The sequence below is a fragment of the Meles meles genome, chromosome 5 (genome assembly GCF_922984935.1).
Source record: "Meles meles chromosome 5, mMelMel3.1 paternal haplotype, whole genome shotgun sequence".
NCBI lineage: Eukaryota > Metazoa > Chordata > Mammalia > Carnivora > Mustelidae > Meles > Meles meles.
In genome coordinates, this window is record NC_060070.1 from 15,552,230 (window position 1) to 15,674,125 (window position 121,896).

At 42.2% G+C, this 121,896-nt stretch overlaps 1 protein-coding gene across 1 annotated transcript; it reads right to left on the reverse strand.

The window, feature by feature from the left end:
* Nucleotides 1-20,047: 20,047 nt before the first annotated feature.
* On the reverse strand, nt 20,048-118,883 carry CCDC170 (coiled-coil domain containing 170). Its single transcript, XM_046005738.1, has 12 exons — nt 117,898-118,883; nt 93,341-93,455; nt 73,815-73,943; nt 72,012-72,268; nt 67,722-67,866; nt 61,258-61,443; nt 49,715-50,032; nt 45,173-45,373; nt 39,334-39,507; nt 36,463-36,705; nt 22,745-22,981; nt 20,048-20,591 (listed from the first exon to the last, which is right to left on the reverse strand). Exons 2-12 carry the CDS (start codon nt 93,371-93,373, stop codon nt 20,391-20,393), a joined length of 2,124 nt encoding a protein of 707 aa, XP_045861694.1. The 5' UTR covers nt 93,374-93,455; nt 117,898-118,883; the 3' UTR covers nt 20,048-20,390.
* Nucleotides 118,884-121,896: the final 3,013 nt, after the last annotated feature.

Sequence of the window (121,896 nt, forward strand, 5' to 3'; positions counted from 1 at the left end):
TTGTATTAAAAAGTGCTTTGTAACCTATAAATCTCCATACAAATGTTGGTTATTAGTAATAGGACTCTACGTGATGGAAATTTCTTTTTTTTTTTTAAGATTTTATTTATTTATTTATTTATTTATTTATTTATTTATTTATTTACATGAGAGAGAGAGAGCACAAGAGGAGAGTCAGAGGGAGAGGCAGACTCCCACTGTCAGGGAGCCTGAAGTGGGTCTCAATCCCAGGACCCCAGGATCATGACCTAAGCCAAAGGAAGACATTAACTGACTGAGCCACCCAGGTGCCCCAGTGATGGAAATTTCTCACTGTTTTCTCAACCTGTTGGAGTCCACTGAGAGTTCCTAAAGAGCCAAGATGTCTTATTCATCACTGTGTCCTGAAAACCTATCGTGCCTGGCATGTAGAAGGCAGTCAACAACTATCTGTTAAATTAGTATGTTATCTTTGGAAATAATGTAGTCAGATTGAGATAGAACAAATATTGTTTCCATAATTCACAATACTAGATAATTCTTTGATGATTTTTCTCCTTGATCTCAAGGAAAATCTGTGTCCATCAGAACGGGGTTTTTAATTAGGTAGGAAGGAAACAAGTTGGTGGACTGGACTGCGTCCTCCCAAATACACATCCCTAAAAATGATGGGGTGGGAGGCAAAGTTCAGTTTCTACTTCTTTTCTTTAATGTCCTGTGAGCTGCATTCTGAGCTGCATTTGACATGACTTTCTAGCTCACTAGCTTACTCCTCGTCTGGTCTTGGATTCTGTTATTCTTCTCGTCTGTTGAAGTCTTTTTTTCCCCAGTATCACATTTGTATTTTCTAAACTCTTTATTTTTTCTCTCTAATGGACCTGAAATGTTTCAAGATATGTGACGGTACCTGTTCTACAGTCTGGTTCTGTTTGTTCTTTTAGCTCTGTTTCCTCTATTTGTTGAGATTGAAGCTTTCTTTCTTTGAGGGTGATCCCCCCTCCCAGATGTTAAGTTGGTTTTTAATTGGAGTTTTGTCATTAGTTTGTGAATGCTTTATCTTTTTACCAAAACTTCCTCCTGGAGATGTGAGAGAGTGGAGTATGTGGCCACAGGTAAAGTAAGGGCATGGTCATCAGAGAAGAATCCAGAGAACTTTATAATAGGTAAGAGAGGATTCATTCAAGGTAAGTAGGTAGGTGAATGGACAGATAGATATATGATAGATGATAGATGGCTAGATAAACACATAGATGATAGACAAGAAGAAATACATAGTCGATAACTATCTAGATACATAAAAATATACATTGCACTATTGTTCGTAATTTATAGTCCTTGTGGTCAAGACTAGGCGTCAGGTAGAAAAACCCGACAGGTCAGGGGCTCTAAGAACCATTGGCTGTCATTCTTTGAAAGCGGTAAATGCTTCTGTCTTTGAGACTCCTAAGTACCTAAAGCATCTGGTGAAGAAGAAGCCTGGGACCACAGAACCTTACCCAGACTGGATGCCAGTTCTTTCTATATTTAAGTGCCTCACTTTCATGGGACTCTTGAGTGAAGAGGAGATAATTTATTTATCTGACCGCAGTTATCCATCTGCCCCTGTTATCTCTCCACTGAAACCTTTTAATACTACATGAGCTGCACATCAATTCCTAATAGCAGCAAAAGCATGTATTTTGGCTTCCTCTGTAAAAACATCAATAACTCTAATAGTTAACTTCTTGTCACCCTTAGCACTCTCTTCCTTATTAGGCCACAGAGTAAACTGTGGGGCAGGACTGAAAATCATGGAAACAACAAGGTTTTCTTGGTATTTGGGGTTTTATGACTGCTGATAGCAAACTAAGGGATCACTGGTGGTTACAAACCCACCTGAATCCCAGAGGTTGGGGACTTGGGGTCCTGCAGGAGACTTGCTAGGTCTCTAAGGACTAGTGGGCCACTGCAGGCTGGCAGTGACTTCTAGGAGAGAAGGTGGCTCATAACCTTGTCCCTTTACCCACTCTTGCCCCATCTACACTTAGACTATGCCTGTGCCACAGGAATCCATAAGTGCAGTGTCCTTGGCCAAAAATCGACTATGATATAAAGAACAGGAGCAGAAAGATATGCTCACCCAGTGCACCCTGTACCAAGGCAGGGTGCACTCCTGCCTCATAGCATTTTGTCTTACTCTACCTGGACCTTTGGATTCCTGTCCTTACTAGGGTTTGACTGCCCCTACCAGCAAGAGCTGGCATTCCCCCTTCAGCTTGCGCAAACACAATTTTATTTTTGTTTATGCATCAGGCTAGTCTATTTTATTTATAATATAATAATGACCAACATCTATTGAGCCCCTGCCGGAGGCCAGGCACTTGCCACCATTCCTTCATTGATGGTGGGGGTGCAAAATGGTACATCTCCTTTGGAAGACAGATTGGCAGTTTCTTACAAAACTAAGTACACTCCTACCATATGCACCAGCAACCATGATTCTTTGTATTTACCCAAAGGAGTTGAAAACATGTGCATATGAAAACCTGCACACAGGTGTGCCTGGGTAGCTCAGTGGGTTAAGGCCTCTGCCTTCAGCTCAGGTCATGATCTCAGGGTCCGGGGATCGAGCCCCTCGTCGAGCAATCTACTCAGCAGGGAGCCTGTTTCCTCCTCTCTCTCTCTGCCTGCCTCTCTGTCTACTTGTGATCTCTGTCTGTCAAATAAATAAATAAAAATCTTAAAAAGAAAAAAAGAACGAAAGAAAACCTGCACACAGATGTTTATAGCACCATTATTCATAACTGCCAAGACGTGAAGCAACCAAGATGTTCTATGAGTAGTTGAACGGATATATAAGCTATGGTGATCCAGACACGGAACTATTATTCAATGTTAGAAATAACATTGAATAAATGAGCCTACAAAGCCATCCAAAGATACAGAAAAATCTTAAATGCGTATTTCTAAATACAAGAAGCCAATCTGGAAAGGCTGTATACTATATGATTCCAACTACATGACATTCTGTGGGGAAAAACAAAATTATGGAGACAGGAAAAAAAAAAGATCAATGATTTTCAGGGTTTGAGGGAGGAAGGGATTACGAGATGGAGCACAGAGGACGCGTAGGGCAGTGAAACTACTCTGTCTGCTACTATAATGATGGGTACGTGTCACTGTGCCTTTGTCAAAACTTCATAGAATGTACAAAAGCAAGAGAGAACCCTAATGTAAGCTATGAATTTAGGTGATAATGGTGTGCTGATGTTGGTTTCTTGATTGTAAAAAATGTACCACTCTGGAGGGAGATAGTCGGAGAGGCTGGGTGCGGGGGAGGAGGGGAGAGAGTATGTGAGAAATCTCTCTACCTCTCACTCAGTTTTGCTGTGAACCTAAAACTCCTCCAAAAAATAAAATCTATTTTAAAAAAAAATGTTCCTTCCAAAAAATTTTTTTTTAATTTATTTTATCCTACTCATGGATTAAATGTATTTTCCCCCTAAGGATTTATAATCTGTTCCCATGTCCACACCACTCAGTACATTTCAGCTAAAGGCAATGAGAAAGAGCAGTTCCAGAAAGAGTCTGTGTCATTGAGACCAGTAGGGTTCAGTGCATGTACCTGAGTTGGCCCATGGAGCAAGATTAAGTCACATGTCACGTCTCTTCAGCAGCCACAGTACCAATGGGCTCTCATCCCTTCAAATCCAAGAATGTCCAATGTTACTTAGTCAACTTCTTAGAGCTCTCTGGAAATGACCAAGTCCTTACTCTACTCTTCTTACTAACCACATGTTTTGGAAAAACACCATTAGGGTGCAATTGGCACTGATATTTTCCAAATAAAACATTTATCTCTGAAAGTATAAATTGTCTTATTTTTCTGTTGTAAGCACTGGTTTTGTCGGCAAATGGAAATATGAGATGCAATTATTGTGGCAAGGCAGTGGGAGAGTCTGTGGGTTGTTTTTTCTGTAGTTGTTGTTGTTTTTCTCATATTTCCGTAGGCTGGTGGCCACAATGCTGGCTTTCCCATCAGGCAGGAGTCCTGGCAACTCTCCAGGTGCCTTCTGATAGACTACTTGGCAACAGGACATGGGGCCAGGATACATATGTGTCACTTTAAGTTCTTTGAAAACTCTTCTCTTTCTCCATAGCTGTCCTTTTGCCATTGGAATTATAGTACTCTTGCTGTATTTTTATCACTACAGGCTTGTGTAAGCAGTCACATTTCACAGGATTATGCATGCATCACAGAGGACATTTCAATCACTTATTGCTGCATAACGAACTGCTCCCCAAAAATCAGTGGCTTGAGACGATACAGATTTGTTATTTCTCATGATCCTGTGGGTTCTCTGGAATTCCTTCTGTTCATTACTGGGGTCGCCCATGCAGTTGCATTCAGCTGAAAGATTGTTTCAGGGCTGGACTGAACCAGAACACTGGGATGGCTTTGCCTCACTCTCCATGTGATCTTAGGTCTCTCTCCACAAGACCAGCCAGATCTGGTCTTTCTGGCATGGTCTCTGGGCTCCAAGAGGGCAAACCCCAGTGTGTAAGTGCTCATCCAATTCTGCTTACACGATCCTTGCTGATACCTCATTATCCAAAGCAAGTCACATGGCCAAGCCCAAGGTCTGTACAAGGACATCAATACCGGGAGGTGCGATTCATTGGTGACCATCCATATAACAGCCTACCCAGAGGGAGGAAAAATAATTATCTGATTGAACAGATTTAGTTTAGGAACAAAACCATTAAATATGAACATAATGATTGGACATATAAGGGCCTTATATCACTAATAACTAATATATAAATGGGCAGTTATGACACGCCAGGCATTGAACTGAATGTTTCATATTTGTTATTCCACTTTACCCTCATGCCAACTGTACAAGATTGGTACTATTACAAATCCTCCTTTTATGGATGACAGAACCAATGCCCAGACATGGAAACAAGTAGTAAAAGGTAAGGTTCAGGGTGAGAGTCCAGTGAGTACAACTCCAAAGTTTATGCTCTTAACCCCCATACAAACCATCATATCTCTAAACAGATGGTATAGTTATCCCCACTGTAGTGACAGAGGCATGTCTTTAAAAATTCCCTTTCAACATGAAATTGAAGTCACTCATCCTAAGTCCCAAACTAGTGCATCAAGATGGCTTCCTGTCAACAAAGCTCTCTGCTGAGCAGACTTCTTTTCTCCTCATCCAATTCACCTAGACTTCTGGGTAATACATGGGCACAGATACAGTTCCCTCTCATTTAGAGTAGAACACAACCTGGCCAGCCACCATCCCCCCCACATACACACCTTCAGAGCCTGGCAACAGGCTCCTCTGTGGGCAGAATAGCCCAGAAGGAAAAGCACCGTTTAGACCACCCAGCAGCACGATCTGACACCAGTCACTTAACCTCCCTTAGACTATGTCTTCAGCTTTAAAAAGAGGCTAATAACAATGTCAGCCTCAGAGGGTTTAGGGGAAGAGTAAATTGGATTAAATCTTACAGGGAGCTCAACTGCAGCCTCTAGTACATAAATAAATGGTAACTATTGTTATGAAGAGTAAGTGCTTTTCAGAACTTCTTTGGAAGCCGACTTTTCCTCGCCAGTCATATAGCATCCCAGGGACTTTACCATCTCTGTGGAGGACCTTCTAAGGACAATCGACAGAACCACATAGACTATATGTTAGCTTATTTCCAAGAAATAATCAAAGAAAAGATTTAAAGAAGCTACCTGACTTGGCCAGGGTGGGGGGGGGGGGATGGGGAGGGCGGATAAAAAAGGCAACATGATTCTCCGAAGTATGTGAACCAAGTTTCCCAAAGTCATTTATTACATTTCCTGTCTGTTTGTATGTCAGCTCAACCTCTGTACTGAGGGTAATAAAATCAAATCACATGGGTGAGGAATCACATTGAAATGCATCCTTTTAAATCTAATGTTTTACTTAATTTTATGTATTCTTGCTAAAAGAAGAAAAATTCAAAAAACAAATATTGAGTTAAGAGTCTCGTGTTTAAAGATGCATAAACACTTTGTAGATTTCTTTTTCATGCATTTTACAAGGTTAGCATTCCTCACACTGCTACAACTCTGCACAACTAGAGCGCCCCATGTTGGACGGGGAGGTTCACAAAATGGAGGTGCCTAGGGAAGCATTTTACATCATGTACAAACTCTTCCAGTCCCTTTCAACACTATCACCAGCAAAAGGAAGCCACGAAAGATATGGGCCAGAATAATGTCCACAAATAATCTTCACAACTTTCTGTTGCTTACGGAGATTGAGGTCCACTGAGGAGCAAAGAGTGGTTTAGGAAACTCTTAAACAAAATGGGGAACTAAAGTATCCACTCAAATGTCTCTTTGTCTAAAACAGGAAAATTTCAGTCTTCTTTGTAAAGTCTTTTTAGAGTGTTTGTTTGTTTTTTTTCTTTTTCACTTTCACACACCTGGAACAAATAATGAAAGCAATAGAGACATCCTGGTATGGGAAGGAAAAGCAAGAGCTCAGTCAGCCAGAACCGAGTGCAAGCTCCACATTCTTGCACTTGCTAGTTTAATGACCAAGAGTGAGCCCCATTATCTGTAAAAATGAGAATCATAATTCCTCCTTTAAGAATTAATGAGAGGATTACGTGGGTCATTGTAGATGAAAATGTTTGGTACACCATTTGGCACGGAATAGACATTTATTAAGTGTTTATTTTGTTCTGCCTTTTCAATAGTCTTTTCTTTCTTAACACCAATTACCTTCAAACCTACAGCATATTAGAAAAAAAAAGTCCTTATAAAAGCCTTAGTCATTGGCAAATATAAGCTTTTGCCTAAAAGCTCTACATTAAGGGATTAAATTCTTTGTAAACCATAACAGCGAAATTAACGGTCGCCTTACAAACACGGGGCAGGTGAACTAATCATGTGCTTCACATTCAATACATACCATCATGCTTTCAGAATGAATCATGAGATTTTACGCCTATGTGCATAATCAGGAACTTAATTAAAGCCAACTAATATTTTTTAGGAGTACAAGTTGATGTCCAAGTGCATTTGCTGCCCAGACGGCCTTATGAGCTTCATCCATCCTCTACCAAAAAAATCACCAGATACCAATCACCCTTTCTCTCAGTTTTGCCAGGTATGGGTCCAGTGGGTCATTAGCACATAGAGCTACTGCAATGTTCTCATTTACAGAAGGAGAGACAGCTGCTGGAAGGACTCGAACCCATTCTCCTGTTTCTCAGTCCACTGCACACTATGGCATATCACTAAGTCCCTCGATGAGTAGCCTTCAATCCTATTTGTTAACTTAGAGGCAGGAGAGGGAACAGTATAGCATAGTGGATATTGTTGACTGGCATTTAACATCCACTCCTCCTTTCCTGTGGTATTTTTTTTTCCAGACTGCTAGTTGCTATCCCTTAGTCTGTCATGAAATCAACTTAGGGGATCAAGAATGGCATTTCTTAATGGAGTGGCACAACCTGGAGTAGCCCTGAATTGCATAGCAAAGACTAGAATAGAATCTATCAGGGTGGGGCACCTGGGTAGCTCAGTGGGTTCAGGCCTCTACCTTTGGCTAAGGTCGTGATCCCAGGGTTTAGGGATCGAGCCCCGCATTGGGCTCTCTGCTTGGCGGGGAGCCTGCTTCCCTTCCTCTCTCTCTGCCTGCCTCTCTGCCTATTTGTATTCTCTGTCTGTCAAACAAATAAATAAAATCTTAAAAAAAAAGAAAAGAAAAGAATCTATCAGGGCATCCAACTCTCTTGTTGGATCTTTTATCTCAGGTGGACATGAATGCGACTGTATGTATGGGTGAGTTGAATCTTAGAGTTTATCAAATAGTTTGAAAAACATTGTTCTGCATGCCTTTCAGGACTTCTGACATTGAGAAGCTGAATACTATGTTTCTCAGAATCCCTGCAGAAAAGATGCCAGGTGCAATTTGGATTTGCCAGTTAGATGCCCGAGTGTGAGAACTGGAAGATGACAGTGGTCACACCTCTACTCCACAGCTATTCTGTCATGGACACTTATGGCATTATTGATAGAGGACCCATCATAGAGTCATAGATGCTTGAATTCAGGCTAGTAGGAGCAAGATGGTGGAGGAAGAGTAGACCTAAATATCATTGGGTCCCGGGAGTCCAGCTAGATAGTTATCAAACCATTCTGAACACCTACAAACTCAATAGGAGATCAAAGAGAAGAGCAGCAATTCTAGGAACAGAAAAGCAGCCACTTTCTGGAAGGCAGGACGTGCAGAGAAGTGAATCCGAGGCAATATGCAGGAAGATAGAGCATGGGTGGCAGGGGGCCAGCTCCCGACAAGGAGAAAAACAGCAGCTGAGCACAAACTTGGAACATTTAGAAGTCTGCTCCATGGAGGGATGCTGCTCCAGAGGCTAAGTGGGGGGTGGAGCCCTTGCAGGGACAGTGTGATTTTCAGAACCCATGGGGACATGAAAAGACCAGGGGTGTCTGAGGGTGATAGAGCTCCCAGGTATTGGAGCAGGGAAGCTGGCCGCAGAGATGGAGTTGAGGAGGGACTCTCAGCTTGGGGTTACCTTAAACTGTGATCCAAGGCACAGTTGGACCACTGTTCTTTGAGCAGGGACCCCACAAGTGACAGATCCAGGGAGACCCTCCTCCTTCCCCCCCTGGGAGGAGCGGTGCAGGAGTGCACTGCAGGAATCTGCTGGGTTTGGAGACTCCAAATAGGGCTGCACGCCAGATATAGAAACACTCGGTCACAGGCTGGGTGAGTGTGGAGTGTGGCCAGAAACCAGGGGGACAGGAAGGATTGACTGCTTTTCTCTGATGGTGCACTGAAGAGTGGGGCCCCGAGTTCTCAGCTCCTCCAGGCCGGAGACTGGGAGGCCACCATTTTTATTCCCATCCTCCAAAGCTCTACGGAAAGCGTTCAGGGAACAAATGCTCCCAAGCGCGAACCTGAGCAGATTATTTAGCCTGACCCCTGGCAAGGGCGGTGCAATTCCACCTCGGGTAAAGACATTTGAGAATCACTACAACAGCCCCCCCACACCAGAAGATCAATAAGAACATCCAGCCAAGACCAAGTTCACCAATCAGTGAGAACTGCAAAACTTCAGAGTTAGTGGACTACAATACATAGAATTCATGGTTTTTTTCCTATGATTTTTCAGTCTTTCAAAGTTAAATTTTTTTAATTTTATTTTTTTCTTATTCTATTTTTTAATTTTTCCTTTCCTATTTTAACATTTTTAAACTATTTTATCTTATCAATACTTTTTTAAAAAATCTTATTTAATTTCAATGTTATAGTCATATTCTATTCTTTTATTGTATTTAACCTTATTTTTTGCATACATATAGGTTTTTCTTTCTTTAAAATTTTGGGATACAGTTTCTTTTGATAGATCAAAATATACCCTAAATCTAGCACATGGCTTTGTTCTAGTCTCCAACCTGATCACATTCTTTTTTTTTTTCTTTTTTCAACCAACTTCTTATATTATCAATTCCACTTTTAGAATCTTTTTTTTAAAGATTTTTTTATTATTTATTTGACAGACAAATCACAAGTAGGGAGAGAGGCAACCGGGGTGGGCGGGTGGCGGGTAGCAGGCACCCTGCCTAGTAGAGAGCTGGATGTGGGGCTCGATCCCAGGATCCTGGGACCATGACCTGAGCCAAAGGCAGAGGTTTTAACCTACTGAGCTACCCAAGTGCCCCTAGAATCTTTTTTAAATTTTCATCTTTACAGTCATATTTCATCCCTTCATCGTGTTTACCCTTATTTTTTTTGTATATTTTCTTTCTTTAAAATTTTGGGATATACTTTCTTCTAACAGATCAAAATACACCCAAAATCAAGTGCAAGACTCTGTTCTATTCACCAGTCATATATATATATATATATATATATATATATATATATATATATATATTTTTATATATATATATATATATATATATTTCCCCCCCCTCCTTTCTTCTCCCCCTGGTTTCGGGTCTCTTCTGATTTGGTTAATGTATATTTTTCTGGGGCTGTTGCTACCCTTTTAGTATTTTGTTCTCTCCTTCATCTATTCTTATCTGGATAAAATGACAAGGCAGAAAAACTCACCACAAAAAAAAAAAAAAAAAAAAAAAAGAACAAGAGGCAGTACCAATAGCTAGGGACATAGTAATATGTCAGAACTAGAGTTCAGAATGACAATTATCAAGGTACTAGCAGGGCTCAAAAAAAGCATGGAAGATACAAGAGAATCCCTTTCTGGAGAAATAAAAGAAAGAAAATCTAACCAAGTTGAAATTTAAAAAGCTATTAATGAGGTGCAATCAAATATGGAGACTCTAACTCCTAGGATAAATGAGGTAGAAAAAGAGAATTAGTGATATAGAAGACCAAATGATGGAGAATAAAGAAGCTGAGCAAAAGAGAGACAAACAAGTATTGAATCATGAAGGGAAAATTTCAGAGATAAATGATACCATAAGATGAAACAATATTAGAATAATTGGAATCCCAGAAGAAAAAGAGAAAGAGAACAGAAGATATACTGGAGCAAATTATAGCAGAGAATTTCCCTCATTTGGCAAAGGGAACAAGCACCAAAATCCAGGAGGACAGAGGACCCCACTCAAAAATCAATAAAAATGTGTCCATACCCCATCATCTAATAGTCAAACTTACAAGTCTCAGTGACAAAGAGAAAATTCTGAAAGCAGCTCAGGACAAGAGGTCTGTAATATACAATGGTAAAAATACTAGATTGGCAGTAGAACTATCCACAGAGACCTGGCAGACCAGAAAGGACTGGCAAGATATATTCAGAGAACTAGACGAGTAAGATATGCAGCCAAGAATACTAAAGCCAGCTAGGCTATCATTGAAAATAGAAGGAGAGATAAAAAGCTTCCAGGACAAACAAAACTAAAAGAATTTGCAAACACCAAACCAGCCCTACAGGAAATATTGAAAGGGGTTCTCTAAGCAAAGATAGAACCTCAAAGTAACAGACCAGAAAGGAAGAGAGACAATATACAGTAATAGTCACCTTACAGGCAATACAATGGCACTAAATTCATATCTTTCAATAATTATCCTGAATGTAAATGGGCTAAGTGCCCCCAGTCAAAAGACACAGGGTATCAGAATGGATAAAAAAGCAAGACCCATCAATATGCTGTCTGCAAGAAACTCATTTTAGACGCGAAGACACCTCCAGATTTAAAGTGAGGGGGTGGAAAAGAATTTACCATGCTAATGGACATCAAAAAAAAAGCTGCAGTGGCAATCCTTATATCAGATAAATTAGATTTTAAGCCAAAGACTATAATAACAGATGAGGAAGGACACTACATCACACTGAAAGGGTCTGTCCAATAAGAAGAATAACAATTTAAAATATCTATGCCCCTAACACAGAAGCAACCAATTATATAAACGCATGAATAACAAAATCAAAGAAACATGTTGACAATAATACAATAATAGTAGGGGACTTTAACCCCCTCACCAAAATGGACAGATCATCTAAGCAAAAGATCAACAATGATATAAAGGCTTTAAATGACAACACTGGACCAGATGGACATCACAAATATATTCAGAACATTCCATCCCAAAACAACAGAATGCACATTCTTCTCTAGTGCACATGGAACATTCTCCAGGATAGATCACATCCTGGGTCACGAGTCAGGTCTCAACCAGTAGGAAAAGATTGGGATCATTCCCTGCATATTTTCAGACTACTATGATTTGAAACTAGAACTCAACCACAACAGGAAAGTTGGAAAGAACCCAAATACATGGAGGCTAAAGAGCATCCATCCTACTAAAGAATGAATGGGTCAACCAGGAAATTAAAGAAGAATTGAAAAAATTCACAGAAACTAATGAAAAATTAAAACACAATGGTTCAAAATCTGTGGGACACAGCAAAGGCGGTCCTGAGAGGAAAGTATATAGCAATACAAGCCTTTCTCAAGAAACAAGAAAGGACTCAGGTACACAACCTAACCCTACACCTAAAGGAGCTGGAGAAAGAACAGCAAAGAAAGCCTAAACCCAGCAGGAGAAGAGAAATCATAAAGATCACAGCAGAAATCAATGAAATAGAAACCAAAAGAACAGTAGAACAAGTCAACAAAACTAGGAGCTGGTCCTTCGAAAGAATTAATAAGATTGACAAACCCCTGGCCAGACTTATCAAAAAGAAAAGAGAAAGGACCCAAATCAATAAAATCATGAATGAAAGAGGACAGATCACCACCAACACCAAAGAAATACAAACAATGATAAGAACATATTCAAATTTGACAATCTGGAAGAAATGGATACATTCCTAGAGACATATAAACTACCAAAGCTGAACCAAGAAGAAATAGAAAACCTGAACAGACCCAAAAACAGGAAAGAGATTGAAGTAGTCATCAAAAACTCTCCCAACAAACAAGAGCGCAGGGCCAAATGGCTTCCCACAGGAATTCTACCAAACATTTAAAGAAGAATTAATACCTATTCTCCTAAAACTGTTCCAAAAATAGAAATGAAAGGAAAATGAGGCCTGCATTACCTTGATCCCAAAACCAAAGACCCCATCAAATAGAATTATAGACCAAAATCATTGAGGAACATGGATGCAAAAATTCTCACCAAAATACTAGCCAATAGGATCTAACATTACATTAAAAGGATTTATTCACCACGACCAAGTGGGATTTATTCCTGCTGCAAGGTCGGCTCAACATCTGCACATCAATCAATGTAATACAACACATTAATAAAAGAAAGAACAAGAACCATATGACACTCTCAATAAATGCTAAAAGAGCACTTGACAAATTACAGCATCCTTTCTTGATCAAAACTCTTCACAGTGTAGGGATAGAGGGTACATACCTCAGTTTCATAAAAGCCATCTATGAAAAACTCACAGCTAATATCATTCTCAATGGAGAAAAACTGAGAGCTTTTTCACTAAGGTCAGGAACACGGCAGGAATGTCCACTATCACCACTGCTATTCAACATAGTACTAGAAGTCCTAGCCTCAGCAATCAGACAACAAAAAGAAATTAAAGGCATCCAAATCAGCAAAGAAGAAGTCAAACTCTCACTCTTTGCAGATGATATGATACTGTATGTGGAAAACCCAAAAGACTCCACTCCAAAACCGCTAGAACTCATGCAGAAATTCAGTAAAGTGTCAGGATATAAAATCAATGCACAGAAATCAGTTGCATTTCTATACACCAACAGCAACACAGAAGAAAGAGAAATTAAGGAGTCGATCCCATTTACAATTGTACCCAAAACAATAAGATACTTAGGAATAAACCTAACCAAAGAGACAAAGACTCTGTACTCAGAAAACTATAAAGTACTCATGAAAAAAACTTGAGAAAGACAAAGAAATGGAAAAACGTCCCATGCTCATGGATTGGAAGAACAAATACTGTGAAAATGTCTATGCTACCTAAAGCATAGGGGGTTGTTGTTCCGGTTTTTGTGGGTCCTGTATCACCAACCAATCAATAAACACTTGTTCATTGATAAAACTACATGATGGGAAAACACCAAATGTTTTCATACATTCACAACTAGTTTCAAGGAGAATGAAAGAATCTGAGGTCGGACAGACCTAAGACCCTAAAAAAAGGGTCCCAGAAAGACCCTGAGATGGGAATTTGGAGGCAGGGATTTATTGAATCACACACTTAGAACAAAACCTGTAAGAAAGTAAGAAAACAGGACTGGGCAGAGGAAGCGTTGAAGTGTGTTGCCACAGGGCCTTGGCTGATTTGGGAAGGGGGTGGTTTAAATGGGTGGGGGGCATAGTTCTGAATCTGACATGACCCTTCAGAATGGTCCTGAATTGAAGAAAGAAGGCCAGATTTTTGTATACCCATATTGACCAGTCACTAGATACAAACTGCCTTTGGGGAAATTCTGTGACCCAGGATGAGGCTCCCTTCACCTAAGGGCAAGTCCTTGCAAGGAACTCAGCTGCAGGTTGTCAAGAACCAACAGTTCTGGGCAGCTGAAGAAGGAGCACTTCAGTCCTAAAGGGGGGGACCTGGGTGGTGAATGTTCAGAACCCAGAGAAGTCTGAGTGAGAGAGGGATAACGAGGTCTAAACTATCATGGTGTTCATGTGGAAGGAAGGAAGAGATAGATAAAGGAGAAGACAGGGGTAGAGCAGACAGGGCTTTATGATTTATCTGCTGTGGGAGGAGGGAGAGAGACAAGTCAGAGTTCCCTCCCTAAACCCTGCCTTGGACACTTGGACAGATACCAGGCCATTGGCTGAGGCAGGGAGCCCAGGAGAGAAGTAGGTTATTGGTGAGAAGGAGATGGAAGCAGATACTATAAATTCAGTGTTGCCTATATTGAGTTTGAGATGCCTGCAAGGTTTAACAACAATCACTGAGCTCTTGTGACATCCGTGTTCTAAGCTACACACCTTATATACATCAACTCTGAATCCTTGCATAAGGATCCCTCTAAGATTAAACTGGTCTTGTTATTCCTATTCTCGCCCTGAAACAGATGGGTTTTCAAAGTGTTTGACTGCCTGGCCCAAGACACTCAGCAGAGCTTCTATGTGAACCTAAGTCTATTTGGCTCAAATTCCTACAGGTGTCCTTTCCACACCATCCTACAGGTGAGAGGATCAGGACAGGAATGTGATCTAGAGGGATAACGGTTGGCATCATCACTGCATCAGTGATAATTAAAACCACAAGAATGGGTGGAACTAGTTAACGGTATTTACAGTAACAACGTTATTGGCTAATGTGTGTCAAGGATTCCCCATGTGCCAGGATATCTTCTAGATGCTCTATATTATTTAATCCTTACAGCAATCTTGTAAGATGGGGCCTAGGCTCCTCAGGCTGTGTTAACAGACTGAGCAGTTTACACAACAATAAATGTATTGTCACGCAGTCTGAAGGCCAGGCGTCTGAGACACCAGCTGAAGCTGCAGAAGCAGAAACAGAGAGAAGCTGAGTTTTCATGGCATTGAAGGAAATCAGGACACATGGGACAAGCAAGTGCACCCAGCCGTGAGAGCCACACTGGACCGTACATTTGGCAGTCCAGTTGTTGGACCATCGGCAACATTCTGGTTTCAGAGATGCAGAACTCTTCCTCACTGAGTTCTGACTGTGATGTCGAGATTCCCACCCACACTCATAGCCACACTTATCCTTACATTAAACACTCATTTCACTTCTCTTTCTCATGGCCTTAAAATAATCTGACTCAAGCACACAGAGAGGCAGGAGGAAAGAAATGAGTTGAATGCCGCATCATGGAAGCTAATGCAAGAGAATGATTCGAGAAGGAAATGATCAATGGTATCACCTGTTACAGGAAGATCCAGTAAGATAAGCGCCTGAAAACTAACAGAGGTTTGCTAATAAAAAAAAATGGGAGAGCCGGGTGAGTGGAGACTGAAGCCAGGCAGCCACAGGCAACGGCAGGAGTGGGAGGTCAGACCAGAAAGACAGCCATAGAAACCACAGTTCGAGTGGCTCACCTCTGAAGAAAGAGGGGGAAATTAGGTCCTACACAGAAGTTGTTGCAGAATATTGGGACTGGTTTAAGATGAACACATTTACATGCAGAGGGAGAGGAGCCATTCATGAGCGTGAGGTTGAAATCACTTTGGAGAGAGGACAACTGATGGGATGAAGTTGCTGAGGACATGAGCGGTGGCGGGGAGGAAAGAGTCTGAGACAGGAAGAGGGAAGGAGGCAACGAGGGGTCTGGACACATTGCAGGCTATTTTAGGATCTGATATTGAAGATATTTCCTATAATGGCTTCTATTTTGTGGGTGAAATAGGAGACAAGATTATCTGCTGACAGGGAAGAAAGAGACAGGCTAAGAGCCTTGAAGAAGAGAGGAGGATTTGCAAGAGTCATTTCGGAAAATGGCAGTGAGCTCTATGTGGAACACTGTGGAGGATTACCAATTAGTGGAGGGCTCGGGTGAGAACACAGACCTGAGTGTGGCATGCCCACCTGTGATTTCCCCCGGTGTCCTCTGGTGGGGCAGGAAAAGCAGCAGAAACCTTGTTAGTTGGGATTACTTGAAATCTGAGGGGAGAGAAGCAAGGGCATGAGTTAAATGTTGGAAAAATAATGATTGAAGAAAGAAACCAGAGGATCCAGACTAAGCCCAAATGGCAAGGCTAGTAGGGAGAAAACAGGAGAACCAAGGAGATTCAAAGAACAGCTGTGTGGGAATAAGAGATGGAGGTCTGCAGTAGTAAGAGTTTATGGAGATTTGAAGATTCCCACGGTGGAGAAGTTGTAGGTGATGAGAAGACCCTAAAGTGGACCATGGGTCATAGATGAGTGTTGTGTGCCTATCCAGCTTCTCTTCCTTTGAGGAGCTTTCCTTCTGTCATTACTTGTGATTCTGGTTGAAAGATCACCCTAGAGCCTCCCCCCACCCCACCTCTGCGACAGGAGTTGGCATGGGACACAGGCCAATGAGTTCATCCCCTGACTAAGGTGCTTGGTTCAGGAATGAGTAGGTGACCAAGAGAAGAGGACCAAACTCTTCTTTCCTGACATTCTTTCCCTGAATGCTGGAACAGAGATTCTCTCATTTTCTCAGCTCATGAGTTGTAAAGACCATGTAGCTTCTTGAGACCATCTCTCCTGGCAGCATGGAGGAACCAGTTGCAGAAGAAGAAAGTGAGGCCAACAAGCAAAGACAAGCAAATCAAGGAAGCATGAAAGATGGGTAGAAGCAAGAAGACTTCAAATAACAGGGGCGCCTGGGTGGCTCAGTGGGTTAAGCCACTGCCTTCGGCTCAGGTCATGATCCTGGGGTCCTGGGATCAAGTCCCACATCGGGCTCTCTGCTCAGCGGGGAGCCTGCTTCCCTCTCTCTCTCTCTCTGCCTGCTTCTCTGTCTACTTGTGATCTGTCTGTCAAATAAATAAATAAAATCTTTAAAAAAAAAAAAGACTTCAAATAACAATTTTAAATTGCTGAATCTAGCCATGCTGAAGCTAGTCTAGCCCTGAATTGCTCAAATGAGCTCTCTCCCCACCAAATTCTCTTTGGCTGAAGGGACTCTAAATATAATTTTTTTTAAGATTTTATTTGTGTTTGAGAGAGAGCGTGCGTGCACGCGCGCACACAAGTAGGGGTTGGGGGAGGAGCAGAAGGAGAAGCAGGCTCCCAATGCAGGACTTGCTCCTGATGCAGGACTTGATCCCAAGACCCTGGAATCATGACCTTAGCCAAAGGGAGACACTTAATCAATGGAGCCATGCAGGTGTCCCAATGGAAGGTAGTCTGAACTGGGTTACTATAAACAGCAATCCAAGGTTTAAGTAGCTGAAACAAAAGGAGATAAAGGTATGGGGGCCAAGAAGGCCAAGGAATGAAAGACAGAGCATTGTGTGAGTTTTCCTTATAGGCAACAAAGTCATCCAAGATGAAGGTAGTACTTAACAGGGGTGAAGAAACACCCATGAACCATCTGCAATAGGTCTTAAGTAGGAAGAACAGACAGGATGTTAGTAGGTAGCTGCAATGAAGAGCAGAAGAAAATTCCATATCCATTAGCGGGAGTCTCAAATGAGTGATGGGTTTATACAAAGGTGCAGGCATAACAGTGTGGAGACCGCATCGGGCAAAGAGAAGCATCCAGACCCCACTTACAGATGAGAAGCAAAGTGGAGTTGAGCAATAATGTGGATCAGATGGCTACTGCATAGAGCGGGCAGAGCCTTCCTGGTCCAAGGTTGTATGACCATGAAATGCTTCCCAGTGAAAAATAAACTCCACTTCTAAGTCCCAAGAATTATTACAATATAAATAATAGAGATGCGCTTTAACCATTTTCCGCCTACCACTCGTTGACCTTGAATCATTCACTGTTCATCTGTAAGACAGACTAGGAGCTAGAACTGAAAATTTAGATGGCTCAGGCTCCCCCCCACCCCAGTTGAGATGTTTTATGCATACATTTAAATGTCTCAATGACCAGAGTAGTAATCTCAAAGGCAATTATCACTCAAGTGTATTTGGTAGAATTAGTGTTAAATATTTTAAAGCCCTATTTAGAAAATCTCATCAACATAACACATTTTATTGGCCAACATAAAATATACATGGGTATTAGGGAAGAACAAAATCTAACACAAAAATGTGAGGCTGGGCTGCCAACTCTAAAATGAATACCACACAGGGAAAGCCAGCGATCAACTAGCATTTCGACAAGGAGGGAAATGGCTTTATTTTTTTTTAAGATTTTATTAATTTATCTGACAGACAGAGATCACAAGTAGGCAGAGAGGCAGGCACAGGGAGAGGAGGAAGCAGTCTCCCTGCTGAGCAGAGAGCCCGATGCAGGGCTTGATCCCATGACTCTGGGATCATGGGATTTCAATTTGTCCAAATGACAAATAGTTAATGTACCTATGGGCGATATACATAGACAGACTTCTTTTTCTTATGCTGTGTAGTCTTTCCACCAGAAATGGAAACATATTATTAGACCAGTTTATGTTTTTAAAGTGATGTTGTTAAAAGTATCTCTGAATAGTGTCGAAAGTAAAATTTACAGAGAAAACAAGTGCCATTCATAAAAGACTGTACTTGGAGAAGGAAAACAGAGGGAAGGTATAAAAACAATCCCTCCGTCTCTAAACACCTGCATCTTCCCATGGATGAAAGAGAGCTGCTAAGCAAGTTCTTTAGAGACCAAAACAAAAAAGTCACCTCCTTCTTTCTGGGTGAGTGTGGGTCAGGAGCCATAGCCACTGAATCTCTGGATCGTGTGGGATGGGGTGGGCGGTTCAGGGGGTGTCTCCAGAGATCACAGGTCTTCCACTGGGAAAATACAAGCCCCCCTCTCCTGCCTGTTGAACCCCAGTTCATGTCCTTACTCATGGCTCTGCAGGTGTTCTTATTAGGTCACAAATGCTACTTCATACTGTCCTTGAACATAAAGGAGAAAGCCAGGCAACACTGACCCCATCCCCAAGGGGACATCCTGGGTCACTCCCTCTGTGTGATCTGTCAACGAGCCTCTAAATGTCAAACTCATTTCCTTTCCTCTAGAATTTACTTTTTCTCTTAATGTTTGGCGGTAGTCTGTCCCCTTCCTTTAATTAGACACCAATGCTTTTCTGAGAGACTATTTAAAAATTCAAAAATAAGATTCAAAATAAAAATAAGATTCAAGGGGTGCCTGGGTGGCTCAGTGGGTTAAAGCCTCTGCCTACGGCTTAGGTCATGGTCCCAGGGTCCTCGGATCCAGCCCCGCATTGGGCTCTCTGCTCAGTGGGGAGCCTGCTTCCTCCTCTCTGCCCGCCTCTCTGCCCACATGTGATCTCTGTCTGTCAAATAAATAAATAAAATCTTTCCAAAAAAATAAGATTCAAAAATAAGATTTAAATATTCAAAAATAAGATGTTCACCCAAAAAAGTAAGTTTCTCTCAATAAAGTTAAGAATATGGTTTCCTGGAAAACACTTGTGAAGTAGAAATTTAAAAAGAAGGCAGAAAGTGACGGAAATTCATAATAAAACCCCCATTCTAAAAAAGTCCTCTTGCTGTCAGTACATGTGATATATTGGTGAATAAACCTGGGCAGGATTTCTTCATTTTATAGGTTTCACATTAAGGCTTTCATTTTTAAAGGACTGAGATCAACCGTGTTCAAACATGAAAAATTACCACCAAATATGATCTGGCAGCAACATTTAAAACCGGTAGGTTTCTTACAGGACCTCAGACCTATGAGTTTCATCCAAATAATTAGGTGTCATGCTCTTTAAAGAAATCATATGCGTGACATTCATGATCTCAGTCACTTTGTGGACTTGATTTAATGTATGAATGTTTGTCTTCCTTTGTGGGGGCAACTTTCACCACGATAACAGGAGGAACTGGAGGAGTGCGGAGTAGCAGAAGGCACAGCCTTTGATCCGGGGCCAACAGGGTCAGAATGCTGGTTCAATAACTAACCAATTGTAATCTTGGGTAGGTAACACCCTCTTTGAGCCCCAGACAGGTCATAAAGTAAAACATTAAAGCTTCACATGGCTACGATGAAAATTAAATTGGATAGTAAAGCCCCCAACTCATAAAAGGAATCCCACAAAGGTTAATCCCCTACCGCCATTGTCCATTCTAGATATGCAATCTACTAGAATTCTTCTGGGTCCCCAAGTGCTAGCAAATAACTAGCAAATAAAATAATATATGCTCTTAACCTACAGCTGGCACCTCTAAGATCATTTTTTGCAAATGGGATTCTGGCTTGATCATCAAGGTATATGGTATTCACACACTGACCAAATTTCAAAGGTTTGGGGAATTTGTGAAATTGACAGTTGTGTTCCATCTCTTAGCTCCACCTCCCCCAAAAGAGATGGTGTTCAAGGAAGGAGTTTTAAGCAGCTCTGTGGGTGCCTATCGGCCCCTGGAATCATATCTTGGAGACAGGCACAGGTGACAAAGTGATGCTGATGTGAATGGATCAGTCTTTCAAGGCATTTGATGATTTCGTAGTCGGGAAGTGCCAGACTGGTCACGTTCAAGCCCAGCATCTGGGAAACCACTTCCCTGAAGTCCACCAGCTGTAATATCAAACACACAGGAGAAGGGTGAGAATACAATGTATCAACTACTGCGAGTCCAAATGCAACCAAACAAACAAACCCATTGAAAGCCCAGGTGTGCAAGAGGTAGGCAAATTACTTAACTATCTTTAACCTCAGTTCTCTCATTTATAAAATAAGAAGCTGCCATCTATTAAATTACCTCTTTCATCCCCAACTTTTGGTGATTTCATAACCTCTTTTCTGATAAGCTAATTAGTGTGGCATTGGCGTCAAGAATCTCGGTTAGGCAACCATGAATGGGACCCTGACCTAAGACTCCGTGTTCTCACTTCCTGGTGGGAATAACCATACACCTCCTTCCCAGGGCTATTCTGAAATTTGGATCCAGTGAAACAATGACTGTGTGTGTGTTCTATACAATAAGAAGTGCTTTACAAAGGTGTAGTTGTGTCCATGAGTAGTAAATCTTTATCCACTGGAATTTTAACTGGGCACGGAATCTTTTTTTTTTAAGATTTTATTTATTTATTTGAGAGAGTGTGTGTGAGAGCTGGGTGGGGGGCAGAGAGAGAGAGGGAAAGAGAATCTCAAGCAGACCCCATGCTGATCACGGAGGCCAATGTGGGGCTTGATCTCATGACCCTGAGATCATGACTTGAGCCAAAACCAAGGATTGGGCGCTTACCTGACTTAGCTACCCAGGCACCCTTGGGCATGAAACCTCTTAAACTAAAGGAAGAACAAAGGGCGAGAAAGTATGAGCTGGGGGCACCTGGGTGGCTCAGTGGGTTAAAGCCTCTGCTTTTGGTTCAGGTCATGATCCCGGGGTCCTGGAATGGAGCCCTGCATCAGGCTCTCTGCTCAGCAGGGAGCCTGCTTCCTCCTGTCTCTCTCTCTGCCTGCCTCTCTGCCTACTTGTGATCTCTGTCTGTCAGATAAATAAATAAAATCTTTAAAAGAAAAAAAATGAGCTGATTAAAAAAAGGACTACTAAATAATGACCAGATCACATCACATAACAGCCTCCTGCACAACCTGTAACATTAGACTCTCTGGGACTACCCTTCACCCATCACAAAAGGAAAAATGGAGAGGTGGGGAAGTTGGAGACAATGGATGAAAATGTGCCTCATACTCCATAAATTCTCATACACTGGTTGCTGTGATTCTGTGCTAGAGCAGAAGCACATTAAGTCAGGGCTATCTGGTCAACCCCTTGATGCGGTACCTTCCATTTGGAAAGATGTGATCCAATAGACATTGCCTCCAGGAAAAGTGCCTTCCAAACATTCTCACCATGTCTTCATTCACTTCCCAACCTCCTTCCCATTCTGAGTCCAATCTGGAGGAACATAACACTCTCTCCAGCCTAGAATCCCTGATGAAGAAGTTCCCCCTCAAAATTTTCTCCCCTTTCACATATGGCCAAAGCTCTTAATTTCTGAGAGGTTTCTCTCTGAGAACACACACTTTATAGTTTGGCCTTCCTCAACGTTGCCTGACACATGAGCCAAAGCAGAGACAGCCAAAGAGAGAAAAAACACATATCCTAGGATCAGAGTCCACTCTCTGCCCTTTTGAGCTTCAGAAAGAGAGGGAGATAAAAGCCAAAAGCAATGGGGGTCAGGCTGCCCGGGACAGTTTCTTTATGCCTGACCTCCTGATGTGCTCACCAGATAAAACTCTCCTCCTCACAACCAGTCAGCAAGTGAGTTCTGTTTATGGGCTTACATCTGGGCAAGACTGGCCATCGAGTCTGGGTGCCACTGTTTGAGAGTTGGGACTGTTTCCTGCCACTGATCTCTGATGGAGATAAGCTTTCCCTCCTGAGGTCGAAGCCTGGGCTGATGCAAACTTCAGAGGCAATCAGAGAACATAATCAAAACCTCTCCACAACCAGAAACTGGCTTTCCACAGTCTTTCCACTGCTTTGATGAGAATGTCTTTTTCTTTCCTACAATTCGTGCCATGAAACTGTGGATTATTTTTCTTAGCAGAGTAAATCATAATGGTTATTTTAATGCCAGGAAGATGTTAGAGGACAAGCAGATACATTGAAATGATAAAGAAAACTTTGTAAATTGTTTTTGAAGAAATGTAAAAATAACTATCAAGCTTTTGAATTGTCCTTTTTCCTAAACAAGATTTCACCCCAGATTTCTACCCACCTGCTTTTCTCTCATTTCTGCTTCTTCCAGAGATTTCTTTAGCATCTTTGTTTCACTGGTTACCACTTCCATCATATTCCTGGCCCTCTCCTTATCCTCCTGAGCCTCGTGCTCTGCGGTATCCAGTTCCAACTTGACAGACATTAGCTTTTTCTCAGCTTTCTCCTTCATCTTCTCAAGTTTGTCTCTGGACTTACTTAGGTCTTCAATAATTTTGGTCTGTTCCAAAGCTTTAATCTACAAAGTCAAGGGAACGCTAATAATTTCTATTGTATTTGTTTTTGGACAATTGTATCAACAAGATAAAACTAGATGTCAATAAAATTCACTTAATAACTTTTTTATAAATAAAGAATGGAATTCATCTCAGTTATACAGACTTTGCTAAGTATACATGCTGGACAAACATGTCTTAAGGCAGTTACAGCTTATAAACATGTCAGAAGACCATTATTTGGAAAATCAATGAGACAAAATATAGATAGCATGATCTGGAGTTAAATAGTCAAATAAAGTCTGCTGGTACTTACTCACAGACTCTAATATACTCCATAGGCAAAAGCAACTTGCACTTTGGGCCTTATGAAAGGGTCCTCCCCAGCATAGAAACACTAGGATAAGTGAAATATCTCCTCTGCTAGTGGTCTATGACAAGGAAGCCCACCTAAAATTCCCTTAGTGAGTCTTCATTACTACTGTAAGGAAAATCTAGAACAGCAATATTTCAGAACTAATGCCTTCGGACTTGACCAATGAATATGGGAGGCATGAGGCGGCCACAGCATCCCACTGCAAACAAGAGGGAAGGTGTGGGGGGTGCCTTTCTCTTGGAAGCTGTCCCAGGAGCTTAAAGCCAACACAAAGAGCATTCTGGAGCATGAGGCACATTTTCTTTATTAGCTTAGTATTTACAATTTTGCCAGATCCGCTTACAAAAAAGAATTTGAACAAAATGTGGAAATTCTGATCAAAACCATAACATGATGAACTTTGGACATTACAACAGAAAAAATAAGCCAGACACAAAGGGACAGATATGGTATAATTCTATTTATATGAGGTACCTGGATAGGCTAATTCCTAGAGAGAAAATGTGGAACAGAATTCCATCGCCAAGGAAGGAACGGGGAGTTATTTAGTGGGCACTGAGTTTCGGTTTGGGAGGATAAAAAGTTCTGGAAATGGATGGAGGTGATGGTCACGCAACACTGTGAATGTATTTAATGCCACTGAACTGTGCACTTAAAAATGGTTCAAATGGTAACTTTTATGTTATGGATATTTTACCACATATTTTAAAAAAGAACTGGAGATAGTTTTACATATCCGACACAAAATTTTTAACAGCGACCATTACAAATAAGTACGAACGAGCTACCATTCTGCATCCACGGGGATGGCCGCAGTCCACAAGAGAGACAGCAGCAAGTGTTGGCGAGGGTGCGGAGAAATCAGAACCCTCACACACTGCCGGTGGGAAGGCAAAGTGGTGCAGCTGTGGGAAAGTTTTTCCGGTTTTCAAAATATTAAACACAGAGTTAACTCATGAGCTAGTAATTCCACTTCTAGGTTTAAATATTCAAGAGAATTGAAAACTTCTGTCACATAAAACCTGTCCACAAATGTTCACAGCAGCACTATTGATGATCGCCAAAAAGTAACAACAACCCAAATATCCATCAACCGGTGAGTAGATAAGTAAAATGTTGTACATCCATGCAAAGGAATGTTATTCACCAATAAGAAGGAATGAAGTACGGATACATCCTATGAATGAACCTCGAAAACCTTTTGCTAAGGGGGAGAAGCCAGTTGCGAGAGAACTCTTAGTGTATTATTCCATTCATATGAAAGATCCAGAAAAGGCCAGGGACGGGTGGGAGGGGAGACTGCGGGATAACTGCCAATGGGTTGTTTTCAGAGTTGATGAAAACGTTCTGAAATTAGATAACAGAAATTTGCTTTCATCTACTATAACACACACGACTTCTTAAGAAATTTAGTTTCTGTTCCCGCAGAGAGCAGGCTGATGGCAGCCATGCCTGGACAAGTTCAAAGCTTTGAACTGCCTCCATGCAGGAGAAAGGAAATCCTCGGGAAACCGACAGCTGTTGTGGGACCTGCATGGGGAAGGCATAAAAACCACCACTGCAGCTTGAGAAATCCACGGGCGATACCATGCCAACCACGGTGGAGGGAAGGAATTCGGAGTCCATTTTTGAGCCAACGACATGGCACTAGAAAACCAAGTTTCCACCACCCACTAAGTGCAGGTCTGCAGAGGCTGACCTTGGAGATCATGCACGGATTTCAAGTTATGAAAACCCACATGATCAATAAAACATGCATCCTATCCATAAATGTTTTTGAACATATATGTATATTTATTTAGAAATTAGATCAGCAGGGATGCCTGGGAGGCTCAGTGTGTTAAGCCTCTGCCTCTGGCTCAGGTCATGATCTCAGGGTCCTAGGATCGAGCCCCTTTGGGCTCTCTGGTCAGCGGCGTTCTTGCTTCCCCCTCTCGCTCTGCCTGCCTACTTGTGATCTATCTATCTCTCTCTCTGTCAAATAAATAAATACATCCTTTTAAAAAATAAATAAATAAATTAGATCAGCTACTGCTCTAAATAATGTAGTCAGTCGAGTATCAAATACGTTACAAAATGGGGGACATGGCATGACTGAAATCTTTATCAATTTTCAAACAAAGTTATCTCCTTTCAAAACAAAGAGAGGCCCCTCATGTGCAAGCCATCACACGCTACAAAGAGACTGTGCTGCCAAGTGGAAATTTGCTGGTATTGGGATACTGAATTCAAAAGCTTGTATTAAAGGATATGTTCAGCCTTTCTGCTCAGATTAGAAAAACATTTACAGTGGGCTATCTACCAAAAGTGATGGAACACAGCTTGGAGAGCTAGAAGTCCATAAATCAGGTCCTAATGAGGAGAATTCATAGCCAAAAATTTCTGAAAAATACGAGACTTCATCACAATCCTAAAGGCTGCCTCAAATCTTGTCATCGGGGAGCAAAGGCGAGTCATGGAGCTCTGAGCCAAGCCACCAGAACAAAAAGCCAGGGGATGACAGAGACCTCGGGCTCCTAAATCAAACCCAACAACCGAGATTCCTGGAAGTGGGGTGTGGCTAAACTGGTTTCTTAATCCTCCGGAAGGAGCTTCCCAGATCCAGCCCAGAGTTCAACAAGAGCCTGCGTCCCTAATGGTCTTCCAGTGGGGCAGAACCAGTCATCCACAAGACCTATGTGCCACCCAGACCCCAGCAGGGATGGAGAAGGCTCCAAGTGGGCTTTATGTCTAGGGAACACTCTGTCTAGTTTCAGCCTCCTTGAGCAAAAAAAGTCAAAATTCAGTGAACAGTTCTCTCTCATGTTAAACAGACCCAAGCCTCTGAAAGAGATGGTGTTGGAATTTAAAATCTGATGGGTTAATTCCGCCAGGGCATCTAAATTCTCTGGCTGGAGGGCTTTCAAGATGCCTCATTGAAAATGCAACCCTGTGGGAACTCAGCTCTACACACAGGCGCCCTGAAAACCGGGAACCACAAAGAGGGAGAGCATCCTTGTGGCCCAACGACATGCTACGCCCTTACTAAAGAGAACCACAAGGATTTCAGCAAAGGGAAACTGAAGCAGAAAACAGGAAGATGTTCAACTCGGCAGTCTGAGCATACCTCCACTCCCACCGCTCTACAGCCCAAGAAGTCCTTCCTTATAGGTTCTGCTCGCTGCACACATTCAAAGTAGGGAGAGTTCAAACTCAATTCCAATCTACTCTTGAAGATCCATTGAGCCCAAGATGGTAGGTTACAAGAAATATATATAAAGAAAGGCTGCACTGACTGGATTGGAGAAAGTTCTAGAGTAGAGAAGGAGCATGGGAAGCAGCTGTCTTGCATGGGAGATGATCAAGAGAGGTAACAAGAGGGAGAGACCTTTGCTGCTGGCTAAAGTGTATTATTCCTTTTTGGTGTTTCCGTGAGAGGCTAAGTGAAGGTAACAATGGTTTTTCAGGTTTTGGTTGTCTGACTACTGATTTTGGGGCACGGCTCCCTACTAAAATTGGGCCACGTGATACAGATGAAAAGCTGATACCTCTCCACCCAGTATCTATTCTTTCTTTCATCCTTACTGCCCAAAATAGACCCATTTCTCAAGCTGACTTCATCTAAGGGAGGCCCAGGGACTACGTTCTGGCCAACAGAGATACAAAGCATTGCATTGTTCCTGGAAAGTGGCCTATAGGGTGTCCTCCTGGCTTTCCTCCTCGCCGGTGGCTGGAATGAGGCCAGAGCCCTGGCAGCTAGCTTGTGTTAGGAAGCAGCCTTGAGGATAAAATCTCTTGCCAGAACAGTGCGGCAGAAAGAACAAGCCAGGGCCGCCGATGACCACAGAGCCATTCTGCTAAGCATGGCAGGCCTTCTTTTCCGTGAGAAAGGGCTCTTCTGTCTAAGCATTGTTATTACAGGGGTGTTTCAATATAGTTCACTGAAGCTAATCATCACTGACACAGGTTAAGAAGCAACTGGTGTTACAGGAGTTACACAAAGCATTTTCTGGGTCCCCTGGAGTTCTGCCACATGATTTCAGTGCCTGCACTTGCATTTGCACAAAAAACCTATGTTTGTGCCAATTAGGAGGACTACTTTAATTATTCTCAGTTAATGAGAAAAGAGCAAAGGTGGAGTTACTACATAAATAATGTGTTCCTGCCGAGGGAAGGCCAAACTACGTCCCTGTGCGTGTACAAACAGCACATCTGGGGCTTTCAGTTAAAACACGGGCTGGACTAACTGCTCTGTCCTTAGACAGACCACAGGCATGCGAGACTTCAGAAGAACCCAGGCCACAAGCAGTGGATACTACACATTCTAATTAATGGTGATTGTAGTGAAATAATATAATCCAGCAAGTTGAATTAATATCATTAATGTCTTCAATTCAACTTTTACACTCCACTTTGCTTTCTAATTGGTCTAATTTTACAGTGGTAAAAATGTAGCAAGATTGGGGTGCCTGTGTGGCTCAATCAGTTGGGCTGACTCTGGATTTTGGTTTGGGTCATCATCTCAGGATCGTGGGATCGTGCCCGCACCACCCCCCTCCCTCCATCAGGCTCCACGCTCAGCAAGGAATCTGCTTGAGATTCTCTCCCTGTCCCTTTCCCTCCCCCTCTGCACCTCCCCCCCAACTCATGTGCTCTCTCTCTCTCTCTCCCAAATAAATAAAATCTTAAAAATGGTGAAAAAAATCTGTTAACCACTTTTTTAAAAACATAGCAAGATCCAGAAATTTTTTTACAGTGTTAAGTTTATATATATTGTATACATGGACGCAATATTATAATAAAATTATTTTGACTCAACACAGGGAGGGGAATCTATAAAAGAATATTTTTCTTTCCAAAAGAGATTTTCTACAGTAATCATGTTTGCCTGCCAACTTAAAATTTAATAGTTTTCTGGAAAGGTCTACATATTCCTGGTTGAGAATTCACAGGGAAATGTACTGCGTAAGTCATAAAAAGGAAACTGGGATAAACTAGGAGTCAAGGTCTTCAAGTATGGTTTTGCAACAGACAGAGAACTGCGCTCAAAAACTCCACACAAATCCTTCTAACAGCCTTACTCATAATAGCCAAAAAGTGAAAACAATCATAGTGTCCATCAAATTTTAAATGTCCATCAAATTTTGAATAAACAGTGTGTGGTGGATCTAAATGGTGGAATATTATTCGGCATACGAAGGCATTGTAATGGTTAATATTATGCGTCACCTGGGCAGGCCCACAGAACCCAGATATTTGGTGCAACACTGGGAGGACACTGGGAGGGTGTCCTGGGCAGAGATTAATATTTAAATGAGTGGGCTTTCAGTAAAGTAGATTTCCCTTCCATAGCGTGGGTGGGCTTCATGCAGTCTGTTGAAGCCCCGCACAGAGCAAAAGTGACTCTCCCTGAGCAATTCCACCAGAATCCAACCTTACACTTGAACTGCAACACCAGCGCTTCCTGCCAGCCTATCCTGCAGAGTTTGAACTTGCCAAAGTCCGTAATCACATGAGCCAATTCTTTTTTTTTAAAGATATTATTTATTTATTTGACAGACAGAAGAGAGAGAGAGAGGGCGGGGTGGGGGGGAGCAGGCTCCCCGCTGAGCAGAGAGCTCGATGCGGGGCTCGATCCCAGGACCCTGAGATCATGACCTGAGCCGAAGGCAGAGGCTTAACCCACTGAGCCACCCAGGCGCCCCCATGAGCCAATTCTTTAAAATCAGTCAGTCTCCCTGTAGCTCCCCCTCCATCCATCCCTCTATGATATTATACACACACACACACACACACACACACACAGATCTTGCTTCTCTGGAATACTTGGATAAAATAAATATATTTCATATATATATCATATGTATTTCATGTATGTATTTCATATATATGTATTTCATACATACATATGAGAGATAGAGGATATAAATGAAGAGAAAGACAGAGAAATACTATTAGTTCATACATATTCTATTCATTCTGTGTGTATAGAACAGAGAGAGGGAGGGAGGGAGACAGACATACCCTATTAGCTCTGCTTCGCCGCAGAGCTCTAATTTAGGAATGACGTGTTAACACGTGCACAAGACGGACAAACGCTGGAAACAGACTAAGGGAAAGAAGCCAGAGGCAAAAGGCCACATGTTGTATGATTCCATTTATATGAAGTGCTCCAAAGAGGCAAATCCATAGAGATTGGATATAATTTAGTAGTTTCCAGAGGCTGGGTCGGGGGAAATAAGGAGTGAATACGGGAGGTATGGGATTTGGGTGGGAGGACGGCTGGGGGGTATGACAAATGATCTAGAATTAGGAAGCAGAGATGCCTGAACAACCCCATCAATGTATTAAAACCTGTGAACCGCGGGGGCGCCTGGGGGGCTCAGTCAGTTAAGCAGCTGCCTTCAGTTCAGGTCATGACCTCAGAGTCTTGGGATCAAGCCCCGCATCAGGCTCCCAGCTCAGCGGGGAGTCTGCTTCTCCCTCTCCCACTTCCCCTGCTCCTGTTCTCTCTCTAATAAATGAATATACTCTTCCAAAAAAAAAAAAAAAAAGAAGAAGAAGCCAATGAATTGTACACTTTAAAAAGGTGAATTTTAGGACACCTGGGTGGCTTAGTCAGTTAAGCATTTGCCGTCAGCTCAGGTCCTGGGATCGAGCCCTACGTCAGATTTCCTGCTTGGCGGGGAGCCTGCCTCTCCCTCTGCCTGCCGTTCCCCCTGCTTGTGCTCTTTCTCTCTCTCTCCCCTTCTCTAGTGCTCACTCTCTCTCTCTCAAACAAATAAAATCTTTAAAATAAATAAATAAAAGGGTGAATTTAACAGCATGTGAATTACATCTCAATTTTTTAAGGCATAGAAATGTTGTTCAAATTATTATTTTCTATATCAACTTTCCATAAATGGTGAAATTAATTCTTAATTCAATAAGTGTAGTGGGTTGAACTGTGTCCCTCCCCACCAAAAAATAAATATATGTCCACCCTGAACCTCAGAATGGGACCTTATTTGGAATAAGGGCCTCTGCCGGTATCATTAAGGTAAGGACCTCATCATGAGATCATCTTGCAATAGGGTTGCCCCTAAATCCAGTGGTGGGTGTGGCTTATGAGCCTTACAGAGAAGGAGACAGAGCAGGAGGGACACAACAAGAGGACAGTCACCTAAGGGCAGTGGCAGAGAGGAATTCCGCAGTTATAAGCAGCAAGCAGGAGCCCAGAGGATAGAGTGATGGGCCCTCAGTTTTCCCAGAGGGAATCAACCTTCCCAACACCTTGCTGTCAGGCTCCTGGCCTCCAGAATTATGAGAGAAAAAATTTCTGTTGTATCAAGCCACCCAATTTGTGATCATTGGCTATGGCAGCCATAGAATATGACATGAAGGCCATCTTTCCTAACATTCAGAAATGCTACCTTGTGAGTGATAAAGTCAGTACAGAGACGAGCACAGGCACCATACAAAGATGAATAGTTGATATCATTGATCTCTCTTGGATACGAACATGTCTCAAACAAAAAAATAGAAAGTCACTTGTAGCTAAAATCTCTGACAAACTCATGAAGTTAGCATTCACAGTGTTAAAGAGATCTCTGCTCTCTATTGGAAGGCATCCTGTGTCCGTGGTGAAGGGCCTGAGTCATTCTTGAATCAGTCAAATCCCCCCTCTCCTACACCTTTCCTATAATCTTAGCTGGTAAAAAAGAAGTGAATCTTGGTCCCCTGGATGGCTCAGCGGGTTAAGCCTCTGCCTTCAGCTCAGGTCATGACCTCAGGGTCCTGGGATCGAGCCCCACATCGGGCTCTCTGCTCCGCAGGGAGCCTGCTTCCCTCTCTCTCTCTCTGCCTGCCTCTCTGCCTACATGTGATCTCTGTCAAATAAATAAATAAATAAAATCTTTTTTTTAAGAAGTGGATCTCTTTATGCAAAATAAAGCAAATAACACACAAGCCAACTTTATTTACTTTCCTGACCCTTCCACTTTTCATCTAAATATTCCAGAAGAGCCAACCACTGACTTTTTGTTTCCACTTCTCCTTCATCCCTCAGCCTGTTGGATGCCATCACCCATGACCGCTACAATCTACACCACACATGCTTGAGTCTGAGGTGTCCCAATGCCAAGGGCAGGGGACAGCCATTCCCCCTCTACCTTACCACTGTACTTGATGCCATTGGCTACAGCCTCGCTCTAGAGACCCCCTGTTCTCCCTCCCTTATCTTTCTCTGTCCCTGATGGTTTCCCTCTCCTGTCTGAAAGTCTTCAATGGCTCCCCAGGGCCCAGAGGACAAGTCCAAGCATCTCAGGAGACACACAACACCCTGGGTGATCTGGTCCCTGTCCGCTGCCCAGCTTCTTCTTCCCCCACCCCGACTCTGGACATCAGCACGGTGTCACCAGCAAACGACCGAGCTTCTGCTCACCTGCTGAATGCATCTGGTTATCGCTGGTCTCATTCCCTTCTCCAGTCTACTTGTCTATACTGTGGTTACTCCCATCGTATGTCCACAATTTTCCCCATATCCACATATCACCTATGATATGGTCAGCATTTCTTTCCTTAAGTCAACCATCTTTTGAACTGACCCAACTTATTTCTATGAAAAGGAATTTTGTAGGATTCCAGTAGAATTTGCCACAAATGGAATCTAACAATAAAACAGAAACTGTACAATGACCATGAGGAGCATTGAGTCATGTATGGAATAGTTGGTCACTATCTTATACACCAGAAACTAATATAACTATATCTTAATTATACTTGAATTTAAAACATTTTTTTAAGATTTTATTTATTTATTTGACAGAGAGAGAGATCACAAGTAGCCAGAGAGGCAGGCAGAGAGAGAGGAGGAAGCAGGCTCCCTGCGGAGCAGAGAGCCCGATGTGGGGCTCGATCCCAGGACCCTGAGGTCATGACCTGAGCCGAAGGCAGAGGCTTAATCCACTGAGCCACCCACCCACTGTACAATAAAAACAAAACAGTATTTCTAGATATTATTCCTTGTAGCCAGCGCTAAGCTTAAGGCTTCTTCCTTATTTAAAATGTAGACTAGCAGGGTATCTGGGTGGCTCAGTGGTTGTGTGTCTGCCTTCAGCCCAGGTCATGGTCCCAGAGTCCCAGGATCGAGCCCCACATTGGGCTTCTGCTCGCCGGGGAGTCTGCTTCTCCTTCTCCCTCTCCCCTACTCATGCTCTCTCTCTCTCTCTCAAATAGATAAAATCTTTAAAATAAATAAATAAAATGGAGACTAGTAAATGTTCTAGGGGCATAAAGACATAATAACCTCTAATTAAGATTTTCTTCTTGATAAGGAGTTGGAACTGGAAGAAAATGGAATTGGAAGGAAGGAAGGAATTGGAAGAAAAACGAAAGGGCACCCATTTTTTACCTCACGACGGAACATTGTATAGTGACCTATCCTGAAACACCAAGAAGCATTTCATATGTCCCCAGAGCTGTGTGCCCCACACTCGAAAGTGTCGTTTTACCCCACTGACCCCAGAAGAAGAAAGCGTTAAGCCTGACACTATCACCAGAACCACACATTGCACAATCCCGTCACCCAAAGAGCAAAGCTTAATTGCAAGCATCAGGCTTGCTTGTGAAAGGTTACGCGGAGAGGCCACCGGCAGATAAATTATCATAATCCAGGCGGAACGGGATGCAGATGTGAGGCAGCTGTCCTTGTGGCCAAACGTGAACACACTTCTCAGATGCCAGGCCCGGTCCCCAGCAGCTGTTGACCCCCTTCTGCTGCAGAAAGTGTGGGCTCCTCCCTCCGCAGCACCATTTCCAGGTTATAAGGCCGCCTTGGCTCAGGGTCCCAGTGCCACTCTCCATACACCCAGCCTGGAAAACGCCCTCCTCAGAAGCCACACCCCCAAGGGGCCCCCGGACCACCATTCACCAGGAGGGGCCCCACTTCCAAAGCCACTCTTTCTCCACTCTCCCCCAGCAGGTGCCGCGCCATGCCCGGGCATCGCCCATGGGGGATCCCTTCTTCCGTTGGCACCTCACTGGCTGCGGCACCGTGAGCTGCCATGCCCCGTGCAGGCCAACCTTCCTCAGGCTCCTGACATGTGTGGTAATGCTAAAGCCTCGTCCAGCCCCTCAGGACAAACTGCCCCCACCCCAGGAGTGACAGAATTAGCTACAACGATGGGGCGTCTGGGTGGCTCGATGGATTAAGCCGCTGCCTTCGACTCAGGTCATGGTCTTGGGGTCCTGGGATTGAGCCCCGCATGGGGCTCTTTGCTTGGCAGGGAGCCTGCTTCCCCCTCTCTCTCTGCCTAACTCTGTGCCTACTTGTGATCTCTCTATCAAATAAATAAATATCTAAAAAAAAAAAAAATTAGCTACAATAGCAACTAACATTTGTACCGGGCTTTATTCTATTTTAGCTTTATGGTAACTGGCCACATGCAGAGAGCTAGCTGGAACCTTCTAGTAAATGTCACAGAGTCCAGACAGCCCTTTGTCCCGGCCTGGCCCAGGTCTTTCAGAGATGGACTCTCAGTTCTTAGAAACTGGCAAAAGCAACGCAGGCCTCTAGCATGGGGGTAGCAAGGGTCTCTGGGATGATAAGGGGATGCGCAGGGTGGAAAGAGCCCAGCGGGATCCAGTTAGGGAGAAGGGATGCTCCGAGGCCCAGTCCATGCAGATTTCACAACGAGGTTAGCAGTAAAATAAACAGCAAGATGAAGTCAACCCTGACTTTTTAAATTAAACTTCTTAATTTTTCCCGAGGACAGAAGAGCGCACTATATGAGAAGGGCAGGCTGGAGGGAACTGGGGGAAAGAAGCCAGGCAGCCCACAGGGTACCTTCCAGCACCAGTCACACCTTGTTTCTGAAACACAGCGTGGTCTCATCAGGAAATCCTCGCTCAGGTCCTTCCTCGGAGAAACCAGGAGGCATCAGGCCTCCCTGATGCCCCCCACACTTAGTCATCCGTGGTAACCACCCAGACTGCTCCATGGCATTCTCCTCCCTCCTGGCTTCGTGGAGTTCTGGAAGCTCAGTGTATGAAAATTCCCAGTGCCGTTTCCCCTTCCTTCCTATCACAGATTTCTCTGAGGAATTTGAACTAATCCCTTGACACACACTTACAATGAAACATGTCCTTTCTTTAGGATTGAATTTACTTCCCGGTTTTGAAATCCAAGTTCACTTTATTTATCATGCCTCGTCTGTGTTTTTCTACCTTCCTACTGAGCACCCATTATGGGAACTTTTGTCATCTCTCCTTCCACAGGAGGAAGCCAATGAATAGAACAGATTCTTCCAAGGCCCAAGGCTAGGGGTATAGCAAGAATAGTAGTAAAGACATTCATACGTTCTAATTAAGATTTCCTCCTTGACAATGGGAAGAACTGGACGAAAAAAACCAAAGGGAACCCATTTTTCACTTCAGGACTCAACGTTATATAACGCCCTGTCATACACCAACTAGAAACACGTACGCTACGTCCACCACAGGACATTTGAACACTTGGCTTTACAACACAGATGCTGCCTCAGCTCCCCCTGTAGCCCCTTCCGGCCAGGGTGGGAGCAATGGCTTGCTGACCCCCTACCCCAACACCCCCCCAAGATCAGTCTCGAGGTGTGAAGGGGTGTGGAAGAATCTTCATATTTTCTCCCCACATTTCGCACCCCATCAGATCCTTTCCCTTGCTTCCTGTTTTCCTTCCCCCGGCATGTGTCTGCTCTTTTTTTTCCTCTAGGGAAATAAGCCTCAACTCAAAAAGGTTTCAGGGGAAAAGAGCTAATGACTCAAAATTTAAAAATAGAATAGGAAATACTTCCTAAAATACTGTCCCCGCCACATATATTTAAGTGCTAGCTTAATGCCAGGTTCTTTTTCCCTCCTGGTCTGTTTCCAGATTCAGAAACATTCCAGAAGCCCATTCTAGAGCACTGTCTGCAAAGAGCCAGGACGTTCTTCCCATCTGTATTTCCAACACACGTATCCGCCAGAAGTGGTTCGTGCCTGTGGAGTTACATGTACTTTCCGGGGGCACACACACACAGGACGTTTAAAGATTTTGATTAAATTTGTTTACGTTTTAATTCCTTTCTTCTCTGTAGTGATTCAAAAGCAGGAAGCACGCTGCCCTGATCCAGGCACCTTCCTCACTTCCGGGGATAAGGCTTCTCCCGCAGCTCCCGAAACACCAGTTGCCCGCCTGACTCTTCCCAGTGAAGAGCTGGGGTCATTTACTCATTTCTTCCAAAGAAAATTCCTACACAATCACTCCCTACAGGATCCCAAGTACCAATCACCCACCCCTGGCAGAAATGCTTCTATTTTCTTTTTTTAAGATTTTATTTATTTATTTGACAGACAGAGATCACAAGTAGGCAGAGAGGCAGGCAGAGAGAGAGGAGGAAGCAGTCTCCCTGCAGAGCAGAGAGCCCGATGCGGGGCTCGATCCCAGGACCCTGAGATCATGACCCGAGCCGAAGGCAGCAGCTTAATCCACTGAACCACCCAGGCGCCCCATGCTTCTATTTTCTATTTTCTGTACTTAGTTCTTTTCTTTCAGTTCGAGGAGAGTTAACAGACGGTGTTCTATTCCTTTCAGAGGTACGACACAGTGACTCCACACTTCCACGTCTTACTCGGTGCTCACCCCAGGATGTGGCCTCTTCATCCCCTCCGCTGACATCACACTTTTCTAACCAACATTTCACGCAGCCACCATGGTCTCGTTCCAACTATCGAAGAGACACTGCGCTGATCTAATATGCTGGGATGTGTAGCTTTTGCCTTTCCCCCACGACTCTAGAAAATCAGAGGAAGCTTTTGTCTCTGTTTCTGTTCTGCTGCGTCTGTTGTAAGACTTCCACTCTTCGGGGCGCCTGGGTGGCTCAGTGGGTTAAAGCCTCTGCCTTCAGCTCAGGTCATGATCCCAGGGTCCTGGGATCAAACCCCGCATTGGGCTCTCTGTTCAGTGGGGAGCCTGCTTCCTTCCCTCTCTCTGCCTGCCTCTCTACCTACTTGTGATCTCTGTCAAATAAATAAATAAAATCTTAAAAAAAAAAAAGAAGAAGAAGAAGAAGAAGAAGAAGACTTCCACTCTTCCACATAAATTAAAAATGGTAACTTGCAAAAAGCAACAAGGGAACCAAGCCGAGCACTTGCCTTGAGCTCACTGGTGTCAGCCAGCTTGGCTCTGAGCTCCGTGTTCGCTTCTCGACACACACTCAGCTCCTTCTGCAGCCTCTCCACCTTCTTCTGCAACTTTCTTAGAGTGAGATTGGCCTCGTCCCTCTCCACCGCCAAGACCGAGCGCACCTGCTTCTCCTCCTGCAGCTGGGCCACCTTCTGCCGCAGAAGGCTCAGATGTAGCTCTTTGCTCTCCAGCCTTTCTCTCTGAGTCCTGAGCTGATTTGATACAAACAGGGGTTTAAAAATCATCATCATCATCATCATCATTGGACAATCAGTAAATAAAAATGAATCACTTGGACCATGTTGTTCTTTATCTACACTTCAATAAGACTCATCTGTCAACCGTCGGAAAAGGTTATTGGATTCCTTTCCCTGGTTGCAATTTTTATTCCTATTTTTCCAAGAATTAATTTTGTAGCTACAAAGGATGAGACAAAGGAACCACAGAAGACACAGAGGGAAGTAGGTTTTCAACATCAGATTCCCTCCTACATACGTACAGCATGATAGGCACCTAAAATTACTTTTAAAATGACTAAAATTGGCTTATCAAGACCAGAATACGGTAGAGAGACAAAATCCTCTCCACCACCCCATGCCAACTATACTTACACTGGCCTTTTCTAAAAGAAGCCAGTGTGCAGGTTAGTGCCCCAAACCTAGACTGAGTAATTTTGACCCTTTAGAACCAGACTGAATGACACCAAACATGAGAGTGGATATATTTTTAAAGTAAGCTATACAAGGGAGAGTTTAAAGAAAGCTTGGTTTACATGTTTAAAATCTTTGAAATAGAAGGGACTTAAAAAGGTTTTAGTTCAGGCACCTGGGTGGTTCAGTGGGTTAAGCCTCTGCCTTCGGCTCAGGTCATGATCTCAGGGTCCTGGGATCGAATCCCACATCGGGCTCTCTGCTCAGCAGGGAGCCTGCTTCCCCCCATCTGTCTCTGCCTGCCTCTCTGCCTACGTGTGGTCTCTCTGTCAAAAAAATAAATAAAATCTTTTTTTTTTTTTAAAAAAAAGGTTTTGGTTCATTGGCGTCTTTATTATATAGCTTGCCTATACCATCCACAAACCAAGCAGAGAACATGTTCTTCAAACAGCACTTATCACTCACAGTCAAACTTGATAAAGGAAATTACAGTGGTTTTTAGAAAAAGATTATGGACCCTAAGGGGGAAAAACGTCCTCCTAGGCGTCATATGTCACATTTAGTGAGTAGAATATTAAGTACAGAAACCTCTTTCATCTCCCGCGTGCATTGGGCATTAGAATCGTTTAGAATTCTAGAATGTTAGAGCTGAAGAGTGTCGCATTTTCCCTAATTACATACTCCACACTTGTGAAGTGTTCGGAGACGTGAAGGGCAGACTGAAACGCAGGCTTGTACGTCTTGTCTAACTGTGACCGCATGGTCCATACCAGATCCATCCTTAACAAGGCCCTTTTCATGTTCTCTAACCAAATTTCCTTCTTTGAGCTTCTTCATGTCAAATCCACTCTACTGCAAAATTACACTGGTAAGTTCTGTAGACTGTAGACTGTAAGTTCTGTAGACTGTATAATTTTAATGATTATACAATACTTAATAATGTTAATTTTAATGATTATACAATACTTAAGAAGGAATGGTGTTGAAGAAATCAATTTTCCAGGAGAACTCAAAGAACAGTAGCTCAATTCAATGTCTCCAATGATAATAGGGTTATTGCTTTTTTAAAATAAAACACTCCTAAAAATCTAGTAAATGGAGAAAAGGTCAAATGTGAATAGGTCCAGTCTATAAGCCATGAGTTTAAACATGTATTTTATTAAAAATGAGCAGTCTCATGAGGAAGATATTATGCCTATCTTAAATATGTGGAAACAGGGAGAGCTATATAATTTGTCTAAGGTCACATAGCTTGGTGGAACCAAACTGGGATTCAAGATGTGACTCATTACACAGCCTGTACGCTATAATTCCATCACAGAATTTTCTCCTAAGAACTATTACAAGAACACATCTGTGTTTTGCTCTCTTTCACCAAGGCCAATAATTATATAGTAATTATACTTTTATCCTTTCATCCACTCATTCATTTATTTCATCTAAACTGTTTCTAACTCTTCTTTTGAATGAGTGAAAAATTAGCTTTTCTCCTCACTTCACTATCCAGTGCAAAAGGATTTATCCAGTTGGAGACTGCCACATGTTCCCCAGCTCTCCTCATCTCTCTTAAGAATAGAAACAGTTTCTTAGCGAGGCAAGTGGCTACCCAGAGTAAAAGTTACAGTTTCCATCTTCCCTTGCAGCTAGTTTCTGCCTTCAGAACCATGTGATATAAATACAAGTCCACATAGAAAATTCTAGAAGCCTCCATCAAAAGACTCTTCACACACGCTCTATTGCATCCCTCTTCTTCATCCCTTTCTGCTCTAAATGTCTGTCTGAAACACAGACATGATGATTCTAGGTATCATTATGAACCTTCAGGATGTGGACCACCCCAGGAATGGGAGATTAATGGACTGAAATCAGCTGGGCTCCTTGAAAACTTTACAGAGCAGACCTGCCACACTTACCCTGAGCCACCTACCTTCAGAAATTTATGTGAGGTGGGGGGACCACTTCGTGTCATTTAAGTCACTTATATTCGGGATCTCTATTACTCATGGTCACACATCACCTTAGCTGATATACTTACTATCCCTCAGACTTGAAACGGAGACTCAAATTCTAAATATGTATTTGTATGTTTCCTAAGTACAGTTGCAAATAGGAAGGAGTACATTATTTTTCAATATTTAAGTCTCTCTGCAATTCCTTCTCTTAGCAGCAGCAAGTTTCAATATCCCCTACCTTTCTCTGTAAATTGTGGGCAATAGTCTTGTTTTCAATGACTGCGTTGCTCTCGAGACGGACCAGCTGCTCCGTGCGAGCTAAAACTACATCCAGACGCATGTCAAAGCCAAGTTCAGCAGCCATCTGGTCCAGTTTCATTTTTTCTGAGAGTTGATCCAGAAATTTAAGATACTAAGTCCAAGAACAAAAATTAAATTGAGACACAAAAACAAAGTTAATGAGTGATCTCACAGTACCCCAAGCTTATAGACAGGTCCCATTAAACCCAGTCTGTAGCCCAGCCCGGGACCCCAGGGCCTGGATATGAATTTCTGCACCATCCTGCCACTTCCATGTCCTGCTTCATGTCCAAATTCCCTTGACTCTCCTGGTCAGTGATCTTGATGTCCAACCCAACATGAGACACTCTTCTTCACCCCACCACATGACAAATCTGGCACCGTCCTGACTACATCCACATGTCTCTGTTTTGGCTACTTGTTGCTACCACGATGCCCCTTCCAGGTTAATCCAGCTCCTGAGATCTACTCACTTTCCATGGCAATTTTTCCCACCTAAGCGGGCCCTGCCCTCAAATGTGGGAAAAAAAAAAAAAAACGACAACTGTTACCACTCTGATCACTCCATAATTAAAGTTCTCCATACAAATACACTTGCACAATGCTTTTGCTTCTATAAGTTAAAATCCTACACGCACACACACACGTCATTAAGAGTTTTTAATGTGTTATACTTTAAGGAATAACATGGTAAAATAGAGCTGTATCAAGGAAGTCAAGGTTCGAATTTGAACAGGTTAGCATCACAAAACTGTTCTAGGATCTTCTGCCCCTTGATTTCCTTTTTCCTTCTTCCCAGTTTTTATTTAAATTCTAGTTAGTTAACATATAGTGTAATATTGGTTTCAGGAGTAGGATTTACATTCTATGTGTAGAGTTGATACATACAACACCCAGTGCTCATCACAACAAGTGCCATCCCTAATACCCATCACCCATCTAGCCCATCCCCCTGCCACCTCTCCTCCAGGAAACCTCAGTTTGTTCTCTATAATTAAGAGTCTGTTCTATGGTTTGTCTCTCTTTTCTCCCCCTTATGTTCATCTATTTTATTTCTTAAATTCCACATATGAGTGAAATCACATGATATTTGTCTTTCTCCGACTGATTTATTTCATTTAGCATAGTACACTCTAGCTCCATCCATGTCATTGCAAATGGCAAGATTTCACTCTTTTTATGGCTGAGTAATATTGTTACACCCACACTCACGCACGCCACATTCTCTTTATCCATTCATCAGTCAATGGACATTTGGGCTCTTCCCATAATTTTTGTTCCATATTGTTGATAATTTTGCTATAAACATAAGGATGCAAGTATCCATTCGAATCAGTATTTTTTAAAATTTTATTTTTTCAGTGTTCCAAGAGTCATTGTTTATGCACCACACCCAGTGCTCCACGTGATACATGTGCTCCTTAATACCCACCACCAGGCTCACCCATCCCCCCACCCCTCTCCCCTCCAAAACAAACATGGAGGACATTAGGAGAAGGAAAGGAAAAGTGAATTGGGGTAAATCGGAGAGGGAGACAAACCATGAATCAGTATTTTTTGTATCCTCCATTTGATTTCTGTGGTTTCCAGCCATCCCAGCCAGAGTAATGCTTCCTAAGTGCTTGCTGAATGAGTGAACCAATCAATGAGTTTTCTGTATCATCACTTCACGATTTGGATTCTCTCTTTGAAACTTGCTTCTCATTGCAATAAGTCCTCATCTATCTGGCATCTTTGAAGCAATTATATGTTTAAGTGTAATTTCCTGATGACTGAAGCATGCCAACGTGAAACCCAGAACTATCTACACTTTGAGTCATCAAGATGAAATTGTGAGTATTTTCAAATTTTGCTGAATGCCATATCTAAAATTTTAGCTCTTCTTTGGGAGGCACAGTCATGGCAAAATATTGCTTATTGGCTGTGTTAGGAACCATGTGTTACTTTGTTGTGCTATAAGATCACATCATCAGTTTGTCACTTTTTAATGTTGTGTCAGCTCTCCCCATGGAATTACTTTTTTTTGAGAGAGAGGGAGTGAGTGGGGGGGGGGGGCACAAGTTGGGGAGTAGGGGCAGAGGGAGAGAAAAACCTTAGCAGACTCCAGGCCCAGTGTGCAGCCCAACATGGGTCTCCAACTCACGACCCTGAGTCCATGACCTAAGCTGAAATCAAGAGTTGGACGCTTAACAGACTGAGCCACCGGGTGCCCCTGGAATTACTCATTTCTAATGTGTGCGAATGAAAAGAAAGTAACTGCTATTGTTTGTTTTGTAACTAAAATAGAATCAGTACCTTTCATGCGGAGGCATAAAGCCTCTCTTGCTATGTCTACACGTGACCCATCCACTTAGTGTGCAAGGATCTCTACCAGGAAAAAAGGTTGAAGACCGGACCAAGCCAACACCACACAGAACAAGTGCCCATTTCAAGGATCTTGGCTACACCTCAGAAAGCGAGTTGCCAGAAGGATTTACTGTACAGCTTGTTTCTTTGAGTCACAGATTAGCCTAGATACCTTCTATGCGGCATGAGCATCAGTTACCTATATCTAAATCTCAGCTCTGCACAACTTAGCTTTTCTGATTTACACACCCAACCCCCTCACTAGGATGTGCGTGTTGTGGGTGGTTATCTTCGGAATAGTCAGCAGGATGGAATCTGTTTACATAATTCGCTTTCATAACTGAGAGTTCTTTTGGCTCTTCAGTCTCAATGAAAATTAAAGTCACTACAATGATTTTTGCCTTTTATTACGTTTCTTCATAATTTAAATACTATTTATTTAACTCCTCCCTAGTGCTAGAGAAACCCAGAAAAAAGAAAAAAAGAATATTCCCCTGGCCTCAAGAAGCTTGGAGTTGACTGGAGAAGATGACTAAAAACTGAAGACGGGGTGGGAAGGTGCCCAAGTGGCTCAGTCAGTTAAGCGTCCAACTCTTGGCTTCAGCTCAGGTGGTGGTGATCTCAGGGTCGTGAGCTCAAGTCCCACGATGGGCTCCACGCTAACTTTCTCTCCCTCTCCCTCGACATGCTCGCTTTCAAATAAATAAATAAACAAATCTGGAAAGAAAAAAAAAAAAAACACCTGAAGGCAATCGAGTCACTAAGTGCTGGGACGGACACGGGCATCTGTTACATGACGGAAGACTAAGTCTCTAAGGGACTCCCAGAGGACTTGATACTGGAGCCAGTTCTTCAAGGGACAGCTACTACCAGATGAAGGAGATACAGAGAACATTCTCTTAAAGAGAACGGCAGTGTGCAGTATGGGATGCCAAGGGGACCCTCTTTTTTTTTTTTTCCTTAACAAATTTGAATGTGGGTATCTTGGGACTCCATCCCCACACACCCCTGAAGGGTCCTGTTGGCCCCTGGAGGCCTTGAGTTTGCCACCGTCGGCTGGAAAGATGGCAGGTGATGGGAAGCCTGGAGTAGGGGGACCTGTTCAGGTCATAGAATGCTCAGCCAAGGCGAGAAGGAATCTGTGGCTGAGCCTGAGGGCCCTACAGAGCCCCTGGCCAGTTTGAAGGTGGAGAGAGGCAAGATTAGGCATACATTTATTAAGACATCGTGCCGAGACGTCATAACCGTGAGAAGCTTGTTTCTGGAATCCACGCAGATGATCAGAACGCTCCGAGTTAAAGTACTGCCACCAAATACAGAGTTGGGGGCGGTGGGTATTTGGGATACATTAAGGAGATGGAATCTGTAGTGTTTAGGACTTGCTTAAAAAGAGGGAAGCATTAAGGATGACTCTAGGGTTTTGGCTCAGGCACCTGGAGGCAGAGGACCTCAACATCCCTGAGGCAGGAGGGGGCAAATCTGTGGAGAGGTGATCATTTCCATTCGGAATAGGTTTAATGCCAGGTGTCCGTGGGACATCTATGTGGACAGTCCGACAGTCAGACTTCTTCCAATGGAACATATTCTATTCAGGGGCAACACGTCCTTTCAAATTCAAAATTTCAACCAACACACCTTTTTCAGACACCCTTCACTACCCCTTCATGCATAAAACCACTATTTGGTCCAAATATTTATTATCTTCTCTTCTACACTATTCTAAGAATCCTTCAGCTGGGCACTCTGCCTTTGGTCTCCAGACCCTCAGAGTCAGTCTGTTTTCAGAGACTCAAAACCCTTTCTTTCTTTTACTTTTATTCAAAAACCTATGGTGTCCCATTACGTATAGGATAAAGCCTTGGGAAATCAACCTTGTCTATCCCAATTATTCCTACATGCTTCTAGAGCCTCCTCATGCCTCTGGCCTCACCATGCACCATGTTCAGTCTCCCCATGCCTCCCTGCTCTCCTGAGCAGTCTGGCTCACCTCTGTTCCTTCTCCCTCCTGCTGTTCCCTGTACCCTGAGTCCCTTCCCCACCTCTTCTGCCTGACAAATTCTTACTCATTCTTCAAAGCCTCTCATGAATGCCACTTCCTGTGTGAAGAGGGCTCCTTTCCTCACGCACAGAAATAGGGACTTTGCCCAAGTTCCTGTTGAATTTTACACCTATCCCCATTAATTAATGATTGTGTCCTCGTTGACTTAGACTAGGATTTCCCACAGACCCTTTACGCGTCTTTGCCAAGCCAACCTCAGTGCGGGCACGCTGCTTCCTCAGCTTGTTTAAGTACAGAAACATGAGAATGAATGAGTTTCCAAGGTACAGATTTTGTAACTGAAGAGTCTTTGTGCCAAATTCCAATCCCATTTGTCTTTTTCTTCTTCTGCGGACTCCTGGGACCCACAAACGTGAACCTTCCCATCCCATCCAATAAAACCTTTCTTTGGTCCCCCTGCTGCCTGTCTCTTTTTCCCTGGTCACCAGACTTCGTAAGAATCTTTTTCTACATCTCTAGCCTTCCCTCCCCACTCACCCCTCAGGCCAGCGCAAACTGGCCTCTGTTCTCCTGCACTCTACTGGAAGTGGGGGCCCCTCCGCTCCCCACTCCACCCTCCTTCTCGCCCACCGGTTAGTGCCATTAGCATTTCCAAGGCTGTCCTTACTGTAACTTCAGCTTCACAGCGACATCATATCCTCTTTCTAAGACATAGCAACGCTCAAAGTCACTTACTACACTCCGTATTCTACAGAGCAGAGATAAAGAATCTCCGTATCCAAACCACTCTAGTTTTCTCTCCTGTCACAACCCCAGCCAGGGTGCCATGTTGCAGCCAAGCGGGCACAATCACTCTGCGCTCTGACCTCACGATGCACCTACAAGCTCTCACGCCTCCGCCCAACCTCTTAGCCCTACGGGATCTGCTCCTTCTCTCCACTAAAATCTGTCTTCTCCTCCAAGGGTGAACTGCGTTATTTTCTCTCCTGTAAAAATCCTCCTCTTACCCAGAAGTTATCATTCCCTTCACTGAGTTCCTATAGCCTGTCATCAATCAGTCCATCTCTTACAACACGTACAGCCTCAGCGTCACAGCAGATTATCAGAATGTCAGCCTCCTTTACTGAGTGATGAGCCTTTTATGATCAAGAACTGTGGGTCATTCGTACCTTAGCCCTCAAACCTTCAGGATCTCATACAGAACAGGCATTCAACAGATAGCTGATGAGATTACTTGGATTAATTTGACTGACGAAAGCCTCCCAAAAGTAGGAAGACCTCCCCCCAAAATGCTATCTGTTGTTTTCTGACATTTCCTCATTACTCCCACACAACCATTCTACTAAACTGCTATAAAATCTGGAATATTTTCAGGTAAAATTTTACACTGCAACAGATGTTTCTACCCATGGATATACCGTCGGGTTATTACTTTTTGTTTCTCGAAATTCAAGTGATCTCGCAAAACATCTCCAGAAACCAGCTCTCCTTCCAGGTGCGTCAGCTGACCCTGAAGAGTTTCCAACTGGTTTTCTGCTTTCCGGGCTCTCTGTAGAGCTTTCTGGTGAAACCCAGTTTCATTTCCCAACTGTTCCACAAGCTCAGATATTCGGGCTTCAAGCTGGGAGACCATCTGGAAACAAAGAAACAGACAAGGCTAAGCCTTGTTTTCGATGCAACAAAGTGTTAAAATCCAGTGCTCAGTCAGAGCAACATAATTATTTATAACACCAACTTCCAGATTCTTTGTACAAATTAAATTAAAAAACATAAAACTTGATAGCAGTCTTTGCCTCTCCTGAAAATAAATCTGCATTCATTATCTAATAAAATATTTCCATTGGTATTTTTAATTTTTATATAATTCCTTAAATGGGTTCCTTGAGAAATATTTATGGATCACACTGACTACACTTAAAACTGCCACTAATTTAGGGATTGCAAAGTTCAGCTAGAACAAAACGAAAGTTCAGACAAAGTACTATCAGACCTCTTTAAGTGTCATTGTCTGGAGAAACTCTTCCACCAAATATAGTGGATTAATAAAGATTATACAGTGAGTTAGGGTTTTTTTTTTAAGATTTTATTTATTTATTTCACAGACAGAGATCACACATAGGCAAAGGCAGCCAGAGAGAGAGAGAGAGGGAGGGAGGCAGGCTCCCCACTGAGCAGAGAGCCCGACTCGGGGCTCAATCCCAGGACTCTGGGATCACAACCCAAGCCAAAGGCAGAGGCCTCAACCCACTGAGCCACCCAGATGCCCCTGTGAGTTAGTTTTGATAGGAAACTTATCAGGAATTCAAGGGCGTGAAGATTTTTTTTTCAAGCTTTCTTTCAATTTTCCATGGAATATTGATTATTTATGCACCAAACTCTGGTGATGTTGCCTCTGTGCTGCATACTTAAGCAGTGATGTTATCGTTTTACCCTTCGAGAGGTCAAATTTCATACAGCAACTCTATGTACAAGAAGGCAGGAGAATCTGATTGCTACTTCCTCTCCTACAAAAAGAGACCACAGTTTCTCCATAAAGGCCCCCATTCCCTTCACACATCCCTAACCTGCGCATCCCTTCCTGAAGTTTCCCTTTGTCCTGATATTCCCTGAGTCGAGAACATCAGTTTACCAAACACCCCAGGTACACTCTGAGAATACTCAAATTGATTCTACCAAATCTAGTTTTCATGAAATGTTGAATTCAATAAAAAATACCAAGTTTGGAGTGATAGATTTGTTTTGATGGTTTGTTTCAGAAGAGAGAAAGAAAAAAATAGATTATTTACATAATACTTGGTACCACTCTTGCAAAATTGTAATAATTTGGGGCACCTGGGTAGTTCAGTCAGCTAAGCATCTGCCTTCAGCTCAGGTCCTGATCCCCATGACTCCCACAGAGTCACTGGACCAAGAAACACTCCACTGGAGGAAATAAAGCCTTATGTGTGTCTAAGAAGAATGAAAGAGCTGTCTAGATAAAAGTCTGTGAGCTTGCAGGAACTGCCTTTAACTTGGAAAATGACACAGGAATTAATCACAATCATGTCCTCTCTGTACATAATCATTTCTCATCCACATGGTGAGCCAGTTAGGAAACATCTAAAAGTAAGAGAAAAATGTTTGCCTCGAAATTCCACACCAAAATCTGATAATGTCGCAACTTTTGGTCATTGTGTAAGACATCCTTATTTCAAAAACACCTGCTCCAAGGGTACTGAAATTTCAAAGCTCAATAACATCTACGCTCATTTAGAATTCCTCGGAAGCCAATGGTAGGGCATTCCTCTAAGAGCACGGTTTCCAACTGGGGGTACTCTTACCCTTGAGGGACATCTGTCTGGAGACATCTTTGGCTGTCACAGATTGAGGGGGGAAATGGTGCGACTGATACCTAATGGGTAGAAGCCAGAGAAGCTGCTCAACACCACAGTGTACAGAACAAAGTGTACAGAACGGGCCCACGACAAAGGGTTATCCAGCCCAAAAACGTCAATGGTGCCAAGACCGAGAAACCCTACTCCAAGATCTGATAAGACTTTGAAAAAGACAATTCAGTTTTACTATAAGCAGAAAAGCAAGGAACAAGCAGAAGTAACTTACTGAAAAAGTGTGGGTGGTGTTGTGAATTCTACCGAGAATTGCAAACTCGGGAGCGTCAAAATGAGCAACAACAAAGTAAACAAGAAAAGCGAGGTTCAGAAAGTAGGAGTCAACCTGAAACAGTGAATTTGCCAGGCCCAGCCTGAACCAGCCCTGGGCCTTCCTGTGGGTTATTATTCAACCGCTGGGTGTGTGTCTAACCAAGGAAGCTGGCAGGAAGCACAGGCTCCTCAACAAACAGATTCATCAATTTGTAAATCTCCCATTCTTCAGAAACATTTCCAAGACAATATATGAAATCCATTTTTTCCTAATTTTACTCGAAGATGAGTCACATAAGACCCCAGCTATATGCTTGATTTGGGGCTTTTAAATAGCAGGAACAGCTATTGAAAAAAATTACAGGGTAGAAGAGGCAGACAAAGGCACTAAAAAGACTCTGAATCATTCTGATTTGCGGGGCGTGGGGGTTGGGAGAGAGGCATAGCAAGCTTAACCAATTTACATCATTTTGCTTTAGAAAATAAACATATACAGCATGCTGACAATTTCATGCCATGTTTCACATGCTGGATTAAAATAGTTTGAGGAAAAAAAAAATAGTTTGAGGAAAATGTTTGGGAACACAGAAGAGGGAAGCCATAAAACAAAATGGTAAAGAACCATTAGCTATTGAATGAGATCGACCGCAAGTCAAGGTAAATAACTGACTGAAGTATTTCTCGATCCTGGAGATAATTGTCTTCTCTAGTCCGGTACCAATCACAAGAACAACTGAGTTACTCTCAGAGACCTGCACATGTCACAGGATGGACATTTCATATCCACAAAGACAATCCTACACTTGGACAAAGGGGTCACTTGGGTTGCTCCTAAGAACACACATGAATTCTGGAGATTTTTTTTAAAGATTGATTTATTTTTTGAAAGAGAGAGAAAGAGAGAGAGAGGTTGGGGGGGGGGGTGCAGAGGAAGAGGGAGAGAGACCCTAAAGCAGACTCCATGCTTACTGGGGAGTCCCATCCCGAATCTTGATCTCAAGACCCTGAGATCACGACCCTGAGATCGCGACCTGAGCTGAAATCAAGAGGCGGGCGCTTAACCAACTGCGCCACCCAGACGCCCTGAATTTTGGAGAATTTTTAAAAGGAACTGAAAATGTTTAATCATTAAAGGAAATTATCAAATGCAACCCTGAACTCTAAGTTAGTGATGGCTTGGGGTATATGAGAAACATCAAAAGAGGGAAAAATACAACTTCTTCCTTGGACCGGCCTGAACTCATGGAAGAAAAAGATCACAATGGAATTCTACCTAGAATTTGGATATTATTTACTTTAAAACCTCATTAATTGGGACTTCGATAATTTGGATTTGATGGTAATTTAAACAGAGTCAGGCTGAACTTGACTCTGCTAAGCAAAGCTATGTAGTAAAGGAGAATTGTTAATAGTATAAACAAGACAAGAAAATTAAATAATCTTCAATCATATATGTGAATTTAAACATCTTTCTCCATGTTTTAAATAAGTCCCTTAAAAGACAGTTCAAGCACCATTATGAAGAGGAGGACAGAGAGGAAGAGAAGCGGGGGCACCAAGAGTTAATATTTGTCGTCATTATTGACCAGGAAGCGTGTTAAGGAATTCATAACAATTCTGTTTCATTCATTGCTTCCAACAAACAATAACCTTATGAAGCAGATACTCTTCCAGGTCTAGGAAACCTTGTCTGCAATTCCAAAACCCAAAAGCATCTGAAAACTGATGGCTTTTTTCCTAATTCACTTGCTTATGATAAAGCTTGCTGGGACCGGACTGGGCAGCAAACCCTACCCAGAAGCACCACGGAGCTCCTCTCAGTCCTGGTGCGCTCCGTGGGATGGAGCTGCCGTGGGTTTTGCAGCAGAACCATGAACATGGTTGACTACGGAGTGCTGCCCAGACCCCAGTGAGGAGGAATGTGTAAGTGTCGCTCTCTCCAATACCTTTCTGTGTTACTACTTTACCTTTTGAAACTCCAAAAAATTCTGAATTCAAAAACACATCGGACCCCGGGGCAGGGGGGCGGCTCAGATGAGGGAGGGGTGCGGCCCCGGAGCCTTCCCTGTCCCGCGGATGAGAAAAGAGCATCTCAGGGGCTGCCGTCGTAGAAACCTGCCAGTGTCCCACCTGGACTGAGCGCGTCCACAGCAGGGATGGGATTGAGCCCAGGCAGCTCTGACTCCAGAACCCACATCGTGGTCAGCGGTCACGGAAGTGACTCTCCAGGCTCCCAAAGTATGATATATAGTTGAAAGTAATAAAAACCACATTGGAAGGACCCAGCAAATGACTGTCCTCAAGAATCGTACAAGTGGCCACCTCCCACTCACCCTTTCCCTGCTCTCTTCCTGGCGGGTCATTTCTTGGATCCTTTCCAAAACGGCATCCTCCGTGGGCCCCGTCACGCCCCAGGTGCCTCTAAGCAGGGCTGCGACTTTCTCCCTGAATGAGGAGCACTGGCTTCGCGAAGCTGCAGCCGCGTCCAGACTGGTCTCCAGTCTCTTCTCCAACTCTCGGGAGTTTTTCTTCAAGAGGCTCAGCTCCTGCTTCGAATCATCCCAGACCCGCTGGCCAGCCAACAGCCTCTCCTGGAGGATCCTGACTTCCCTTTCAAGGACTTCTTTGGTCTGTAGAGCTCGGAGCAAGTCCTGAAACGATTACAGACAGTGAAGACGAGAACCTGAGTGGCCACTGAGGGACACCTGCATTTGCTTTTTTTTTTTTTTAAGATTTTATTTATTTGACAGAGGGAGACACAGCAAGGGAGGGAGCATAAGCAGGGGAAGTGGGAGAGGGACAAGCAGGTTTCCCCCCAGGCAAGGGGCCGGATGCGGGGCTCGATCCCAGGAGCCTGGGATCATGACCTGAGCCAAAGGCAGCCACTTAACAAATGAGCCACACGGGTGCCCCCTGCATTTGCTTTTTATTTCCCTTACTTACAGACTTCATGGAGTGAGGATGAATTCATCACATTCCCTGTTTAACCGTAAGCTCCCCACCACCTCTCCCTAAAGTTACTGAATTGTAAAGGCCATGTCAGGTAAACGGACGTGCCTAAGAAAGAGAAGGGATACAAAGCCAGAGCTAGGAGAAAACAAGAGACTGACCTATAAGCCTTTTCTGTGTGGACCTTGAGAAAGAGTTAATAAAAACAAACTGCTGGCTAAAATGCTGGTGGAGGCAAAACAGAGAGAGAAAAATTTACAGAATTAATTATCTGTTCTAAAGCTTGACATACCTGGAAATTGACTCTGAATAACATTAAACTTTCAGAGTCTTTCCTACACGTCCTATGCAATAAAAACTGTCTGAATAAAGATGCCTCCTTAATACTATTTTAAATAACAGAGTGGTGTTTTCACCAAAACATCACTGCATAAGAGATCATCAGAACTTTCTTTCAACATCCATTTACTGCGTGTCTCCTTGTCTCATAAAGTGGATAGAACCTGAAGAAGAGAGACCGAACTCTCCAGCCATTCAGTGGGAAGGAGGATTAAAAGTAGAGGGAAATAAGGCACCACACTGAGAACAGTAATTTGAAAGAATATAATATGTATGGTTAGGTTCACAAAAATAAATGAAGGGCGTAAAGGAGGCTACGGGGGCACTTAGTTCTATTTACTATAATCTAGAAGGGTCCAAAGTGGCATAAAAGGGACATCTTTTAAAGTGACTTAAAAAAAAACTTGTTGAGGATGAATGGATAAGGAAGATGTGGTCCATATACACGATGGAGTATTATGCCTCCATCAGAAAGGATGAATACCCAACTTTTGTAGCAACATGGACGGGACTGGAAGAGATGATGCTGAGCAAAATAAGTCAAGCAGAGAGAGTCAAGTATCATATGGTCTCACTTATTTGTGGAGCATAACAAATAACATGGAGGTCATGGGGAGATGGAGAGGAGAAGGGAGTTGAGGGAAACTGGAAGGGGAGATGAACCATGAGAGACTATGGACTCTGGAAAACAACCAGAGGGTTTTGAAGGGGCGGGGCGGGGGGGGAGGTTGAGGAACCAGGTGGTGGGTAATAGGGAGGGCACGTATTGCATGGAGCACTGGGTGTGATGCCAAAACAATAAACACTGTTATGCTGTAAATAAACAAATAAAAAAAAAAATCGGGGGAAAAAAAAAAAACTTGTTGACATGGCTTTCTAAAACACATGAGTCCACATCAGATAAAAATAAGCAACTGGTTAACCAATATTAACCAGTGTTAACTAGTAACCTGCTACGGTATTACAGCCTAGTTAACTGGGGGAAAAAAATTGTTATTTATTACAAATGGTATGTTAGGGTCAAAAGCAACAAAAAAGAAACATGATCTTCAATTAACAGATTCTATGCCTAAACAGGCCAGTAACATTTTAGGCTGCCAGTTAAAATGCACTCAACCCTGCAGTACGTGCCCTCCCTATTACCAACCCTTTCACACTGGAACTAGACTTTAAAAGGAATTTATCTCCACCAACAGCTTGGAGACAAGAAAGATGTTCCTTGAATTGCTATGACTTTACTTTTTATAAAAAAGAGAATATCTTACTTTTTTTTTCTTCTGGTGATTTTTTTTTTTAAATCAAGGAAGTCCCTGGCATCAACTTGAAATAAAAAGTTACTGAGCATGGCTAAGTAGTTAAGGAAGTCTGACCTTTTCAGAAAAGGAATGGCTAAACTAATTGTGGGACCTATTTTGTGAAATGCTTTGGTCTCAAGGTCCTGGCAACAGCTTCACTTCCCTGGTCCCTTTCGGATACTGGTCCTCTTTGTGGAGAAGCCCCACTGGTGCTAATTAAATTATGGCCCTTAAGGTAGAGTCAAGGACACTTTATCACAAATACAATATTTTAATACTTTACAGATTTCTTTTCAGAGAGTAATACAATAGGGGCTCCTGGGTGGCTCAGTTGTTAAGTGTCTGCCTTTGGCTCAGGGCATGTTCCCAGGGTCCTGGGATTGAGCCCCACATCTGGCTGCCTGCTCGGCAGGAAGACTGCTTCTCCTTCTTCCACTCCCCTTGCTTGTGTTCCTTCTCTCGTTGCATCTCTGTCAAATAAACAAATAAAATCTTTAAAAGAAAAAAGATAGTAATACAAAAGCTACTCAATTTGGATAACCAGTATCGCAACTGATGATAATAAATTAGGCCCCTACTTTACTTAGAAATGACCATCTAACATGTGGTTAGAAAACTGAAGGTCCCAAACTCAGTGCTGCAGAGATGATAATGAATTCTAATCCCCTTCAAGCTCTAAAACCTTCTAGAATATTCTGTGTTAACTTTTATATGGAAAGAAAACCCTAATGTAAAAAAGGGGAATTTCCATGACCCAGAAAGTGATATTTTTAACCACGTAAGAAAGGTCCTCAAAATACACACTAAAAAATATATCAGATGCTTGAGTACTACAGACTTACTGTCAGTTTGGAGTGTGCTAACCAACCAATGGCTTACACCAGGAGACCAATAAACACAGTGAAAATATTCCAGCAATGAGGAATTTTTTCCATCCCCAATATCAGACTCTTGTCTCCCTGCTTTCAAGACAAGAGCCCAAACCATTCCCCACAAATTCAGAGCACAAACCTTTATGACTGGTAAAAATCAGAAAACTCAATTTGTGGTCATAAAATACAGTGGCACGTGGCAGCTGGCCAGATTTCGTTTCTGGACACGTTTCAGCCCCATGAAGTCCGTGTTGTTTCTCACATGAAGTGCAGCCCTGGGGAGCCAGGCACAAGGCCTTAGGGACGGCCCCTCCCTCAGTGCTCTGATTAAGTGCTTCAGGGTTTCGAACACTGCGCCGATCTGCCGGAAACAGATGTCCTCAGACTACAAATGCAATTACCGCAGAGCTCGCAGAAACAGCCCTGAAGTGGAGTCTGGTTGCATGGCTACCTCAAGGATACGCTCAAGTAATGTGACATCGGTATCACTGGCCAGGTCCTGGGGACCGCTGTCAGACCACACTGACACACAGAACAAGAGACGAGTAGCTCCCTCTGAGCAAAATCAGGGCTGACCTCCACAGAGGAAATCATATTTGCAAAAGAGGACAGCCACTAGAGAGACGCTGATAGGGATGAGTTATTTAACAAAACCATTCACTTTTCGTTTGTCCTACCAATGCAAGAAATGAATAATGACCCCTTCACAACCACTTTTAACCAGAACAGTTGTAAATAATATGATTAAGGTATTCAATCTACCTTCCCAATTAAATGCATGTCTATATTAATTCTCATTAATTAATGAGAATCAATGCATTAATCATCATTAATGCATTACGTGATAAAGCCATTCAAAGGTTTGTTTTTAAAATGCAGTTGTTTCCTATTTTAATGCTGCTAACTATTAGATTTGGATATGCATGAGATCAAACTGCCTCTCGAAAATCCATGGCTAATTATTCTTTGGGTGGAGAACCTCTGACTTGAGTTAAATTCATCCAACCCTAGACAAATTACGTAAAATGAAAAACCAGTTGATTACTTTAACCTAGTGCAGTTAAAATTAACAAATAAACTCGGAAATTCTTCCTGAATGGGTACTCATATACATTGTTGGTGGGCGTGTGGATACGTATAATTCTGGTATAAACATTTAGCAAAATAGAATGTGCACACAGCCTGTGGTCCTGCGAGTCCAGTCCCCAGGACAGATCTGTAGGGGAGATTACTAAATACGGAAAAGGACATATGCACAAAGTTATTCCATTACAACTAGAGGGTATTATGCTAAGTAAAATAAGTCAGTCACAGAAAAGCAATTATAATGTGACCTCACTCATATGAGGAATTTAAGAAACAAAACAGAGGATCACAGGGGAAGAGAGGGAAAAATAAAACAGGATGAAACCAGAGAGGGAGACAAACCATAAGAGACTCTTAATCATAGGAAACAAACTGAGGATTGCTGAAGGGGAAGGGGACCGGAGGGATGGGAGAACTGGGTGATGGACGTTAAGGAGGGCATGTGATGTAATGAGCACTGGGCATTATAGAAAAACTAATGAATCACAGACCCGTACCTCTGAAACCAATAATACTTTATATGTTAATTAATTGAATTAAAATTAAAAAAAAATTTGGGGGCGCCTGGGTGCCTCAGTCGGTTAAGCATCTGCCTTCAGCTCAGGTCATAATCCTAGGGTCCTGGGATCGAGTCCCGCATTGGGCTCCCTGCTCAGCAGAGAGCCTGCTCCTTGCTCTCCCTCTGCTTGCTGCTTCTCCTGCTTGTGCTCTCTCTCTTTCTCTGGCAAATAAATAAATAAAACCTTTTAAAATTTTTTTTTTAATTTTTAAGTTATTCCATTACAGTATAGCAAAAGATTAGGTACTACACAAATATTCAGTGATATGTGACCAGCTAAACAAATACAAGACATCTATACCGTAGAACGTATGTCACTCATAAAAAGAACTAAGGAGGGACGCCTGGGTGGCTCAGTGAGTTAAGCCTCTGCCTTCAGCTTAGGTCATGATCTCAGGGTCCTGGGATCGAGTCCCACATTGGGCTCTCTGCTGGGCAGGGAGCCTGCTTCCTCCTCTCTCTCTCTCTCTGCCTGCCTCTCTGCCTGCTTGTGATCTCTCTGTGTCGAATAAATAAAATCTTTAAAAAAAAAAAAAGAACTAAGGATATTTTTTATGTACTGATATGGAAGACTCTCCAAGATACAGTCAGTGAGAAAAGTAAGGTGCCTAACCATATGTCTCGTGCCATTTGTACCTACATAAAAAGAGCATCTCTCTAGAAATAAGCAAAAGTAACTGCCAGTTCTGATCATCTCTAGAGAAGGGACCTATAGCTGGGGGCCTAGAAATGGAAGGAAGATATGACAGAACAGAGACAACTATGAAAACATCCAGGAAAGTCTGGTCCAATGCTGAGTCAATAGTGGTAAGAACACACACACACACACACACACACAGAAACACACACACCAGTTAGGTTGTCCCACTGACATCATTGGCCTTGAAAAACAATAAGAATTCAGCATAAGTCTGAAATTCTCATTACTGACAAACACAAGTTGACAATGAATTTAGCTGCCTGGGGGGCCAGCGTGTTCCTGAGCTTCGCCATACAACTGCTAACACTCCGCCCTGAGCTGGTCAGATTGTGCCTGGAGGACCATGGACAGTTCCCAGCTGGCAATGTTAAGAGGGACATTGTCAAAATGGAATGGGTTCAGCATCACATGCTAGCATTAAGCCTGTAATACAAATATTTATGTAACTGTTTTATTTAAAATGTTGTTTTAATTTATTTTGAATGTATAGAACGAATTTAAAAGCAAACCACAGAAGGCTTAATTATGGTTATAGAACAGAGTGTAAAACCTTGACAATGTAAATACAATAATAAAACTGAGAAGTAGAGAGAGGGAAGTAAAAATTAAAAAGCATTAAATTCTTCTACATGTGACAAAAAGTCTAAAAATATGATCTCACATTGGTGAATCAGGAATAGAAATGTATTCCTTTAAAGTCTCAATGATAAGTACCAGAAGCTAAAACAGGAATGCCCCGTGAAGCTAGAAGTAGGAGAGAAGGCTTTAAATTTTACTTCGGAGTCTTATAAACAAATATTATTTTAGTGCTTATTTTCATTTTATTTATTTTTTTTAAAGATTTCATCTATTTATTTGACAGACAGAGATCACAGGTACACAGGCAGGCAGAGAAAGAGAGAGAGAGGTGGAAACAGGCTCCCCTCTGAGCAGAGGGCCTGATGCGGGCCTCGATCCCAGGACCCTGAGATCACGACCCGAGCTGAAGGCAGAGGCTTTAACCCACTGAGCCACCCAGGCGCCCTTATTTTCATTTTAAATCTTCACCCAGAGGCCAGGACTCTCCCAGCCTCACAGATGATACGAAAGAAGGCTCAACGTTTGAGAGATACAGGCTGCTTAGCCAAAAGAAAAAACATAGAAATCCATGATAAGCATCTTCAAATGCTTTAAGGTTAGCCATAAGAAAGAGATTTCCGTTTATTCTATGAAGTTTCATTAAGATAGAACCAGGATGAGAATGTAAATTTTGGGGATTCTGATCCTGACATGCTATAATGAAGAACTGTCAAAAAAAATTAGAACTATACAGAGAGGGCCAGGGTGGTGCAGTCGGTTGAGTGGCTGAATCTTGATTTTGACTCAGGTCATGACGTCATGGTTGTGGGATCAAGGCCTGCATCTGGGCTCCTCACTCAAGACAGAGTCTCCTTGGGATTCTCTCTCCCTCTCCCTCTGCCCTACCACCTGTATTCTTTCTCTCTGTCTCTCTAATAAATCTTTTTTTTTTTTCAAGAACTTTACAGAGAATATGGATTTCCTTGTTCGGTACTGAGATCCCCGTCTCTGGAAGAGTTCAAGTGAAGGCTGGAAAACTAGCTAGACAGTGACATTTTAAAGATGATTCTGGGGGCGCCTGGGTGGCTCAGTGGGTTAAAGCCTCTGCCTTTGGCTCAGGTCATAATCTCAGGGTCCTGGGATCCAGCCCCGCATTAGGCTCTCTGCTCAGCAGGGAGCCTGCTTCCCCTCTCTCTCTGTCTGCCTCTCTGCCTACTCGTGATCTCTGTCAAATAAATCAATAAATAAAATCTTAAAAAAAAAAAAGAAAGGAAATAAAGGTGATTCTGATTCCACATAGAGGGTTACATGATCTAGATTCTAAAAGGCCGTAAGGTCACTTCCAACATCATGATTCTAAGATTGTAAAGAGATCTTCAATTTCTTTAGTAGTTGGTCCTAGTAAGTCCTCACTTCCAGGAACTTATTTCCAGATGCCTATACCCTGAAAATGATTTTGCTTCTTTGGATCCCTGGGTAAATATAAATAACTAGGGAGAGGAAATAAAAACACAGAGCATCAAGTGTGATGGGCATGTCCCGAGTACTTCGTGTATATCATGTCATCCAGTTCTAAGAATAATTTTAAGAGATGGATCCTTAAATTATTTTTCTATTTTACAGACAAGAAACTGAGGTTCCGAGAGGTAAGGCCGTATACCTCAGATCACATAGCTAAATGACTCTGGAGTCCAGATTAAAACCTGAGAGCCCAGTCTTTTAACCACTCTACTCCCTGAGAACTGTCCCATGCTAGTCTCTCTTCCATTCGCTACTTCATGCTAACAAACCAAAAAAGCAGAAGGGACATCATTCCAAACCAGACCTGCCTGACTCCAAAACCAATAGTCTTTCTCAGCTTTGACTCTAGCTACCAGAATTAAAGGAAATGTCAACAGCATGAAGGAAAAGAAGCTGTTTAAAATCCCGTAAGTTTAGTTTCTGATCTGATCTGAACTTGTATGGCCTATAGGAAATGCATGTGTGGCTTGTGGAGAGTAAGTGCCTACTCTTCTGAACCCTGGACTACTTAAAAATAACAGAAAGAAAAACTGCCAATCTTTGAGAGTTGTTAAAACATACTTCAATATTAAGTACTCAAGATTTTCAAATAATATACTTTCCTTGCATATAATAAATCATCTGGTTTTTTATTGGGGAAATTTTCATAAAGTAAATAGAGTTTAAGAAAGAGAAAAGCTGAGTTTCGTAAAACAGCACCCAGCCTGCAAATATTACTACTCCCACAGTCATTCTGGGCTTCCCTAATAAAGTAAGTTTCCTACCTCAAAAACAGAGCTTTAGAAAGCATTATGAAGACACTTCCTGAGGCCATTAATGTGTCAGTAAAAACCATTTGACAGTATTTTTCAGTAGTAAATCTTTGCAGTCATAATCCTATGAATGAGCACTTTATTAAAGACCTCTAGTTTTTTATTACACTTTTTTTTTTACAATTTTTATTATTTTGGCAGGAACTACATCCTAAAATGAATGTGTGTCCAAGCCTGAACAACACTGCATCATTTACAAGTAAAAATACATATGAGAAACAAGTTGTTGTTTTTTTTAATGGGCTCTTATAGCACATTTTCTTTTTTTTTTTTTAATATTTTATTCATTTGACAGAGAGAAATCACAACTAGGCAGAGAGGCAGGCAGAGAGAGAAGAGGAAGCAGGCTCCCCGCGGAGCAGAGAGCCCGACGTGGGGCTTGATCCCAGGACCCTAGGATCATGACCTGAGCTGAAGGCAGAGGCATTAACCCACTGAGCCACCCAGGTGCCCCTATAGCACATTTTCGTATTGTCATTTCCTACTGCTCATCTTCAGAAATGCATTCTTTTTTTTTTTTTTTTTAATCTGATAGAGAGAGACACAGCAAGAGAAGGAACACAAGCAGGGGGAGTGGAAGAGGGTGAAGCAGGCTTCCCACCAAGCAGGGAGCCCGACGTGGGGCTTGATCCCAGGACCCTGGGATCATGACCCAAGCCGAAGGCAGACGCTTAACGACTGAGCCACCCAGGTGCCCCCAGAAATGCATTCTTATTCTCTGCCTAATTTTCAAGGCTTGATATTTTAATCATTACTATTTGTAATCGAATTCAAGTTATTCATTCACTAAGGAAATTTGCATAGCTACTTATTGCTGCTGTCTCACTGACAAATAACTTGCATCAGACAGGTATATAGGACATAGCTGTGAACACACATGGAAAGGGATTACAGATGATGGCAAAATAATGTCATGAGCAGGGTTCAAATCCAAGCTTTGCCACTTAAGAGCTATGTGAACTTGAGCAGAGTACACTTAGCACAATGACTGTGCTAATAGTAAGTGATCAATAAATGGTGACTATTATAGAAATGGTTACTGATAGGATTCGTGTAAAAAATCTGAAAGCCTGAAACTGCTCCATTCAGAAGTTTCACTGGTAGGTAAAGCATTAAAAGCATAATTCTGAAATACTTTTATGTATATAGTAAGACAAAGCAAAAGAGTAGATATTACGATTAAGATTCACAAGATACTAATATAAAGCACAAAGATAATAAGAAAACTCTATCACTTTTGATTAAACATACCACTAAGAGTTGATTACTAAAAATGTATTTCTAGCTCAGTCCACCAAAAGAAACAGCCTAATAGCAGTAAGCGCATCGAGAGCCTAAATCTTAGTTGTAAGCACCATTCTCCAGGGAAAGGCACCAACGATCCCTACAGAACAGGTCGATTTTAGTTCTGTGTCTGAAAATTCTAAGTGATCCTCAGACCACAGAAAGGTTATAAGGTCACAGAGACCATCCCAGAGGGGCTGCTGCTAGGCCAATAGAGTGAATTTGGAGCACCAGAAAAAAAGTAATCGACTGTAACACAGTGAGTAAATATAAATCCATGTGTCCACAGAACTGAAAAGAAAAAAATAAAATCTTTTCTTTACAGAAGAATGCCAGCTAATAGGCAGAAGAATGGTAAAATTTGAATATTACCTTTTTGCCCCCCCCATGATGTAAATTAATCCAGACAAGAATCAGTGATGATGATAATACCACTCAGTAAAGTCAACGGGGAACAGAAATAAACCTGCCAATTATCAGGAATAATCTGCCCAGGGATACCTTACTTAACTGAAGAAGAAAAAAAAAAGTCCCTTTACGCTAAAGAGATGGGCAAACTTAGTGTCAGCAACAAGGAACAATCCAGTATAACGTGCCTATAATATGACATCTACAACTTAAACTTTGAAATGTCCTCGCCAAAAAACATTGAACCTGAATCCAGTCCAGTCATTATCTGATTTTGAACTACATCTCCTTTACCACTTAATTGTCTTCTATGTATTTTGTTAACGGATTGCACTGGCTCGCTTTCACTTTTGAAAATTCACCATTATTATTAATCCCATAATTCGTTTCTTTGACACAGAATATAAAAATATAGTTGAAACATCATATAGCATGAAAAACATATAGGATTGATTGGCATACTCAAACACAGCTTTGGGTAATTTGAAAAGATCAAGCAATTCATTATACTATTAAAGGTCTAGTATTAAGGTACTTCCCTTTGACAGTCTTCTTTATTTTTTTAAGATTTTATTTACTTATTTGACAGAGGGAAAGAGCACAAGCAGGGGGAGTGGGAGAGGAAGAAGGGACTCCCCACTGATCAGGGAGCCCAACGTGGGGCTCGATCCCAGAACCCGGGGATCTGACCTGAGCCAAAGGCAGATGCTTAACCGACTGAGCGACCCAGGTGCCCCATGACAGTCTCTTCTCAGTAACACCCACCTCCTTCGATCTTGCAAGTATATATATTCTAGGGTTTTGTCTTACTGACACATTCTCCAGCATGACAAATAATATCAGATTATTCATAGCAGCCTTGCTTATAACAGTGTGTGGTATATTCCCATTTTATCTTTAAATGAAAGGAAAAATATAATGCAGAGCATGTTGCCGTTTGTATTAATATTAAATTTTAAAAAGAGTAAGTATACACATCATAGAACATTTCTAGAATGGTATAAAAAGATAACTGTTAACAGAGTTTGCCTCTGAGGAGAACAACTGCGTGGCTAGCCGGAGGGGTGGGGGTGGGGAAGATTTTCACCATATAACTTTTTTTTTTTCACCATATACCTTTATGTCTATTTGGAATTTTGTATCTGGTGGATGCATTACCTATCTGTTCGAAAAAGGTTAACGTTTGAGTTTTCAAAATCCTTAGAGGCTAACTAAAGGAGAACATAGTTCTCTACAGACTCTACCTTTAAATATGGTGTGTGTGTGTGTGTGTGTGTGTGTGTGTGTGTGTGTGTGTTTCCTAATTAGGAAAAAGCTATGTATCCAACAGCCTGCTCGGGTCACCGAGTCCCACGCTGCCCCCCAGCCCTCCTGCTGACAGCAGCCTCTGGAAGCTGTGGTCGGTCATGCCAGTGTGCTCACCCACATCTGGCTGTCAATTTCCGCTTCATAAACATGATCGCGGATGCACATACACACTTCACATACTGTACCTGGTTCAGCTTGTCTCTTTCCTCGGTGCAGGAGGCAGCTTTTTTCTGCTCTCTGTTGACTTCAGAAACCAGCCTCATGATGGTTTCTCTGCTAGCTTTTGCTTCCATCTCATGGACATTTATAGTCTCTTCAAGAGTAACAATCTGTCCTTTCACCAAGGCGTTTTCCTCGCACAGCTCTCTAAGCTGTAGAGAAAGCAGTTACAGCTAGCTGATAAAAATTAACAACTTCCTTCGGCTTCCTGTAAGCAACTCCGATCTACGTACCCCGCTGACTGCATGATCACAGGATACCCGGGGAAGCACTATCCCTCCATCCACTCAAAAGAACACATTTTCAAAAGCAGCCTCTAAACTCTGTTGTTATGCGCAGACCCAGTGATCAAATTAAAATTAATCAAAAGATAGCTTCAGGGCAGCGCTACTGAGAGCCTTGCCAAATGCTTCCCGACAGAGCAGGCACCAGCAAGCCCCTGGCTTAAATAATCGAGGAAAGGTGATGTTCCACAGAGATTACAGCAGGGGAGGGAGCAAAGGACTTCTATTCTGCCCACGTCTGCTGGCGCCAATGGCATGCGAGGCGCTACCTGGGGTGGGGGGGTGGGCACAGAAAAGAAAGCAGGACTTTGTTTTTAAAAAGAAAATCCTCCTAATTAATATAAGCATAGAAAAATCCCGAATAACATGCTCAAACAGTGTCTATCATTAGGATTAGCAGAGCTTTTCACTCTCTATGTTGTGCGTTTAGGCTGTCAGCAGAAAGCATGAATAAAATTTATAAGATTTACAAGGAGGGAAAATGAAATCAGACAAGCTCCTTGGCCTGCGGAACCAGCCCTGCAGACAGTTCAGGCTGGAGGGCCACGAGGACGCCTGCAGGAAGAGCTGAGACCCCACGTTAGAGAGTCAGCATCTGCGTTATGATGCTCTGGGGAAGCGGCATATCTGGCAGCCTCAGCACCTGGCCAACAAGGCATCTGGCTCCCAACTCAGGGCCGTGCCCACCCTCCCCAACACTTTTCTGCATATGTGTATGCTCAGTCCCCAATATCTTTCAAAACTCTGGAAAAGAGTTGAAAATTGAGCTGTCCTATGACCCAGCCATTACACTACTGGGATCTACCCCAAAGATACAAATGTAGCTGTCCGAAGGGTCACCTGCACCCCAATGTTTATACAGCAATGTCCACAGTAGGCAAACTATGGAAAGAACCCAGATGTCCATCAATAGATGAATGGATGAAGAAGGGGTGGGTGTGGGTGTGTGTGTGTGTGTGTGTGTGTGTGTACACAATGGAATACTATGCACCCTTCAAAAAATGGAATCTTGCCATTTGCAACAACAAGGATGGAACTGGAGGGTATTATGCTAAGGGAAATAAGCCAATCAGAGAAAAGTAGGTATCATACAATCTCACTCATATGTGGAATGTAAGAAACAAACCAGAGGATTGTAGGGGAGGGAAGGGAAAAATAAAACAAAATCAGAGAGGGAGACAAACCACAGGAGACTCTTAATCAGAGGAAACAAGTAGGGTTGCTGGAGGGAGGGGGATGGGGGTTGGGGTAACTGGGTGATGGACATTAAGGAGAGCACATGATATAATAAGCACTGAGTGTTATAAAACTGATGAATCACTGAACTCTACCTCTGAAACTAATATATTATATGTTAATTAATTGAACTTAAATTTTGAAAAATAATTTTAAAATAATTTAAATTTAAATTTAAAATAATTTTTATTTATTTTTTTAAATATTTTATTTATTTGACAGAGAGAGATCACAAGTAGATAGAGAGGCAGGCAGAGAGAGAGAGAGGGAAGCAGGCTCCCTGCTGAGCAGAGAGCCCGATGTGGGACTTGATCCCAGGACCCTGAGATCATGACCTGAGCCGAAGGCAGCGGCTTAACCCACTGAGCCACCCAGGCGCCCCGAATTTAAAATAATTTTTAAAAAGGAAAAATTTTCTACCTCAGAGGGGCACTCCTCAGCCAGTCCATGTAAACTAGCCTGTCACACCTCTAACCTGCCTCACTATCCCCACATCCTCGTTGGTGTTTCTTCCCCTTTACTACATGGGATAATATTGGATATTTGTTTATTTCCTCATTATCTTTATCTCACAATAACAAAATTTCTAGAAGAGCAGATTCAGTCTTATCTCATTCACTGCGGCACCACCAGCTCCCAGAACTGTGTCTAGCACATAGTAGTCACTCACTAAATATCTGTGAAATGGATGAATGTCCGGTAAGTCCTGAGGAACACCTCCTTGGTTTCTTGGGGGAGCAGGGGGTGCACATGTGGTTGGGAAAGCTGTGAAAGGGAGGAAGTGGTTTTGAAATTGAAGGAGTGGTTTTGTGCCACTTCCCAGGGGACCACCTAGTGAGTGTTGATCAAGACAGCAGCCTTTCTCCTCTGGACCAGTGATTTTTTTTTTTTTTAATTTGAGATGCTAAAGCCCTAGAACCCTAGTATCTGTTTTAAAACATAGTTTCTTTTGTTATTCAGGTATGGGGAAGTGAACAGATCTGGAGAGAGCTGCCGCTGCAAAACAATTTGTTACTCACAGTTGTCAAGAAGAAGGGGCACGCTGTGCCACATGAGGCCACGGAGGGAAGCACCAGGTCAGTCAGGAGATGAGGACAGCAAGGAAAACAGAGGTAAGAATCTTTGTCATGTTTTCCACAGGATGAGGTGAGCAAGGCGAGGTAGCAGGCTTGGGACTGACTAGTTAGAGTAATCTGAGGTGTGTAAGTGCTGTGTGGTACCTAGCCCTGTGGTGATCCGGGAAGGTGGACATTGGCCCAGAGCCTGACAGAAAAAATGGCTGGGGTGTGGTAGTGACTGGTTTGCATGTGAAAGCCATGCTCCCCAGAGCGTCATTTAGGAGAAATTGGCTAACCCTCTGAATCAGTCTCTCCTGGGTCAGCAAGACCCCAGATGTCAAAGCATTCAAAATACAGAAGACAATAAGGCATAATTAATACAATATCAACTTCCAGATTAGCACCTGGAGCTCATCTCTGATGAGGGGAAGGGTGTCATGAAAGAAGAAAGTTCTCCATTCTCTTTTCTTTTCCCCATCATTTGGCTCTGAAAAACAATCTCCCAAACTACACTGGCCTGTGGACTTTGACAGACAGGCTCCTGGTCCACGTGTGCAACAGGGAAGTGGAGGAGAAGCATCTAGAACCCTCGGGACTATCAGGCCTGAGCTATCAGAACCTGTCAATAAAGTGGAATGCTTCATGAAGTTAACTGAAACAATTTTCCACCTTGTAGGAAGTACAGCTGAGAAGCTTACTAATAAGATTCTGAGATGTGGCTTTAAGAATGGCTGCATGGATTAATGAAATAAATTGAAGAAGACACAAATAAACGGAAAGATATTCTGTGCCCATGGATTGGGAGAGTTAATATTGTCAAAATGTCCATATAAGTCAAAGCAATCTATAGATTCGACGCAATCCTATCAAAATCCCAATGGCATTTTTCAGAGACATAGACCAATGATAATGTTTGGATGGAATCACAAAAGAGCCTCAATAAACAAAACAATCTTGGGAAAGAAGAACAAAACTGGAGGGATCATGTTGTCTGATTCCAAATGATATTACAGAGCTATAGTCATCAAAACAGTATGTTAACAACATAAAAACAGACACATGCGTCCACAGAATGGAACAGAGAGATCAGAAATAAACCCGCACATATACACAGTCAATTAATTTACAACAAAGGAGACACAATATACAATACAGAAAGGATAATTTCTTCAACAAGTGATACTGAGAAAACTGGGCAGCCATAAGCAAAAGAATTAAACTAGACTATTACCTTATAGCACACACAAAAATGAACACAACGTGGATTAAAGACTTGACTATAAGACCTGAAACCATAAAATTCCTGTAAGAAAATATAGGCAGTTAGCTCCTTGACATCAGCAACATTTTTTTTTTTTGGACCTGACTCCAAAAGCAAAGTCAACAAAAGCAAAAAATAAAATAAAATAAAATAAAATAAAACAAAATAAAATAAAAAATAACAAGTGAGACTCTACCAAACTGAAAAGCTTCTGCATGGCCAAGAAAACCATCAAAAAGGTGAAAAGGCAACACACTGAATGGGAAGAAAATATTTGCAAATCATGTACCTGACAAGGGGTTAATACTAAAATAAATAAAGGCCTCGTATAAGGAAAAAATCCAATTAAAAAAAGTGGGCAGGGGCACCTGGGTGGCTCAGTCAGTTAAGCTTCTGCCTTTGGCTTGGGTCATGATCTCAGGGTCCTGGGATCGAGTCCTGCATCAGGCTTCCTGCTCAGCAGAGAGTCTGCCTCTCCCTCTCCATCTGCCTCTTCCCCCTGCTCGTGTGCGTGCACACACTTGCTCTCTCCTTCTCTAATAAATAAAATCTTTTTTAAAAAAAAATGGGCAGAGGACTGAATAGCCATCTTTCCAAAGATGACATACAAATGGCAAACAGACACATGAAAAGATGTTCAACATCATTCATCATCCAGGAAACACAAATCAAAACCACATGAGGTTTCAGTTTACATCCGTCAGAATGGCTAATATCAAAAACTTACAAAGTAACTATTGGAGAGGATATGGAGAAAGAGGAATCCTTGCGCACTGTGGGTGGGAATGTAAACTGGTACATCCACCGTAGAAAACAGTATGGAGGCTCCTCAAAACATTAAAAATATAATTACCATATGATCCAGCAATTTCACTTCTGAGCATTTATCCCAAGAAAATAAAAACACTATTTAGAAAAGATATATGCGGGGCACCTGGGTGACTCAGTCCATTAAACATCCAACTCTTGATTTCCGCTTAGGTCATGATCAGGGTCATGAGATGAAGTCCGGCAATGGGCTCCATGCTCAGTGTGGATTCTACTTGTCCCTCTCCCTCTGCTTCTCCCCCCCCCCACTCGTGCTCCTTCTCTCAAATGAATAAATAAAAGAAGATATATGCACACATATGTTCACTGCAGCATTATTTACAATAACCAAGCTATACAAACAACCTAAGTGTCCATCAATAGATGAAAAAAGATATATATATAAATTTATAAATACAGATATATATTCATATATATATGGAAAATTATATATGCGTGTGTGTGTGTGTATAAACCTTGAATACTACTCAGTCATATAAAAGACTGAAATGGGGCACCCGGGTAGCTCAGTCAGTTAAGCATCTGACTCTTGATTTTGGCTGAGATCATGATCTCAGGGTCATGAGATGGAGCCCCACATTTGCCTCCATGCAGGATATGGAACCTGCTTAAGATTCTCTCCCTCCCTCTCCCTCTGCCCTCCCCCCCCAAAACAAAGAGAGAGAATGAATCTTTGCCATTTGGGGCAACAGTGGTGGACTTTGAGAGTATTATGCTAAATGAAATAAGTCAAAAGACAAATACTCTACACTTTCATTTATATGTGGAATCTAAAAAACAGGTGAGCCAAAACAAAACAAAAAAAGCACATGAATATGGAGAACAGAGTGGTTGTTGCCCGTGGGGAGGAGGATGGGGGCTACAGACTTCCAGCTGGGAAATGAACAGGTGATGGAGATATGGTGTGCAGCATGGTGACTACAATCCTAGGACACATTTGCAAGTTGCCAGGAAAGTACATCTTGAAAGTGTTCCTCTCAAGAAAAAAAATAATAAATTTTTTATAACTCTTCATGGTGACAGATGGTGACTAGACTTACTATGGGGATCATTTCACAGTGTATACCAGGTCAAATCATTATGCTATACCCTTGAAACTAATATAATGTTGCATGTCAATTACACCTTTTAATAAATTTTAATTTTAATAAAAAAAGATTGGCTGCAAGGAGATCTGTCAGGAAGCAAGGATACAAAAGGTGTGAAATGAGCAAAGATATGGTGAGACCTCCAACACCGTCAGGTGCCCTAATGAATCACTATGTGCTGAGTGAATTATTCATTGAATATAACCAATTTCCACCTTACTGGCAACCTTATTATTATTTGATTCCAGTGGAAAATTAAAAAGTACTTTAGAACTAATCTTAACCTTAGACTCAGTAAGTATCCCCAAAATGACACAGCTGGTTTGGGTGTGGGTTTCGTGTGTATGTGTGTGCTTCTGTCTGTAACTAAAACAGAAAACTCCCTAAAACACATTGTTAAGATGAATGATCAGTTGTATTTGGCAACCTAAATATATGTAAGACAAAACAATTAATCTTTTCTGGATAGTAATTAATCCCAAATAATGTTCGAAAGGACTTTGGAATTGAGCTCAGAGAGGTGATAAGGCTTGTCCCAGATCACACAGTCAAGCAATGCTATATTTGGGCTACTGTCCCATTCTCCTGCCACCCCCAGACTCAATCACAGCAATTCCATTCACAGCGCATGTCAGAATGACTGCTACATTCGTCGTCTTTTTCATGCGCATTCACCTTTAGAATTAAATCTTCATCTGATGCCTTTTCATGCTTCTTCTCTGGATCTAAGAAGTCACCAAGTTGAGCTAGAAATTCCTCATGTTTCTTGCAATTCTTCAAGGCTTGATTCTTATTCTCCTCATTTTCCTTTAAACATTTTCTACAGGGCAAACAACACATAAGTCAAGTTATAACACCACAGAAGAGATCATTCATCAAACAAAGTTCAGGACTTAAGCTCTCTGATCCAATCACCACTTTCATCACAACACAGTTTCCTGGACACAGAACACATCATTGCCCTGCAAGCCATGTAAGGGCTGCCTGTCAAAGCCAGGTACCTACGGTTGGCAGAAATGTACAAAAATTTTCATGGCATCTTAGATCTTGTAACAGCAAAGGAGACAGACTCTCTGCCTCTTGTCCTGGACCATTTAGGATCTGCAGCAGTGGCAGGAAATCTCTAGATCACAATGGATGTATGTAGTCATGGGTTTCTGTTGGGTCCTCATGAGGAAGTAGGACAGTGCTATGTTTCTTCTAGGGTATCATCCCTTGCTTTATTTTCAGACGTTATGCAGTGATCTATATAAGTGTTACTTAGGGCATACCCCGGGTGATGCCCAAGCATAACTATAATAAAAAATATATCAGCAGCAGGGATGTTCAAAGAGAGAGGTGTTCAATCACCAGCAAAGACCGTTACCAGTTTTCATACATCCAGAGTGTTTTAAGATACTGAAATGGGCCAGTCAAGGAAAATCAGTTGATTATGCTCTTCTATGAATATTTCATTTCAAATCTCAGATAGGTTTGCTGAAATAGCACGGTCTATTTCTAATGCTTTACATGTTACAGACTAAGAGATCATCAAAAAATAGACATAGTTTAAAGGCAAATTAGAATCATTTCAGTAATTTGGTATCAATTTTTCAGTACCCAAGATAATAAACATGATTATTGCTTTCCCTTTTTACCATGTTCAGTGTTTACCGCAAATTCTTTCACTCTATTCAAAGATTAACAAAGCATGTAATTGCATACACTCAAAAGCATATCATATTTCTGTTTAGAAAAATGTGTAACAATAAAAGACCAACATCAATATATCTCTGAGTTCTTATTTTCAGCATATGAAAGGTAAAATGTATTCAGTCTCTCTGGCTCATGAAGAGCACAGATAATGCTATGATGTGGACTGATTTACGTGCACGATTCCACCCAGTTGGTCCAAGACTTCAGTCTTGCTTCTCCATCCCAAGTGTGTCTGAACTATTCCCACTTCTATGTGCATTTCACTTGGACCCAACAAAGTTCTAGGAATCTACCCTAGGGACACGATCACTACATGTGAAAATAGGAGTACACATGAATACACTTGGTTTATAATGATTCTTTGAGTGAAACCGACCTGAGTGTCTCCAAGAAATAACAGAAAGAACTGGTAAGTAAATTATGATATTTCAGGCAATTGATAACGTGGGCTAATAAGGATGATACAACGAGTGACTTTTTAAAATATTTACAACATGGGGGCACCTGGGTCGCTCAGCTGGTTAAGTGCCCAACTCTTGATTTTGGTTCAGGTCATGATCTCAGGGTCATGGGGTCGAGCCCCACATCGGGCTCTATGCTCAGCCCAGAGCCCATTTGAGATCCTCTCTCCCTCCCTCTGACCCTCCCTCTCCTCAAGATCCATCAATCAATCAGTAAAATCTCTTTTTTTTTATTTTTTCAGTGTTCCAAGATTCATTGTTTATGCACCACACCCAGTGCTCCATGCAATACCTGCCCTCCTTAATACCCACCACCAGGCTCACCCATCCCCCTGCCCCTCCCCTCCAAAACCCTTAGTTTGTTTCTCAGAGTCCACAGTCTCTCATGGTTTGTCAATCTTTAAAAATACATGTCTACAACATATTATTCAGTAAAAAAAAGAAAAAAAAAGTTCATTATATGATGTCAACTACCTGAAAACCTGTTCACCAGAATCTGAAGTATAGCTTCTTCAGAATCATAAGGTCTTGAGGAATTTTAATGTTTTTGGCAATTTTCGATATCTTAAAAAATTTTTCTTACAATCAGTACATATCATTTGTACTATTCATTTATTTAATAAATATTTAATATTTATTTTATTTATATATTATAATAGTAAATAAAATATAATATTTAAAATATTTAATTTATTGTTTATTTATATTATTATAATTATAATTATGTATAATTATAACATGTTATAATTATGGCATAATAATCATTATTATTATTTATTAAATATTTAATAAATGTTTACTGGATACTCACTATGCACCAAGCCCACTTAAAGGCACTAAAGATACAGTAGTGAACAAAACCGATGAACATCCTTGCCCTCACAGAGCTTACGTGCTAGTCAGGAAGATGGACAGTAATCAAAATCATTGTTTGTGAAATGTATACAGTTATAAAGAAAAAGCTGGAGAGAAAATAATTAGGCAGGAAGGGGAGGAAGAAATATATGGGGGAAGCAGAGTGAAATTTTAGATGTCATCAGGCACGGAAAACCTGGGAAAGCGACTTCTGAGTGAAGACCTAGAGGCAGCAGAGGGGAAGCCATGCAGTATCTGGGGGAAGTTTTCCAGGCCATGGGATTAGCAAGTGCAAAAGTCCTGAGGTAGAAACACACTTGTTATGTTCAAAGGACAGCAAAGGACCCAGTGAGCTGAAATGGAAAGAATAAGGGAGAATGGAAACAAAACCAGGTCAGGATGAGCCCTCTAGGTAATAGAATATCCTTTGTCTTTACCCTGAGAGAGAAGAGAAGTCACTGCAGGCCTCTAAGCAGAGGACCAACGAGATCTAATTTGTGTTTTTATAGGATCACTCCAGCTGCGAGGGGCACAGGCAGCAGCAAGAAAATCACTTCGGAGGGTACTGCAAAAATCCCAGAGAGAGATGGTAGCCCCTTGAATCAGGTTAGAGGCAATGAAGGCAACAATGGGAAGAAGTCAAAATGTAGACTTATTTTGCAGGTAGAGATGAGGGGACTTGTTGAAGGATCACACACAAAGCGTGAAAGAGCAAGAGGACCAAGGATGGTGACCAAGACTGTTGACCTGATGAACTAGAGGAATGGAATTATTACTGGAGATGAGGAAAGGAGCAGGAGCATTCTGTGGGAACAGCACGAGCTCCATTTGGTCAGGGTAAGTGTAAGATGCCCATTGGACATCCACACGACCATGTCCAGTAGGTAGTAAAAATATGTGGGTCTCTTTTGAGGTCTGAGAAAAGATCCAGGCTAGACACAGAAATGTGGGCCTCACTAGCATTTGGATCACACTTAAAGTCATGAGATCACCGAGAGACTGAATTTAGACAGAAACCAGAGGAGATGCAAAGACTGTGTGCCTGGGCATGCCAGTCTTTGGAAGTCAATGAGATGAGATGGAGAAAACAAAAGAGACCACGGCAGGGCAGCTAGAATGGAGAGATACAAAACAGGCATGGGGAGTGTCCTGGCAGCCAGAAGAAGAAGGTGGTTCAAGGAGAGAGACCAACTGTGCCTGATATACTGGTAAGTCAAGTGAGATCAAGACTGACCATTTAAACCTCATTGTGGGGTCACTGGTCATAGGAGTTTTGCCATAAGGTTGGGGGGTGGGGAAGGAGAGGGGGAGAGGACAAGAGTTGGAGGTGTTGGGTCTTCTTTTTTTTAAGATGGAAGAAGTAAAAGAAATATAAAGTATCTTATTATTAAAGTTATCTAAGTTATTACATGTAGAATTTCAAAAGTATATTTTTGGAAGAACTAGTTCCCAGTTTTGTCTCAAGAATTACCTTTTGCCAGAACGAAGTGTGGAAACCCCACATTTTGTGATTTTTCTGCATAAATGGGTAATAAAAGCTAATGAGGAGTATTCGGGGTGGTCTGGAGTGGTCTGGGCTTCCAGGATATTTTTACAGCTAGCTTTTGAATAAACACTTCCCTCTCTGTGCCATCCCACCACCTCTAGTTAAACCTCTACTTACAGAAAATCTTCTAAATTCTGTATATGAGCACTTGCAGCCCCAATCAAGCAGACATAAACATGCTTAGGACAATGCCTTGTTTGTTCAGGATTCCTGGTAGCATTTGGAAATGAGCTTGAGAAAAATTTTCAAGACTCCGAAGATATTTGAGGTTCAAGATTTTTTTTTTTCCACATTGAGTTTCAGGGCCAAATAAGGCAACAACACGCCAGTACCTTCAAGGGCATATCCCGCTATCAGGAGCTAGTATTTGAACACTAACAATCATGAAATATATTGAAATACCCTTACTGTAAGTTCTCATCTAGTTCCGCAACTTTCTTCTTTAACTCCTGGTTCTCCGTGATTGCAGTGTGAGCTGCGATTTCGGTTCTAATTTTAGAAGCGGTAAGCACTGCTGATTCTTCTTCTAGCTCCCGAACTCTGTCTCTCAGGGAAGTGAGGAGAGATGATTTTCTAGCATTATCTTCTCTGTAATTCTCCATTTCAGCTTTCAACTCTTGACAGGAGGCTTCTTTCGAAAGCATCTTGGATCGGAGGTCTCGAAGCTAACGTGGAAAACCCGTAAAAAGGAGGAAAGGGATTTCAGTGGCGTAAGTGTGAAGTACTTTCGAGAAACCCAAAACCATCATTTCAAATCTCACACCTGCGTTCATGACTTAATCCAACTGTATTTTCTTTTTTTTTTTTTTTTCACATCTGTATGTGTATCACCAGATGGGAACTTACAACTAAACAGTGGACTTCACATACGGTCTCTTTCAAAGCCAACTGAGCCATGTCTTGGGGTGACTCGGTGTCACTCAAGAGACTTCTGTGGTGTATTTTACAAAAAGCAATAAAATATTTTCAACGGTAACTCATTTCCTAAATCTGCATTGCTTTTACTGCTGCTGACAATGAAACAAGAAACCTACAAACTAAGATACCATAAATTCACAGCCACAGCTGATTCTTAAGTAGATACAGACTAGTTGACATGTCACCGTAGTTCTCCCACTTGCCTTCCGGATCCTTATTGTGGGGAAAAAAAAAAATTAATAATAAAAAAATAATAATAGATGTCTGGGGAAAACACAGAAGAAAAGGAAAATCCTTACAGGATTTATACAAAAGAAACATTTTAACTTTTATAAATTCCATGGCATCAAAATATTGTACAACATATGGGCGCGATTAAGATGTCAGGTCCGCCCCATAAGAAAACTTGATGAGGGGCACCTGGGTGACTCAGTGGGTTAAAGCCTCTGCCTTTGGCTCAGGTCATGATCTCAGGGTCCTGGGATCGAGCCCCACATTGGGCTCTCTGCTCAGTGGGGAACCTGCTTCCCCCCCACCCCGCCTGCCTCTCTGCTTACTTGTGATCTCTCTCTGTCAAATAAATAAATAAAATCTTAAAAAAAAAAAAAAAAAAGAAAAGAAAACTTGATGAATGAGTATACTTCTTTGGAACTATGAGTAAACATGTACACAATTTTTCACACATACAAGATACCAAATCGCCTGTCAGTGGATTCCTGGCAGGCCAGTGAAAGTATAGTCACCTCACAGGCAAGCTCAGGCCCCCTCAAGCCCACCAGGCTGTGAGCAGAGTGGATCCAGAGGGACTCTCTCAGGAACTCCACCATAGACCTGATCCAGTCCAGAGGGAAGATGGACTCCAATCAGTGTCCTAGAATTTCCCCCCCAGCCAATCTGAACTAACACTGGGAAGGGATCCAGAATTCCTTTCTAAGACCTCCAGACTGCAAGCAAATCATGTTAAAGATACATATTCAGGGAGATACTAAAAATGACCCAACACCAAGGCAACTTCAACCAGAGTCATCGGGTGCCCCCAAGTGTCTCAAGGCTGTGAAGCTCCTCCAACAGCTAAGATCCAGCCCATGTCACCCTGCTCTGCACCACAGCAGGGGCACCACCTTTCAGGAATTTTCTCTACAAAGGAAGTAGGCACACCAAAGGAGTATCACCTTTGCCAAAATGTGTAAAGCTGTGTCCTCCCGTCCTATTTCCAATCACTTCTACACTCTGTTTCACTCTCTACGAAGCTAAAATGGCCCATTTCTAAGTCACAAAGATACATAGTCTTACCTCAGACTGAGCGCATTCAAATTTGACCAAAGTTGCCGCCAGTTCGCTTCGAGTGTTTTCGGCCACATTCCGATAGTGGTTTAACTGCTCCCGAGTGACTGGGACTTCCAAGGGACAGTTGTAAACTTCCTGACAGGGTTCCCCCAAAAGACAAAACAGAAAGAAGAGTTTTAAACAACCTTTTCTGTGCAGCTGTGCAAAGCAAGATTACACACAGAGCATTCTTCATAGCCCCGATGTCTCGAAAACATTACCCAGGTCATGTCTTTGTCCTTATCGCTTCACTCTCAAAATTCTGAAGGAGGCGGGAGGAGACCAGGAAGGAGTGACGCGCTCTCACAAGACGGCATTTAAAAACCGGCCTTTGTCACCATAAAGAGCTTCCTTCCACCCAACTCAAATGCTCCCTGACCTCTGACCAGAATGGATTGAGTCCCCACAGGACTGTCGGGACAGACACAGTGTGACAAGGTCCACAGCAGAGAGGCAAATTTCATTGTCCTTGCATTTCCAGACTACAAAAATGATCAACTCACCTCATCTTTTGACTAAAGGGCATCATTTGTTTACCAAAGAGATCGTGTGAGTTGAAGGCAAAAGGCTGTCTCCTTCCTAATTATTCACTAAACCATTTATTCTCAATCTCATAGCCTCTCTGGGGATCATGACTCATGAAGGTGACTCAGATGAACTTGGGAGACCAGCGATCGTGGGGCAAGGCCTGAGGAGACCTCGTCCCACCCACCAGGCAACAGCCCTCAGCTCCACAGATGGCCGCCAATGCAGAAACGTGGATCTGAGCCGAGCCAAATTTTTCCAATTTTTCAAGACAAGTCCTATATCCAGACTTTCTGAAGTAAAAATTCCCAGTTTTTGCAACTTGGCAACTAATTTCAATGTTTAAAAAAGAAACACCGTAGGAGCCAAATAAACACATCTGCAGAGCAGATTTGATGGGTTTGGCCTGTGGGTCAGAGTCGACGAACTCTGGTTCTATTACTTACACCATGAGGCCTGCTTCTTTCAAGAGTTATTCCTGACCTTGGACAGATACCTATGCCTACATCTGTCAAGTTTCCAAGGCCTGTGGTCTTTGCAAAAGACACACAGAAAAGCCATTCATTTTTGAAGGAATATGAGAGAGGTCACACAAAGCAGGTTTTCCTGGAATTATCTACGAGGCCTCAGGGGACACACGAGTAAAACTGGTTGATGGCTGCCCAGCTCCTGAACTGCCAAAGACTACTGTTTGGAAATACTCGAGAATGCAGAAGTCCTCTCAAAGCCCTTCGCTTGACAACAAGCGTTGTCATGACTAGTGTGTTTCGACACACGAAATGCCAGACAAAACCTTCAGTGCACCTAGTAACAGCCCGTGTTTGCCAATCACAACATATCCAAGAAGACGGTAGGTGTGTACTCCTGGGGGGAAAGCATGAAAGGCTGAACGACATCAAATGAAAGAACCACATCCTGGTCAGCCTCACTTTATACTCAGAAGTGGCTTTCCCACCCCTAACCACCACAGCAAGATTTCCCAAAACAGGCCACATAAGGACTGTGGCCACTTATGAGAGGTATGAAGTAGAGTGTGTAGGACACATCATTTAATTTTACGTCTTTAAAGATTTTATGTAGGGGCACCTGGGTGGCTCAGTGGGTTAAGCCTCTGCCTTTGGCTCAGGTCATGATCTCAGGGTCCTGGGATCGAGCCCCGCATTGGACTCTCTGCTCAGCAGGGAACCTGATCTCCCACCCCACCCCCTCACCTTGCCTGCCTCTCTGCCTGCTTGTGATGTGTCAAATAAATAAATAAAATCTTTAAATAAAAAAATAATAAATAAAGATTTTATGTATTTATTTATTTGAAAGAGGCAGAGAGTGCAAGCAGGGGGAGGGCAGAGGGAGAGATGGGGAGAGACTCTCAAGTAAGCTCCACACTGCGCACAGAGCCCGACTCGGGGCTCAATCTCACAACCCTGAGATCATGACCTCGGCGGCAATCAAGAGTCAGACGCTTAACCAACTGAGCCTCCCAGGCGCCCCTGGATGGCACATCATTTTATAAAATTCATTAGGAAAATAAGTTCTTCAATAGCTATGATTATTTCTTCCAATGACTAGATTCCCTTTTCAGGGAATGATGCAATCATTCTATCGTGTTATATCTCCTTCTTATGGAAAAGTATTATCCATTGGAGATAATATTAAAAGCCACCCAAGACAGGTCAGATATGGCCCTTCATTTTAGGAGGTTACGCTCTAGAGCAGAACACTACCAGAAATCATTTACATCTTCAGATGCAATAACACAGTAAGATCTCGTGACCACGGATGCCGGGACCTGGCCCACATTTCACCGAGTTTAGAAGACAGTTGCTGGGTCTACGTCACCCTTTGAAGTCCAACAGACTAGAGATGATTCATCAACAAATATTTACTGAAAACATACTGAAGGCCACGTACTGAGCTTACACCCTACTGAGAAAAAGAGCATTTATCAGACAACCACACTAATGATTACATAATTACAAACTGAAATGTGTGCAAGAAAGAAAAAAAGGAGCAAACAAAGGAAAGTGTGACTTACAACAGAGACGTGAGAAGGAAAGATTTCCCCCAAAGAAGTGATGACTGAGTAGGTATTAAATAGGCAAGAGGTAATGAAGCAGGTGCAATACCCATCATTCCAACAGTCAAAAGCCTGTGCAAGAGTCCTGTGGCAGGAACATGTTGTGTAGTCAAAGATCTGAGCAAAGGCAGTGAGGCTGAGGGACAAGAGCAACTTAAGAACAGTGGCTTGATAAGAGAGTCTTAATGTCACAAAACAAACTGATGGTTGCCGGGGCGCTGGGGGGGTGGGTAATGGACAGTGGGGAGGGTATGTGCTATGGTGAGTGCTGTGAAGTGTGTAAACCTGGCGATATAATACATTATATGTTTATAAAAAATTAAAAAAATATTAAAAAAAAAAAGAACAGTGGCTTGGAGGGCAGCTCTGAGCTTGTTCACATGTAGTAGTGCCAGGTAGGGCTTCTTTTTCAGAATATTCCTGGCTATTTCTAACTCGTGCATCCTGCCATATGAAACATAGAATCCACTTATCAAGCTCCCAAAAATCCTGTTGGTATTTTCTTGGGGACCATGCTAATTTTAGAGATAAACTTAAGAACAGACATCTTTTAAATACCAAGGCTTCCAACGAAAATCACGTGGTTTTTTTTTTCCCCATTTGTTCACGAATTCTTCTATGTCTCTCAGTAGCTGTGATGACTAATTTTATGTGTCAACTTGACTGGGCCACAGGGTGTCCAGATACTTGGTTGAACACTATTCTGGGTGTGTCTGTGAGAGACTTGCTGTGAGGTTAGCATTTGAATTGGTAGACAGAGTAAAGTAGATTGCCCTCCCCAGGGGCAGTGGGTCTCCTCCAAGCCACGGAAGGCATGACTAGAACCCAAAAGGCTGAGGAAGGAAGAATTTGCTCTGTCAGGCTGTCTTCGAGCTGCGGCGTCAACGTCTTCCCCTGCCTTTGGACTCAGACTCAGCCTGAACTTAAACTATCAGCCCTCCTGGGTGTCCAGTTTGCTGGTTGCAGGTCTTGGGATTCTCAGCCTCCATTATCCCGTATCATAAATCTCTTTCTACAAATGTATGGGAAGAGGAAAAAATTATAGAGAGAGAACCCTGCCTAGAGACACCCCCAGGCTGAGAGGGCTCCGGAGTGTACCACAGAAACCCACTCCCTCAAGACCCTCCGAGGTAGCCTGACAGAGAAGAAACGAATGGCAGTAGCAGGAAAAGGGTTACAGGGATCAGGAAAGACAATCCAGAAGCCGAAAGAAGAATACAGGAACGTATTCCTTTATGACTAAGCTCTTCGTCTCAGCCCTCCAGCCACCCGACAGATCCTAAAGAAGTGTTGGTCCCATCTCCTAGACATCTCCAGTTTGGCTTGGAATTCTTTCACCTGAGCTAAAAGCTGTGTTGTTGTTATGGCTCTTTACTTTCTGGGTTTGTCCTGGATTTCTACTTCATGACACCAGGCTCAGAGCTCCGTATGCATTCGGGGCTGACGCTCACGGGTGGACTCCACGGTGGTGGGCCAGCGTCCCCTCAGAGTTGGATCTCTTCGGACTGGGCGGTCCCTTTGCTCTACCAGCCATCACCGATTTTCCCCATCCTCCTTGTCTATGTTATTTCCACTTGGGGGAATTTATTGAGGTTTTCGTGAACACTCAGTTTTATGGACACTTGAAAAGGTGTATCCTCTGCCTTCGGGGCTTGGAGCCCAACATCTAGCGGTCAGTCCTACCTTGCTCGTTATTTGAACTGGGCCTTTCTAGCCCAGTCTCATTTCTGTCCTTTACTCTGTCATGAGCTGAGGGGTGACCTTAACCTCCTGTCACTACTGAAAATCTCTGCCACCTGGCATCACTGGTTCTCTTGCTTTAGGAGTGCTGGTGCTGTCTGACTTGGTGCAAAGATTCAGAACTCACCTTCGTGGTGAGCTGTACTGAGGAGCGTCATAACACGCTCACGTATTCCTTTCTGCTCTGAATCCAGTCTTTGCTCATACTGAGCCCGCGATCCCCGATTTCTTTTTGTTTGGATCTGACAACGTATACCTCTGTTCCATATTTTGATCTTCAAGCTTCCTGGATCACTTTGTTTTTCGTGTCCCCTAATACAGCCGGGTTTGACATTGCAATTGGTCCTAAAATTCTTTTTCCCCGTCCTGGATGTCTCCGTGACGTTTCCACCTGTCCATGGGACACATAAATTTGGTCTTAGGTCTGCTGCATTCTTTTATGTTATGCTTCCTGTTTTCATCGCTTTTCCAAAATCTTTCGCCACGCATCTGTTTGCTTTGCTTTGTTTGGTCGGATCATGGGGAAAGTTTGCATTTTTGTTCCAGTTATTTGTTTAAAACTGTAAATCATACCATTTAGACAACATCTGCTGATTCACTGCAAGAGCCTAAATTCCCTTCCTTGCTCCTCTCGTCCCCTCCCTTACAACTTCTAGTTTTTGATCTTTATAGCCTCCTTCCAAATACCTGCCAGTGTACCAACAAAACTGTTAGATGGAAGAAACCGAAATGCTTATGTTTCTTCCTCTCTTCCTCTGACTTGTCTTCTTTTCAGGGGATTCTAATAATACACCTGCTTAATCTCTTCTCCATGTACTCCACTTCATTCATTTCTTCCCTGTTACTTTTTAATTCTTTATTTCCATTCCATCTCTCTTATTCTCCCCATTTCTTCTCTGTGCTCACCTTCCTGCCTGTGTCCCTTTTTGTCTTACTACTATTTCTGCAATGGCTTCCCTCTTTTTTTTCTTTTGTCTTTTCTTTCCCAAGCGCCGCCCAGGTCACATTTCATCTCCTCTCCTCACCTTCCTGTATCTTCCTTGAAGTCCTGTATCACCGCTTTCTGAACGCACTTCAGGCACGTCTTGACTTTACTCAATTGTTTTATTCACGATGAATGCTTGGTCACAAGCTTTCCCATGCTGTTTCCTTTTGGATTGTTCATTAGAAGGTGAGTGCTTGCTGGGCCCACCGTGGAAGAGGTTAGTGCGCACAAAGGGACGGGAAGGTAAAATCACTCATGTTTCAGCTGAGACACAGGATTTGTGTACAACTTCCTTTGATCTCTTTTTCGTTCCAGCCCATGGAGTGCTCATCACGATGTAGACATTCCACGAGCCCCCTGCTCCACAGCATCCTACAAATCTGGCTCATAGTGTGATTTCTACTTGTCTACTCTTTGGAAGCCAAGGAGGTGCAGAGAAGCTCCCCTTCCCAGGCCACACACCTCCATCCTCTCTTGCAAATGAGAGATGCTGGTTGCACTCCTCTGAGTTCACCTCCACTCCTCATCTTTGCAAAAGAAGCTTTCCCAGCCCTTCCCACCCTCCCCACACACCTCCCTCGACCTTTGCTGCTTGGGAAAGGCTTGCCACTTACTTTGTCTTGCAAGATTGTGGCCACCTCCTGAATCGGCCAACAGTGGACTTGTTTCTCAAGGTCTTTGTTGCTTGTGACTAATTTCCAGGAATAGAAGGGAGAAATGTTATCTGTACGTCACCACTTTAAAACTAGAAGTACCTACATAGATAGATTTTTTTACCTAAATGGCCCTTCAGTCACTTACGAGCGTAAGAAAAAATGTCCTTTCAAAAATTTTCATTTTGAAAAAAATAAATCTAGTTATAACAATGTGATACTCAATAGGAAATTAACAGAAAGACCAACAGAAACCCCAAGAACAGTCTTTAGTCTCTAGTGCTCAGAAAAATCTAGTGTATGGAAAAAGTGGAGAAAAAAATATTGGACAATAAAAAATGAAGCTAATTATTAAAGAACAAAAGAAAGAAATTTTAAAGTTGTATTACACATTATAAGTCAAACTAAATTTGAGATAGACTTGAAGTACTGAATATTAAAAATACAATAATAAAAGTACTATTTGTATGTATCTTATTTTGAAAAGGATGTTCTAAGCATAAGCAATGAAAGAACATCAAGAAAAAGCTCACATATGACAAAAAATTTTGAAACTTCTACGCATTAAAAATATGTAAACAGAATTTAAAGTGAAGAGCAAACTGAAAAAATATCCACAAAAGTAATACAAAGAGTCAAAACCATAATATGCAAAGAACCTCCTCAAATTAATAAGAAAACAAATACTGTAGAGAAAAATTACATAAAAGAACTAACAATTATCAGAAGAACTATAAATGCTTAATAAAAGAGAAGTATTTGGGGTGCCTGGGTGGCTCAGTGGGTTAAGCCTCTGCCTTTGGCTCAGGTCATGATCTCAGGGTCCTGGGATCAAGCCCCGCATCAGGCTCTCTGCTCAGCGGGGAGCCTGCTTCCCCCCTCTCTCTGCCTGCCTCTCTGCCTACTTGTGATCTCTCTTTCTCTCTGTCAAATAAATAAATAAAATCTTTAAAAAAAAAAAAAGAGAAGTATCCTTCCTCAGTGGTCATCAATTAAATACAAATTATACTACCAGTGAGATATTATTTCTGGTCTTTAAAATTGACATTTTATTTTTTTTTAAGATTTTATTTATTTATTAGAGAGAAAGAGATCGCAAGTAGGCACAGAGGCAGGCAGAGAGAGAGGAAGGGAAGCAGGTTCCCTGCTGAGCAGAGAGCCCAATGTGGGGCTCAATCCCAGGACCCAGAGATCATGACCTGAGCCGAAGGCAGAGGCTTTAACCCACTGAGCCACCCAGATGCCCCTAAAATTGACATTTGAAATACACTTAATAATCAAGTGTATTAAAATAGTTCTAAAAACTAAGACAGAGAGAGAGAGAGAGACAGTTCTGTGAGAAACACAAGCTGACACACTACTCATAGAAAGCTAAGCTGGTATAAAATTTCCAGAAAAAGATTTCATAATATATATCAATGAAATTTAAGTTAATACTCTTTGCCCGAATGAGTTTCCTTCTCCTAATCTTATCTGAAGAAAGGGAAATACACCAAAAGATTAAAGACAAAGATATTCAGAAAGGCAATCATTAGCAAAATTTTCTAAAAATTTTCAACAGCAAAACTGAATTAGAGCTCAAGAACAGAAGCATGTTAACTTGAAGAAAAAAGAAAAATAAAATGTTACAGTCACAGAATAAAATTACACTCAGTCATTAAAAATCATGTTGTTGGAGAATCTTCAATGACAGGGGAAAATGTAATATAGTTTTAGTGAAAAGAGACAAAATATAAAATTACACATGCAGTTTCATCCCAGTCATGTACAAAAATTTATAGTTATAGATCCCTAAATAACAGACTGAAAGAAATTATTTTATATGTATCAAAGGATTAAAACATAGAATATTTTTTAAAGATTTATTTATCATTGGGGGGGCAGGGAGAGAGAATCTCAAGCAGACTCCCCAATGATCACAGAGTTAAAACCTAGAATATTTTGTTTTGTTTTGAAAGATTTATTTATTTATTTATTTGACAGACAAAGATCATAAGCAGGCAGACAGGCAGGCAGAGAGAGAGGAGGAAGCAGACTCCCCGCTGAGCAGAGAGCCCAATATGGGGCTCGATCCCAGGACCCTGAGATCATGACCTGAGCTGAAGGCAGAGGCTTTAAACCCACTGAGCCACCCAGGCGCCCCTCAAACCTAGAATATTTTGAACACTTACAAATTAATAAGAAAATCAATAAAATGAGCATACATATAAATAGAGAATTCTCATTAAGAGAAATACATAAAAAGATCCTCCAACCTTCCTAATAATCAGGTGAATAAGAATTAAAACAAAGACACACCATTTTTGGTACATCGATGTGAAAAAATAGATTTGATAATAACAAGTGTTAGCAAAATATAAAGAAAGGGTTATCTTCATATGTAGCTGCCAGGAATATGAAATAGTTAAACCCTTTGGATGCTCTACTGGTTTCACTGTATTAAAATCAATGTACTGAGGCATCTGGGTGGCTCAGTCGGTTCAGTGTCCGACTCCTGATTTCAGTTCAGGTGGTGATCTCAGGTCATGGGATCAAGCCCCATGTTGGGCTCCACACTGAGGGGGGGCCTGCTTGAGATTCTCTCTCCCCCTCTCCCTCGGCCTTTCCCATCCCTCATGCACACACATGCATGCTCTCTCCAATAAATAAATAAATAAACAGGAGTTTAAAAAAATAAAATCTATGTATTTTGTGTATTAAATGTAAACATTATGCAACTGAGCAGCTCTACTCTCCAATTACCTCCCCATGAAAAACACTCATACATGTGCATAAAAATATGTTAAGGATTTCCATTATACTATGGTTTGTGATAACAAAAGAGGGAAGGGAGGAGGGCTAAAACCATACAAATTTCCACTGACAGGGCAATTACTAAAACAAGGCATTTACATCCTATGGAACACTGTGCAACACACAGGGTGAGCTAGATCGTGTGTTTGAACATAATAACATCGCCTCGATACGTCACTGGACAAAAATAAGAAAGTGTAGAGCCATGATTTGACACTCTTTGTCATAAAACATAAAATTCGGTTAATGTACTATTTAGTTTCCATAGATATATGTAGAGAGAAAAAAAGAAAAAGGTCGGAGAGCATACACATCACCTCCGTAACAGTACTCACCTCTGGGTGTAACACGAGAATTGGAGCTGGGTGTAGGGAGAAGGCAAGGGTTTCGTTTTTTCAAGAAGGATGTATGTATGCATTATTTGTATAATTAAATATAATTATAATTTAAAGAAAAGGAAAATATTGGAAAGAAAATGTTAACTGTAGTTATCTTTTAGTTATAGAACTAGATTTTCTTTTCCTCTTTCTTCTACATTTCTATATTTTCCAAATCCTTTACAATGACCATGGATTACTTTATCTTTTTTTAATTTTTTTTTTATTTGTTTATTTTCAGCATAACAGTGTTCATTGTTTTTGCACCAAACCCAGTGCTCCATGCAGTACGTGCCCTCCCTATTACCCACCACCTGGTTCCTCAACCTCCCACCCCCCCCCACCCCGCCCCTTCAAAACCCTCTGGTTGTTTTTCAGAGTCCAGTCTCTCATGGTTCATCTCCCCTTCCAGTTTCCCTCAACTCCCTCTCCTCTCCATCTCCCCATGTCCACCGTGTTCTTTGTTATGCTCATGGATTACTTTCTTAATCAGAATAAATGTCTCCCCCTGAATTCACACACACACACAAAGAACAAGAGCAAGGATAGACAAAAATCACAAACCCACAATGAACTGTCTTTATGAGGAACACGAGCACAAAGAAGCAACCCCAGACAGCAAAGAAAACTCAACACACATGACAGCAGACATTTCAGGGGAGTTTTTCTGTTAGGGAAGCCTTTGTGTAATTAGCCAACTTTTTTGAAAATTCCTCAACTTTTTCTACAAGTATTAAATTATCTTCACTTCTCAAAAAAACTAATTTTACCCTATTCAAAATTGGCAAGATTAAAAATTTATCCATTTGTCCTCATCTGAGGATAATCTAAGTTATTAGGTACCTCTCAGCTAGGCTATGAAGCAATTTTATATTAATTTTAGAAAGCCAACTACATATTATTTGATTCTGCTACTGATATTTTTATGATAATGACAGAAATTGACTCACAGGGTGGCTCATAGTCTGCTCAGAATAGAGTATGGTTTCAAAGCTCAATGGCATCGAGGAGACATAAATTTATTCATCATTTAGTACACAATGTGCCCAATTATCTGACCTCAGGACAATGTCTTGGGCCAGTCTTGCTACTATGATATTTAGTTGTCTTATTACCCCCATGGACAAAAAAATGAGAAGAAAATCACTGTCTGCCTGTGACACACAAAATCTCCTAATCCATTCCTATCTTCCTATGCTATAACCAATCTTCTCTTTGTTCCAGCATTATCCCACACTGCATGTACAAGTGTGTGACCAAGGGACTCTCAGTATGGAGTGCTTCCTGTAGTCTCAGTGTCTGTCTCTCTCTCTCTCTCTCTCTCTCTCTCTCTCCTCCCTGCCCCCCTTCTTCAAGCTTCCAGGGCTGTCCCAGGCAGCAATCCCTTCTCAGACCTTCTCCCCTACTCTCCAACTTCTTCCCACCAAATATAGTTTCTTCCCTAGTTTACAGCATAAATTAAGCCTTGCAAATTGTATTTCTCCAACATAATCAATGCTCTAGTCAATTTTTGACCACTTATCTGTTCTTATCCCTAATTTGAGGGACTTTCCTGGTCCTTCTGCTTTCGTTTCTTTGTATATGTGGATTTGGTTTCTGGGGATCACTAGTGCCTGCGGGGCATAGTGTGATGTGTGCGGAACCCAGGAAGTAAATCCTTGTAGTTGTGGGAAAAGTTTTAGAAGAGACATTTCTACACAAGTTTTGTGGAAAAGCTGATCTATTATTTTCATATTATTTTCCAATTCCTTGGCTCTTAGATGTCACTCTTATTCATTTAAAAACCCTTCTAAGGGGGCACCTGGGTGGCTCAGTGGTTTAAGCCTCTGCCTTCGGCTCAGGTCATGATCTCAGGGTCCTGGGATCGAGTCCCGCATCGGGCTCTCTGCTCAGCAGGGAGCCTGCTTCCCCTTCTCTCTCTCTGCCTGCCTCTCTGCCTACTTGTGATCTCTCTCTGTCAAATAAATAAATAAAATCTAAAAAAAAAAAAAAACCAAAACCCTTCTAAGGAGGATGGAAGAGTAGGAGGATGCTGAGCTCACCTCATCCCTTAGATACAACTAGATAACAGCCGTGTCAGTGTAAATAATCCAGAAAATGACACAGAGACTGGCCAAATAGATTCTCCACAGTTAAATGTAGAGAAGAGGCCTCATAGAAGAGAGTAGAAAGGACAGAGACAAAGTCAGGGGGAAATAGACCTGCAGAACGGTCGCAGAAGGTAGGGGGAACACCACAGATATAGAGAGGGGAGACAGACTCTCACAAGACGGAGCCTGCACAAAGAAGATGAATCCTCATAACATTTGGCTTTGAAAATTAGAGGGACTGGGATGCCTGGGTGGCTCAGTGGATTAAGCCTCTGCCTTCAGCTTAGGTCATGATCTCAGGGTCATGGGATCGAGTCCCGCATCGGACTCTCTGCTTGACAGGGAGCCTACTTCCTCCTCTCTGTCTCTCTGCCTGCCTCTCTGCCTGCTTGTGATCTCTGTCTGTCAAATAAATAAATAAATAAATAATCTAAAAAAAAAAAAAAGGAAAATTAGAGGGACCAAATTCTATGATTTCTTGCCATCAGTGGGGCTTAAAACTTGGAACTTTAAAAATAACAGGCTTGCAGAAGAGCCAGGAACACAAGAGGAAACTGAGTCCCTGCACTTAAAGAGACAGTGCAACAAATAACTCCATGGAGACATAGCATGGAAGCAGATTTTGAAAAACATCTGGGGCATATGGAACAGAGATTTGTTTACCAATCTCAGAGCATGGGTTAGTGGGGTAGGGATCATTCAGAGACTTCTCTGGGAACACAAGAGCTGGCAGCATCATCTCCCTCCACTCCTCCTCACCATAAACACAGGAACTCCTGTGGGAATCAACCCTGAGCCAACATTCACTACATAACTTGCTAACAGTGTGCCCTGCCGACATGTTTTCCTGTGGAGCCAGGCCAGTGTATGCCTTGCTAACACTACACATCCAGCCAGCGCACTTTTGCAGATCCAATCCTGCTGCAAGTCACCTCCCAGTGATGCAGACCTTGCTGGCACTGTGCACCCCACCCCCCACACTCTCCTGAGGTTCAGTGCTACTCTATCTCTGCTAAACACCTGGTCTGACTCAACTTAAGCCCAAAGTGGCCTTAGACTGTCCCACTAACACCACAGGAACAAAACACTGCCCATAACACGTAAAGGGTGCTATTGAAGATGACCTGCCTAATGACAAATGGGATTCAGCCACAACATCAGTGTGCACAGACACACACAGGAGACACCCCTGAAGTGCCAGGTGCTGGTGAACAGAGGACACTGAAGCGCAGGGCATTACAGGACATCTTTTTTATAAAGCCGCTATTTTCACTAGCAGAAGGCATAGTTGACTTTTCTAATACAGAGAAACAGACAGAGTTAGGCAAAATGAGGAGACAAAGGAATATGTTCTAAGTGAAAGACTAGGACAAAAATCACAGCAAGAGACTTAAACAAAACAGAGGTAAGTGATATGCCTGAGAGAGAATTTACAGTAATGGTCATAAAGATGGTCACTGGACTTGAGGAAAAAGTGGAGGACCTCAGAGAGACCCTTAACAAAGAGATTTTTTTTTTTAATTTAAAAGAACCAATCAGATATGAAGAACTCAATATCTAAATTTAAAAATAAATAGATGGAGGGCGCCTGGGTGGCTCAGTGGGTTAAGCCGCTGCCTTCAGCTCAGGTCATGATCTCAGGGTCCTGGGATCGAGTCCCACATCGGGCTCTCTGCTCAGCAGGGAGCCTGCTTCCCTCTCTCTCTCTCTCTGCCTGCCTCTCTGCCTACTTGTGATCTCTCTCTCTCTCAAATAAATAAATAGAAAATCTTTTAAAAAAATAAATAAATAAATAAATAGATGGAATAAATAGTAGACGAGAGGAAGTAGAAGAATGAATCAGTGACCCAAGAGGACAGGGTAATGAAAAGCAATCAAGCTGAATAGGAAAAAGACAAAATAATAATAATAAATGAAAACAAACTTAGTTTTCATTTAATAATAAATGAAAACAGAAATTTCATTTATTTAAATTTAAATTTAAATTATTTATTTAAATTAAATAAATTTCATTTATTATTAAATGAAAACAGAAATCAGTAATGCCATCGAGTGTAATAACATTCACATTATAGGGATTTAACAAGGAGAAGAGAGAGAAAGGGGGCAAAAAAAAAATTATTTGAGAAATAATAGCTGAAAACTTCCAAAATCTAGGGAAGGAAACAGAAATCCAGATCTAGGAGGCACAGAGAACCCCCAACAAAATTAACTTAAAGAGGGCCACACCAAGACACATAATAATTAAAATGGCAAAGTGTAGTGATAATAGAGAATTTTAAAAGCAGCAAGAGAAAAGAAAAGAGTTACATATAAGGGAAACCCCATAAACTATTAGCTGATTTTTCAGCAGAAACTTTGCATGCCTCAAGGAAGGGACATGATATATTCAAAGTTCTGAAAGACAAAAACCTGCAGCCAAGAATACTCTATCCAGCAAAGGCTATCATTCAGAATAGGAGGAGAGATAAAGAGTTTCCCAGACAAACAAAAGTTAAAGGAGTTTGTGATCTAGAAATGTTAAAGGGGACTCTTGAGTGGGAAGAAAAGATCATACATAGGAGTTAGAAAAGTAGGAGATACAAATGCAGTAAAAATAAGCATATCTATAAAAATCAGTCAAGGCATTCACAAAATTAAAAATGTAAAGTATGACATCTAATACTAAAATGTGGGGGGATACGAGTGAAGAATGGATTCAGACTTAAGCAATCATCAACTTAACTGCTATATGCATATCATACATAAACCTAATGGCAGCCACATATCAAAGACCAGTAATAGATATGTAAAAAATAAAGAGATAGGAATCCAATGACGTCACTAAAGAAAGCCAGCAAACATTGGGAGAGGAGAGCAAGAGAAGAAAGGAACAAAGAACTACAAAACAATAAAACAAGTAACAAAATGGCAAAAAGTGCATACTTACCAAATAATTACAAATGAATGTAAATGGATTGAACACCCCAATTAAAAGAAACAGGGTGATGAAATGGATTTTAAAAAGGATACCCATCTATATGTTGTTTACAAGGGACCCATTTAGGACCTAAAGGCTTATGTAGATTGAAAGTGAAGGGATGGAAAAGTGTTTATCATAAAAATGGAAGCAAAGAGACAGTCAGGGTTGCAGTAATTACACTGGACAAAATAGACTTTAAAACAAAGACTGTAACAAGAGACAAGGAAAGACACTATATAATCATAAGGAGAACAATCCAACAGAAAGATGTATCAATTGTAAATATTTATGCATCCAACATTGGAGCTCCCAAATGCATAAAATAGCTAATAGCAAATATAACAGAAGTAATCTATAGTAATGTAATAATAGTAGGGGAATTTAACAACCCCCTTCCATCAATGGATAGATCATTCAAACATTAAATCAACAAAGAAACAGAGGTTTTGAATGACCCATTGGACCAGATGGATCTAGTAGATACACTCAGAACATTCCATCCTAAAACAGCAGAATACATATTCAAGTACACATGGAACATTCTCCATATGATCATACATTAGACCACAAAACAAGTCTCAACAAATTCAAAAAGACTGAAGTCATGCCATGCGTCTTTTCTGGTCACAATTCTATGAAACTAGAAATCAACCACAAGAAAAAACCTGGAAAGAACACAAATACGTGGATGTTAAATAACATGCTACCAAACAGTGAATGGGCCAACCAAGAAATCAGAGAGGAAATAAAAAATATATCAAGACAAATGAAAATGAAAACACAACAGCCCAAAACCTTTGGGATGCAGTAAAAGCTGCTCTAGGAAGGTAGTTCATAGCAATACAGGCCTACCTTAAGAAGCAAACAAAAAAATCTCAAATGAACAATCTAACCTTACACCTAACAGAGATAGAAAAAGAACAAACAAAACCAGTAGAAGGAAGGAAATAGTAAGATTAGAGCAGAAATAAATGAAATAGAAACTTAAAAAAAAATAGAACAGATCAATGAAACTGGGAGCTAGTTCTTTGAAAAGACTAGCAAAATTGATAAAACTTTAGCCAGACTCATCAAAAAAAGAAAAAAGAGAGAACTCAAATAAACAAAATCAGAAATGAAAGAGAAGAAATAACAACTAACACCACAGAAATACAAAGGATTATAAGAGAATATTATAAAAAACAATGTGCCAATAAATTGGATGACCTAGAGGAAATGCATAAATTTATTTTATTTTTTTTAAGCATGGACTTTTTTCACTATTAACATATAATATATTTGTTTCAGGGGTACAGGTCTGTGATTCATCAGTCTTACACAATACACAGTGCTCACCACAACACATACCCCCCCAATGTCCATTACCCTGCCACCCCATCCCCCCAACCCCTCCACTCCAACAGCCCTCTGTTTGTTTCCTGAGATTAAGAGTCTCTTAGGGTGTGTCTCCCTCTCTGGTTTCATCTTGTTTCATTTTTTTCCTCTCTTCTCCTATGAAGCTCTGTCTTGTTTCTCAAATTCCACATATCAGTGAGATCATATGATAACTGTCTTTCTCTGATTGATTTATATCACCTAGTATAATACCCTCTAGATCATCCACATCGTTGCAAATGTTAAAATTTCATTTTTTATGGTTGCATAATATTCCATTGTGTGTGTATATGTGTGTGTATACACATCTGTATATATGTGTATATATATACACAGATGTGTATACACACACATATATATGTATATATATATACACATATACACATATATACAGATGTGTATACACACACATATACACACCACATCTTCTGTAATGGATATGGGGCGCCTGGGTGGCTCAGTTGGTTAAAGCCTCTGCCTTCAGCTCAGGACATGATCCCAGGGTCCTGGGATCGAGCCCCGCATCGGGCTCTCTGCTCAGCAGGGAGCCTGCTTCCCTCTCTCTCTCTGCCTGCCTCTCTGCCTACTTGTGATCTCTGTCTATTAAGTAAATAAATAAATAAAAATCTTAAAAAAAAAAAAAAAATATATATATATATATAAAACCTCCCAAACTGAATCAGAAACAAATAAGAAATTTGAACAAACCAGTTAACCAGCAATGAAATTGCATCAATAATTTAAAAACTCCCAACAAACAGAAGTCCAGAACGAGTCGGCTTCACAGATAAATTCTACAAAACATTTAAAGAAGAACTAACACTTGTTCTTCTCAAACTATTCCAAAAAATAGAAGAGGAAGGAAAACTTCCATATTCATTCTCTGAGGCCAGCATTACCCTAATACCAAAACTAGATAAAAATACTAAAAACATATTGAGAGACAACATGAAATACAGGCCAATATCTCTGATCAACATAAATGCAAAAATCCTCACCAAAATAGTAGCAAACCAAATCCAACAATACATTTAAAAAAATCATTCACTATAATCAAGTAGGGATTTATTCCTTGGATGCAAGGATGCTTCAGTATTTGCAAAGAAAATGAAAACACTAATTTGAGAAGATATACACACCCCTATGTTTAAACTAGCATTATTTACAGTAGCTGAGATACGGGAACAACCCAAATTTCCATCAACAGATGAATGGATAAAGACGACATTGGGTGTGTGTACGTGCGTATGTGTATGTGTGTGTGTGTGTGTGTGTGTGTGTAAAGCAATATTACTCAGCCATAAAAAACAATGAGATTTTTGTCATTTGTGACAACATAATGCTCAGTGAAATAAGTCAGACAGAGATAGAACCCGTATGATTTCACTTACATGTGGAACCCAAACAACAAAACCAATAAGAAAACAACCAAAAACAGGACATCTCTTAAATACAGAGAACACACTGCTGGTTGCCAGAAGGGAGGTGGGTGGAGGGATAGATGATATAGGTAAAAGGGATTAAGAAGTACAAATTTCCAGTTATAAAATATGTAAGTCATGGAGATAAAAAGTACAGCATCGGAAATACAGTCAATAATACTGTAATAACTCGCATGTGATAGATGGTGACTCTATTTACTGTGGTGAGCAATGAGTAATGTACAGAATTGTCTAATAACCGTGTACTGCTCCTGAAATATCTAACACTGTATGTCAACTACACTTCCAATAAGTTTTTTTAAAAGCACACAAGAGTACTATAGGAGCAGTACTATAAAGAAATGTACAAAACTGTATCAGTAACGTGATTGGTAATAATGTGGGTGACTTTTTTTTTAATTGATTGCACAGATCATTACTAACCAGAATAGATACAACAAGATGGATGAAGACGGGAGTGGTAATGCGAATAAAAATTTCTGCCTGGATGTCCCACGAAAGCTCGGCAGAAAAGCTAATTCCAGCACTGGTCGCTAGAGGAGCGGCCTGGGAAGGAGGGGAGCAGCACCATAGGCAAGAAACAGTTCAAGATACATGGCAAGCTTAAACAAACTAACTTTCCATGTGACTGAAGGTTTGGCTAGATATTAGACAGGGGTAATGTGATTCGGCTGACTTAAGGAGTCTGTCTCTGACCCACCCTGTCTACAGAGGACAGTGTTTGTCCGCTAGGGGAGGAATCTGGTCGGGTCTGCATGTCATCACTTCTATTCTGTGGAGTTGAAAAGGTTAGATCAGTACAAGGAGAGATGGGAGGAAGGGAGACCAGCCAGGAGGCGACTGCATCAGCCTACATTGATTTTTGGATGAAGCTTCGGCAAGTCCATTTTCAAGCCTCATGTTGAAACGCCTTACAATGATTACATCAGTTTAGAATACATGACAGTTGGAGGCTTGGTAAGTTGGAGTTAGACAGATGATCCCTCTACCCTCACGCGATGGGACATACTTCACTGGTCTCCGTGGGAAGCTGGATCCAGCTGATGAAGAATGCAGTCTTCCTACCCAGACAAGGCGCTCAGAAATATGTTTCTGATATTAACCAAGTTAGTGGTGTCAGATGGCTTTCAGAGGGTCGGCTGGAGAGTGTGCATTCACGCATTCTATTCCACTTCAAAATGATCCTTAAAAAGCCAGAAATTCAGAGAGAGGTCTACTTGGACCCCATTTGCTTTGATTCTGCTACAAAAGTGCTTTTATTGAACAAGGACTTGCCATTGTATTGTTTCGTGGGTCTTGAAATTTGTCATGGTTTCCTGTAGTGAATAGGTGTGTTACTGAGCAACTTGTTTGCGTTACCTTGTGGCCCTAGGGGATTGTGTGACCCCGGAGGGTCTGCTTGGAAGGGCCAAGTCAAAGGAAAATGCTACCTCGCACCGGCGCACAGCCCCAAGAGCACGTGATACCCTTTCCCATCCTCCCAAGATCTCCCTCTTTTAATATTTCTTTATTGGCCATTTACTTCCTTTTCTCTTTTTGACATTGGATGAGAAATAAATCTGAAACTTGGGAGAGAGGTTAGAAATTATTTTCTGAGATCTGGACCCCTGGTAACCTGCAAAGATTATGGGAAACGCTAGCAAGGTGGTGACTTGCTTTTGGTTTAAAATCTTGTCATAGTGTAGATGCTCTTCGGTTATTGGGGAGTATGTTTCAGAACACCCGCATAGTCGAACGGAAGGCAACTTTGGTTTGTGAATGCTACTGGAGAGGGACAGGCCTGTGGGCTTCCTAACTTGCCCACTGCTGCGGCAGGGGGCTCAGCAGACACCAACAAGCCACAGAGGTTGATGGAATTTGGTACAGAACTTGGCAGATGAGAACGGGATGAGATTGTAGGGTGAATGAGATGGGAGGACTGGAGTACTGGTAAGAAGAACAGTCATCCATCCTTCCATTCATTCACTGACTCTACAAATAATCCCTGAGCATTTTCAGTAAGGTCCTGAGTAGTGCTCGGGACGACTTAGCGAACATCACCGTCTTCTGCGGGAAGGAGACATTAAAAACTTAATTATGCATGTAATTTATTACTTGCTATTGTGTTAAGTGCTGTGAAGGAGAAGCCTTAGTTGCTATGGAGAAGAGCTCAAAGACAGCACTGTGGTCAGTGGGGTTTTGATTGGTCAGGTTCTGCAGAAAATTGGAGGAAAATGAGTTAGGAAGACTTGGAAATTGCAAATATGAGAAGAGGGACAGGATTGCTAGGAAGGCGCAAACACTGTCCACCTGGTGATTTTCTTCCTTGGCTCTGATGCCTCCTTTCACCTTGCCCAGCTGCCTTGCTGTGCTCTTGTCCAGCCTGCACGAGGACGTGCTCCAGGTGCTGGCGAGGACACAGGATGAGTTCCCGTCATAAAGGAGATTATGGACTCTATGTTTCAGAAGGAAGGGCTTCCGAAATGGGAGTCTACTCACTTTCATCTGTCCTACAGAGCGTGCGGTGGACATCCTTACGCTCTTCTTGATAAGCCACGAGAGTTGCTAGGCACTGAGGTTTAAGGTTGGAAATCTGCCGTTAATCCAATCTATCCTGGACACAAAAGAGAGAAAAATTAATTCTAACAACTTGATTATGGCTTGGTTTGTCTCTTTGCAAGGATTCTTGCAGGAAGGTGACACGTGATTTGATTTCTTCCTAAAGTGAAAGCTGGAGGGATTATACTTTGCTAACATTTCCTTTTTTTTTTTTTTTAACAAAGCAGGTCTCTCTTGAGGCTTTGTTGCTCTCAGGAGTGTGTAAGCTGGACGTCAGGGCTCCCTTCTTGCCGTGGCATTTTTATTGAGTTTTCTTTGGGCCGAGCTAAGGGCCAGCCATCCTGTAAGAAAAAGCAGGGCTCTAGCGCAACACACAAGCTATATAGGTCAATTTCTCCCTCCCGCTTGTCCTTTGTTGGTTGGAGATCTTTTTTACAGTTAATGAAAACATTAGAAATCACTGAATTCTCATGTTAATCCTTGAAGACACTTACTATTCTGGCTATAATATTATTTATATTCCACTTATTTTTGTGATGAACTTCCTGTCCCAAATGTAGTCAAAAGGTTGTACTTGCATAACAAATGCATTCCAAGTACTGCTGGGAACTCAGGGATGTGCTTTCCGCCTCTCCCTTCTTTCTGCACACTGAGGTTCAAGTTTGGGGTTTCCTGTTGCCTCTGCAACCAGGAAGGAATGCACAAACATAATATTCGGTTTCTTAAGTCTGAAAATTAGGATGTGAAAATTGAGAACCTCATAAACCAGATTCTTTAAGCACACTTTCAGTGACCTTTGACTTAATGAAGAAATTAATCTTAATATTAAAATTAGAGTCACTGTTCTTTAAAAGACTGGAATATCACAAACGGAGTTAGAATTTCCTTTCTCCGTGATCTCTAATCTTGACCCTCTGCCTCCATCTCAGAGGTAATTACTAGATAAGTTTGGTGAGTATCCTCCAGACCATTAAAAAAATATTTTGGGGCAAGGTGCCTGGGTGGCTCAGTCAGTTAAGCAGCTGACTCTTGATTTTGGCTCAGGTCATGATCTCAGGGTCATGGGATAGAGCCCTGCGTTGAGCTCCGTGCTCAGCAGGGAGTCTGCTTCTCCTTCTCCTTCTGCCCCTCCCGATCCCCCACTCCCTCTCTCTCAAATAAATAAATCTTTAAAAATATTTTTTCATTTTTCTTATACCTATAGAAGATATATTATTCTAACATATATTCTTAACCATAACTAGTATGTGAGTTTTGCTCTCATTTATTTTAAAAACAGTATGTTTTTAAGATCTATTCATGTTGTGGCCCTCGGTAGATTTAGTTTGATTCTTTTCTTTTTCGATTCCCATCTTACAAATATACTATACTTGATACAATTATACTTAATTGTAATTGTATTAATATACTCAATACAATTCCTGTGTTAATAGACACCACAAACCACGAACATTCGCGGAGAGTCAGAATTGCACCCCCGGGCTACACACTGGCAGGGTCATTACCCGCGTCCACTCATTAAACCCATGTAAACACGTGTTTTAAACTGTACACTACAGAAGAGCAATCATTGCTTCCAGACCTACTTCCGGTTGTTTGCTATTTGCACATAGAATTTGCTTTTCAGGCCTTAATTGCCCCCTTTGCAGGTGAGGGCATAAGAGTGGTCCCCATCCACTTGTGATGAATTGTAAAGAGTGAACAGAGATGCGCCTGGGTGGCTCAGCTGGTTAAGCACCTGCCTTTGGGTAGGATCCTGATACCAGCATCCTGGGATCGCAGCCGGGAGTCTGCTCCTCCCTCTCCCTCTGCCCCTCCCCGTCACTCATGCTCTCCATCTCTCTCTCAAATAAACAAATAAATAAATATGCAAATAAATATCTATTTTATTTATAAATAAATAATATATATAAATAAATGTATTAATAAATTAATTTTAAATAAAACAAAAAGAGTGAATAAAATTAGTTCCAGCTCAGTGAATATTAATTGATTATAGATACATCATACACACACACGCACACACACACATTTTGTATGTATACACATTTTACATATACACATTTTATATATATATGCATTATATATAATTATGTATATGTGGGGTTTTTAGAATTACATCAGGATGATACACACAGACACACACACACACGTATATATGTATCTATTAGAGTTATATCAGGATTAGTATTTGAAGCAAACCTCCCAAAGTTTTGGCATCTCAGTTTTTCTACCTCCGCTCCTCCCCACCCAATGAAAACAAGACTCAATTTCTTTTAACAGACCACCAGTACTAAGGGTATTTTGCAATACTGTATTTTTTTCAATAGAGATTCTGAATTAGAAAGATTTTTATTTATTTTTTTCCCCAGTGGGGTTAACACACAGTGTTCTGTAGTTTCAGGCGTACAATACAGCAACTTAACATTTCTGTGCATTACTCAGTGCTCATCATGTGACCATACTCTTAACCCCCGTCACCTATTTCGCCCATCCCTCCACCCACCTCCCCTCTGGTAACTGCTAGTTTGTTCTCTATAGTTAAGAGTCGGGTTTTAGGGGGCACCTGGGTCGCTCAGTGGGTTAAGCCGCTCAGGTCTTGATCTTGGCTCAGGTCATGATCTCGGGGTCCTGGGATCGAATCCCGCATCGGGCTCTCTGCTCAGCGGGGAGACTGCTTCCCCCTTTCTCTCTCTGCCTGCCTCTCTGCCTACTTGTGATCTCTGTCTGTCAAATAAATACATGAAATCTTTAAAAAAAAAAAAGAGTCGGGTTTTGGTTTGTCTTTTTTTCCTTTGTTCTGTTTCTTGAATTCCACATACGAGTGAGATCATGTGGTATTTGTCTGTCTCTGACTGACTTCATGTAGCATAATTCTCTCTAGTTCCATCTGTGTTGTTGCAAATGGCAAGATTTCCGTCTTGTGACTGACTAATATTCCACTGTATCTATGTACACCACATCTTCGTTATCCATTCATCCGTCGATGGACACTGGGCTGCTTCTATAATTTGGCTACTGTAAATAATGCTGCTATAGACATGGCGTACATACATCCTTTTGAATTAGTGTGCTGGTATTCTTTGGGTAAATACCCAGTACTACCATCACTGGATCATAGGGCAGTTCTACTTTTAATTTTTGGAGGAACGTCCATACTGTCTTCCACAGTGGCTGTGCCAATTTACATTCCCACCAACAGTGCAAGAGAGTTTCCTTTCCTCCACATCCCTGCCAACACTTGTTGTTTCTTGTGTTTTTTGTTTTAGCTGTTCTGACAGGTATGATGTGATCTTATTGTAGTTTTGATTTGAATTTCCCTGATGAGGAGTGATGCTGAGGACCTTTTCATGTGTCTGTGGGACATCTGTATGTCTTCTTTGAAGAAATGTTTATTGTGTTTTCTGCCCATTTTTTAGTTAGATTATTTGTTTTTTGGGTGTTGCATTGCATAAGTTCTTCATATATTTTAGATACTAACCTTTTATCAAATATGTCATTTGCAAATATCTTCTCTCACTCAGTAGCTTGCTCTTTTGTTTTGTTAGTTTCCTTCACTGTGCAGGAGCTTAATGTGGTGTAGTCCCAATAGTTGATTCTTGCTTTTGGTTCTCTTGCTTGCAGAGACAAGTCCATAAATATGCAGCTGAAGCCAATGTCCAAGAGATTACAACTTGGGTTTTCTTTTAGGAGTTTCATGGGTTTGAGCCTCATATTCAGGTCTTTTATCCATTTGGAGTTTATTTTTGTGTATACTGTAAGAATGTGGTCCAGTTTCATTCTTTTGCATATAGCTAGCTGTCTAGTTTTCGCAATACCTTTTAATTAAATTGTGTGGGTTTTTTTAAATTTCATGCTTTAAAAAAAATCATTGCGATCATGCTATAACTCTAATTTTATACCTTATCTTCTTCACTAGATATTAATGTTTCCCGAGCATTCTTTAAAATATTAAAAGCTGGGGCGCCTGGGTGGCTCAGTGGGTTAAGCCTCTGCCTTTGATTCAGATCATGGCCTCAGGGTCCTGGGATCGAGCCCCGCATCGGGCTCTCTGCTCAGCTGGAAACCTGCTTCCCCCTCTCTCTCTGCCTGCTTCTCTGCCTACTTGTGCTCTCTGTCTCTCTGTCAAATAAATAAATAAAAAACCTTAAAAATAAAATAAAATATTAAAAGCTGTACAATAGTCCATCATAAATTTGCAGTTTAACCTGACTATTCTCCTATATTTGGACATTTAGTTATTTTTTCCTATCTGTCACTATTCTAAATTTATTAGAATTCTGATTGTTTCCTTAGGATACATATCTGGGAGGGAAACAACTGGGTTAACATAAATAAAAATTTTAAGGATTTTGATACACAGTGCATAAAAAGTAGTACCAACCTAATTCCCAGCAATAATTTATTACAATAGTCTCATGGCATTGGGAACACAGCTTAACCAGTCCCTTCTCAAAATTTTCTATATCACTTTGAAGATGCCTGCATTTTAATATTTATGCTATGAATAATAACAATAGTAATATTAGCCATCATTTTTTGAGGACTTGATATAAACAGACACAATATAAGCACTTTACTAACATTACTGCAGTCAGCCCTTATAACAGTCCTTACAAAGGATGTGGAGCCCCAGCTTGGCCAAGGACACACACACAGTGAGTGAGGGAAACGGACTTCAAACTCCTAAGTCAATCTAACTCTAAATCCATGCTTTCATCCTGGGGTCTGCCACTGGTTTTGTTTATACAATCTATCAGTATGAGTTTATGGAATAAATTCAAATATTTATTTATGTATAAATGGCAAACAAGAACTACTCTGCAGATTAGGCACATTACCAAATATACACAAAAATATAAAGAAAGATGAGATTACTATAAATAAAAATTGAAATATTTTCTTACTGAATCTCTCATAAATAATTTTCTGCACCTCCTGTAGCCATCAGCCCACTTTGGAGAGCACAGCCCTTACCCGCTACACTTGTTCTTAGGTCTACCCCTGAACATAAGCTTCACCAGGGCAGACGCCATGTCTGTTCCCCAGCACTGCATCCCCCGTGTCTACAGCAACTCTGGGCACAGAGTTGGCACTCATGAAACATATGGTGAGTATTAGTAATTGAATGAATGATTTGGGTACAAGGTTGTGGGTTAGAAGGCAAAACCTAGAAATTAATTATATTTGCATCCCTAGTGCCAGGATATGACGAGCACCTCGATAAATGTTGACTGGAGATCCATTCAGTATTTTTTAAATATTTTGTTAAAGAAATGGATGGAGGAGATGAACAACAGAATGAAAAGGATTTTTCCCTTTTGCTCACATCTCTAAGGTTAGCATATCAAACATAAAAATACCTAGTTGAATTTATTTACTTATTTATAAAAACACCTTCCTAGCCCTAAACCATGGCCCCTAATAAGAAGTATAGGTGAGGGACACCTGGATGGCTGTCAGTTAAGCGTCTGCCTTTGCCTCAACTCATGATCCCAGAATCCTGGGATCAAGTCCTACATCAGATTCCTTGCTCAGTGGGGAACCTGATTCTCCTTCTGCTTGCCACTCCCCCTGTTTGTGCACGCTCTCTCGCGCTCTCTCTCTCTGACAAGTAAGTAAATAAAATCTTAAAAAAAAAAAAAAGACTTAACTAAAAAAGAAAAAGAAATACAGATGGGATTTCACTCACCTCTTGTCAAAATAGAGAATAATAAACCTCATATTTTTAAATTAGCCCTTGCTAGAGATCAACCTAGAATAGAGATAAGAGCTTTAGAAGGAACCAGAGAGGACAGGAGATAGTTGACCAAGATACACTGGGAAGGAAAGGCCAGGAACTGTTCATCCACATCTAATTAGGTAAGGATAAAAGTATAAAACATTTGTAAAATGCTTCCCTTGAAGGAACTAAAACTATGAATCTTAATCCTTGTTAGGATGAAGGTCCAAAGCTAGTAAGTTTGCCATTATTTCTTTAACTCGTCCTGCCTTTAGAAGCTTGTTAGGGCCTGAGCAACAGCCAATCTTGATCTCAAGGTTTTAGAGACTAGGGGACAAGGTCTTATAGATGGGAAATGACATCAATCAGCACCGTAACGTCAGCATCTGTACTCTGTAACCTCGCTGTTACATGTCACTTAAATGACTCGTTAGTACATTAAGGTGTTTTATCTTGCCTTTTCCTTCAGATATGACTGTAATAACTCATTTTTTAAATTAGCATAAATGTGGAACTTCTCTCTGTAGCCCTTCTTTGCTTATTTCCATTCCTACGGAGGATATCGTCACCTCACCAGAGCGTAAACTCCATGAAGGCATTATTATCATTATTTATAGCCACCAGATAATAAATACTTATCATGTTAGGTCTGTGTTAAGCATGATTTAAATACAATGTTTTTTTTTTAATTCTAAGACCAACTGTTTGAGGGTATTACTACTATCTATAACAAGGAAATTTAGTTTCAAAAAGGAAAAAAATCTGATCAAATCAAATACAACTGTATTTTTCTGACTCCTCCCTTCCCTGCCCCTCCCCTCTTTTCTTAATCTCTCTTAGTCTGGCTCCCTCTACCCCAACACCTGATGGCCTGCTCTCCGTCTTTATATTGGCCTTCCCGAGCCTCAATCTAAGTGAGTTCTTGTGTTATTTGATTTCATGGCACCCCGTCCGTATCCTTCATATTATAACTACTATTTATATGGTTTTTTTTATTTCCTCTCTCTTTCCCAGCGAGACCATGAGATCCACAGGAGGGAGGAAAATGCCTGTTTTGTTCATACCATGTCCCCAGTGACCGGGTTTCAGCTAAATACTAAAAAATGAATATGAAGGGGCGCCTGGGTGGCTCAGTGGGTTAAAGCCTCTGCCTTCGGCTCAGGTCATGATCTCAGCGTCCTGGGATCCAGTCCTGCATCGGGCTCTCTGCTCACCAGGGAGCCTGCTTCCTCCTCTCTCTCTGCCTGCCTCTCTGATTACTTGTGATCTCTGTCAAATAAATAAATATTTTTTAAAAAAATGAATATGAAGAACTGAATGAAATGGCACAGCCAAAATCAAAACCAAAGCTGTCTGATTCCAAAGCCCATGCTCTTAGTTACAATGTTGTTTCTCCAGATATATCCAGTTAAATGCTGAAACAATCGTTTCTCCCTAAACTGGATTATTTTCTCACTCTCAATAGCACTGTCTGCGAATCTGGCCATTGCAATAATGAGTGCATTTCCATAAGTAATGTTAAGGTCAAAGTATAAAAAAGTACAAATTCAAAATTAAATTTTCCAAAAGAATAAATTCATAATTAAACTTTCCAATGACTTTTTGGAAGGTGCGTTCTGCTTTCTACAAGTTCATAAATGTCATACAGGTCAGGTCCAGCCTATTCAGAGGTTAATATTTTAGTTCAATATAAAGTTCTATGAAGTTTTTTTAAATCTGTTTATGATAGCAAGAGAACTTCGCAGACTGGGTGCAAGGAAAACCACAGGAAAATTAACTTCAGGCCAGATTTTAAGTGCTAGCAGTTTTTCAGCATTCCTATTGGATATGGCCCCATGGGAGGTACTGGGTTTGGCTGTCAAGGCTAATAATGAATACGGATTTTGAAAATATGTCACATATGGAACAGCTTCTCTGAGAGAAATAGTGGAAACAAAAATCTTCATTGACAACTAGATGGGATATTTTATTTGGCATTATCCTATATACCTCTTTTCACATGTTAAAGATTCTAGAACTCTTCCCAAATGGGATTTTTCCATTCCATGTATTAAAAAACCCTTGAGAAATTATTATAAAGTGAAAAAATTGTCAAGATCTAACATTTTAGCTCCATGCTGAGTTGTGTGTTTTAAACGTTAATAAATTGTTTATTCAAGCAGGCTCTTCAGAAAGATTTCCCTTAAAAGGGACTTGAGTTACAGTCTATCCTACTTTCCAAAAAAGTAATTCTCTAGCACCATAGAATTATCTGGAGGAGTTTTAACTCCTGTGGGACTTCATTTCAGGATTCAACAGTTCCTTGTCAACCTATGGAAGAGTAAGCAATGTTAAGATAATTTTTTCATTGCCTACCTCTTAGTATGACTTCTTTTATTACTTATCAATGTTTTCTAGACAGTGTTTCTACACAGTTTCATCTCCCTAATGTTGTAAACTTGAATAAATAGAAATATTTTAATATAGCTTTTAAGGAAATGCCAGACTACCCATTTGCCTTCATGAACAGAAGTATATAAGCATTCTTCTCTACCCAGACAGCGTGATTTGAAAATCATGAACCAAAACGGACTGAAAATACTTGGCTAATTTTTGGAGCGCCTGGGTGGCTCAGTCAGTTAAGCATCCGACTCCTGGTTTTGGCTCAGGGCCCTGGGATGAGCCCTGTGGCATCCGTGTCGGGCTCCATGCCTTTGTCTCCTCGGCTTCTCCCTCCACTTGGGCTCCCTCCTGTTCTCTCTCTCAAATAAATAAATAAAAATCTCTTAAAAAAGAACTTGGTTAATTACTACTCACCCCCCCCCAAAAAGAGTCATCATGCTCTTCATTGTCATAGGGAAGTGTTCTGAAAGAGAATGATTTATATATATAAATTTCAAAAGCATGGCTTTGCATATAAATAACAAAGCCTTGGGGCCCCTGGGTGGCTCAGTGGGTGAAGCCTCTGCCTTCGGCTCAGGTCATGATCTCAGGGTCCTGGGATCTAGGCCTGCATCAGGCTCTCTGCTCAGCAGGGAGCCTGCTTCCCCCTCTCCCTCTGCCTGCCTCTCTGCCTACTTGTTATCTTCCTCTCTGTCAAATTAAAAAAAAAAATAGATAAAAATAAAAAGTTTAAAAAAAAAAACAAAAACAAAGTCTTGAGGATTCACTGCAGAAAATTTATTCCTTTAAATTGTAGACTAGAGAACAGTCCATGCTGGAGAATCTTTTTCCCACTTGAAAGGGGATGCGTGGCTCCAGTCCCCAGAAGAAAGAGACACGATCTGCTCTTAGGTGTTGCTGGCCCTCTTGGGAACTAACACCTGAGATGACTGGGGAGGATAATAAAAACTCCAGCTACCTCCCTGGCTTCCCAGGATTTTGGCCCTGCAGATGGACGCCCGCTGGAGAGGCCTACAGGCAACGGGGTAGCTCCTCGGAGTGAAATGAGAGCAGGGGTTGAGGGACATGCCCATGGGGCCCACAGACGGCCCTGCCTTCTGTATTCACTTCTCAAGCAGGGAAGGGAAACCCTACCCTGGTTCCCCATCTCCCCAAGGAAACCAAAAAGGGAGACACAGATAAGGCCGCAGATGTAAAGGGACTTGGGATGGGAATAAGCCACCTGCTGCACGGCTGGGTCTTGAGAAGCCAGAACAAAGCCGAGGACGTCAGCAGAGACCCACGTCCAAGCCCCCAAGGGAAGTCGGAGCCAGGGCAGCAGAGGACAGTCTTCCGCCCAAATGTACCCCCCCAACTCCCCCACCACCCCACCCCACCCCCCGGATCCCAAGAGTCTCAAAACCACACCCATCCCCACCCGCAGAAACTTGGTTCACCTAAGGGAGAGAGGGAGTGAGGAAAACACTGGAATAAGTTCCCCTGAATTGACAAGATGGTCTTTTTCTTCTACAGGGAGGAAACAGTGTCTCTTGAGTTAAGCTCAGTTGTTGAAAAAAAGTTTCATTTTTGCCAGCCTCGGTTACATGCTTTATACTCACTCCCTGTGTCCTCTGTGTACTCAAGGCACTCACCAGAGAGAGTTAGCTATCCTCTGCTCAATCCCCCCCCCAAAAAAATTAAATTTTTAAAAAAATCCAGATATGGCAGCAAGAAATTAATAGAAACAGGTTAAGTCGATATTGCTCAGGTTCTAGAAATTATAGGGGCAGAACACATTGCTCAAGTAAAGTCACGTCTTTAATGCACAGGTAAATGTACTTCAGCTTCAAGAATAAATGTTATGAAGGGCGCCTGGGTGGCTCAGTGGGTTAAAGCCTCTGCCTTCGGCTCAGGTCATGATCCCAGGGTCCTGGGATCGAGCCCCACATTGGGCTCTCTGCTCCTCGGAGAGCCTGCTTCCTCCTCTCTCTGTCTGCCTCCCTGCCTACCTGTGATCTGTCTCTCTCTCTCTGTCAAATAAATAAATAAAATCTTTAAAAAAAAAAAAAAAGAATAAATGTTATGAGAAACCATCACATTGAAGACACTGTCCATTGTGTACCATCATAACACTTCACGTTTGTCTAGAAGGTCGTGGCCGGAAGTGGGGAGGGCTGAGGGCAAGTTGTGAGGACAGGAGTGGGTAGGCTAACTTTAGAAGACTGACTATGGGTCAGGTGGACCATTATGAAAAAAAAAAACACACACACACTGGGTGGCCTCAAAGACAGATGTTTTTTCCCCACAGTCTGGGAAGTCCAAGATCAAGGTGCCAGGTGATTTGGCTCCTGGGGAAAACTCCCTTCCCAGCTTGCTGATGGCCATCTTCTCACCGTGTCCTCAAAGAGCAGGGAGATCTCCAGTCTCTTCCTCTTCTTAGAAGGACACTCATCCCATCACAGGCGCCCAGCCTCATGACCTCATCTAAACCCAGTTACCTCCTGATGGCCTCCTCTCCAAATACCACCACACTGGGGGTTAGGGCTTTGATGTGTGAATTTGGGAGGGACACAAACATATCAGTGCACAATAGACTGCACGTTGAATTGCCCAGAGTGGGAACTGGGGAATCCAAAGTGAAAGCAGTTGTGGGGTACTGGGCATGGAAGCAGTTGGTTCACATTTCCAGTCATCAGTGATGTCTGCCTGATTTCTTCCTACGTTCTAACAATCCAGATCCACATATGCCAATTCCAAGGGGGGGAAGCTTCCAGAGAGCTCCGGGAAGAACAGTTCTACCTCCACTGCTCTCTTCTCCTCCTCTGCCGTTGATTTACCTGATGATTCCACTGCCTTTGTATTTTCCAGAATGATTAAAAAAAAAAAAAAAATCTGGTCTTATACCCAGCACTGTTGGGAAATGATGCCGTTTTTTACTTTTCCTCTCTTTGAATGCAGCTCAGAGAAGCAGCAGACATAAGCACACAAGCGTGGTCTACTCTCTTGAGTGAAAAGCCCAGATCAAGTACTAATGCTCCAAAGAGGACACTGAGGCCTGGAAGGGTTCAGGGATGGTCATAAGTTCTCAGCTTTATAAAACAGTGGGGCTGACTTAACGTCAGATATTCTCACTTACTATTTTATATATGTTTCTGGTATAAAATATTTTGGAAATTTTGATTAGTTTATTAATATTTCTCAGAAAACTTGAGGTGCAAATGAACCTGACAACATAAAGAAACCAGACCTGGAAAGATGAATTCAGCCCATTTCAGAGTCAATGATATCCGAGTCTCTTCATTCCAAGATTAATATTCTTCGGAGGCCAACAAATATTTGGTCAATAAATGAATAAAATGATGAGTAAACAATTTTCTTAATAGATGCCCTTCACGGGAAGAATTCTTTCCCTTGGGATCTTTTCCATTTTCCTGTCTGATCCCCCTCAACCATTACATGGTCAAAGTCAATGTTTTAAAAATTCCTCTCCATGCTCTCCATGGAAAACCTCTTATTTCAATGGTTGTCTTGGTAAAAAGCAAAAAAAAAAAAAAAAAAAGAGAGAGAGAGAGAAAGAAATGAAACAAAACAAAACAAAAAACTCATTTCTCTGGCCTTCCTTTACGACTTTCAAGAACCACCTATGTGCTGAGGAGCCCCAGGTATATGATGATCCCGACCCGAAACCTCTCTGTTGGGCTCAGGATCTACATCTAACTGGACAGCAGCTATCACCCAGACAGCCAAGACCCCTCCCACCCAACATGTCCAACATTGAACCCTGAACTCATGCTACTTTCCCCCAACCTCTTCGTTCTCCATTTCAGCGAATGACAACAAACACCCACCCCGTTCCTTGAGCCAGAAGCCCATACTTGACATTGTCTCTCTCTTCTTCCAGTTCCAATGCCTCCGTCTTGATTCTCATGCCTAAGTAACTGTTCCCTTTCCATGTCCATCATGCCTACCAGGTCACCTAGACTACGGCAACAGCCTCCAGAGAGTCTCTCCAACCTCAGACTTACCCTCACTCTCACCCCCCACCCTCACCCCCCACCGACCAAGGTGCTAGTCCATTTGCAGCCAAAGGAATCTTTACATTTATACACACACACACACACACACACACACACACACACACACATATATTTTTTTTTGAGTAAGCTCTAGCCTAACATGGGGCTCAAACTCCAGACCCTGAGATCAAGAGTCACATGCCCTGAGCCTGCCAGGCACCCCCAAAGGGATCTTTTTAAAATGCAGAACTAGTCAATATATCCCAAGACTTAAAATTCTCCAGGGGCATCCCTCGCCCTTAGGGCACAGTCCAAATTCCTGTAAAGTCCTGTATGATCTGACCCTTGCCTACTTCACCAGCTTCCGCGCCCATGACTTCTCGCCTCACTGTGCTCTCCAAGCACACTCCAGCCACACTGGCCTTCTGCAGATGCCTGAGTGGACCTTGTTACCTGCTCTCCCACCCAGGCTTTGTGCTGTGGAGAAGACGTATCCAACACAATCAGCCTGATCCTTTGCCTCGCTAACTCTTACCTTCCAAAGCTCAGCTTAAAATTCACTTCCTGGGAGAAGACTGCCCCGACCACCAAATCTGGGGAAGACCTTTTCTTTTTAATTAGTTTCAAAGGTAGAAGTTAGTGATTCATCAGTTCCATGTAATACCCAGGGCTCATGACATCAAGTGTCCTCCTCAGTTTCTGTCACCCAGTTACCCCATCCCGCCACCCACCGCCCCTGCAGCAACCCTCAGATTGATTCCTAGAGCTCAGCATCTCTTAGGATTTGTCTCCCTACTTTCATCTTGTTTTTCCCTTCCCTTATGTTCACGTTTTGTTTCTCTGCATAGAAGTGATATTTGTCTTTCTCGGACTGACTTATTTCATTCAGCAAAATACCCTCTAGTTCCATCCACATCGTTGCAAGTGGCGAGACAGCGCTCTTTTTGACGGCTGGGTATTATTCCATCGTGTATATACACCACCTCTTCTTTATCCATTTATCTGCTGGTGGACATCTGGGCTCTCTCCATAGTTTAGCTATTGTGGACATTGCTGCTATAAACACTGGGGTGCACGTGCCCCTTCAAATCACCATGTTTTTATCCTTTGGATAAATACCTGGTTGTGCGATTGCTAGGTCATAGGGTAGCTCTATTTTTAAGTTTCTGAGGAATCTCCATACTGTTTTCCAGAGCGGCTGCCCCAGTTTGCATTCCCACCAACAGTGTAAGAACGTTTCCAGGGAACACGTTTGCTCCTCACCTGACTTGACCTCCCTTTGGCACGTGCCACACAAAGCCCGCTCTCCTTGAATTCTCCTCTCTGCTCTTCCCCCACTCTCTGCATGGCTCCCTCCTCTGACTTACCTGGCCCTGCCATCTCAGTCCCTCCTGCAGTTCCTCCTCTTTTACCACTCCTTAACTTGTTATTCTCTGGGGTTCTGTCCTCAGCCCTCTGTCACCGGAGACACCTTCTCTGGCCAACTTTCTGTCCTGTTGAGATTTCAGCCACTCCCAGCATCTGATGGCCCCAAACCTCCGCCTCTAGCTAGAGACGCCCATTTCCAACCATCCACTGAACATCACCGCACATCCAGCTGGGGCTTCAAAGCCAACATCATCTCCCCGCCACCACCAGAAGCCAAACTTGCCCAGCTCCATCCTCGCCCCTGGTCTCCCAGAACGTCCTGTATAATTGTTCCTGTGCTTCCTGCAAGATCCTTATCTGTCACCACGTCTTTACTCCAGGCATGCTTTCGGCCACCCTTTCTTAAACTTGGATGTGTTACCATTGACCCTTTAGCTCAGCAGTTAGGGACAGCACCTTCTACGTTGTCACTCCATTCGTTGCAGGCACATGTCTCTTACGTTTCATTTCAAGGTGACAGAAAAGTTGCAAGAATAATCCAATTATCCCAAGTATATGCTTCCCTTGGATTCGCCAGCCATGAGAACACTTTGCCACACCTGACTGATTCCTTTCTCCATGCGCTGATTACAAGTACGACTGCTGAACCACAGGTAATCAGCCGACGTCATGGCCCTTCACCTCCAAAAACTTCAGCACGTATCTCACGAAGAGCATGTACATCCCTTTGCACAAAACAGTCAAATTTAAGGACTTTGACAATGACATCATATCAGTCACTGATTACCTCCATAATGTTCCCGGGAGCCCCTGTACCTGCCTCACATGCGTTGTCGAGCACCTGTCCAGCAAAGGGTCCTCAGCCTCTCTTGGACTTTCAAAACATCAGTGACGAGATGAACTGACAAACGGCTCCTAATGTGGTGCACTGAGAACACAACATCTCTCGTAGAGAATGACCACGAATGCCAGAAAGGATTCAGCTCCGTCCATGAGGGAATGCTGGACTGGACATACCCCAACTGAGGGGTGTTCTATGAGCTGGGCCCTTTTTTTTGTTTGTTTGTTTGTTTATTTTCAGCATAACAGTGTTCACTGTTTTTGCACCACACCCAGTGCTCCATGCAGTACGTGCCCTCCCTATTACCCACCACCTGGTTCCCCAACCTCCCACCACCCCCCCCCCCGCCCCTTCAAAACCCTCTGGTTGTTTTTCAGAGTCCATAGTCTCTCGTGGTTCATCTTCCCTTCCAGTTTCCCTCAACTCCCTCTCCTCTCCATCTCCCCATGTCCTCCATATTATTTGTTATGCTCCACAAATAAGTGAGACCATATGGTACTTGACTCTCTCTGCTTGACTTATTTCGCTCAGCATAATCTCTTCCAGTCCCATCCATGTTGCTACAAAAGTTGGGTATTCATCCTTTCTGATGGAGGCATAATACTCCATCGTGTATATGGACCACATCTTCCTTACCCATTCATCTGTTGAAGGGCATCTTGGTTCTTTCCACAGTTTGGCGACCGTGGCCATTGCTGCAATAAACATTGGGGTACAAATGGCTCTTCTTTTCACTACATCTGTATCTTTGAGGTAAATACCCAGCAGTGCAATTGCAGGGTCATAGGGAAGCTCTATTCTTAATTTCTTCAGGAATCTCCACACTGTTCTCCAAAGTGGCTGCACTAACTTGCATTCCCACCAACAGTGTAAGAGGGTTCCCCTTTCTCCACATCCTCTCCAACACACGTTGTTTCCTGCCTTGCTAATTTTGGCCATTCTAACTGGTGTCAGTGGTATCTCAATGTGCTTTTAATTTGAATCTCCCTGATGGCTAGTGATGATGAACATTTTTTCATGTGTCTGATAACCATTTGTATGTCTTCATTGGAGAAGTGTCTGTTCATATCTTCTGCCCATTTTTTGATATGATTATCTGTTTTGTGTGTGTTGAGTTTGAGGAGTTCTTTATAGATCCTGGATATCAACCTTTTGTCTGTACTGTCATTTGCAAATATCTTCTCCCATTCCGTGGGTTGCCTTTTTGTTTTGTTGACTGTTTCCTTTGCTGTGCAGAAGCTTTTGATCTTGATGAAGTCCCAAAAGTTCATTTTGGCTTTTGTTTCCTTTGCCTTTGGAGACATATCTCGAAAGAAGTTGCTGTGGCTGATATCGAAGAGGTTACTGCCTATGTTCACCTCTAGGATTCTGATGGATTCCTGTCTCACGTTGAGGTCTTTTATCCATTTCGAGTTTATCTTTGTGTACGGTGTAAGAGAATGGTCGAGTTTCATTCTTCTACATATCGCTGTCCAGTTTTCCCAGCACCGTTTATTGAAGAGACTGTCTTTTTTCCATTGTATATTTTTTCCTGTTTTGTCGAAGATTATTTGACCATAGAGTTGAGGGTCCATATCTGGGCTCTCCACTCTGTTCCACTGGTCAATGTGTCTGTTTTTTTGCCAGTACCACGCTGTCTTGGTGATCACAGCTTTGTAGTAAAGCTTGAAATCGGGTAACATGATGCCACCAGTTTTGTTCTTGTTTTTCAACATTTCCTTAGCAATTCGGGGTCTCTTCTGATTCCATACAAATTTTAGGATTATTTGCTCCAGCTCTTTGAAAAATACCAGTGGAATTTTGATCAGAATGGCGTTAAAAGTATAGATTGCTCTAGGCAGTATAGACATTTTAACAATGTTTATTCTTCCAATCCAAGCGCATGGAACGTCTTCCATCTTTTTGTGTCTTCTTCAATTTCTTTCATGAGTGTTCTGTAGTTCCTCCAGTACAGGTCCTTTACCTCTTTGGTTAGGTTTATTCCCAGGTATCTTATGGTTCTTGGTGCTATAGTAAATGGAATCGATTCTCTAATTTCCCTTTCTGTATTTTCATTGTTAGTGTATAAGAAAACCACTGATTTCTGTACATTGACTATGTATCCTGCCACGTTACTGAATTGCTGTATGAGTTCTAGTAGTTTGGGGGTGGAGTCTTTGGGGTTTTCCATATAAAGAATCATGTCATCTGCAAAGAGAGAGAGTTTGACTTCTTCCTTGGAGCTGGGCCCTTTCTAAGTACATTGCTCTCATTCCTGGCTAAGGGCCAGTAGCTGCCCCTGTGATGACTGAGAACATTCCTTCTTGGGATCATTCACAACTCGGCACAAACATCACCTCCTTAGAGCGCCCTCCCTACCCGCCCTATCCGAAGTAGACCTCACCCTCAGCCCAGCCGGCCTCCATCCTGGTACCCTGCTTTAGCTTCTTGTTAAAGCATTTACCACTCTCTTTTTTACCCTAAATTACCTTGCTTACCTATTTACTTTTTTGTTATCTATTTCCCCCAAAGTAATACAACTTTTATGAGAGCAAGACCTTATCTAAAACAGTGCCTGTTTGGGACACCTGGGTGGCTCAGTCAGTTAAGTGTCTGACTTTATTTAACTCAGGTGATGAGCCCAGGATCATGATCCCAGGATCCTGGGATCAAACCCTACATTGAGGTTCCTGCTCAGCGGGAAGACTGCTTCTCCCTCTCCTCCCCATTCCTGCTCTCTCTCGCTTGCTCTCTCTCTCCCAAATAAATAAAATCTTTAAAAAAAAAAAAAAAAAGGAAAGAATTTCTGTATCTCCTGTTCTTAACAGAGAGCCTGGGATGCAGTGCAAGATTGCCAAAATAGGTGACTAGCACAACGTGTGATTCACTAAGCAGAATACTTCTGATCGGGATTTCCTCCCAACTCCTGACTTTTGCTCACTCCAAATGTCCACAGGATGCCAGAATCAAGACTTCCCCTTCCTATTCCATTTCTTTTACCCTGAAGTCAGAGAAACTTAGGGAAATGTCACAATTACACTCAAATATAGATATTTGCACGAATAATGAGGTTAAGCTATAATGGCCTGACCATGCTGAGAAATGAATTTCTGTATGAAGTTTAACAGGAGAGTCAAAAAGGAAATCACAGGATAAATTCAAAGAAAAGGAAGTTATTTCAGTTACTCAGGATATAAGGTATATATTTGGTCTTGTAACCAATATTTAAGACATTTTATTCAAGCACTCTCTATACATGTCAAGAGAGAAGTCACGGTCAATAGTTACGCAGGTGTCAGTAAGAAAAATATGGTGTTATTGGTCCCACTCCTGCAACGCCTTTGAAGTTCTCTGCCTTAGATCTAAGCCACCTAAGCACCAATTTCTAAAGGGAAAAAAAAAAAAAACTGGAAGCATAACAAAGAGGGAAAAAAACACACCATGGGTAAAGTACACAGCATAAATAATTCCTAGTACAGCGAGCATTACTCCCTTTTTCAAGTTAAGTTTGTCCTTGAACATAGAATAAGACTTTATTATGAGTCAACTTAATTCAAGTGCAAACCAAGGAGCCTCACTATTGTTTCAAATGCACTACACACTGTATTTGGTGACATTAACACACGCTCATTTTAAAATATGCAAACAAAAACTCGCCCTGTTTGGTGTCCAAAAAGCTCTCCTACTAGTCCTTTTTGCTTTCTTTCAGGCTGCGTTCTAAAGCCAGGGGGTCAAAGAATGATTAGGTATCAGGAGAAACCAAGTGTTGGGAGTTAAAATCAACAAAGTGAGATATACAAATGAATCACCTGGTTATCTTTTTTTTTAACATTTAATTCTGAAATCATTTTAGACCTAGGGGCGCCTGGGTGGCTCAGTGGGTTAAAGCTTCTGCCTTCAGCTCAGGTCATGATCTCAGGATCCTGGGATCGAGCCCTGCATCGGGCTCTCTGCTTGGCAGGGAGCCTGCTTCCTCCTCTCTCTCTGCCTGCCTCTCTGTCTACTTGTGATTTCTCTCTGTCAAATAAATAAATAAAATCTTAAAAAAAAAAAAGTTTTTGAAATCATTTTAGACTTAGAGAAAAGTTGCTATATCTGTATATCCTTTAACCAGATTCCCCAAGGTTAATAACTCGGAGAAGCAAGGTACATTTATTAAAACCAGGAAACTAACACTGGTATGATACTATTCACTAAGCTACCAGTCTTTCCACTAATGTTCTCTTTGTGGTCCAGAAACCAGTCTAGGTCCCCACATCGCATTTAGTGTTGTGTCTCCTTAGTGACCTTGACACTTTTGAGTCCTGTCAGTTATTTTATAGAAAATCCTTCTAGCTGAGTGTGTTTAATGTTTCTTGATCAGACTGTCATCATTTACTTTGATAAGAGAAAGTCCTTATTTATTTACCAGGGAAAAACATGCCATTACTGATCTAGTTCAACTCCTACCAATGGAGTACATTTTTAGGCTTTTGTCCAATTAACTAAATCCTAGTCTAACGGTGTTTTTTTCCCTTGGACAAAGAGAAAAAGGTGTCCTGTTAACTTCCACAGCCATATCCCAAATATCTTATACACTTTAATTCTTCTTCACAACGACTTTACCAAGTCTGTGTCTTTAGTTTTTTTAGCATCTCTCTTACCAAATTTTTGCCCGGTTGCTATTCAGATAGTAAGAGAGGTATGTTGGAGAAGTTCTAGTCTAATTTGGATTCGTCTGTATGTCCTTATAGATTTTGTTCCTGTCAATTTTTACCTTGCATATTTGCACACCAAGTTTGTTTGTTTGTTTTTAATTTGACAGAGAGAAATCACAACTAGGCGGAGAGGGAGGAGGAAGCAGGCTCCCTGCAGAGCAGAGAGCCCAATGCGGGGCTCGATCCCAGGACCCTGGGATCATGACCCGAGCCGAAGACAGAGGCTTTAACCCACTGAGCCACCCAGGCGCCCCGAACACCAAGTTTTGATGCCATGTTATTACGTATACATTTAGAATTCTTACACCTTCCTGGGAATGAAAATTTTTATTATTATTAGATAGTGAAATAATTTGTATCGTGACTCTCTTTACCTCCGGTAACGCATTTTTGCCTTAAAAGTATTTTGTATATGATTATATCTAATCAGCTTTCTTTTGCTTATTTCTTGCCTGATGAATCTTTTTTTTAATTAATTTATTTATTTTAAAAAGACAGTTGGCAGCCGGGGGTGGGGGGCAGAGGAGGAGAGAAACATAAGCAGGCTCCGTGGGCTCAATCTCACGACCCTGAGACCAGGACCTGAGCCAAAACCAAGAGTCAGATGCTCAACCAACAGTACCACCTACAAGCCCCACGCCTGATGAACCTTTTTGTACACTTTGCTTTCAACTTCTCCGTATACTTTTGTTTATGTCTTTCATAAATACCATATACCTAGATCAAAAAAAAAAATTCAATCCGACAATTTTGTCAGTTAACTGAGCATTTTGTCCATTCTCCTTTATGGTAATTCCTGCTACATTTGTATTTATTTCCACCGTCAGTTTGTTTTTTGTTTTTTTTCACTACTTTTCCTGTTTCTCTCTTTCTTGGCTTTTTTGGGGGAGCTTTGGGCTTTTTTCTTTATACCTAGAATAAGGAGGTTTCTAACTTAAATTCATATGAAAATGTGTGATTAGAGTCATATCTTTTCTTAAACTTGAGTTTGATTAAAAGGAGGCAGGGGAACAAAAGAGGAAACCAAAGAAATGATTCTTTAGAAAGTAGAAATGGAGGGGCGCCTGGGTAGTTCAGTCGATTCAGCATCTGCCTTCGGCTCAGGTCATGAGTCGAAGGGTTCTGGGACTGAGCCCCACATGCTTCTGCCTCTTTCTCTGCACCTCCCCCTGCCCACATCTTCTCTCCTTCTCAAGTAAATGACTATCTTTTTTAAAAAAAACTCTTTAAAAAATATAAATGGATACCACCTCATACCCATTAGAATGGCTACTATGAAAACAAAAAAAGATAAAAGAAGGAGGGAGGCAGGAAAGAAAAATATAAGTGTGGACAAGGATGTAGAGAAATTGCAATGTTTGGGCATTGCTGATGGCAATGAAAAATGGTCCAGCTGCTTTAAAACTCTTTAAAAAATATAAATGGATACCACCTCATACCCATTAGAATGGCTACTATGAAAACAAAAAAAGATAAAAGAAGGAGGGAGGCAGGAAAGAAAAATATAAGTGTGGACAAGGATGTAGAGAAATTGCAATGTTTGGGCATTGCTGATGGCAATGAAAAATGGTCCAGCTGCTACGGAACCCAGTATGGTAGCTCCTCAAAAAATTAAAAACAGAATCACCATTATCATCCAGCAAATGTAAGATTCCCCTTACATGAGGTACCTAGTGTAGTCAAATTCAGAAACAGAAAAGAGAATGATGGTGGTTTCCATTGCCAAAGGAGAGAAAGGAATGGGGAGTTATGGGTTAGTGGGTACAGGGTCCCAGTTATGGGAGATAAAAAGGGTTCTAAAAATAAAAAAGAAAAGAATTCTAGACATGGACGGTGGTGATGGTTGCAAAATAATAGAAAGGTAATTACTCCACTGCACCATGCACGTAAATATGGGGAAGGTGGTCAAGTTTATGTTACGTGTATTTTTTTTTTCATTTTTTTTTGAAGTGGAACTAGTGGGTAAATAAAGGGAAAACTGACTTTCCTTCCTTCATCATTATAGATGACCATCTCCAGGGCCATTGCCCTGATGACCTACAGATGATACAGCTGATAAACGGAGTTGCTGTTTATACTTTCTTCTCACAACAACCCCATCGGACAGTTAGTTCACCTGTTTTACAGAGAGGAAAGAGACTTGCTCAAAGTCCCGACAGTGCTATTTAGTGGAGACTCCACTTTGGTTCAGGTCTTCTAGGTATGTGAAAACACTGAAAGAGCAAAGCCACAGGATGTCTGTGCCCTCTGATCTCAAATGCAATCACTTCTGACCCAACGACTGCTGTAGCTTTTTGCTTCCTGGCATTATTTTAATAATTTAGTAACATTTTTAGGCTTTCTCACCTTCTTTCTTTTTTTTTTTTCCCATGCCTTCTTTCTTTTTTTTTTTTAAAAAGATTTTACTTATTTATTTGACAGAGAGAGAGATCACAAGTAGGCAGAGAGGCAGGCAGAGAGAGAGGAGGAAGCAGTCTCCCTGCAGAGCAGAGAGCCCGATGCGGTGCTCGATCCCAGGACCCTGAGATCATGACCTGAGCCGAAGGCAGCGGCTTAATCCACTGAGCCACCCAGGCGCCCCTCCCATGCCTTATTTCAAATGCACAACGAAGTTACACTGTTTTGCTCAAAGTTCTATTTGTAAATTTCTTGGACGCATGTTTTCCCTCCCTGCTTGAGCTGTTAAACATCAAGTCATGTAACATTGCTCTCAGTATTCATCACGTTTTCTAGCCTAGTAAAGGTCTGCCGATGATTTGATTACAGGTAAAGCCAACTTGAGAAAAATGCCACATTAAATCTGGATCATGGGTGATACCCACGGAAGCCAACTGTTTCTGTATCTGTTTTTCTTGATTGTGAACTCTTGATTCTCCACTGAGAGCAGAAACTGTGAAATTCATTTTTTTTAATCCTCAGTACCTCACACAGAGCCTCAATTACTGATTGTTGAGGTGGCGACTGAGGTCTTATTAATGGAGGTGTCAGCAATGACAGGAGTGGAGTGGATGCCAAGGCAAATTCCAAAAGTTATAGAGAATAAGAATAGCTAATATTAATAAGCACTTAACTCTGTCAGTCTGTTGGATGGATTAGATTTATTAACTGTGAAATCCCAAAACTATCCTATGTGGTAAGGACTCTGACCCCATGATTTCAGATGAAGGAACTACAGTTCAGAGACATGAGTAATTTTTTTTTTTTGCCCATGTCATCAGAGATAATAAGGGGTATAATCAGGATTGCTTGAACCCAAAACGAGTACCTTTGGTCTCTGCAGCATTCTGTGTGCTCATAGAGTTGCATACAATTGTATTTTAGTCTGTTTTTCAGTACATGATAGTGCGGTAGGAAAAGGACTAAACTTACAAAAGAAACATATTTAAGTCTCAGCTACAGCAGTCGCTAACTAAGCAAACCATTTTCACATCCATATAATGGGAAATTCTTACCTTGCCTACCTGAGTTATAAGATTGTCTCAGATGAAGTATTTAGCAAACTGAAAAATTAACTTTAATAAATGCTGCTCTTTCAGTTTCTACTTTTAGCATAAGATTTAGGTCTTTCAGGTCAATTAAAATCTTGGACTTGGTGAACATTTTCCTCTTTTTTAAAAAAGATTCTGTTTATTTATTTAGAGTGAGAGCATGTGCATGCAGGGGGAGGGGGGCGCCAAGGGAGAGCCGACTCTGAGCTGAGCATGGAGCCCCACTCGGGTTAAATCCCATGACCCTGAGATCACGACATGAGCCAAAATCAAGAGTTGGACACTTAATCAACTGAGCCACCCAGGCGCCCCAAATATTTTCCTTTTATGTAATTAGTAACATTTATCTTAAAAATCTCAACATGCATCGATAAGATTATTCAATATGATCACATATTTATTTGTGAAAAAAACTGATTTTTTTTCACTTTTACTATGGAAAACTCTGGCAAATACCACCAATCAGGATCGCCAAAAGTGGGACAAAGTGACATCATGTACCTCCTGGTGTGACACACTGAGACATACCACTTTATAGGATTTCTACCCAAAATCTAGTATATGTGCTACCGAAGTGAGCACTCTACCAAAAATCTAGTGAAAAACAATCAGACGAACTCATTCTGCAAGACATATGACCTAGACCCCATAAAAATATCAGTATCATCAAAGACAAAGAAAGATTGAGGAACTATTTCAGGTTTACAGAGACTAAAGACACACAACTAAAGATAATGCACGATCCTGACATGAAAAAATATTCGGCAGTAAACGGCATTATTGGAACAATTGGCAAAATTTTTGTAGCCACTGTACATTAGGTAAAGTTACTGCAGCAAGGTCAAACATCCTGGGTTTGATCACTGCATTTTGGCTGGAGAATGCCCTTGCTCTTAGGAGATACCTACTATTTGGGAATGAAGGGCCACAATGTCTATGATTCACTTTCCATTGTTTCTCCAAATATAAATAATATAAAAATACTAAAAACTTATGCATGGGCTAATATTCTTTTTTTTTTAAGATTTATTTATTTGAGAGAGAGAGCGTGCGAGCAGAGGAGGGGCAGAAGGAGAGGGAGACAGACTCCTCAAGCCGACTCCCACTGAGCACAAAGATGTGGGGGACTCGATCCTAGGACCGTGAGATGATTACCCGGGAAAATCAAGAGTCCGTGACTCAGCAGACTGAGCCACCCAGGTGTCCCTGGGCCAATATTCTTAATTCACAGAGGATACCATATCAGGATAAAATCTGCAAATGTCAAATGGAAAAAAAAAATACCTATTTGCATAATATATTACTAATTTTCCACAATAAGCCAGAAATCAAAGAAATCGAAATATAGGTCAGATGTAAGGCAGCAATCAAAGCTTCTAAATATTAGCAGAATCCCTATAACGTTTTGGAGAATCCACCCCATGTTTTGAATCAGAGTGTCTGTCCCCAGGGATTTCTGTGGCAGTATGGTTAGGCTGAGGACAACTCTTAGGTTAGCAGCTCTGCCGAGCACAACCCCTTCCCTACCCCTGGCAACACCCCTAGCACACGATGCCTGGTGGGACCCTGATGCCAGGTCCAAAATGGGATACTTAACCCGGGCTCAGCCAGCCCTAACTTCGTGTGTGTGTTTGTGTTACAACATATCCGAGGCCCCAAGTCCCTAGTGCCTAAGGAATTGAGTAAATGGATCCAAGGACAGCTGAATGACTGTTTCTAGGGTGACCAGCAACAAAACGGCCAGCGACTTTGCTCAAGACTATCATTAACCCGACCACACCAGATTTTGAAGAAATCGCTCTGAATCACTACTTAGGCAAGGAGTGGAAGTTACCCGAGGCGGGGGGCGTCGCGGGCACCTCCAGGAGCTGTCTCCAGAACGCCACCGTTTAAATGGTCCGAGGAGCAAACGGGTGCCCGCCAACACTCGGACGCGCTTCCCCAGCTCCCGCCCTGCCCATAACTTCCTAAAATTAACCGGCCGCTGGCAGCCCCCGCGCACCTCCAAGGCGGAGCCATACCCACCACGAGGCCCCCGCGCACTGGGAAGAAGTTTGCGAACGCCCGCGGCCGTGCAGCCCCGGTGCTCGGTGCTCCGCGGCGTCCGAACGAGCCCGCAGCGCGGCCGGCGGTCCGGGAAGTACCTCGGGCGCGGGTGGCGAGGCGGGGCAGCGGCGAGGCTGGTCTCTAGTGGGCGCCCGGCTCCCGGCGCGCTCGGAGCGCAGGCGGCGGGGGCCGGGGCGCGTGCGGGGGCGGGGGCGGGGGCGGGCGCGCGCTTCTCCTGGGGCAACTAGTCAACAGGCGCGGGCGACGCAGCCCGGACTCCGGCGGCGCTCGGGGGACCTGGAGGCCCGCCGGGCTGCGTACTCGCGGGGTGGCCCCGCAGCCTTGGGCCTCTGCGATGCGCCCCCGGCGTCGGGCAGACCGCGATCCTCCCGACGGTGGCCTCCGGCGCGCAGGCGGCTTCGGCGGCTTCGGCGGCCAGGTCTGGCCAGGCCTCGCCTTGGCTGAGCGTCAGACACTCCCCGGAAGGCCGGGGTTCCCGGTGGGAGAAGCCGGTCTTCGCCGTGGGACTCCCCCGCGAGCGCGATTCCAGGTCTCGTCCTTCTGCCAGGCACGCACAAGTGACAGCGAGTGGTCATTGTTATGGTCAACGTTACCGTTCTAGCGCACGAGAGCTGTAGGACTGTGCTGACAGAAAGGTGAAGAGCATTTATTTAGCAGCTACTGTGTGCAAACGCTCCGCTCCTTCGGGCTCCAGGGCCGGCTTCGAGGGCGTGCTGGCTGTCCGGTTGCACAGGCTCTGCACTCAGTAGAGGCCCGCGCTTAATTTAACGTTCCAGCCTTGACATTCCTAATGATTTTTGTACACCGGACCCTACACTTTCATTTTGTACTGGGCTTTGCAAATAAGAAGCCTGCCCTGGTGAGGGCGCCTTCTTGCATTTGACCTCAACAACCTGCGGGAAAATGTAAGTGATAGTAATACTATTGTTAGTATCAGCCATTGTCTCTAGTTACGAAATACTGAAATACTTACGTGTTCCTACCAGAGCTGCTCAAGTGCTTTCCAGCTTTGATCTCGTTGAATAAACAAGACTATAAAACGGACATTAGAATAATCCATTTTTAAGATAAGGAAACAATCACAAGGGGATGAAATAAATTATTCACGCAAATACAGCTGACCAGGGGCAGAATGGGGATCAAAACCCAGACCATAAGACTCGAGCACAGAGAATCTGAGTATCCTGCCTAAGATCCCACTCTTTGTAGCAGAACCTAAAAATGGAACCCCACTCACCTCCCTTGAAGGCCCTTCGTGAAACTGTGTGCTGTTCTAAAATTAAACAAAATCAGAAAGATAGCAGCTCTCCTTGGATTCCATCCAGTGACCCTACATGCATCCATTATTGGCTGAGGATTTCTTGGCCTTGACAATGGTTTCTGTTTTTGCAGCTACATATCCCATCCATAATCACTTCAAAGTCTTGCACTTGGAGCACCATTTAAAAAAAAAAAAAAATCCTTAGGGGAAACCAAGACTTTCAGAAATCTCCTATTAAACTATAGTATCATTTGTAATAATCATGTTTTCAAGTTGCAGTTTTTCCTTGCAGTAGAATTATGACACACTTTTAAATTTTTCAATTAAAAATTTCCCTACCTGGGGAAACAAACACATAAATTGATGAAACCCCAGGGCAGCTAGCAGAGACCCAAGCTGAGGAAATCCCTTCTCTATTAACTCTACATCCAGTTCTTTCAGAATTCAATTTTATGAAGTCTAATTCTGGTCACTGTGGTCCACTTTGTAATTCTTCTTCTTGACAACACAAGACATGAATTCCCACAGTCTATTTAAAAGTCAGCATTGGTTGGGATGCGTAGCTGGCTCAGTTGGTAGGACGTGCAACTCTTTCTCAGGGTTGTGGGTTTGAACCCATGTTAGGTGTGGAGGTTACTCAAAAATAAAAATCGTGGGGTGCCTGGGTGGCTCAGTGGGTTAAAGCCTCTGCCTTCGGCTCACGTCATGATCTCAGGGTCCTGGGATCAAGCCCTGCATCGGGCTCTCTGCTCTGCAGGAAGCCTGCTTCCCCTTCTCTCTCTGCCTGCCTCTCTGCCTACTTGTGATCTCTCTCTGTCAAATAAATAAATAAAATCTTTTTTTTTTAATCTTTTAAAAAAAGTCAGGGGCACCCGGGTGGCTCAGTCAGTTAAGCATTTGACTCTTGATTTCAGCACAGGTCTTGACCTCAAGGTCATGAGTTCAAGCCCCGCACTGGGCTCCACGCTGGGCATGGAGCCAGCTTTAAAAAATAAAAATAAGCAGTGTTGGTGATGGATGCATGAATTAACTAGATGCGAGGAATCTTTTCACAATGCAGAATAGATCAGCGCTGTGTGCATTCTATGTATCTTACAGTTTTACTTGTCAATATACCGCAGTACAGTTTTAAAAAATATGCAATAAAAAAAAATTTTAACCAGTGCTAAACAGATTTTTTTCTAAGTGACAGCAATGTAAGTGGGAGCAGACAAAGCTTGGCTGGCTCCTACCCAGAGGCCTTTGAACTTTTTGGGATGTCAAGACATGAGCCAAGTGAGTCTTCAAGGCAGCATCTGATGACGGTGTCTTTGAGGGTTGAGAGGGAGGACACAATCGGGGTGTCGATCTGAGCTGGAACCTGAAGGGACGAGCTGGTATGACGGTGACAGAACATGCAAGCTGGCAGCGGGGGGACCCTGGGCGGGATGAGGGTTTAAGCAAGGGAGGGAGGTCCAGAGGCACAAAGCAAGTTCCAGCCCCAACTTCTCACCAAACTGCCTGTCTGCACAATACATTATGACCCATCACAGCTCAATGCAGACTTCCAGTTTTCGTTGTAACGTCAGGAAAGACAGAAGGCTACCAGCTGTGTGACCTGGCGCAGCTCATCTAACCCCTTCCTCCGGATTAGATGTCAGGCTGAGTTTGGGCCATGGCGTGTAGAACTCTTCCACAGCCCAGATTTTGGAAGGCAATCATCGGGAAGCTCGCACCCGGAGGACGACCGGGGGGCAGCATGAGGCGGGCTGGGCTGGAGGAGAGGGAGGAGACGTGAGGAGGTCTTCCGGAGGGGCTGTCTTGGACCCGCTGCGAGCCGGCCCTTGTGCCATGGAGGGGAGCGGATGGGGAAGAGGGGCAGGCCTGGAGTCCGAGCTTCCAGCCAGGCTGGAAGTGAGGTGAGGCCTGAGAGGCAGCAAATAGATAAAGCAGAGGAGGGAGGAGGAAAGAGAGTTCAGCTTGGGACAAATTTAGTCTGAGGTGCTGATAGGGGAAGGCAAACATTTTGCAGTTTGGGAACAGGAAGTCCTGGGCACATCCAGCTTAAACCAGAATTTCCAGCTCATTCTGCTATAATATGAAATTTTATCCTGAAATGTGTTTATAAACCTGGCCCGGCTGAGGTATATGTTAAATAAACAGGCTCTCGGAGACGAGATAAAAACGCCTCACGAGTAGCTCTGGGAGGCAATGAAGCCCTCTCTCCCCTCTGGCACCAGGGGTTCTATTTTGGAGATAATCTCCTGTGATGGCACAAGTTTATTGCTCGGTTTCTCCTTTTGTTAGTTTGTTTGTCTTGCCAATATGCAGGTTTCTCATAGGAAAATTTGTAATACGATAATAACTCTGGGGGCTGCTGACTTGTATTTCCAAACCTGTCGCTGAAACCACTCCCATGATATTTTAGTTGTCTGAAGATTGTTTTAAAAGACCTGGGTGGCTCAGTGGGTTAAGCCGCTGCCTTCGGCTCAGGTCATGATCCCAGGGTCCTGGGATTGAGTCCCGCATTGGGCTCTCTGCTCAGCAGGGAGCCTGCTTCCCCCTCTCTCTCTCTCTCTGCCTGCCTCTCTATCTACTTGTGATCTCTCTCTGTCAAATAAATAAATAAAATCTTTTAAAAAAAAAGACCATATTTGATTTCAATATTTCTCCAAACAACTGAATGAAACGTGGCCAAAGGCTGCAAGCAACTCGCG

Excerpts from the sequence above, each read along its gene's own strand:
- CCDC170 (XM_046005738.1), bottom strand. The coding sequence starts at position 93,373 with ATGTCCACCGCACGCTCTGTAGGACAGATGAAA. Across the intron at positions 67,867-72,011 it reads GAACTAGATGAGAACTTACA|AAAATGTTTAAAGGAAAATG; the intron begins GTAAGGGTATTT and ends TTTGCCCTGTAG. Across the intron at positions 36,706-39,333 it reads CCCACAATTTACAGAGAAAG|CTCAGGACTCAGAGAGAAAG; the intron begins GTAGGGGATATT and ends GTATCAAATCAG.